The sequence below is a fragment of the Amblyomma mixtum genome, chromosome 5 (assembly GCF_055824585.1).
Source record: "Amblyomma mixtum isolate Tamu chromosome 5, ASM5582458v1, whole genome shotgun sequence".
NCBI classification, from domain to species: domain Eukaryota; kingdom Metazoa; phylum Arthropoda; class Arachnida; order Ixodida; family Ixodidae; genus Amblyomma; species Amblyomma mixtum.
The window spans coordinates 1,817,267-1,929,108 of record NC_143016.1 but is presented as its reverse complement, the minus strand read 5'-3'; the positions used below and the strand labels follow the sequence as shown (position 1 = coordinate 1,929,108).

Genomic DNA, 111,842 nt, shown 5'->3' with positions numbered 1-111,842 from the left:
TTACCGCGGATATCCGCTGCCTACAGGATAGCATTGTGCCCCGGAACTCGGCTGGCTCCAAAGACACGTTCTTACATTTGCGGGCACTCTGCACTCTGCCGGCGTCGACCGCCGAATGTGTCCTCTTACCCAACTTCCTCTCCCAATAACTAGGGCCTGTAATGCTTTCGCATTAAAAGAACATCACAGGGTTCCCACCACTTCTTCCTTAATGGTACCCAAGTGCACCGAAGGGAACGTCGAACATGGTGAGGGGGCAACGTGGTAATATGTCTGAAATTTTTTAAGTGGCAAGATATTGCGACGCAGACGTGGAACCAGCGAGCTTGTCTTCACGTCGTGCCCGCGTGGTTTAAAATGTGGGTGATAAGTCACCTGTATCTATCGCATTACTCGCATAAAAAAAAAGCATCGCAGCCTCACCATACCATACCATATTTGTAATATCGGCCGCGTGCTGGCCAACTCTGGCTCCCACTATATCCTCTTTCTAATCTTAAGCTGGCTGGTGGCTCTGGTGCCAGGCCAGACGACATTTTTTTTTTGCGTCGCACAAAGTCTCGCACCCACTATCGGGTTCTCGTTAGTTCTGTCTTATATCAGACATCTGCTTCACCTTAGTTCGAGACTATCTTAGGAGGCGCTGTTGCTCGGGGGTCGCGCCAGCTGTGCCATCGGGTTACACTGAAGCTCGGTGCAGAGTGAGCTCCGTAAACAGCTCTCGCCGTGAAAAGAGTGCCTGCCGTCATCATCATTATCATCACCTTAACTATCTTCACCACCGTCACTGACATCAGATTGCGCCCCAAAAGAAGGTAGGCGTTTATAATGATTCACAACGGTGTAGCAAACGCGGACAGAAGGGAGAATAGACAATGCCCGTGTTTGCTGCAGAAGTATTCAACTGAAAGGAGCCATGACATCTCCGTTCTTCATACTGCAGTTTTGTATTTCAGCAACTGATACAAAAGCCCAAGATTCAATTTCCAAAATTTTGGCGCCCAGGACGCGGTGTATATTAACAAAAAAATTAAAGTTGGAGGCTTATCAAGGTTAAGCCCAGTGGATGCGAAGCAGCCTTCGTTTTGCATTCTTATTATTAACGCCCTTAGCGTTTGGAGGCATCTTGACCGCATACACGCCCGGCGCAAAGACGCTGGCGCGGTTGCGGGCACAGAGACTGACGCGACGGCGGGCGCGCGCCGCTTCATCCCTGGCGTGACGTCACATATCACGTTATGCAGCGATGGTGGCGCCGCCGCCGCGTCGCGCGCGACGGCGCGAACCGAAGCGTGGAGGCCTCCACCGGGCGACGTCCGACGGCGCGATATGAGGCCCCATCTGCAGCCGGTGTGACGTCATGACGTGACGTCACATCATGTGATCTCACTTCAAGGTCAATGGTGGCCACCGCCGGGCGTCGCGCGAAGGCCCGAAACCTACGTTAATATGCTTCGCATAAAAATGCGATCGAAATTGAGACCGGAAAACTCCTCCCACTGGCAGCGACCGCCATACTGAATGCTGTCGTGACGTCACAAAGGCATACACGCAGCAACGTCGTCTGCTGCAATGTTTCTGCAATGCCGGAAGCGAGAGGTCTCTTGTGCCATGTACTTTCGCGAGTGATCGAAGTAGCAGTCGTCCCTCATATATAAACGACTGGTGCCGCAAAAGCGATAACAGTAACGTAGTTTTTCAGATAGGTAGGTAGGGCCTGGTCACCTTACGCCGATGCGACGCCGGTCGATGGTCGGTCGGCTGGTCGGTACGCAGATGCCGTCGCTGACGCACCGGTCTGTCGTGCTATACTAACGACGACGCGAGCACGACTAACGACCGCGTATCGTAGTAGTGTAGAGAATGAGCTTAGTGGGAACCAGAGGATCGAGTGTGGTGGAGAACTGGTTGGTATGGGGTCCCGGAAAAAACGTCCCCAGAAAAAACATCTCCGGAAAAAAACGTTCCCGGCAAAAATGCCCCCAAGCGAGTACCATCAAACGCCTCGTAATCCGCAGTGATTTGAGCATCATCCTTGCATGCGGGAGATGCCGCTAGTGGACTATTACCCCATGATGCGGGTTTAAGTTGTTTAACGGTGGAACGAGTCACTGGCCCGTAAATGCAACGGTATGGTTAACATAACGCAAGTGCGGGTGTGGTTTATCGCTCAATGCTGGGAACACTAGATGAGACGGACATCTTGATACACAGAATAGATATAAGCTTAATACGATTAATGCTGGACGTCGTATTTATAGGTTAATGATAGCGTGGAACAAGCAGTGCGCATGTCCTGTACCAATGCAATATTTAGGAGTTGGCAGCTCAGCGCCCATGCACTGCACCTGCAGAAAGCAGCTTCACGTTTGCAGCAGTGATTGCAAGGTAAGTGTACGGGTTAGAAGATGTGGCGCAGCGGTGTGCAAGGGGTTCTTCACTCGACAATGCGTTATCACACGTGGAAAAAGTAAATTGTACTTTCTGGCAGCCAAAGTAGGAGGTGCTTTGAATACGAGCACGTTCATTGTGCGAGCTCCAGTAAAACGTATCCGGCTGTGTTGGCTGTATCCGGTTTGGTGTCTGAGCTCCTTCCGTCACAGTTGTTTTCTAAAAGTTGGAACCGACCACGAACGACTTTGTCGGTAAACAGCGCGGGGTCACTGAAGTACAACTTCCACCAACAGCCCCTCTTCGACAGACGATTGACTGTTCCGTCCTACGTGGCAACGACGGCACGGAAGGCGCTCGAGCTGCCAGGTATGTGAGGAGACGACGACGCGACTGTCTTGCACCATGCGATTTGCCCTAACAGAGCATTATAATTACTGACGTCGCAGTTGAGGCCTAGGAGGAGCGTTTTTTTTTTTAAATTCAACATTCCAATGCAAAAGAAATAGCCCGACAACAAGAAATGCTTACTGCCATGGCCAGCTTGAGGAGTAGATTGCCTCGCGTATCCAACAATTCTGGACAAAAGCATTTTTGAGCGGGGAAATCTTTATGAACGGAATTTTTTCATACATTGCAAGATTTCACTATAACAATCAATATATCCGCAGATCACCCGACGGCAGTCGTGGTAAACTGGTAAATTGGTTTTTGAGGAAAGGAAATGGCGCAGTATCTGTCTCACATATCTCGGCGGACACCTGAACCACGCCGTGAGGGAAGGGTGGAAGGTAGGAGTGAAAGAAGAAAGAGGTGCCGCAGTGGAGGTCTCCCGATTAATTTCGACCACCTGGGGATCATTAACGTGCACTGACATCGCACAGTACACGGGCGCCTCTTGCGTTTCGCCTCCATCAAAACGCGGCCTCCGCGGTCGGGTTCGACCCCGGGTACACCGGCTCGGTAGACAAGCGCCTTACCATTGAGCAGTCGTGCATTTTTTTTTTGTGACCGTTTCTGCTACCGTCCAAAGCGTTCCCCATTGGTTTTCCATGGCGTTGTTAACTATTCGATGCTATCGATGGAAACACTTCAAAATAAATATTTCGCTACATGTAAAAAAATGGACCATTACCGTCAATATTTCCACAACTGTATCTCAAAACTTTTCAATTTTCGAAATTTTTTCCCGAGAACGTTGGACATGGACTGCGTACTTGGGAAGCAAGAAAGCGCCGCGAAGCAGTTCGCGTGCTACGCTTGGCAAAGTGCTACACGTGGCTATCTTGTTTTCCCGGGGAAAAGCTGAACCTTGCTGTTTCCTTCACTGGCGTGGCGAAAATGCACACTTAGCCTTTCTCGTTTAAGCTTTGCAGTCGCACGAGTCCACTGAACTGCGTGAGGTGGGCAGTCTTCAGACAGCGATACTCGTCTACACGACGGCTCCACCCTCGTCAAGTTCGTGATTGCTTTCGAAAAGAAAGTGGCATGAAGGAATACTTACTCATCGCAGCAATCTCGCTGGCGGCGGCTACATCAGGTAAGTACGCACTGCTTCCATGAAAACTTGAAATGGTTATCGAGCGACGCGGCTGAAATTCAGAAAATTCAAAGATGAATGAATGGTCGTGACAAGTGAACGGTCATTTTTTAACATGTTTAAAGATCCGATTCCTTGCTTTCCTTTCCGTGGGTTTCACTTTTATCCACTTTCCTTTAGAACGGCAACTTTTACACATAACGGCGGCGCACTAGTGCTTAAGCGAGTAGCAACGCGAAAAATATATCTAATTGGAATGAAAATAATTCAGAATTTCATTACGCCGGTGGTCTCTCCGCATTTGAGGTCTCTTCAATACGCTCTTACCCCAGCTCTTAGAACTTACGTTGCCGCCGTGGTGGCTCAGTGGTTATGGTGCTCGGCTGCTGACCCGAAAGACGCGGGTTCGATCCCAGCCGCGGCGGTTGAATTTCAATGGAGGCGAAATTCTACAGGCCCGTTTGCTTTGCGATGTCAGTGCACGTTAAAGAACCCCAGGTGGTCGTAATTTCCGGAGCCCTTCACTACGGCGTCCCTCATAGCCTGAGTCCGTTTGGGACCTTAAACCCCCATAAACCATAGTCTATTGATATCGCTTTTTGAGCTTAGGACCCTTCTACGAGCTGATTACACCGGCAGACGCGCTCTAGGGGATGCTGTGTTGGCTCTGCATTCGGTTCTGGAAGTATGGCTTGAAATTATGGTTTGAAAGTATACTACGACTTTACTACGACTTACTGATACTACGACTTTAATACCAAGGATTTAATACCAATGATGTGTTCCCAATTGTAGCCACCACCCCACTTGAATGCCAGCCGAGGGACTATGGCTACGGCAGCATCGTGTGCGTCTGCAACACGACGTACTGCGACTTCGTGGGCGACATTGGTCCCCCACCCAGCGAAGGAGCCATCGTGTTCGAGAGTGGAAAAGAAGGCCTGCGATTTGCCCAGACCACCATACAGTTCGGTGAGGCATCTGGTGAGTTCCTCGCGTTTCTCCACATATATCACTCGATAACTCGTTGTTCGTTCATTTTCCGGGTCGCTTGGAGCATAGAAAGGTTGGTTTTCAAATTATGAGGGGGGCTAGAAGAGCGACTGCATCTGTCACTGAACATGGAACAAGCCTACATCTTCGGCAAAGACCAGATTCTTCTAACCCCGCTATTGTTCTGCAGCTTCAGGTGACTTGATGCAGCTCCCTGTACAAATAGTGCGGAGATCGTGGCAGATATATGACACGCTCTGCCCATATGCAAAGCTGTTGTTATATACCATACCTAACTTTTCGCTTTATCATGGAGTACTTGGCTTCATTTGGACCTGGCGGATAATCAACAGGCCCAAGCGGAACGGACGAAGTCATAGAACTGGATCGATATAAAGATGTTGGTCTTTCTTCTTTCATTTGAACTGTGGAGCTTTGATCTTTGATTTCCGTTATCTTTAATGCTGCTTGTGGAACTACTAATCCGATACAAGAGTACTTCCGGCAAAACTAACACCCTGTTCTACATTGTCACGTAGTGGTGACTGCAGTCCAGCGAACAGGAAAACAACGAGGATGTCTTCGAAACGGAACTCTTTATTTGGGCTGACTTGCGCCCGCAAAAAACTGAATCACACGGCGGCGGCGTAGCAACAAAAATGCTCGGCGGCCGTAGAACAGAATGACCGCCGCTGTGGGCCGTGCTCCTTTTAAAATTGATAGCGAACATTTGAGATAAAGCTTGGAAAGTTACTAGAACATTCTGGCGCAAACTAGAACCGGCTCCGCCTGGATGCGATCAATCGAGATAAATCTTGGCGCGTCTTGCGTCACAAACGAAGCGATAAAGCGGCGTGTCGGCAGCCTTGAAGCATGAACAAACAAACGCTACAAAGATTCGCGGCAATATACAATTCAATTCAAATCATTTTATTTCGAATTTTTTTACAACAGTACAAAAATGCGAGGGCAAGCAACAAAAAGCTGCTGATTAGCAGCTTGACGAAGGTTGCTGCCCCTATATTTGGCAGGTTGAAGGGCAGTAACACACAGAAACAATTATACATGTCTGGAGAAAAAGCAGAGATCACTTATACATATCTTGTAGACATTCTAATTGGACACGATCAAGCTTACTATTCATAGGCGTACATGGGGAAATATTACAAGCAATAAGACACAACTAATAAGACTATTGGACATACATTAGTGCATATGTTACACACTGCAATGCTACCCAAGCATTTGGCATGTAATGTAACACATAATACACACATAATACACTCACTTTTAGGCAATTGTCTTACATCGATCGTTCATTCTTGCCTTTTGCCTGCCGAAGCCTCTAAAGAAGACCGAAAGTAATGGCCTGATACGCTTGCTATCTTCCGCACTTGTTTTCTCTTTTCTAACAGGTTCGACAGACGACAGCAGTGCACGACTCGTGATCAATACTTCCATAAAGTACCAGGAAGTGTTTGGATTTGGAGGTGCCTTCACGGACGCCGCTATGGTGAACATTAAATCTCTTCCGATGGGTATGCGAGATGACCTTCTCAAGTCCTACTATTCAAATCAAGGTAACTCTCACCTGCTACTTTAAACATGCAAAGAAAATCTGAAAGCAACAAACTGTCGAGATAAACAAGATGAAGCCGCACCAATGGCGTAAGAAAACCCGTCATCGAAGTGTACTAGCTTCAGGCTGCAATATCTACTCCAATTTAAACTTCGGAAAACTGTCGCTGTGGTTTACAGCCTAAGGCATGATTTTACTACGCTTGGAGTCGTCACATACACCCGTTCGGTAGGTCCACTTATGCACCAAAGGAATCCTGAAGTGGAACAAAAAGCTGAGGAATTAAGGCTCAAGACTTCAGTAAAGCATTTCGCAACATCCTGAAGATATTGGCGATTTTCTCGAAATCTACTGCTATCTGTGGCGGCGCCCGGAACTGATCTACGATGAGTGGCGCGCGCTGAAGCAGGTCGTTTGCTCGCTGCGCAAGTGGTTCGCTGTGAAATATATGTATTAGTTCGCTAGGAAAGAAATCCCCATCTCAGATTTCTCCGATGTTTGTCCGCCATTTTATTGCTCTTTTGGGCTGCCGTGCTGTTTTTGGGGAGATGTCACGGGGTTTAGAGGCGCTCTTCGGGCTGCGCGCTTCCTGGAAATGGCCGTTTTTCGACTGGAAGTGCGAGTTAACAGCGCCTTCTTGTTCGCTATAAACGACCGATGCGGCCACAGTTTTTCTTTGTATCTGAGACTGTCACGATATTGTGGGTGGCTTGATGCTTGGTTGGCACCGAAATTATAATTATTCGGAGCCGCCGCGGTGGCTCAGCGGTTACGGTGCACGGCTGCTGTCCCGAAAGACGCGGGTTCGATCCCGGCCGCGGCGGCTAGAATTTCTTTGGAGGAGAAATTCTAGAGGCCCGTGTACTGTGCGATGTCAGTGCACGTTAAAGAACCCCAGGTGGTCCAAATTTCCGGAGCCCTCCACTACGGCGTCTCTCATAGCCTTAGTCGCTTTGGGACGTTAAACCCCAGAAACCAAACCATAATTATTCGGGTCAACCTGCTCACCACTGCACTCTCGTAAGTTCGGAGGGGGAGGAGCGACAAACTTCTCCACCCCGCGTGCAAAAGATGAGGTTCGATTGCCGACCGGCGATATGGGCCACGCCTGATTAGCCGTTGACCGGAGGCATGAGGCGTAGGCAAGTTCCTTAACAAACCCCTTTACTCGGGCAAAGGACACAGACAACAGGTTACAAAACAAGTCAAGCAAAATAGCGGAAATACACAGGCGTGACGCAAATTACAAACACAAAATGAGAAACATCAGGGTGAGAACTATACAACAACGTTACACAATCATAAGCAATGCTATACAAAAGGTTAGGACAAGAAAGGGTGACAGGACAAAGAGAAGAGTAAAGCGAGTGGGGAGAAACGGTGGCTTAGCTGCGGGGTGGCAAGGTCCGGTCGCAGGGAGCGTCGGGCTGCGGAGGCGCGCGGGGCTGATGGGTGGATGCGGATACGGGCGAACTTGGGCCACGCGTCTTCCACGCGTCTTCGGGGCCGCCGTCGCCGCGCTCTACGCGTCAGACACCCGCCTTAGCTCGCTTGCCGACCACTTCCCTGGCTGACCTCACGCACGTCCGCACGCACCGAAATCTCCAAGCCAACTGCCCGGCTCGCGGTTTTCCCGCCACCGCATTCTCATGACAAACAACCAAACGAATCCTGAAGGCCCAGTGCGGCAACAATATGAAGATGTTAAAAAGGGGGGAGAAGAAACACGAAGAAACTGAAGGGGACGCGAGGGAAAGCTACGGTCCTAACGAGAAGCAAGGCCACCTTGCGAAGGTCGGGATGGGTGCTGGGGCATTCAACCGGCCGCTTCCCGTCCCTGCTCGCTTCCCGGCGATAATCCTGGGGAGGGGGCGGAGTAGCCTTGGCCCTCCAGCGTCGCAAGCGGTCAACTGCCCCCGCGAGGGGTGCAAAATCGTCGCCGCCAGATTGCGACATGCCTGCGAACCACCGGAGCCGTGGCCACCTCGCCTGCAAAAGAAAAAGAAACGCAAGGCATGCGCGAACTTTGTGACAGAGATGCATAACCATTACCATAATACATACGCTGAGGGTAAGCGCTACCCTCGTTCGTAATTAGAGTGTTCATTATATCTAAGGTAGTTATAAGCGGACACTCCTGTATTTTATATTAAAGATGAGTTCCAATGGCGTAATTATGTGTTTAGTGCTTAGCAGGAGTTTGGCAGTCAATAATACTAAACACGTATGTGCTTCTGATCATTTAAAGATCATAGCCTTTTCAGGAGAGAAGGATCTAAGAATTACTAAATTTTCAGTTAGGCATATTTTGCAGCAAATTTGCTGTGTTGACTAAAATCTTGTCTTTGAGTTTCCTTCAGTGTTCGCTAAGATTACGATTTTTATTTACCGTGCACTTTTCAGTAGTTTTTTACGCGTTAACTGTCAGTTACGTTGACAATAATGCGTATTATGCTTGCTTCAGCAAATGAGTACGTTGAAATAGGAACATTTTGTTTTTCTTCATATACAATGACAACAATTGTCACGAGAGGCCGGCAATGTATTACAAATTATCTCTTCGACGGAAGTCGGCGCAATGCGTTTATTTCACTCCTGGCCATTTTGGAAAGAAGGAACCGAAGCGTTTATCTGTGTTCTCTAGATAAATGCCTATCGTACGCCCTCCATCCGAACGGCAACAGGGATCGAATACACCATCGGGAGGATTCCAATAGCGGGCTGCGACTTCTCGGTGCGCGAGTATACATATGACGACTCTCCTGGCGACTTCGAGCTGACCAACTTCACTCTGGCCCCCGAAGACCTGTACCTAAAGGTATGAACAGACGAAGTTAAAAAGTCATTAAGCAAAGCAGCATTCATTATATTCAAAGCAGCGCAGCAATTGTCTTAACCGAAGACGGCTTTGTGTAGAAGGAAGGCGAAGTTTCGAGATTCAGCTTCTACGGACAGGATGCATTTACGATGAAAGGCTCGAGGTTCTCGTGAGACGCATTATTTCTCAGGGATTTCGAAAATGACAGCAAATTATAAAAGGGTTCGATCGGATATGATGAGAGATGATGAGATGGGATATGATGAGAGATTTACTCATAGCCCTGCTCAGGGCTATTAGTAAAGCGAGCCCAGTTGAGGGAAAAATTAAACTTGTAAATGTCTCCAACATTCATAAGAGCAACCAAAAAATCTCCGGAGACTGTTTCCGTAAATCTGCACAGATGAGGCGACAAATAATAAGCTGTTTCCAGGTCGCAAGTTAACTGCACTAGGATACAGCAGCTTACGATTTTTAGCTTTTTTTCCTTGCACGTTGTCCTTTGTCGTGATTTTTTTTCTTGTAACTTGCTGCAGGGGCGGATGTATGGGTGACTCTTGGAGGGGGCGGCTGGGTGGACTGCCAGTTTGCAACAAGTGTTTCTTGAAATTACTCGTCGAAAAAATGCAGGTCAGCTTCGTGGCGCACGGGGCGACCGCCCCCTCCTCCATCCCCGATAAAACCGCCCTTCACGTGCTGTAGAGATCAGAAGCCGGATATCTATGGTGGATTGTTGGGTTTTATGTCGCATATGCAACTAAACCTATCATGAAGGAATCTGTCATAAGCTTGGAAACAACAGAAGCTGTGCACGAAATGGGTAGTGCTCGAAAACACACGATGTCAGGAGTCGGGTGTCAACTGCGCCGCGCCGAATACACCGCTGCTTTTGCTCCATTTTCAAAATCACCGAGGTCAAAAATCCCACGCAATTGCACCTGTACACAATACACCACGGCAGTGTTGCAGAGGCGGGTTTTTGGGTGACTTCTGGAGGTGGCGCTATAAGTACTTTGGTTTGGGCTAGTTGGTTCGTAGCCATGTTTGAAAGAGAAAGACGCTAATGGGACGAGGACAAGAAAGAACGTGAAGCAGCAGGGCAGGCGCCAACTATCAACTAAGGTTTATTGCACTAAGGTTTATTGCAGTTGAGTAGCCGCCGCGGTGGCTCAGTGGCTATGGTGCTCGGCTGCTGACCCAAAAGACGCGGGTTCGATCCCGGCCGCGGCGGCTGGAATTTCTTTGGAGGAGAAATTCTAGAGGCCCGTGTACTGTGCGATGTCAGTGCACGTTAAAGACCCCCAGGTGGTCGAAATTTCCGGAGCCCTCCACTACGGCGTCTCTCATAGCCTTAGTCGCTTTGGGACGTTAAACCCCATAAACCAAACCAAACCTTTATTGCAGTTGATAGTTGGCGCCTGTCCTGTTGCTTCACGTTCTTTCTTGTCCTCGTCCCAATTGCGCCTTTCTGTTTCAAACATGGAGGTGGCGGCCGGAGCTAGCGCAGTGCTATACAGTATATGTGTGCAATGCATTTTAGAGGCGCTCTGTGTCTAAACAATGGCCGCCGCGGTGGCTCAGTGGTTATAGCGCTCAGCTGCTGACCCAAAACACGCTGGTTCGATCCCGGCCGCGGCGGCTAGAATTTCTTTGGAGGAGAAATTCTAGAGGCCCGTGTACTGTGCGATGTCAGTGCACGTTAAAGAACCCCAGGTGGTCGAAATTTCCGGAGCCCTTCACTACGGCGTCTCTCATAGCCTGAGTCGCTTTGGGACGTTAAACCCCATAAACCAAAACCAAACCGTGTCTAAACAATTGGTTTTTGAATGGCTTTCCCTTAAGAAATGCTGTTCCTGCATCTGATTATTTACAGCGTTACACGTGTTCGCTCCCCACCCTCCACTGCAGGTTTTTTTCTTTTGTTGTTGTCGTTGTAGTGCTCTGCGCCCACAGTAATTCCCACGTACAGGTGGCTCTGCCATGTCTGCTTAGGGCGTGCCGCTCATGCGACGTGTTCGCGAGTGGCTTTGTGTGAAGGAGGCCCGCACTCCACCCGTGTCCATCTCTTCTGTCTCGGTCATATCGAACAGTGCAACTCTTACTAACAAAGTGCACTCAAACCTCCCCTCTAAAATCCCCCCATAAAGACACAGAAAAAAAAAACTAGTAGAACAGCTCAAAATGCCCCCGGCTGGTGCAATACACAGTGCGTAGAACTGCTCTGTCGAAAGGAGTAAAATGCGTCGGATATTTTAAAGATATGAACAATTAAAAATCACCAAAAAATTAACGAATAAATGAACAGCCCATGCGATAGAATATCAAGCAATAATTGAAGCTGTAAACACGTAAAAATCGTTTAAATGCACAGAAATAATCATAAAAAGATCACTACACTGCTGCAAACGAAAATGAAATGGTAAGAACTCAATGATACAAATGCGAATAGGCTTCTTTCATATATATTGTAACGACCCACATACACATCACATATATATATATATATATATATATATATATATATATATATATCGAAACGTCGAGTCGAATAAACATGTTTCCTTTAACGAAGCGTATACTTCGCTATATACTCTTGTAAGCAGTCAAGTACTTTATAATTTCGCAACCTATATATATATATATATATATATATATATATATATATATAAAGAGCCGGCTGTCATTGAAACCGTACCCATATATGCTCTTTCTCGCTGTCTCCAGTGCGCACGCGCACACGCGTAAGCCTTTGTTGCAGGACTACCGGTTGAAGACAGAACAGCATGCAGGGCTTTAGAACAGATATTCTGATACGGGGATTTGGCACGGGATTTCTAATGCGGAGACTACGAATTTCAGGGATTACGGCACGGGGCAAACGTTGCCCGCTCTTTTTCAACACGGAGGTAAAGACGCGGGGCCTTTGCGACAAGTGTTTTTGCAATCGGGGCAAGCGCGCTACACCCTCCGAAGCGCATCGCGGCGAGACTTTTCAATGCGCATGCTCCTCTTTAAAACTAAACATAGACGTGCAGGTCGTGACTCTCAGTTCATAATACACAACGCGTGATGAGGCATCATACGCGTCCAGCGGCGCTGGAAGCAGGCGCCGTTCCATCAGTAATCCCAGCAGTGCTTTCGTCCCTAGCTGCTATTGTGGTCTTCCGACTTGCTTTGAGGAGTAGTCGTTCTTTCAAAGAAAACACGTTTGCAACAACTCATCTAATGACTGTTGCTACTACGGCCATGTACAAACAAATAAAAGCAAGCAAACTGCGCTAGAAATATATACGTCACGCTATCTTTCTCCAAAGCCTGGGCATTGCTATTTTACACGTCTAATTAGTGTCTAATTCTAGACGATGTTATCGGAACCCTTCGATGCGATTGCGGTAATGTGCTTATGCTGAAGCTTTCTCATCGGGCGGCTCTGCCCGCAATCGATATGGCGAGTTTTCAAACAGCGAGCTGTTTCACAGATATTATTGGCGATACACGAACAGTGTAGTTGTTCTATAAACCGTAATACGTCGACTTTTCTATTCACACGTAAGCTATAAGGAGAATTCTGGTGCCCCTGAAAGCCATTAGGTTAGGACTTCGTTAAAACTTCTCACAATATGGGGAAGAAGCACCTCCCGCTTAAAACACCTACAAGTGCCACCGCGTTTGTCGCAGATCCCGAACATCAAGAAGGCCATGTCTCTGTCAAGCGAACCCATCTGGCTCTTCGGAAGCGCTTGGACCAGCCCTGACTGGATGAAGACTAGAAACTCGTCGCAAAAGGGAGCTGTCCTCATTGGTGAACCAGGAGGACCTTACTACAAGACCTGGGCAAAATATTACGTAAGGTACGGTGTGTACTTCCAAGTCCAGCTTTCCTGTACGTCACTTTTAATTGTAGGCAACGTTGGAATATTGTGAGATAATGTTATGAGCATATCGTTAAAAATGGTCTAATATTCCGAAGCGTAGCAAAATCTTGCATTTTAAAATTTGTCCTGCGCTCGCACCAAACGTTCAAAATTTTCTTATAAAGCTATACAATGGGTGCGTTTTTGACAGTAAATAGCAGAAAACTACGAGCGTCCCGAGGAGGGATCTGCAGATATACTGATTGTTATGGTGAAATCTTGCGATTTGCGAAAAAAAAAATTGCTGTGGCTTAGCTCAGCTAGGCCACGATATACAGAGCGAAAGGTATGTACGTTAGGCGCCAAGCATGTTATGCTCGGCGTCTAACAACCAAGGCAACCGGTTGCTATGGTTGCCATTGTTACGGCGCATGCGCAGTACTGGCCTGCGAAGACCGCCCGAAATGCGCCGCTGACTAGCCTACTGTATTTTGCGCTACAAAACTACGTTCATCAACAACTTCGCGTTCAAAAGATTCTCTTTTCCAGAATTCCTGGTTGTGTGAGCATTCTGTGCTGCTCTAGCTAACACTCCCCTCCAGTGCTCAACTGTCTTCTATCAACACCGCACCTCGAAGCTGAAGAAAAAAAAAAACGTCGGATGATCAGACATCTCATGCTACGATTCTGAGAAAACAATTTATTTTAGCGTCGATTATCACTTCATTCTCTAATGAATGTTCTTACTCTAGGCTGCGGCTTCACACACGCGACAGGATTTTTCAGTAGAGTGAAGTTGGGCGGAGTTTGGTCGAAGGTGGCGATAAATGGGTGGCAGACCCTAGCTTGGGGTATGGGGTAGGGAGGTGACGGGTGAGCGGTGCTTCTGGAGCGATGGTGCTTTTCCCACTGCGTCGGAAATCAATAGAGGGTTATAGCATAGCGCGATCCGCGATTCACTTCCGTGAGGGGCCACTGCGCGTGCGCAGAACGCCCTAAGGACGCCAGATGGCGCCACGTGCCCGCCAGCTGCGTGCGCGCCTGCCGCATCTGGACCAATCACAGCGTACGCAGTGGTGCCCCGCGGTGCCCATGGTAACGGGGGCTTCTGTGGGTGGAGGCCTTGTGTAGGGTGGAGGTAGGTGGATGGTGGTGGTGGCATTTATGGAATACGGGGGTGGTAGAGGGTGGGGTCGAGCGGTAGATCAACAGTAGCGGTGGGTGGGTGGGCAGCCGGGTAGCTAGAAAGGTGCGATGGAGAGATTACTAGTGGGGGGAGATTTTCGAGGGGGGAGGCTTCACTCTCCGAGTCTGCAGATAGGCGCCGGCATTTTCACATTATGACACTGGAATTGTTTTCGCAGTAAAACCAGAAAATTTCGCGCATACATCCTTGCTATTGTTCTCGCGATGCACGACCGGGCTTTGCTGGACTTCGTTCGGGAATCTGCGGTGTATCTTTGTGTTCAGGATAATAGTTTATGCTGTAGTTGCATACAACTTTAGTCTAGAGTGAAGCTCCGCCCACAGTCGGGATCGCAGCACAGAATTCTTCCACGACAAAAAAAAAGTAGTTCGCTGTTAAATCTTTTCTTGTTACCTAAACAAGAAGCTAATCATAAGAAAAAAACTACAAACTCTCGAATTTTAATGCCTGGCTTGTCTAATAAAGTCAAACATTAAAAAGCCGATTTCGTTTACTGTTGTGACTGGCTAGCGGAGTAATACAGGACGCCGGGGATCGGTGCCCAGTGTTAACAAATGCTGTTTTTAAAATATGTATCCTACTATAGAAGGCACGCTGTCGCAATAAAAAAAACTAAACTGGTAACCTCTGCTTTAATGCATGGTGATTAGACTGCCACGACTGCAACGGTGCTCCTCGAAGGAGCCAGTGAATGAAAAGTCCTACAGACTAGCTAAGACTATCCCCTACATGTCCGCGGCCATACGGGAGGGTTCGATTGCTCTATCACATATTCAACACATCATGAAGTCGCGGTTCGTCACGGAGTTAGCGTTAGTACGAATATGACTAACAGTCATTATCCACACAAACCATGACAGTAAAGTTCGCTACTGCTAAAATGGTACGTTATAAGGATATTTATAGTCGTCCGGGGGCCTCAAGGTTTGTGCAGGAGTACGAACGCCGTGGCGTTCCCATCTGGGGCCTTACGGCCCAGAACGAGCCGACAATGGCCGCTGTGGCGGAACCCTCTTGGCAGACTCTGGGCTTCACGGCTGCTACTCAGAGAGACTTCGTCAAGCTCGATCTGGGACCGGCGCTGCAAAATGTCGGCTACGGACCGGAGAAACTGAAAATCATGATCATCGACGATAATCGCCAAGTTCTCCGGCACTGGCCAGACGTAGTGAGTACAGCAGTGGCAGTCCATCTTTGTTGTGTCGGTAGTTTTTTAGCGCGTTTACAAAGCCAGGTTACCTTATGCACAGGGGGACAAAAAGATCTTACGCTTTTTTACCTGGCAGTAAATCCAAACCATAAAACTATTTTACAGCGGTAGTTTTTGGGCACTTTTTCCATCCGTCGTCGGTCGTCGTCGGCCGTCGTCGTGGAAGCTGCTGCATATATCGTCGTCGGAGAAACTTCAGTGACGTCAACAACTCGGGAATCACATGATCACCTGGGGTCCAATGGGAAGCACAGCCGCCCATTTCCTCCTGGCAGTTTATGTGCCATCGATTGTCATGTGATCCAGGCGCGGCTGAGTCATCAGCTGAGGAATGAGCCCCTTCATGCGTGAATGGTGTTGCGGAAGTAGACACGCTGCTATCAGTTCTTTTCTTTTCCTTCGTGAAACAGCAAACGTCTCCATATCTTCCTTACGTAGCCTTAAAGCTTGTCTCGATAAAGGGCTAACTTTCCTTTGAAACAATTTCTTTCGTAATGACTGCCGAATGGACAAAAATTTAAATCACGGGAAAGACGAGCTCAATTTATGATTAAGACTTCCCGGCACCTCCACCGAGTACAAATTTGAAAACTGGCGGCTAGCTCACCAAATTAATGAACATTGACATGTCCACTTTTGTGCTGCAATTTTCTCTCTATCTGGCAACGAATAGCGGTCAGACACAGCTTTTTTTTTACATTTTATTAACAGCGCGGTGCCGTTCTTTCTAAACCGTATATTGGCCACACTACGCAGATTTTGGGTGATTCAGAAGCGTCCAAGTACGTCCACGGAGTCGCTGTCCACTGGTACACTGATGGCTTCATCAGCCCACAAGTCCTGGACGAAGTACACGAAAGCTTTCCAGACAAGTTTATCCTGGGCACAGAGGCGTGCAATGGCGTAGCACAAGAGAACAAAGTCGAGCTGGGAAGCTGGGAGCGCGCCGAGAAGTACGCCACCGATATACTTGAGGTGAGACAGTGCTGATGAATACACCACAAAAACCCCGAGTACTAACAGCTGCTGCGGGGCTCACGGGAACAAATCGACAAGCAGTGTCTGAGATTCATACTTAGTAGTCTATAGAAAGGTTAAGCGGGGAAAGTGTGCCAAAGAAAGCTTGCGCTTTTAAATGCATACCCGTAGTAAGCTGCCGAAAGAAGTGCCTCACAAACAAGGATTTCATAAATAAATCTGGTCTTTCAAGACACATTCGCTTGTTTTCGTTGGCAATCGATTCAGACCAAAGGAAAGCAGAATGCAAAAAGTTTATCTGCTCACTTTTGGAACTCAAAACCCAGGAAACTTACAGAAGCGTTGAAAGGAAGCAGACGGGGAAAAAAAAATCAAAACTGAAGCAGGCACCGCACAGTATTGTGGATGGTTAACTCCTAAAAAAACATGAATAGTGCTCGCAGCAGTTAAGTGAACTGAAACAAAACTGGAATTAACAGTATAGGTAAAAAAAAACAAAAAAAACAATAAAAATTGATTATTACGCATAAAGCATGAACATAGAGAAAGGGTTTAAGGTATTATCGGCTAACTTTATTCTGGAACTAGCACCACAAAAGGTTTACTAGATTCTTTTGTTTCCCTGCCACTTCGTGGCCATGGCCACTTAAAAAAAGAAATATCAGCCGAGCTTACGTAAAACAATGTAAAACGCTCGTTAAAGCAACACGTAACCTTTAAGCAAACGCATCTTCCCAGTGCATTTTATCACGTTCTCAAAAATGCGTGCCTTGATACGTTATTCTTGTTTTTCTCCTTCATTGAAATGACAGGATCTCAACCACTGGGTTACCGGTTGGACAGACTGGAACCTTGCCCTCAATACTGGAGGGGGTCCCAACTGGAACAATAACTTCGTGGACTCCCCCATCATAGTCAATGCTACAGCTCAGGAGTTCTACAAGCAACCGATGTACTACGCCTTGGGTCACTTCAGGTACGCTTGCTATATCTACGGAGACGTCAAACGGAAAAGCGCTAAGTTATCGTTTCCAACAGAGTGTTTTCAGAGTTATAATAATTATTGGCCCTTACGCGGGCACGAGCTTAATTATAGAGTATGATGAGTGCTTCTTTTTGATTCCAGCAAATTCGTGCCGAGGGGCAGCGCCAGGATCGACTCACGCTTGGAAGGAGACACGGCTGCAGCTAAACTCGAGTATGCAGCTTTCAAGACTCCAGATTCGGCAGTCGTGGTAATTGTTCTTAACAAGTAAGTATGTTGGGTTTCTAGTAGAAGCTCATGTAGATGTTTTTACTTCTTCTCATATGCACCTTCCTCTGCTTGTAGCACAACGCAACGCGCTCAATAAGTTACGCAACTTTCGTTCGTAGGCACCTCGATGCGCTTTAGCAAAGACAATTTATTACCATACTTTCGCCTTTAGGCCGCGTACCATAGACATTCGATTTTCGTTTTTAATTTTTTTTCATTAAATTATTTTTAATGCATTTTTTAGCCTCGATAACCTTGATTTAGAATTTTCAGCTGTAATTCAGTCTGCGTTATTGTTCTTCAGAATTTACTGTTGCAGAAGGGTAGTAATAGTCCAAATAATCTTTGTGAATCAACTTCTTAAGTGCTGCTAAACTTGAAGACCCTTTACATTCTTGCCAATGGAAAGAGGATAATTTTTGCCCTGTCATGTGAAGCACTGAACAGAGCCATACAACACAGTGGGACAGTTTCCTTCGTACAAACGCTCTAGCATACATTATGTGTAGTAAAAACATATATATTACAGTTTCAAGAAGGCGTTCTGGTCTGGATATATTTTGTAGATATCTGTTATAATGAGTCTGCGGACTGAGCTCGAGTACCTGTGAGTTGAAAAACGCAATAAACACTCACTGCAGTAAAATGGCTTTATTCGATCTATACCATACTGTTTAGTATCGGAAATGTTGCGATGAAACCATTGATGTATTTGTAGTACCTCTCGTTTTCTCAAAATGCTGTGTTAATCGAAATCTTTCACGATATCGCTTGACAAGAGCCTCCAGAATCTTAAAAAGGACCATTTTATTCTCTGTTCCTTATTAATTCATTGCACTCTCGAATCTTGCAGAGAGAACAGCAAATGGAAGTTGAAGATCGAAGACTCGTCTGGCCGTGGCAGCTTCCAGAAAGTCATCAACGAGCGGTCAATAGCTACTTTTATCTGGCAGTCTTAAATGTTTTGTCTCAAGAACAATTCGAATTTCTTTGTTTCAGTACCAGAAGCCTCGTTCCAGAGACACGTTGACGGCTATGCACCGCACGGTGTTGTCGCTTAAGTGCAGACAGACCACGAATAAAAAGAAAAAAACTTCAAGTTAATTATTCCTTTTTTTTTTGTCCAAGGGCCCCAGACACTGTATACGAAGAGGTGTCCGTATTTATCTCTCGGGTTTCTAAAAAGTCCTTACAAAAAAATGTACTAATCGAGAGTAACCAATGCTCACGAGGCAGCATATTACAGTCTACGCCTTTTGCGATGGAAATACTAATGTCCGTTCCTTGGCGTAAACTGAAGCTCAGATCGGTAGACTACGTTATGCTTGGGTTTTTTGCGCGATGGCGTTACAGGCCCCGTTGTCAAGAAAACCCGGTGTCGGCGTTGTCTGCGTCGGCGTTGTGAGTGCAAAATCACGAGCCTGACTCTGGCAGGTGCTGGTGCCGAGAGGGCAACCTAGGAGGCAGGTGGGACACACAGGTCGCGTGACCTTGCAGCGTCATCTCAACCTGCCCACACGATAGTGAGCAAAATTGCTCACCGTGGCAGGTGGCAGTTATATTAATGACTGGTTGCTAGGGAAGAACAATCTGGGCCGCACAAAGCCCACCGCTGGGAGCACCTGCCATCGGAGAGCAGCGGCGCGTCACTTTTTTTTTATTCGAGATGTTTGCCATTATGTATAATAAGAAAGAGATGGAAAGAAGGAGTGTAAACAAGCCTCGCCTAAAAAGTGGCAAAAGTACTTGATAAAGCTATTATGATGTGTCCACTTGCGAGTGTCGCCTGCAACGTCCCATCATTTAACCGCTGCACCACTGCGCCAGGACCCACGGATCCATCAATATAAAGTAAAGAATGAACCTCTGCACATAAGGGAATTAACCTATTACGAGATCGTGCGATACCCTTGAGGCGGAGCTTAAGTGCCCCCTCCAATTTTTCATAAGTATATGGGAACACTGCAAACGACGAAACATTCGTCCGCAGTACCGGCAAACAAAGCACCATGAGGCTTTGAACAGTGAAGTCTTTAATGCAGATGATTTCAATGAACGCAAGAAGCTTAATTAGTACGTCATAAGACATTTGGTATGGTCTGTCACTGCATACTCCTCACCGCTACCTAAAGGCAGCTCGATAAATTTTACTCACCGACATACAAAATTGCACGGACGTCATAAATCCTGAAACACGCCAAATCCTTTGAAAAAGTCGGAGTGAAACCAGCCAAACAGTTCGCAATCCTCGCTTTCGTCGCTGTTCTCTAGCTCGTCGTCGACCGTGAGTGTACCCGCCGTACACTCCGGTTCGAAGCGGCCCGTTCTCCTGCAGAGGTAGCACATCCTCTCCAGCGTGGGACAACTCCCGGAATCATGGACAACATTGCAAGTGGGGCATATTGACCTTTCTTCGCGACTGCTTTCGGGCCGGACACACTTCTTCGGGAGGCGACGGTTGCGGAAGTTTGGGTCGTTGTCCTTGCCGCTGCCCAAGGTGTGACCTTCGAGAGTCCCAGCGTCCGCCGCCCGACACAGTTCCTCGACCTTGGCCATGGTCAGGTTCTTCTGACCGAGCATCAACTCGCGAAGCTCATCGTTGTTGGTGCCGAAGATCACCTGGTCGCGCAACATGGCGCTCCAGGACTCACCGAAGTCGCAGCGTTCGGCCTGGTCCTTGAGGACTTTCAAGAACGCCTGGTGGGACTCGCCATCGCGCTGCGTACGGACGCGGAACAGGTACCGCTCGTACAAGTCATTCGGTCTCTTCAGGCCGTCGTCGTCGAAGCCGCTGAAGTCCGACAGTTCACCATTCGCTTCATCGTCGTTGTCCTTCAAGCTGCAGACCGATGAAGTTCTGGAAGACTCACGACGGCGCTGTCGTAGTGACTTTGCCATGCTATCATCGTCAGTATCGGCAGTTTCTGAGGCCACTTCCTGGGGAACCCTAGGTTCCTCGAGGACGCTCGCTATGCTGTGCAGCTGGGAGGCGTGGCATAGTTCCATCATGGCTACATCAGCAGTCCTCAGGTGAGTGAAGACCACGCTGGGCACCTTGCTATGACAAGACTCAGTCCGTGGCGCACCAAAACCTTCTTCTCGGAGAAAGACCCTATTATATAAGCTTCGTTCTAAGCGGGCCAAGGTTCTTCCTCTGGCTTGAGTGCAAAGTGCTAGGCGCGTGTGCGCTTGGAGCTTTTCTTCCATTGGTTAGAAGAGCGCAAGCCAAGGCTGCAAGGTCTCGAGTCCTCCAATCATTGCCACCGTTACGCCACGTGTTTCAAGTGCACCACCTTGAGGCCAGGCTATCAGATCTCTTTATCGAAAGAAAAACAAGACTTCAGCCACACCGCCACCTCAAGCGTATATTTCGCTCGGCAGAATTCGTCATTGGCGCCGCAGCACAACGTGCGGCAGCATTGACCCGATTGAGCCGATTCCAGATCGCGATCGAGATCTTAAGCGCCACTCTCCGTCTGGACGACGCCAGCAGCGTGAGATATATCTGGCAATGTCTTCCGGAAATCCGGTTCGTTGAGCCCTGACGTTACAGAGATCGTTGACAAACCAGCGTCGTACGTTCTATTTCTGCTCGAGAAAGCAACCTGAGAGGAAAATTGCACCGATAAGACATCGGAAAAACATAGCCCCCGTGTCTTCGGAAAATCTCAGGTCACTTTGGAGGTCTCCAAAGTTATGAAATTCACCTTCGGTAGGGAGCGACTGTTGCCCCAAAATATCACGTCTAGTCGTCCTTATTGCGAAAAGCGGAACACTAGATGTCGTTTATCGTAGTTTTAGGGTAAATGAACCCAGTAAACAAAACTAGAGTTCACTTACACAGGATGACGGCTGTGGCAATTAAAACGGCCAGAAAGGGATTATCAGAGAAACAGCTTCAATTATTTCGTCTTTCTGCATGAAAAGGAAAAGCTGCTGCAAAGGTCCGGATGCTCCTGTCTCAAAAACACGCCACGACCTCCGTGCTAACGTCCTCGTAGACGAAGATAGACCATTGATGATTCTGCCGCAGATAACGGCGCAGATTTGTGAGCTGATTCACAGCGTCAGTGGCTGCCGCTTGTACGGGCATACGATGAAGACAAGGCTAGTACCCCAAGGCGGTTACGGCGAGCTGTTCTTATTTCATTGACTCGCATGGTGTTCCCCAAGGCAGTGACTGTATTTCACCTCTTAATATTTTTAGGTCGTGTGTATGATATAGATTTTCGTATTGATTCAAGTCGGTTTACATTACATTATGTATACACCGATCCACTCACCTCCTGATCAAGCCTCGCTAAATACTGCACTTAACTATGTTATGAGCTGTTGCAAAAAGTAGGGAATGGTGAGAAATGTTTAAAAAGAAACATTACGCGTATAGCAAGAAGAAAATGACCAAGAAATATAATACTCCATTCACAACATACCTATTTCTGAGGTTGCATCTTACACCTAAGTGTTATAATTAAGATCCACTTTCTAAGCTCAGCAGCGCGATCACGCTCCCACTCAGAGACCTTTGCTGCCATCTGATTTAGGTATTCTATATAACTAATCAGATTGAAGCGTTAACGGCAGCTGGTGGAAAGTTGACCTTCTTAATCAGATCCCTAGTGGTCGGAAAGTGATCGTATTTATCCTACACTGGCTTCGTTAAAGCATTTCTCTGCAACGTCCACATCCGCGTTAACGAAGTCATTCCAGGAGACCTTCGACCAGCCGTGCATCGACGACGCCTTGTCGCAAATCCACGTGCTTCTTATCACATGCGCTTTCGACAGCATCGCCTGTCGTTCGTGGCGCCACGCAGCGACGAAGGTGGTCTATAGCAACGTTTTTAGATCCCGAAAGGGATCTAAAAACGTTGGTCTATAGCGTAAGTGCGCTCTGAACTTAGCGACACTGTCTGCGGTCTGCGCGTCGCCTGCACGCAGTATACCAGCCCAAAATTTCAAAAGATGCAACAAGACAGGCGACACATACCATTTCACCAGCGAGGCCAGTAAGGAATTCATACTTCTCAAATCGTTACCGTTGGTTGCTCCCCGGCCGCTCGCAGCAGTTTCTCTTTCGATGCCATCCTTTCTCGTCGTTTCGTTGACGCTTGTTTAGCCGGCCCACATGCACTGACTGAGCTACCTTGTACACCCCTGCCGCGCGCTTGGCCGATGGATACCTAAGGTTTCAATTACACGTTTATCATTTTTCCCAAAGACGCGGGTACGATCCCAGCCGCGGCGGTCGAATTTCGATGGAGGCGAAATTCTAGAGGCCCGTGTACTGTGCGATGTTAGTGCCCGTTTAAGAATCCCACGTGGTCGAAATTTCCGGAGCTCTTCAATAAGACGTCCCTGATAGCCCGAATCGCTTTGGGACGTTAGATACCCATACACCATATACCAATTTCATTGCTTTTTCTGTTCACCATGTTCTTTCCAGAGTGGTGTCATGGGGGCTGACCCTTACAAAGCTTTTTTTTTTTTAGAGAGGCTATAGACTGTCCGTAGAGCTTTGTCTATAAAGTCTATACAATGTGTACAGACAAATCCTAGAGATCAGTCTATAAACAATACGAATCCTATAGACAGTCTATAGACATATAGACAATCTGTGGATTTATGGCCATACACTTTTAGTACACTTTCGTCTATAGACTGCGAACAGACAGGAAGAAATATCTATAGGAAGGCGATAGTCTAAATGAAGTGTATAGACTGTCTACAGACCATTTTTCTAAGGGTAGACGCACTCTTCGGTCTCTCAGCTTGCTGGCCTCTCAGTGCGGGTTTTTCGACTGTGAAGAAGAATTTTAGGCACCCCCTCGTTCGCTATAACAGAGCAGTGTAGTCAAAGTTGTTCGTTGTACGTGAGATGCATTGCCAGTGCCTTGAAACAAACTTTGACGGTAGTGTCGCTCTTGTTCGTATTACGATAGCGTTCGATATATCTGAAGCCGTTAAAAGTGGGCTCGACTGTGCACCAGGTTTAGTTTATTGTTACGGTTAGGCGACCAAACTTCCAGCGCCATTTTCCGTTACACTATTTTTGTGCATTCAAGGAATATTTTTTTTTTTTTGCTTTCAATTGACCTTCCATGGACATTTTTTCTTTCGCATTTGACTATCTCCTGCATACACAGAGCCGAAGCAACTGTGCTTGCGAGTCAACTTCTGTAATTATTGATCACGTTGTGTTCTCAGGAAGCTATAAAATTGGACAAGTTGCGCTTAAACTTTATTTTGAAAAAGTACAAAAGAAATTATTACTGATTTGGTTGAGAAACAAAAGACTAAGTGGTAGGGAATGACTTTCTAACAAAAGTAAAAAACGATAAATTATTTTTTTTGTGTATGTGTCATAAGTATGCCCAATATATCTTCATCGAAACTTCAACTTCAGGAAGTAGAACATTTTGCTGGAAACCTCGAAAGCTTGAAAGTGTAATCTTGAACAGGAAGTGACATATTAGGAAGAAAAGTAGATGCTTATGTTAGCCTTATGTCATTGCAAGCGCTGAAGGCGTCCCTTAGATTTGGGCTGCCGGCCGCAATTTATGTCGTTGGCGACTTGGTGTACATTCACAGAAAAAAGGCAGTAAATAATTAATAACTGCTGCTGTTATTACGTTTGCTTAACCGTTACTGTTTTCATACTTCCTCGTTACTATCGCAGGGGAAGAGATGGCAGTGAATGATTTAGGCTTTAGGGAGCATCCGTTACTACTTTGAATAGAAAATGTCCGATAGCAGGCTTGAGCGGAATATTCGAGTTATAATAACTGCAATACTCTAAATACTACTTCTGCATGATGCCATGCATATTTTTTGTAGGCCGTAATGCGCAACTACGATCTACTGCAAATTGAACAAAAAAAAAAGACATAGATTTGAGTTAGTTTCTGAAACCTCGCCATAACCCTTTGTATGTTGTTTCTGGGAGAAAAAAATCATATGGTTGCGAAGTACAGGCTTAAAGTACACCGGGTTCGGCGATTCTGCAGCTAAAAAGGCGATTTCGAGTGTCGTGCGCGGTAAGGCTTGCCGCAGGTTGCTTCGCAAACAAATGGCGGCAAATTCACCATGCTTTCATTTTAACAGGGATACTTTCAACTAAAATGCAAGCGGTGTATCAAAGCAACATCTCTGCTTCGCCAGCATCATCTGCTGACATGGCTTATGGCGTTTTTCACTCGGCTATCCGAACTACTTTCTTGCGCTCCGCGAACGGGAAACCATGGGTTAATGAGCGACTTGGATCGAAACCCCGGGTTCTAATTAGTTTAGTTTAGTTTAGTTTAGTTTAGTTTAGTTTAGTTTAGTTTAGTTTAGTTTAGTTTAGTTTAGTTTATGGGGGTTTAGCGTCCCCAAGCGACTCAGGCTATGAGGGACTCCGTAGTGAAGGGCTCTGGAAATGTCGACCACCTGGGGTTCTTTAACGTGCACTGACATCGCTCAGCACAAGGGCCTCTAGAATTTCACCTTCATCAACCGCCGCGGCCGGGGTCGAACCCACGTATTTCGGGTCATCAGCCGAGCGCTATAATCACTGAGCCACCGCGACGGTCTCTAATTGGCCGAAACGGATTTGCGGAATCAGGGACCTGCTCCGGATTACCGATTGGAATTCGGCATTACAGTGATGCGTGCTCAGTCCCCAATAGAAATATCGTGAGTTCGAATCCTTATATATTAATGTTTGCATTAAATGTTTCACTGTTTGATGATGCCATAAGTTATACAGCACGAAATTGAGCTCGAAACCAATCTTCAGAAGCTTTTTTTTTTTAACGGTTTCTTCTGCGGACAAATTGTTGCACACTACTGCTGGGAGACGAACTGTTACGCCCTTTGCATTTCGTCACCAGAGGGAAGAACGTTTGTGCCAAAGCAGTCAGTTTCCGAAAGGGCTTATCTCTCGCTGCCTTTCAGACCTGTTTCTTTTTCCCTCCGATTTTGCAGTAAGTGTTACCAAAGGTAATTTCAGTTATTACCTTGTTGAGGTAGTAAATACTGCTGCCTAGCACTAAATACCGGCAGTTACAACCTAAGTATAGTCGCCGTTACTACCTTTGAAGGCAGCAACGGCCACTACCTTTATTTCAAGGGCGTACTGCAGACCGGAAGGCACTGATTCGGGTTTAATGGCGCAAGGGCAGCTTGGCCAAAGAGCCCTCTGGCTAAAGCGTTTTAAGTCTTCACGAAGTCGGGTCAAACATCAATTTGTACGAACATTGCACCTTAGAAAGCGAGCATCAGGCTAGGAAATCTTGTACGCCTGTTGGAAAACCGCCAGGTACCGCAGACACTGGGGATCGAACGCCGCACGTCCAGCTTACGAGGCGCGGATGCTCAAACCACTATGCCACCGCAGAAGTGACCGCACAGATGACTGCAGCACGCATGCTGGAACCTAGTGCTTTTTTTTTGCAAACACCGTGAGTTCCACTCAGCAGTGATTGCGCAACGGTAGAGAGGGAGAGAAAGAGAGAGAGTGTGAGTAAGTGTGTGTGCGTGTGTGCGTGTGTGTGTTCGTGCGTGCGCGCGCGGCAACACTGTTAGCACGTTTATCAGGTGGGTGACGTCATTTATTAATGCTCTGCGGCCATGAATACTGGGTCACATGCTGAAGCGTTAGGCCAGATTTTATTGTGGGGCCTAAGAAGGAGGACCTCACAACAAAACCTGTTCTATGACTTCATCGTGTGACCCGGTATTCGCGGCCGCACAGCTTGAGTGATTCGTACGATACGCGAAGGTAGCGCTGCGCAACGATGCTTAACAGCGTTGCGTAACCATGTGTGTCTGGGAATTTCGTGACTCCCATTCCGCGCTTCTGTGTTTCGCGAATTCGTATTCCGGAGACGCCCTGGGTTATCAGTGGCCCCGTTGGAAACGACCAGGTCGACGAGGCCGAAGTCAGGGACTGACGTACAGCAGGCCTGCTTTGCTTTCTCGTACAGGAGAAAGCGGAGGTTTCTTGCAATGCATGCGGTTTACACGCTCTTGATATATTACCGTGGCCCCTGACTTCCCACTCCCTCTTTCGTGTTGCTGTTTGTTACCACTAAGTGAAGACGCTTTGATTCATCGTCTGCGACTGGACGTCCTGTTTATATACGAACAGCTACTACTTTGTCAGAGGTGGAAATGTTGCCTAAAGACTCCACGGGTGTGGCGAGGCGATCGAGCTTATCCTCTACGTATGTTGCCGAGTAAATGCGGAGTGACATGTGCTTGCCCAGCCTGAAAACCGCTTGGAAACAGGGTTCGCGGCCCCTGTGCGTCGGGTCCACGAGCCATCATCTGTGAGGGCTTTTATTTACCGGCTGCGTTAATTTCATTTGTTCTTTTAGAAGTAGTTGAGTTTTCACAATTGGTTGTGGCGGTGACAAGCGCTTCCTGCGGGCGAACTTTGTTTTCTCGCGCTTTAAATGCCTCAGTCCCTCCCCCCCTCCCCCCTCCCCCCCCCCCTCCCCTCATCACAACTGGCAAAATAGCACTTCACTGATCCGCATGGAATGTAACGAATGTACCGATGCTTCATACGCAGTAAAATATAATGAAAAAAAAAAAACATGGCTGGCGGTTTAGCATTGCTAAGCACGAAATCTTGTGCGAAAGTACAGTTTTTCGCAAGTGGACACCACCGCCACGTACCTGGAAGCGTGATTGAGGTGTCCACTGTCCCGGGGAGTCAGTTATGTGCGTCTTCAATTTTCCATCGTCAATGCCAATTTACGCAAAATTACGCCGGTGGACTATGCTCCAGTGCCGTGTTTCTGCCACAACGTTGTCCACGCCAACGAATGCAGCGCACATCTCTCGGTCACTACCGCCACGTAGCTCAGAGCGTGAATATTATTTTGATATTAGTGCTAGTTGATGAAGAAGATGATGTGCAATGCACAGCGCGAGAGTGTGTTGCAGTTTAACAAGAGGCGTGTTCTGCTGCGGAAAAAAAAGAAAGCCTAGTACTTTCGCGCAGTTAAGCCTGATGACATCATCATCATCAGTGGCCAGTGAAGCAGATCTGTTCGCGCCGCCGCGGGTTCGAATACCATTCGCGGATATTTATTTTATGCATATTTATTTATTTATTTCACTTGGCGCAAACTCGCAAACACTGGAATATTTTGCTCGGGGTCTACCCATCGGAATAGTGCTTTCGCACCAAAAACTGACACCTTTCGCACAGGCGAAAATCAATCATTCTTTTTTATCGATTTTTCCAGGTCGGTATGCGAAATTATTCGCTAAACATTTAATGTTCTTTTTGCACGAGATGTATCAACAAGGAAAAAAAATTACGGTGGTTTCTGCTATGCACGGCTTTAGCGCCACAGCCAAAGGCAATGCCTTGCGTCGCAGGCATTTTCAAAACCCGAAAACAATGCCTTAAAGCTTCAAGCTACACTACAGTTTTCTTCAGCGAATGCAGTACGAAATGACAACATGCTGGGGCTTGCTCCTAGTGCGGTGCATCACAAGCCCCTGTTTCTAAAATTTTTACATCCATCCTCAGCGGCCACCTACTAGTGCCTTCGATAAGCTCCGGAATTCGCGTTCGACCACCTTTAGCCTAATTTCGAGAACTTTAGGAATGCCTGTCAGCTGCCTAAGAGTGAGTTTTGTGCACGTTATAGAAAATAAGTAACCGATTACAAATGGATTTTCTGCATCTGAAATGTAACTTCTTAGAGTAGTCAATTACAGTCCTAGAAAAGAACAATGACAGCAAAGTAATCGATTACTATTGCGTTATTTTCCCCCCAAATTCTGCTGCCACAACACTAATGAACTAGTTCGGCTTGCTAGATAATGTCTTACACGTTGTTAATTACCAAGAGTAGGGGTTTTGCGAAATTCTCCTCGTTCAGCTTCCCAGGTTTTATCGCGGTAGCTGCACCGAACACTCTCTCAGTGTATGCGCTGGAGGAAAGGGCAGTATTATAACGTATGAGGGCCTTGCGCACCACCTCGTAGTTGCGCAATGCCTCGGTGCTAGTGTTTAAGTCCTCTATAAATCGCCGCGATTTGTTCTTGTTAGCGCTCTGAGTAAGGAAAGTGAAGAGCTGAAAAAATTATCTGTAGGTGACCTCTAAAATAGGCGACCTAAACGTAATCGATTTTATTATAAGATTGCAAGAAAACATAATTAACTACAAGTAATCAATTCCTTCTAATGCGCTATGTGAAACTCTCGTAAGAACCTCCCTTACTCTTCTAGCAACCTTCGATTGCGCCGATTCAATCTTCCGCTCAACCTTGACTCCATTCAGAGGGATTCACGGTCGCAGCCTTATAATCATAGAGCATGAACTCTTCACAGTATCGTCTTTCAGTGCTTGAAATAAATCGCAAAATTCGTGAGTGACAACCTTCGACTTATCATCTAAAACTTCAGTAATGTCCTCTTATGCCCAAGGTTCACCTTCTACACCTCCAACAAGCTTAGGCTCTGTTGATACAATTAGCCTACATCTCCACCTTGTTTCGCTTACGAGCGATTGATACTCGCAGCTCTCTCCTCAGAAAGCCTGAACTGCTCCTTCTCTCACCACACCCATGACCAGCCACGTGACCTGCGGCCGTTCTCTCACCGTCTCCCTTCAGCCCCCTCCCCCATTCCTTCTCCTCTCGATACACGCTCATTTGGACCGACGAACAACCTTGTGGCGCCCGTTGGCGGCAACGGCACACTGGATATAGGCTGCAAACAAACCTTAACAAGCAAATCACGCCGGATAAAAATGCCCTTAGTGTCGCAAGACGCCCTCCAGCAACTCTGCGCTTCTTTTACTCCATCTTTAAGCACGACTGTTTATTTCAGGCTTCGCTGGGTGTTCGTTTAAACACTCTGTACGCCTTAAGGCCTTTTGTCCCACGTCAGTGCGCTGATATAATTAGAAAACCTACGTTGGACTTATGCCAAAAATGGTTCTCATAGCGTGTGGGGGGTTTTCCAAGTTCTGTTAGATAATGCGAAACCTTAGTCATGCACAGAGGCCACGCTTCACAGGTCTCAGAGCGGTTATAGTGACCTGTATTATACGTACCGGTGTGGGAGACGTTTACGAACCAGGTAAAACTGTTCTCGCTGTTTTTTGAGTGCGTGGGTCGGTTTTGCCTCCGCTGAGCCGCGATTGCTGAATGAGCGAGCAAATATTATAAATAGCAGGACTTAAAATTGAGAGGGGATGTGCCATTTCCGTCAATTTCTAAGGAGGGACTAATCTCTCCAGGGCCCAAGCCCACCAGATGCGCACTAGACAAGGGAAAAAGCGTTTTGGGCCATGGTTTTTATAGTTGACGCATTAAACAGACACAAGGAATGAATTGATGACGTACTCAAGGACACAGTTGCAGATACAGCTAGCTGTTTATAGCTGTGGGGCAATCCGCAGAACCTGTCAAATCCTTGGCCAGCAAAGGCGCGTCAAGGAAATAAAGACCGTTTTGTCCCATGTTTTTCAGGTCTGAAGCATTGATTAGACAGAAGGAACCAATTGAAGCTATACACAAGGACACCATTCCATTTTCAGCTCGCTGTCTTAATTCGAAGCAGTGGCTATCCTCAACTTGTTCCCGTGAATGCCGGACGCCTGATTTTTCTCTACCGCTAAGAATAATCCTTTTTTTTTTTACATTCACGGGTGTGTCTACTATCAAGGAGGGGTCTCAGTTCTCTACAATTCTGAATGCATCATAAATAAGCCTTCTTTTTTTGTGTATGCATACTCATTTCTAAAGACCTTTTCGATAGCAGCATCAACGTGTCTGTAGGGCGTAAAGCCCCCGTTTCGTCAGGGTTGCAAAACGCCCTGGCGACCTCATGCGTTCTGCAGGCCGCCGGCACAGTCTTTGATTACTGAAATGAGCTCCAATGCTATACGGGCAGCGAGGTGACTGTGTCACGTAGGCCTGCGCGTATCCGTGTCGAGTTCAAAGCATGCAGGTATTTTATGCGCAACATTTGTCGATTAATGCCCATAAATGGTAAACCATGCATTCAACCCAGTGACCAAGAGGTGGCGAGCGTAAATTGTTTATTTGGTCGCGTAAGCTGAGACGAGATCTTTGTGGTCGCGCATTTACGCGTTCCCCGGAGGTTCAAGGATCTCCGAGCGGCACGTATGCGCTGGCGTCCGATCCAGAGCGATCGTAATCTTTCAAAGAGCTCGCGAGCGGCTGGCAGCGCCTCCCGTGTTGAAACGGGGCAAGCGGCCGGTATCGAGGCAAAGATCGGGAGACCTTCAAGGACGCCGCTATCTACGAAAACGGTGCGTGCGCAAGAACGACTGGACTGAGCCGTTCACCTCCCCCAGTGCCCTGCATAACGGGGTGTTTACAAAGAGTGGCAAGCGCCAGTCCAAGCGAGCACTGTGCTACATGCAAGCGATGCCGGGCTGACGGCTCGGTGCCAGCATCCCAAGGTGACAGCGTCGTGCCAACGAAAGGATGTTTTCCGACCGTCTGTTGGCAGGCACAGTATGGCATTAAACACTGCCCGTAGCTTGGGCTGCAAGCAACGAGAAAACAGAGAGATACATCGGTTAGTGAAATTCTTGTATACGATGGCAGAGTCGTCGGTGTCAAGGATTTTGCCTGTTTCACTGATCTCAACTGCAGTGGAAATAAAAGGAAAAACGCATGCGAAGAGAGAAAACGATGTTATATTTGGCAGCCGCGTGACATACCTTCAGAAGATACCTGGGGCATGGCACAGTGAGCACTGAGAAAGGGTGTGACCTATAAATGCCAAGGGCTGAATAAGTAATTACTTGACAGATCAGCTTAAAGATATCGGTAGCAGCGCCGACAGCAGGGAGTTTCTGCACGACGCCCAGAACGTAATGAATAAAAGTTTCTCTGTTCATGCTGCTTCATCGCCAAAAAAAGCACTTGTCGACTGAGGGTGAAGCTTACGAAATGAGGTGCCACTTCAAGGACTTCATCTGAGACAAAAATTAGCAGAGCACTCGTCGAAAGAGCGCGCGCAGCGGCTTTTATCAACAGTGTCCCGGACTAGGGACCGTATCAATTTCCCATTAACCCAAGCCTTTCTAGTTCTCAATAAACTTTTTCATCATAATCATCAGCGCAACAGACGGGACAAGAAGAGAGAGACAGACACGAGCGCTGTCTCATGTATGTGTCAATCCTTGTCCCGTCCGTCGCGCAGCTAATTTTTGTGCCATGAACCAACTAGTCCGGCTAATTCCACTCTTGGGCTTCATCTGACCTCGTTTCCGTTATAGGTTACTGTGGTGTGAACCTATAAAACATTTCCGCCTAGATTTCCGTAGCAACGAACATCTTGTTGTCATGTGGTGGGGAGGCGGGTGTCCGCTAGAGTAGCAAACAACGCTAGAGTAGACATGAAGGCGCTGCGGTGTCTAGCGCCTTCATGTCTCACCAACTGGCCTACACAGCTACCCTCCTAAGTTATGTGCTCTAGAAGTTCGGTGTCGCTATCGATTCGAGGCTCGGTTTTCACAGTCAAGACGACTTCAGACAAAGATCAGAGAAATCGGTAAGCGGGGACCTTAGTGGTAACGCAACAAAAGCCCAAGTCTTTTCTTATGACCCTGTTGTCTGTCCGCCAGCTTCTTGGCTGCAAAGAGAGAACACAAAATTGGAGGGGAAACTTAAGCTAAGAGTGTGACGCGATAGCATTAATGGGTAAATGCCCATACAATGCGGAATTGGTCATTCCGTATACTTTACACTCACAGATCTCAGTGAGTCCTCAATCCATTTCTGCACGTCTCCCCTGCAACAGCAGGTGTGTGTTTTAAACACAGTCACCAATGGGGCATTTGATTCCCTGGTTGCTCTACCCGAGCAATCTCTCTCGGCCATGCAATCATTAGTTTAACTGCTATCTGCCGCGATGGGCAGTCTGTTCACAGTTCGATGGGCATGCCGCGATGACGTCACAACATCATGTGACCTAGGTGACGCAGGCTTCGAAGGCCGGCGAAATCGCTGAGTGGCGGCCGCTAAAACAGAGGGTGAATATCAGTCAAAATTTGAGAATCGAAAGTGAGAGCGGACGTACTTAGCTGATGCACTCGTATTTACACCACCGCTCTTCAAATTTGATTCCCTCATCGAGACACCCAGAGAGGGGCTGAAGCCTTGCTCCAGCTAAAGAATTTCCGAGTACCGAGTGTTCAGCTTTCTAAGCTACTGCAGGTGGCGGTAGTGTTGGCACATCGTGGGTGGCAATGGTAGTGGAAGGTAAAGCTAAATGACCCTAGAGTTGAAAGGGAACGCTTTGGGATGGAGGTATCCTCGCCCGCAGCCTAAAAAAATAGTTATCAACAAAAAGAATAACGAAGTGGAACAAATAATGGACTGAGTCGAAATACAATGAAATTAAAAAACAAAGAAAATAAAAATAAAATGTCTCAAGAAGAACACTAACGTCCATTAAAAAAATTCGAGCACTACTCCGAAAGCAGTTTGGAGTACCCGGGTTCTAACCCGACCGCGGCGGCAGCGTTTCCATAGAGGCGAACTGCAAAAGGCGCCCATGTGCTGTGCGATGTCGGTACACGATAAAGATCAAAAAAAAAAAAAGATCCCCAGGTGGTCGAAATTATGTCGGAGCCCTCCAATACGGCACCTCTTTCTCTCTTTCTTCTTTAACTCCCACCTTCCTCCCTTCCCTTACGGCGCGGTTCAGGTGTCCACCGAGGTATGTGAGACAGATACTGCGCCATTACCTTTACCCCCCCCCCCCCCCCCAAAAAAAAAAAATAATAATGGACGTGATTTCTTGCGCTGGCCTTTTGGGGCAGTGGCAGGCGTTATATTTTGCCGACCTATTCCTACATATGCTGACATATTTTGCAATTGCCGACATATGCTAAGTAAGAGTAAACCAAAACAAACACTCTTTCTTAGGTTGATGAGCCTAGCAAATATGGCTATCACGATTGTAACACCTGTGGCGTGCCCAAATCCACACTTTTCCATTACCTTTGGGAATGTCCTTCCCCAAAGGCAGTATCCCCCATCCCCAATCCCACTCATTCTTCCTGGGAGGCTGCTTTACGGACCGCTCAGCCCGCCGGCCAGAAATGGCTAGTGGATCGGGCTTTACGTGAAGCACTAGCCCGTGGACTCCTGGACCAGTAGGGGACCACCCTGGAAGATTTTTTTTTTGTGTAATAAAGTTGTTTCCATCCATCCATCCAAGTGTACAATGACATATTTACATCTACTCACTTTGGCAATTTCCCTGTGAGATCCCACTTTTGAAAACTACCTAGTAGAACAAGCTTCGAATAAACAAAAAAGGGCTAATCCCGCCTGCTCCTTAGCACCACAACTACCGCTAACACACTAACACCGCCATTCAGCCCTAGAGGACATCAGACTGCAGCATGGCGACAGGCTTTGTGTTTTTGAATCTCCGATGAAATGTATGCAGAATACTGCATCTTGACGCGTCTCCCCTTATAAATACTCATTCCAGAGAATCAAGCAACAATAATACGACCGACAAGTTGCCAAAACGAGATATTGTGCTCGCAATGGAAACACCTTGTCTTTATTATCAACACTGAACATGATATGAAAGTCTTCGATGGTGAAGACGAGGTGGTTAATTATCATCGCTACTCCGAAAGCACACGCAATCGCAAGCTGGTTCGCAGTACCTCATGAAGTTGCTATCTTAGGCCTGAGAACTTATAGGAAGGCCACAATATGCGAAAATTTATTGCTCTGCGAGAATATTTTCACTCGCTAAAAAAAATTACATTTGCAGTTGCTTATTGGGCAGACAGTGAAATACCACACGTCATCCTATGTCCAAGCAGAATTTCATGCACAGCCACCCAGGCCCTGCGGCACACTCTCCAACGAACAGCAAATGTGAAACTCCTTCACTTCGCTCAGAGTTCGTGCGGAGAGCGCACTTGCGGAGGCGCCGGATTACCTTGGAATGCTGCGAATATTATTTTTTTTTAACGACCTGCCCGGAGTCGTAGCCGCGTCAGGAGGCATCGAAGCAAGACTTCGCTTTGTTTCGTCCCAAGGCTAGAGCCGGGACAACGAGGCCACGTCGAAGAAAAGAAGAGCAGAGACGCGTGCAGTCACGGAAGAATCGAGCAGGAAGACACGCATAAAGAGCTTGGAACGCATGCGACGCTGTGGCGAGAAAACGAAGGCGGAAAGAAGTCGCACGTACGGCGGCGGACGGCGACAAATCAGGCGATCGCGACAGCAAAAACGCCGGATGGAGACAGTAAAAAAAAAAAAGATATACCGACGAAAACCAACAACAGTCAGCGACGCGAACCCGGGGGAAAAAGGGGTCCATTGTGGCTTTCCTTTTTGGGCGGCGGAATAGGTCTCACCGCTCTCACCCCAGGCTCTTCCTCTTCCTACTGGAAAAGAGATAGAGAGAGGGCAGACAGGAGAGAAAGTAAGAGAGAAGAACGGAAAACAACACGCACTCTTTCTCAAACCGTTGCTCCCAATACGCGTCGCGAGGAACCCTCCATACGGCAGAGCATGGTTCGGTCACTGCGTAAGAGCCAGGAGAGAGAGTAACGACGTCACGCTAGGAAAGGAGAAAGGGGCTCTGCGGCGGCAGTGCTGCTTTCGTCTACTGGAGGAGCAGGCTTGTCGCACTGCGCGAAGCAACGGGTTTTCTCAGCTTTCCCTCTTTTTCTTACTCTCTCTCCATTTGCTCATTGAGAGAACGTGCAGAGCTACGGGGGAGACGGGACGTTGAACTGGAAATCCGTACTTCGCGCTGTCCGTGACTCCCGCTCCGTTCGCTCTGGAGCGTCTCCACTGAGGAGTATTCGCAGTGCGCGAGCCTGGTTCATGGTCGGCACGGGTACCCCAACCTGCCTCGTGCCGTGCTCGCAACGCCGCGGACCACGCGCGGCGTGAGGGTACACCCTCGCACGTTCACCGAGACTCATCGATTGGATTAAGCTCGCTGCGTCGCTTACGGCAAGGACAGAAATGGGAGGCCTCCAAGGGATAACGCGATGGTGTGAGTAGCTCTTGCAACATTACCTTATTTCATCCGGTCAAACTGAGAAGTGATGTGTTATTTCACTCACGTGTCTTCTTACGCGCAAGACAGTTGTGTTTCTATAACCTAAGGCTAACGGGACGAGTTTGCGTGTATGGAATTTGCGTGTTCCGACTCAGTTAACGAATTTAGCCCAGTAGTTATACAGCGGCTGCATATTTTCAGGACACTTCTCGCACGAAAGAAAAAAAGAAACATAGCTTTGGCATACGAGCCGTTCCGATTTCGTTTGCGTCTAAGCAGTTTTTCGGCGTCGTTCGATTCTCTAGCGTTAAGGTTTTGTATGCGCGCAAAGAAATGCGCCTGCAGAGCTTTAATATGGCAGTTGAAAGAAATTATCTCCAAGTGGAGATAGATAACAGTGCTTAGGCTAGCTGTTAGGCTGTTAGGCTAGCTGTTCGGATAACAGTGCTTAGGCTAGCATCTCTGTATGAGGTGTCGGTTGTTCCCCACTTCTGCTTACTGTTAATTCCTTCCACCCGCTTACCCTCCGCGGTTGCTGAGTGGTTAAGGCGGTCGTCTCTTGAGCCGGAGTACCCGGGTTCGAACCCGACCGCGGCGGCCGCGTCTCGATGTAGGCGAAACGCAAAAGGCGCCTGTGTGCTGTGCAATCTCTGCGCACGTTACAGATCCCCTGGTGGTCAAAATTATCCCAGATACCTCTACTACGGCACCTCTTTCTTCATTTCTTCTTTCACTCCCACCTTCATCCCTTCCCTTACGGCGCGGTTCGGGTGTCCACTGAGATATGTGAGGGAGCTACTGCGTCATTGCCTTTCCTCAAAACCAATTTTTTTTTTTTCACCCGTTTACAGGAGACATTTTTTTCTTTTCCAGCCACAACAGCATGGCCTACTTCAAAGCTGAATCCTTGATGTAAAACATTATGATAAGAAAGAGATCATAGCTGCCATGCGAATGTCAATAGGATACGGAATGTCAGGCTGCATGTCGTCCTGAGAAAATGACGTTTTGCGGTTGCAGGCACCAGCGAACTTCTTAGGCTTTCCTTCTTATGATACAACCCACGTTTGCTCCCATCCATCCACTTTCAAGGCACACACCTACGTTGCTATGAGCCTACGTGTTCCGCCTCGATGGTTACGCTACAGAAATTGTAACTGTTGGCTCGCTTTAGAGACTGAACATGTACAGTCTTTGTCACAAATGTACAGCCCAAAGAGTTTGCTTCCAAACCGTGTAGCAAGGCTCTTAAGCACATTTGTCAGCCCTAAGCTTGGGCGGGGGGGGGGGGGGGGGGGGGGGGGGGGAGTTGAGGACTTATATTCTCCCCGCCTTCTTGAGATTAGGGTCCATGAGTAGAGGAGCCGCGCTACGGGGCTCAAAAGCAGACCTCTTGGGCTGTACACTTTCGACAAAGACTGTACAAGCACTTATGCTGCTCGATTATGGGTTGTGCTGGGTGAAGGGTGGCAATCCTTTCGTATACCGCTGGTTATGGCGTAATGATTAAAGCTAACTCTCTCGCTCGCTCATTAATGCTTAATGAACATCAGTTGCCTGAGGCGACGCTTATAATGCCTCCAAACACGCCACTTCCCTGATTCAAGCACGTGCGTCATCAATGATGGTCCGATGCATCCGACGTCTGTTGCTGGGCAGCCTCTACTTTCCGTGCGACCACAAGTTTCTAAAATCTTGTGTATCAGGAAGTGACTCTCTGTATAAAGTCTAGTTTCTCTGGACGAGTACGCAGGGCGCCAAAAGGTCAGCACCTTCTGAAAAACACATTGTTTGGAAACGAGCCAAGGGGCCTTCGTAGCTAGGTCTCTGCAGTACGCTGCCCTAGGCAAGTTCTGTTTTTGAGTCTCTCCGCTTGGGTAGCGCCCCACGGTCGATTATTTAATACTGGTATCTAGGATATAGACTATACGTTTGTATGTGCTTTATCCGGATAATAGGTGCTTACTGCAATGGTAAAAAAAAAAAATTGTCGTGCTAGAAGGCTCGCCCAGGATTGCTATCACAGAGGGTCTTGGTTTCTTACCAGCCGCTCCTCGGTCTAAATTCTTTGCGCAAAATAATGTACTATTGGCTGCTGCACCGAAATCTCTAGGTACTAATATATTACTATATTTTTTCGCATAGCGTATTCTACAATTGACACAAAGTTATTATGCTTACAATAGCAACGAGCGCGTTCGCGATTCTTGACAAGCGAGGTCATAGCTTCCGGCCGAGGCAATCAAGTTTTGCACAAGCTAAAATGCAGCGACCAATATATAGCCTGCTGTTAGCGTTGCCCTAATAGAACAACGAAGCGGGATACTGGATCTTGTAAAAGTTCGATTATAGCGTCCTACTCTACATCACAGAAACGACAATAACGAGTAAGCCGCTCAGCCAATTGTAGTAAACTGGAGATCCGGATAAGCAGGCAACATGCCTAGAAATGTTGCAGCGATAAGTTATAAAATAGCAACTGCGAAAGCCAGCTTATAAGGGTTGCTGTGTGAGTGAGTGAGTGAGTGAGTGAGTGAGTGAGTGAGTGAGTGAGTGAGAGTGAGTGAGAGTGAGTGAGTGAGTGAGTGAGTGAGTGAGAGTGAGTGAGTGAGTGAGTGAGTGAGTGAGTGAGTGAGCGAGTGAGTGAGCGAGTGAGTGAATGAGTGAGCGAGTGAGTGAATGAGTGAGCGAGTGAGCGAGCGAGTGAGCGAGTGAGTGAGTGAGTGAGTGAGTGAGTGAGTGAGTGAGTGAGTGAGTGAGTGAGTGAGTGAGTGAGTGAGTGAGTGAGTGAGTGAGTGAGTGAGTGAGTGAGTGAGTGAGAGTGGCCGAACGAGCTAGGGTGTTAGTCTTAGCGAGAGTACAGCAGCGCTACATACACCTTAACCACCAGACTCGATGTTCCAGTGGTGTTTGCGTAGAGATCTCGATTGACGCTAAGTACTTTCCTTCTCTCCCCAAAGATGGCACTGTCTAGCTACAGCGTTCTTCGTTTTTGTTCATTCTGTAGTATGTAAGCTTTCCCAAGGCCTGACTGCCATCAGGTGCCTACAGAGCGCGTGAATTTGCGAGACAGTCGCCTTCGTGCCGCGTATAAAACCTCGCGTTGTCTCCGATGCAGCACCTTGCTCAATTATTGATCTTTTCTCGTCCCGTTCACAAGTCATTCCTTAGTCGCAAAAAAAAAACAACATTACATAATCACGCTACGTAGAGCACTGACGATTATCGCGTCATTGAAACGAGCCGATAATGATTTCTGGCGCGCACAGGTCACTGAGAGCGCCTTGATCTGGGCCGAAACGCAGCGTCTGGGAAGGAAGGTCGTTAGCGCATGTTCCCTGACACACAGCCTCTTTCCTTATCATTTCTTCGCTGTCCGCCCTCGATGACGATACGTGCCAGTTCTTCAGGAAAGAAAAAAGAAAGACTAGCACCATCTCCAAGATCATCTTGGGAGCAGAGGCTAGACTGAGCGATTTGCGCAACTGCCAGGCTTCACGCCAGCGCCGCCCCTTCGGTGCGAACCTCTACGAGTCGTTTACTGTGGGTTCCAAGGCAAGACGCAGTATAAGTACCATTCACTAAGTTCTTTCTGCGAGAGAGAGGAAAGTATAACTGCGCACGTAACGCTGCATTTATGAGCGTCAAGATGCGCTTTCGCTGCACCACCTTAGACATGTTAAAGTGACGCAGGACTGTGCGCGTTTGTCTCGTATCTTAGCGTTGTTAGGTTTCGCCGTAAACCGGCGAGACAGAAGTTACTTTCGCTTCAAAAACAAAAATCCTATACCTCGTATCTCTGTACAGTTGATTCGAAGCGCCATGAGTAAAAGCCACCGGCACTGAATGAATTACGTTAGCGCGAGTAAACGACTGGAAGCACGCCAGAAACTACGCGATGGTTGGCTTTCAATAACAATTCACACCAGCGTTTTTGTCGTCTTCGGTAGTATGTTAGGCTCACGTTTTATGGCAGTTGGTCGTTGCCGGTTGCATGCATCTTCGCTATAGATGAAGAAAGAACGTAAAAACTGAGGACATTTTCGTTTGCGTCTTAACGTTTGGACAAGCAAAACAAAACCCGGTGCTCCAATAGGACTACCTTTATCTTTCATATATTTCTGCTACCCTATCTTCTATTTCTCTTCATACTTACTGTCGGGAAGCACGCACTGAGGCAATGCGCGACTCAACAGCATCCCCAGTATGCCGATGCCTCAGGCCGGCGTTATTGCCTTTCACGCACACAAAAAACAGAGCTTTTAGAGTTGCACAAGATTGCCACAAAAAGCAAACTTTTTCGACGCACAAATAGATCGATACTTAGCTGCTTTTCCTCAGGCTCGGAGTGGCGATGGTTGTCATCTTGACAATAATAAAGTTTTAACATCACTTTTCCTGCGAAGAACACGCTGGAAATATGATCACTGCAGCAGCACCATGATCGCCGTGTTACTTAATTAAGCGTTACATGTATCGCACAATTCATGGGAGCCAGTATGTGCAGAAATTGGGCCATACCGTGTTCTGAGGGAGGTATATGACCCATGAAAATGATGTTGGTGACAAACCAAAAGTACTATCCGCGTTGCACTTCTCAAGCCTCTTCGAAAGCTGATACGGACGCGCATATGTAAACGACACTAGTTAAGAGAAACAGGACATTCAGCTGGGATTTGCCTACAATGCTTAGCCAGCCCCCTGAGGAACCGGTCAGCCACTTCCGCGGTGCCGACGCGTTCGCTCAAGGAACCACCGAGCACGAATTTCGCCTCGGCACTTTCTATTCCGGCTTCCCGCCTTTTCCGGGCTGTGCGCGTACCGCTCGAGCGCACCCAGAAGCAGGAACCAACATCTACAAGAACACGAAAAGGGAATAACAACAGAAGAGAAAAAGGAGGCAGATAAACGTTAAGACAGGAAAGAGGAACAACCGCGCAAACAAGAAAGCAAAGCATCAAATATAAAGGAAGGCTGAAACAGGCGCCGAAAGAAGCCCTGCAAGCGAAGGGGCCCCTACGAAAGTGAAAGCGGCCAGCGCGTGCACGGCGTCCGAGCGGGGAACTGGGTCAGCCCGTTTGGGAGCCGCCGGGGATCTAGGAAGTGACCGGCCAGGGGGCGTGGAGGGAGGGGCGGAGAGAGAGGAGGTGAAGCGAAGGGAAAGGGAACCTCACGTACGGCTACGGTACGGCAGCGACGCTCGCCTGGCTGCCTTCGCGTCCGATGCGGAAGCCGCGGCAGAAGCAGGTCATCCGCCTTCGCTGGTCGTCCAGGCTTCGACGATGGATGGACAGGGCCGTCGAGCGTTACCCCATCTTGCATGCGGCAGACAGCAGAATGGCACATGCGCGCCCACTGCCCCCTTCTTTGAGGGAGAGAGAACCAGAGTGTCTAAGAATAACGTGACGGTCGAGCTTTCTTATTTATAACTTTACCGTAGTGCCCTTTCGGCAAGCCACAAAAGCAGCCAAAAGTCGTCGTCACGGTTTTGAGGTACGGCTGTCGAAAAGCATCAGCTATAAAGACTGGAACTGCTAGGACATTGCGGAACCTAAACAAAGTTGCGTCAACCACAGTTAGTAAATGGTCTAGTAGGAAACAAAAAAAAACGATGCTCGAAAATAAGAAATGCGTGATCTTTCGACTTGGTTTGGTTTATGGGGTTTAACGTCCCAAAGCGACTAAGGCTATGAGAGACGCCTAGTGGAGGGCTCCGGAAATTTCGACCACCTGGGGTTCTTTAACGTGCACTGACATCGCACAGCACTCGGGCCTCGTCAGCTCGACTTCATTGTCTCACTCTTTCACACCGCGAAGCCGTGTGAGTAGTCATTGTTGTCAGACAGTCACTGTGGAAAGTATATAGGCCAAGTCGCATGTCACTGACGATATCAGAATAGTCGATAGTCTGCGTAAGTGCACGGACATCCTTCTGCGCTTATAAGAAAGCCAGAATCCAGGACGCAAAAAAAAAAAACAAGATTTTTTTAGCTCTTTGGCCCTGAAATGTTGTGTCCCGCATCACATGTCGGAGCAGAGTGCAATGAACCCTATTTGTGCATTTTTCTTTTTCGTACGAGCCATCGTAGTCGCAGTTTACAGGCTACAGCGCTGACAGCTTGTTCCCAGCTCTCGCTGAAAACCTGTTTTATATGAGGAGTTTGGATGAAAAACACGTCCGTTTATTTCAGTCACGTCTCCTCGACATTGAGCCCTAATCGAACACCCTCGATCACTACACGTGCCTCTATACACCACTTTCAGTCGACGCTATAACAGTAGGTAGTAAGTAGTGTTAACAAATACATCAACCTCTAGATGCTGACTAGAAAAGCTGCAGTATTCAGCGCAATACTAGAAGGAATGAAACAATCGACCGCAGTGTTATGGTATGGGATGGTATGTTATGTTTATGGTCCCTAAGCAAAACACGGATGCAAGAGGGGCTCCAGGTTAATTAAGACCACCCGAGGTTCTTTACGTGCGTTAACATCGCACAGCAAACAGGTGTTTTTGGGTTTGATCCCGCCACCTTAGGATCAGCAGCCGAACGCGAAAGCCACGCGGCCGGTCCGTATGAATATTTACAGGAAAAGGCAATAGGCAAATGATAGGGTGAAAAGAACCACTAAAAAAGGTTTGTGAATATCTGTTCGTCCATGCATGTATCAGTCAATTTGAAGTGTCTTGTATACTCACGGCGCATGGTTGATATTGTAGTCTTCCAGTTAGTTGTATCTAAAAAAGGCGATAAATATAGTACTCCATCTCGTCATCGAGGGTATAAGTAAGCATGAAATGCCATATTCTAGGGCAGTCATGACCGAACTCGGGTATGTACCATGTCCTTTAGCTGCTGGACGGGCCAACGCCTTCGCCCGCTTCTATTCTTCGACCTCGGTAGCGCGCCCGGGCTACGTGGCTGCTTTCGAAGCTTCATAAGCTGTCTACATCAGCCGCTTCCCTTCGAGCTGAACAGCGCCCCCTCACCGTTTGGGGTGACTTACGAGACGCCGCTTTCAGCCGCTCATCTTATTACGCTCTGGACAACGCACTCAGAGTCGCTCGCTGAATGCTTGAGGTGGCATAGCGCTTGAGCACTCTTCTTCGGCTCTAGCAGGCCCTAGCGACATGTTGTGCTGCCTTCTCACCTTCATGCGCGGTTGCATAAAGATGCCGTTTTGACGCCACGGGGGAGCCTTTCTGTTCCTTGACACATCCAGCTCCAGTGTTCCACAGTATTTCTAAGCGCAGAAGTAACGGATGAAACATGATGAAGACGAGAAATCAAAACAGTAGCGCCACAGACTAACAGATAAAAACTACAGAGAATATTTACTACATTCGAATCGGAGCGAAAGCACGGATTTGTGCTACGTAGAAGACGGTGAGCAGGCAGAGCCGCGGGACGGAGCAGATGGAAGTTGATGAAGGCGACGCTCTCCAATGCACAGCGCGAGAGTGTGGTTAACCTAGTTTTTTTTTTTTTTCTAGTGGTCTCGCTGATCGGCCCTTAAAGGAGATCTGTTCGCACAGCCGTGGGTTCGACTCCCAGCCATGGATATTGATACAATTTCTCTTTTTCATGGTTTGACCGCTAACTCAGCTGAAGGTCAAATTTACACGGTCGGCGACTGAAGCCCTAGGTCCCGTAGTGAAGCCTTCAAAACATCAGTTCGGTTGCGACGCTGGCCGAGCGGTCTAAGGCACCGGCAATCGAAGTTGCTTTTGCCTGCGTCAGCGGTGGTCCGAATCCCGCTCGAGGATGAAGTTTTTCTGCTCGATGCCGTTTGGACCGGAAATTTCAGAGTTGTTCAGCTTCGTGTTCGGCCTCGGGTTCGCCGCAGTTTCTCGAAACTGTTCCTCTCAATTTTCTGAAAATGGAAGCTGAAAGCATTTAATGCTTGTAAACGGCAAGTCTGGAGTTATGAAAACCACTTTGGCAAGCTTGTTCCGCTGAAGAGAAAAAGAATCGATGTACCCGTATCGAAGCATTGAGTCATTGAGTAGGATTAAACCTGATATGCTTCTTATGTGCGACCATCGCCGAACAGTAACACTGTTTTACATAATTAAGATCATTTTTGAACTCATCCGTGTCCTTCTCTGTGGTTCACTACTGCTCGACCTGCATAATAGCTGTTACCACCATTGTCATCATTGGCGGAGGCAGCGAATACGGTGATAACCTATGATTTCTTTGAACGTGTTTATTGCTGCCTCAACGCATAATAAATAGACTTTGAATAATGAAACAATGAAACAATCCCGCCTCATAAATATGTTCATGCAGATAGCCTAGCAGCGAATGATGATAAGGCCCTTGTGCGCAGTATACGCGCATTAGATGCAGCACAGTGCGAGATGCGGTACGAAATATAAAGTGCCGTATTCTGGTTTGACAGAGAGCGGGACAAACCCGACGCTGTTTTGGGGTATCCTCAGCTACGTCAGGCTTATGATTCACAGGACGTCTAGCGGGTGTGTACGCGTCTCGACGGGAAGGCCGACAGCGAACAACCGCAGGAGTCAAGGACATCTCCCCTGAGATCTACTCGACAGCAGGGCAGGGCAACCGCTCTCGGACGAACACATGCACGTAGGCAGCGCCGGAGTTGTTCGTATCCCGTCGAAAAGTGGGGCCGGCAACACCCATATTGAAGACTCGAGGCGATGACCAAATGGAGATGGTGGTGTGCGGACCAACCACTGGATGACTTCGGCTCACCTCTGCGCGTGGTGTCCACAACTGGAATACATTCCTTTGGCACAGAACGCGTCCTGGTCTTCAGAGACGGTAATGTGGAATCCTTGACTAAGTGTTCGCGCTCGTGTTTGTCTCACTCATGACGGGTTGGCGTTCTGCTTCTCTGCTTCGCACTTACGGCGGCATTTCCTTGACCGGCGGTTGATATCATCTGCCGTCGAGTATCTCTCTCTCTCTCCGTCTCTCCCTTCCGCTTCCTACATAAGAAATGCATGCGACTGGCACTCGCCGCCCGCACCCGCAGTTCCTCCAAGCAGCAGTGCGCAGCTGTGCGAAACGTCACTCTGTGCATCAAGAGGATGTTGCGATTGGAAGTCGGCTGAGCGCGAATTTCTTTTATGCGTAGCATATTGCAATCATTCAGTTCAGCCCTTGGGCGCGGCCGGGCAGCCACCAAACCACGTGGCGTGATGTCACGTGGTTTGGTGACGTCACGTCACGTGGTGGTGACATGACGTCACCAAGCCACGTGAACAAAAAAAAGAAAAAAAAAAGTACGGCTGAGAATGGTGGCGGTTGCCACCGCCCCGTTTCAAAGGGGGCGCTCCTATCTATCCATCCATCCATCCATACGTCACGGAGGAAAAGCTGCTGAGAAAATCGAGTGCCGCCAAGCAATACCTCGCGCAAAAAGACCGCGCAAAATGCAACGCATTCTTGGCTTAACCAAGCTAAGCCTGGGCATCATTTTTTTCTCAGTTTCTCAAACGCAGACGTCTTATATGTCGTCCCCACAGTGCAGGAGCGCGTACTGCGCGCGATCTCGTGCACGTGTATGCCCACATAACCTTGGGCGAATTGGGAGGTCTGAGAAAACAACAATGCAAGTGAAAGTGTTGTACGACCAGCACATTTGCGCCACTTGATGCAAACGCGTTTATGTAGGTTTCTTCCTCCGATTTTCCGGCTAAAATGGTCTCAATGTATCACTTGCATAAACGCAAAGAAAGCACAGATTTGCTTGCAGTCACCAAAGGGAAACTAGGAACTGCAGCCATTGAGTATGCCAGAAAGCGTAAACTTTGTATTTAGGGTATATATGTTAGATAATGCGGGTTTCACATCAGGAATATTGCTCTTTCTAAAAAAGGCATGAAAATGTGTTCTGCCGGTTTACAAATACACCAAAAACTGATAGTTTACTACAATCAAATAATATAACACTTACGTCGGGCAGAAAAGAAGCACGCCTTTCGCCATGTTGAAAAACCTACAGTAATTTCCGGTGAACAGCCAGCAGGATAAGCATGTTCAAAAGTTAAAATTTTAGGCTTTGCGGAGCATCGATAGGTGCAGACGATAGAGCATTTTATTTTCAGTATCGCCCAACACAGCATAAGATGCCCAACGCGATCTCATGTGTTGGTGCGGGCAATCTAGTAATTTTTTCTCCTGCCAGAGCTGATGCCTGCGGTATAGATACACACCGGATGCGGATTATTTATATAAATAAATACTGAGCATAGTAATACACAAAACCAGATTTATATTTGCGTTTTTGTTTTTAATGCCTGTAAAATGCTCTATTTTCATGTACGGGAGAGGATTTTTTTATCTCTTTCTTTTCTTCTTTGTCCCAGAACAGTTATCCCGACGAAGCTCCCTTGGCTTAGTACCAAGGTATTAGCCTTCGACAGTTGGTAACAAAACCCTACCGCGAAAGCTCGACCCGAGCTCAGTCGGGGCGCGAGCTCCTGACGGAAGCCCAACTAATAGCCGCTTTAGTTAAGCACATCAGTCCATTCAATTGCGTAGTTCCCGAAGCAGGAAAAGTGACACTTTGAGCACTACTGACATCAGTAGAGCTACTTTATTTCCATCATACTCGCCACGTCGCTGTGTGCGCTGGGCTATGCTGCATTCTCTGAAGAAGCATGGATCAGATAAAGTGGTTGCGTTTGTGAGCCTTGTGCTTTCCCGTTTATACACCTCGTAGATACGATGCCCCCCACACACAGCCTGGGTGCAGAGAAAGGTTGGTTCGAGTTGCATCCTTATAGCTGAAGCACCACCGCTGGCAGCCTCCGGAAGCAAGCAACACAATTGTCAGTTGCACAAATCCAACGATTCAAATTTCATTCAGGAAATTTAAAAAACTACTAAAATTGCATACAGAAACTCATATTATCCCAGGTTACAGTATTTATTTCACACATTTTCTTGCGAATGGGTTTTTTTTTAAATCTTTTTTAGACTCGCTACAGTCCCTGACCGCGCACGCGAGGCCCGAGAATTACGTCCCACGTTCCTGCGGCCAGCGTGGCCGGCGCAGACAAGCAGCTGCTCTACACCTGCCAGTTTGAAGTTGACGGCCTGGAAGAACCGATTACATGGACAGTTCAAATATTGAATGTGGCAGCGACGATTCCGATTCGGACGAAGTAGTACCATCGAAAAGACAGCTATGAACCTGCCGCTTCGTCCGGGCGAGTCACCGGTGTCCGACGGTCTACATAGGCGTGCGGGACCAGCAACATATGAGAAGTGTGCATAATGCAATGAAACATCTCATGAAGCGTCAAAATTTGTTTTCCGAAATTGAAAAAATATCCCGACACTGGCATCATCGGCTTTATTTGTTGCTCCGTCCACGCCAAAAGCAACCCGAATGCATCGTCGGTGCGTAAATAATGACAAAAATGAAGTTAAATGGATTTTTTGCATCACATGAACATCAACAACGTTTTGAGCGCACGCAGTGAGAAATCACCCAGCTGAAGAGAATGGCATAATGCAAAATATGATGCGTTTTATGCGAGACCGGAGCGCTGTCATTGCTGAGCAGGACATACATTTGTCTGGAACTTTTCGGGTGAGGTCCTGCCAGGCCCTCCTGCGGTTCTTAGGAGTGTCGGGACTGCACGACAGGCTGTGACTTTGCCCAAGTTTTCTCGCCTTCTGCTTTGTCTTATCTCTCTCTTTTCCCCCTCACCTTTATAATCCCTCATCCTTTTTCCCCAGTGCATGGTAGGAGGAGGTAAACTTTGTTAAAGAAGAGGTCTTAGACGCGGGTTGGGGTGACGTTCCCCTCCCCGCGGTGGGCTCCTCTTCTAGGCCGGACGCCAGGTGGCCGACCGGTGTTATCGTTCGGCGACCTCTTCTGCCCGCTCCGTGACTCGGAGTTGAACCGCCGGGTCCGAGCTGAGCAGCGCGGCCTCCCACTGAGATTGGGTAGAGTGCTGCAGACTCTGCGATGGCTTGTCTTGAGTACATGAGTGTAGGATGTGCGATGTGTCTGACTTTTGGTGCCCACAGGAAGAACAGACCGGGCTGAACTGCTCTGGGAACCATATGGAGTACATGTACGAATTAAATAAATTGTCTGTTTGGAGCTGCCGCCAACTGATTTGTTGTGTTTTATTCAGAGATTTATGGGGTTCTGGGAAGATCTTTCTTTCTTTCTTGAAGTGGGTAGTAATTTCTTTGTGGGTCGTCACTCGCTCCTTGGCCGACCTGAGCTCGGGGCAGCGCACCTCTCGGTTAACTAGGAATCCTCGGGCAAATTGGTGCGCCGCCTCGTTTCCAGGATGGTCCGAATGGGCGGGGACCCAGATCAATGTTATCTGGCGGGTATTGGAGATTTTTTGTAAGATTTTTATGGCTGCGGAGTGGGCGCTTCCTTTGCGCAAAATTTCAAATTGCGCTTTTGTAGTCACTGATGTTTTATTTGGCAGTGGTGGAGCTAGGAAACGGCTAAAGCTATGGCAGCTTCTTCAGCCTTATCAGGAAATTTTGTTTTATCGATTGTCGCCTATGCAAGGGGAGAACCTCGATGATCGACAACTGCCAGAGAAAAGGCGTCTCTGTCCGCATGTTCTGCCACGTCCACGTGCGCCGTGTCTTTCTGAACTGAAAATCTTTCGTGAAGTTTTTCTGCCCCAGCATTTCTTCTGTCCGTATCGCAGTGTGGATGCATGTTTTCGAGCAGAGGATGGACTATTGAGTGTTCGTGCACGTGTCTAGGAATTAGCAATGTGTATGCACGGATTCATTCATATTGTATTCCTGCTTTCTTTAAGATGAAATGTCCTGTTTCAGTACCTGATAGTTTTTCGTACTGTGCGGTGAGGTGTGCTTCCATCATTTCCGCTAAGGTGTTGTGAATACCTAACTGTAGTGGTTTTCCATTTAGCGTATGACGTTGGAGGTTGAGCGCAAGTTTGTAGTACTAGTCTATTTAGAGAATCCCGTTCGTCTCTTTCTCTAATGGTGACGTATGGAGAGTAGATGACTCTGCTAAGAACGAAGACCTGTATTAGTTTCTTGGTCTCGGCTTCTTTAACTCCTCTTCGCCAATTAGCGATGCGTCTGATGAGGAGGGAGATTTGGTTAATGGTGTTCCTCAGTGTCTTAATTAGTGTGCCGTTTTTTTTTTTATTTGACTCTATCAACATTCCCAGGATTCTTAGTGTTTCCACTTCTGGTATGGCTGCCCCTTCCGCGTAGATTTTGATCTCAGGCACTTTATTCTTTCTTTGAAGCTTCGAGTGTAGGATGAGGACTTCGTATTTTTGAGGGGAACATGCGGGTCCCGCGGTTTGTCGCCTCTACTACTACATCTGCGGCTTGTTGTAGCGTACCTTGTATCGTGCCGATACTCCCCATGGTGGTCCAAAGGGTGATGGCGTCCGCGTACAAAGAGTGTTCTAGATCTGGGACTTTTGCGAGTTCGTGTGCCATTTTGATGAGGGTTATATCTAATAAGAAGGGGGGAGAGGACCGATCCTTTCGGCGTTCCTCTGTCTCCCAAACTAAAGGTGTCGGATTTCATTGTGCCAGTTTGGATTTTATCCGTTCTATCGGAGAGAAAGTCCTTGATGTAGTTAAACGTACTTTCGCCTACATTCAACGGTGCAAGAAATTCTAGTATTGCTTTGTGTTTGACGTTATCAAATGCTTTGATTAAATCTAGAGCTAGGATTGCCACGGTGCTCATTTCTTGCTTCTGAGATAGGACTTCGTTTGGTAGTCTGAGCATCGTATCCTGTGTTGATAGATGTGGTCTAAAGGCGTCTATAGTGTTGGGTTATAAATTCTCTTTGTGCATGTGGGACTGGATTGTGTCTGGTATGACGTTCTCTATCAGTTTTCCTATGCAAGATGTAAGCGAAATAGGCCTGAGGTTTTCGAGCGTGAGCTTTTTGCCCGGTTTTGGTTTTGGAATGAATTTAACGATGGCATGTTTCCAAGACGCTGTTAGTTCCCCCCCCACCCCCCCCCCCCCCCCCCCCCCCCCCCCCTTCAACACTCCCTCGCAAAGTCTGTGAGGGCTACGATGGAAGCGTCGTCTAGGTTTCTGAGTGTTTTGTTATGAATGCCGTCCTTTCCCGGAGCGGATGTCGTGCGTATCTTTATGTAGGGTTGCTTTTATTTCCGCCATTGTTACGTCCGCGTCCAGGACGGGATTAGGTTGTCCTTTATAATCGGGTAGGGACTTCGTCTCTCGGGTTGTGCACAAGTATATCTGCTGTAGCGTGTTTATAATATCGTGATCCGTGCGTGGGTTTTGGTGATTTCCTTTTAAGTCGTAGCTTTGTTGGATTCCGGATCAAGGAGATTCCATGCCTCTCTCGTGCCTAAATTGCCATTTACATTTTCGCAGATATGGTTCCACTGCTGTCTCGCGAGTTCTGCGGAGTGGTGTTGAATTTCCTCCGTGAGTGTGACTATCCCGTTTCTAAACTTTTTGTTGCATTTTTGCTTAAGCAGCCTTTTCTGTAGGCTTTGCCTTGCCACCCACACATGTGTAAGTCGACTGTCAATCGTATTTACGGTTTCACCGACCGGTTAACCTCCCCGCCTTTCCTCATCCTCCTGCTTCGAATGGCTTATGCCCACGATACCCGGAACGTGGCCGCGCTTAGCAGACTGAAAAATGCAGTTCTACGCAATCACCGCCGCTATTACTTTGTCGGTAACTTTTTTGCTGGGTAACTCCTTTGTAACTCTTTGTATACGAACTCTTTTTCTCAAATTTTAACTTTTCTTTTGACATTCTTATAAATTATGCCTTTTGTTCCATCGATATGTGTCAGTGTGGTGATCCGTGCACGGACATGCACAGAAAAAGAATGTGTTCGCTACAAAGGGCAACTAAAGTACAAACCGTCGCTGCGAACTATGAGTGCATATCAAATCATCCACTTTTCCAGCTACTACCTGAATCGGGACGTACTGGAACCTGAATGCTTAAAATTGAAATATGCAGTATCCGCTGGCCTGTGGAATGTGAACTGCACGAATAACTTCTAATTATAGCTGAGAGAACTATGAATGTAGCAGTACATGCAAGCAGGAAAGCACTATTACTCTAAAACAGGCACTGTTGCTTCCTCCACTGGTTGGTTCATAGTCTAGTAAGAGCTGCTCAACAACCTCCATCCCAAAATAATGGTTTAGCAGAAAGCTTCTTTGCCAAGAGCCAAGAAGTAAATAGTACAAAGCCAACATTTGCACAAAGCACTGGTTCGTTAATTCTGACCGCAAACCAAGGTGTAGGAATGTATTCTTACACCGTGCCCCAAACTTAATCCTGTTAGAGAAGTTTGGTTTAGTTTATGGGTTTTAACGTCGTAAAGTGAGTCAGGCTATGAGGGACGCCGTAGGGTAGGGTTCCGGATAATTTCGGCCATCTAGAGTTCTTTAACTTACACTGACGTCGCACAGAACACGGATCACCATCAATTCGCCTCCATCGAAATGCCGCCGCCGCGGCCGGGATCGAAACCGCGTCATTTGGCTTAGCAGCCGAGCACCATAACCACTGAGTCACCGCAGCGGCTGGACTTTCAAGTGCTTGCGTATTTTCAACAGAGCATCACAAATGCTGCATTTTTCTATCGCTGATTTTTAAGGGCCGTTTAGTCTACACGCAGCACAAGCCGCATCCGGGTATTTCGAGCAAGGACGACAGTAAAGTACTGGCTAGACAGGGGTAAGTACCTCCAATACCGAGGTCCGCTCAGCCGCAGAAAAGAAAGTTACATGCATAAATGTTGCCGCTCATATGATTGTAGAACCTAAACACCAAACCGAAACTTTCAGCGCGTGCGCTCCTCCGCTCCGAAGTTTCGGTTTGGCCAAAATTTCCTAGGCTGTAGTGCCTACTAGAAGCATGTTTGGAAAAGCTAAAACCGGATATGGATATTGTTAATAGTGAGCTACCAATGTGCAAATAAATGAGGCGTGAAAGTGATACTAAAAAAAGTTAAACATATTGTTGCGGGAAAGAATATATTTACAGATATTTACAAATAGACAAGAAAAGCTGCGAGCGGCACCGAGAACACAGTCCGAACTTCGTTGTCGTCTTCTACTCTTCCCACTCGTGCCATCGCTGTTTGTCGTCGTCGTCTACTCGCTTCAGGACCCCCGGCTGCTGAAACGCCGTCTCGGCGTTAGGGCGGCGGCGTATGAGCGTCGTGATAAGGTTTCAGGCGACAGACGTGGACGATGTCGGTGGTGGCGCCAGAGGACGATGGCGAGGTTTCAAGGGGAGCAATTTCATAGTTCACGTCGGTAACACGGCGTACGACACGGTAAGGGCCACGGTAGTGCGAAAGGAGCTTCTCGGAGAGACCGACGCTGCGAGAGGGCGTCCAGAGAAGGACGAGTGATCCTGGGGTAAATTCGACGGCCTAGTGACGGCGGTCGTAGGCTGACTTCTGGGAAACTTGAGAGGCTTGAAGCCTACTACGTGCTATTTGGCGCGCCAGCGTGGCCTGGGAGATGGCGTCCCGAGCGTAAGCAGTGGTGGGGGCTGAAGAAGGCGGCAAGAGTGTGTCCAAAGGCAAGGTGGGATGCCTACCAAACAAAAGGTAGAAAGGAGAATAGCCTGTTCTGTCATGAAGGGAAGAGTTATATGCAAATGTCACATAAGGCAAGGCTGCGTCCCAATCTCGGTGGTCTGGCGATACGTACATGGCTAACATGTCGGTGAGCGTGCGGTTGAACCTTTCCGTAAGCCCATTGGTTTGTGGGTGGTAAGCTGTCGCGAGCTGGTGCTGCGTGTCACACGAACGAAGAATGTCGTGAACTACTCTGGATAGAAAATAACGACCGCGGTCGGTGAGCAGTTGACGAGGGGCGCCGTGGTGAAGGATGACGTCTTGCAGAAGAAAATCGGCAACATCGGTAGCGCAGCTCGGCAAAGCACGCGTGATGGCGTACCGAGTCGTATAATCAGTTGCGACAGCGATCCACTTGTTGCCGGAGAGGGACGTCGGAAAAGGGCCAAGAAGGTCGAGGCCAACACGGTGAAAAGGTTCCGGAGGGATGTCGATGGGTTGCAGAAGACCGGCAGGCAAAGTGGAGGGCCTTTTCCAACGTTGACACAGGTCGCAAGCGGCCACGTAACGTTTGACGGAGCGATAGAGACCAGGCCAAAAGAAGCGATGCCGCACCCGAGCGTACGTGCGGGACACGCCAAGGTGACCGGCTGTCGGCAGATCGTGCAGTTCTTCAAGGACAGAAGAGCGTAGACGTTGGGGTATCACGAGCAGGAGCGGAGGACCATCGGAGCGTAGGTTTCGGCGATACAAAATGCCGTTCTGGAGCACATAAAGGTTCAGAGACGGAGATCGGTTTGCAGAACGGATGCCATCAAAGATAGGACGTAAAGATGAGTCGTGGCGCTGTTCGTTGGCAATATCGGCAAGATCGGAGATAGCGAAGAGGCAGGGCAGGGTCTCAGCGTCCTCTAGGTCAGGTGGTTCTACAGGGTATCGGGATAAACAGTCAGCGTCCTGGTGATGGCGCCCTGACTTGTACACGACGGAGTATGAGTATTCTTGGAGGCGCAATGCCCAGCGACCAAGGCGACCGGTGGGATCTTTTAGTGAAGACAGCCAACAGAGAGCGTGGTGATCAGTGACAACAGCGAATGAACGGCCGAACAGGTAGGGTCTGAATTTAGCCACTCACGCTCAGTAATGGTGTAATTTTGCTCTGCGGCTGAAAGTAGGCGGCTGGCATAAGCGATGACTCGATCCTGACCCTGTTGACGTTGGGCTAGGACGGCGCCGATGCCATATCCGGAGGCGTCCGTGCGAACCTCTGTGGGAGGCGACGGGTCAAAATGTGCTAAGATGGGCGGAGTGGTCAGCAAATGAACGAGGGTTGAAAATGAGTTCTCTTGAGCAGGGCCCCAAGTAAAGGGGGTGTCGTTCTTCAGAAGATCGGTGAGGGGACGAGCGATGCCGGCGAAATCTTTGATAAAACGGCGAAAATACGAGCACAAGCCGACAAAGCTGCGCACGTCTTTCGACGACCTTGGAAGAGGGAAGTCCTTCACAGCTTGAATTTTGATGGGATCTGGGCGTACACCAGAAGCGTCAACGAGGTGTCCGAGAATAGTGAGTTGGCGACGACCGAACTTGCATTTCGATGAGTTCAGCTGAAGTCCGGCGTTACGAAATACTGTCAGAATATTGGAGAGGCGCTCGAGGTGCGTGGCAAAAGTAGGCGAGAAAACCACAACATCGTCTAGGTAACAGAGGCAAGTGGACCATTTAAAGCCACGAAGAAGGGAGTCCATCATTCGTTCGAAGGTAGCCGGGGCGTTACAGAGGCCGAACGGCATGACTTTAAACTGGTATAAGCCATCAGGCGTCACGAAGGCGGTCTTCTCGCGGTCCTTTTCATCAACGGCAATTTGCCAGTACCCCGATCGAAGATCAATTGAAGAGAAATATTTGGCGCCGTGGAGGCATTCTAATGCATCATCGATCCTTGGGAGTGGATATTCGTCTTTTTTTTTGTGATGCGGTTGAGGTGCCGATAATCAACGCAGAAGCGCCAGCTGCCGTCCTTCTTTTTCACCAGGACGACTGGTGAAGCCCAAGGACTTGACGAGGGCTCGATGATGTCTTTTGCGAGCATCTTGTCCACCTCTTGATTTATGACGGTGCGTTCGGCGCTGGACACTCGGTACGGACGTCTGCGGAGAGGAGCGGAATCACCGGTGTTTATGTGATGCGTCACCACAGAGGTCCGAGCCAAAACACGGCTATCAAAGTTGAAGATGTCGCGGAAAGATGATAAGAGGCATCTAAGGTCGCGAGCTTGCAGCGGCGGTAGGTCAGAAGCGATCATGTCGGCGTAGTCGTCCGTTGGGTTCACTGTTGATGGGGCCGCAGGCAGCCGGCATTGCTGAGTGGAAGGTAAGCAGCTGTCCACCACTGATATCACACATTCGGCAGCAGGGCACAGCGTGGCGAGTGAGATGCCTTGCGGGAGCGGTTGGATGGATGAACCAAAGTTCAGGACCGGAAGGTACGCTCGGTTGGCCGACATTGTAAATACAGTGTGTGGAAGCGCAATGCTGCGCGTCAGGGCGACGTCAAGTTCCGGAGTGACTACGTAGTTACCATCAGGTACAGGGGGAACAGATGAGAAAGAAATGTAAGTTGCGGCTTGAGGCGGTAGACGGACAAAGTCGACAGCACAAAGACAGTGTATAACTGGGGACGGCGACTCAGCAGAAAGAGGAAGGTCAAGCTGAACAACATTAGTGGCGCAGTCAATGAGGGCTGAATGCTCAGACAGGAAGTCGAGGCCAAGAATGACTTCATGAGGGCACTGGTCCAGAACAGAGAACAGAACGAATGTATGGCGGCCGGATATGGTCACACGGGCTGTGCATAGTCCAACAACATGAGGCGTTCCGCCGTCGGCAACGCGGAGAACGGCTTTGGGTGCAGGGGTCAGTACTTTTCGGAGGCGGCGTCGTAGGGCTGAACTCATGACGGATACGTGCGCGCCTGTATCGATCAGGGCTCGCACAGGCACTCCATCGACATGAATGGCGAGCAAATTATGGTGTGCGCGAAGGGCTAATCGAGGATTTTGGGACTGGGGCTGTACTGCAGCATCACCTCCAGACACTGCAGCGTCTAGTTTTCCGCTTGCGAGCGTCCGTAGGGGCCAGGAGAGGAGCGACGGCGTTGGGGCGAACGGGACTGTCGACGCAGGGGGGACGGGGAGCGGCTGGAGCGGGGAATTTGGCCGTCGACTGGAGCACTGTGCTGGGCTGGAGGGGGCGTGTAGTGGCTGGGCTGTTCGTCGTCACGGCGAGAGCTGAGAGGACGGTATGTGCTGTGACGGGACCAATAATTTCGACAGTGGCGGGAGATGTGGCCAGTGCGGTGGCAATTGAAACAAATGGGCCTGTCGTCGGTTGTCCGCCAATCGTTAGGGTTTCGGCGACGTGGAGAGGAGTACGAAGGTCGTCCAGGAGCAATCGCAGTGATTTCGGGTGGTGGTGAAGACCGTACAGGGCTGACGGGCTGGAAACCAAGGTTTGCAATTGCTCTTGGCGGACGACAGCTTGTACCAGAGAGATGGTAGGCAAGCGGTTGTCGCCATCATGTAGATGCAGGGCGGCAGGGGACATAGCTTCGAGCTCGCGTCGGATGATGCGGGTCACATTTTCTGGGGGTGCTGGAGTTTCCCGGTGTCGCAGGTCTTCACATGAAGAAGTCGCAGCCGTGTTGGGGAGGCGTGTGTACGGCTGGCTAATACGCCTGCTTTTGGCTTCCTCGAAGCGTCGACATTCCTTAATAATTCCGTCGATTGTAGTGCAGTTCTTGTATACAAGCAAGTTGAAGGCATCGTCGGCGATTCCCTTCAACACGTGGCTGACTTTGTCAGACTCGGGCATGGTGGCGTCAACTTTGTGACAGAGGGCCAGCACATCTTGAATGTACGACACATAGGACTCCGTAGATGTTTGAGCTCGGGAGGCGAGGTCCTTCTTAGCGGCAAGCGTTCGGCCGAGCGGCCGTCCAAACAATTCGCGGAGTTTCTCTTTGCACACGTCCCAGCTGGTCAAATGGTCTTCGTGCGTCTCATACCAGACCCGGGCGGTGTCTTTTAGATAGAATATTACATTTGCGAGCATGAGGGTCGGATCCCAGCGGTTGTAGGTACTCACTCGCTCGTACATGCTGATCCAGTCGTCGACGTCAGTGTTGTCGGTACCAGAAAATGTCCCAGGGTCACGAGGGGGAGAAAGAACGAGTGATGTCATGGCCGGGGCTGAGGTTTGCTGGGCGGCGTCTTGGCTCATGATGAGTGAAGGCAACTGGCGGCCGCTGCGGAGCTCCGTCGTCGGTAGACGTAGGGGAAATCCGCACCTCCACCAAATATGTTGCGGGAAAGAATATATTTACAGATATTTACAAATAGACAAGAACAGCTGCGAGCGGCACCGAGAACACAGTCCGAACTTCGTTGTCGTCTTCTACTCTTCCCACTCGTGCCATCGCTGTTTGTCGTCGTCGTCTACTCGCTTCAATATTTTAGCTATATATATTCCTAGCAACCACGTCATAACAGCTTTCTGATGTCCGTCACTGATGAAAATAATGTACAGAAAAAAAAAACGGTTTGAACCCGAAAGGCTAACTTTTTAAAATTAACAACAACTTTCAGTGATACACCGAGTATGTAACAGAAAGCCACACACGTGGGCTGCGGTTCTTGGTTATAATTTATTTTTAATGCAACTCGGTACAGCACTGAATGATGATTTCAGTGCTCCGGAGACGAAAAGAAAGAAAAGTTGCTGTGTTCTTTTTTTTCCATGGCACCGTATGCTTTGACAACACACAATCTTAATATTTACAAATGAGGAAGAATAAAATCATTTCAGTGCAGAAACTCTTTAAGTTTAACGATGGCACCATCTGCTAGTGTTTCGACGAGCTCATCTGCTGCGGTTCCAGTCGGCACTTTTCACTATGCTACCCGTCGTTGCAGGCAGGCTATAAAACTGGGCCAGCAGTTCAAAGAATAGAACAGCACCCACTTTTTCCTGCTGAATATGCTGTCGCTCACAACGCGATGGATCTGATCTCGCGTTCCCAGCTGTCAGACCTGCGCACTGCACAAGGTTTCTTGATCGTTCCCGATACGGTCAGTCTTTCGCGAATCAAGTGGCGCTATCTGGCGGCGACAGGAGTAAACAGCGCGACGGTTCACGGCCAGTAGGCAGGTCAAGGCGGAGCTTCGGGTGCCATTCTTGGCACGATACCCAACGCGCCTTTGGGAGTGAATAGAAGGCGCTACAAACATCCGAACGCGAAAATCCCCGATGCGCACGTCAGCTTTCAGCGGATGAGTTACAGGCGCCCCCTTACCGGTTCCGCCAAAGCGGGGAATCCCGACGCCATTCACTGAATCTCCCGAAACAAGCTTGAGTGATGTGATGGAGATTACCGCTAACTTTAGTGTGCCGGCATTTCCGGATCATTTGCGAAAAGGAACGCACTAAATATAGGCCAATTAATTCTTATTAATTCTGCTGTGACCGTTATAAAACGAAACCTATAGCCTTGCGTCAGCATCTTTTTGCCTCTCGACATGAAAGTGATTGATAGATGATCTTTGTCGTAAAAATACAGATGAGAGAAGCCAGCTAATTCCATAACATGTCATTAACTGAACGCATTTTAATGTCTCAGTACAAACCGGAGACTTGCACGGAACACGAAGAAGCATATGAAGATTGATCTCTGAGGCTTCTGATCTTGATCTCTGGGGCGGCTGTACGTACAGCCGATACATACCCAACAATTCTGGAGAAAAGCATTTTTGAACAGGAAAGAGTTTATGAACGCAAATTTTTCACATCTTGTAAGAATTCACTACAGCAATCAACATATTCGCAGATCTCCCATCGACAGGCTTGCATTTTTTTTTTTTTTGCTGTTAACGTTTTTGCGATCGCGAAAAGCCTGCCCCTTTGGCTTTCCATAGTAGTTTTAACTGCCCCATGCGAGCGATGGCAAAACTTTAAAAGAAAGATTTTGCTGCACATCGGAAGACTAAACCATCAACTTCAATGTTTCCATAACTGTACCGCACAATTTTTTACAATATTCAAAAATTTTATCCGAAATGGTGGACATATGAAGTTTACCGGATAAGTATGGTCCGGAACCAATTTATTGCAGCACTACAACGTGACCTACTTCCTGGCAGGGATACCAACGGACGGAGCTTGCATGTTCCCTCATGTCTGCCTGCGTAACGGGCGAATGGCTTGCATTTTGGTGCCGAAACAACTATTTTCCCGCACACCCTAATTCCCTAAACTCTTGCGGCCAGCTGGAGAAGAGAAAAAATACAGGAAAACAACAACACTATTCAATTGTAGTCAAGGAGCAACTTGTAAAAGAGTAAACTAATACAGCTCGATCAGTATGTTTCTTATTTGCGGCTTTCAGCACTTGATCTGCAGTCAGCCAAGTACGTAAATATTTAATCCCACTATTCATGTATTTGGATTCCTTTGTTGCCTTTCACAAGATGAGAATGCCGAAGGACACGAAGAATTGCAAATGAGGGTCATTAGTGGGCGCAGACAGAAAGAAAAGAATACACGCATACAATAGGACGTCAACATGCACACAAAATCTGGACGGTGTTTTCCCTGACTTGACGGAGCAACAGCAGAAAGTAACAGTCGTTCCTTAAATACACGATGTGCCCCTAACATGAGGGTGATTAAGGTTAAATATCATCGCAAAACTGACAACTTTTTTTATTCGACGGGTGGGGCCATTGGGAAGCGGGGATGGAGTAGGTAAAGGTAAAGGAAGGAGTGTAGTTCAGTTTCACGAAGAAACCCGTGAAGCTGATATGTATCCTCAAGAGAGCACTAAGGTGCATGAAGAAATATTAGAGCCACTTTTTTTTTTTGCTTACCAGGGCCGGCAAGGTGTGCGGCATCTCACGTTAATGTACAAAAAGTACATTAGGCTGATGGGCAGACAGGCACATCGGCGGTCACGAAAGGATAAGCATAAGCCGAAGTCTATTTGGTCACTATAATGATCATGAGAGCCGGTAACTTTTCACTGTTCTCAGTACTAATAGCCGTCACAAGAATGCAGCTGAGATATTACTGAAGCAGCGGACAGCAATAAAAACTGAAGCTACGCCAAAACTGTGCAGTGTTTTTAGATAGAAAATGCGATCTTCTTGCTAGGCCGTAGAGCACATATACGGTGAAGTTTGAGTTTAATAGCTGGAAAACAAATTTTCGCTTTTATTGCTGTTTGCATGGAAACTTATTTGTGTCATTAAATGAAAAGCAGTTCACAGCTGAGATGTTTTTAGCTTGGAGACGGTCTGTGCCCAGTCACTCCTCGCTCTTCTGATCTTTGTTTTATCACACAACTCAATAATCTGCATAGTCTTTCTTTTTGCTCTGCGATTCGCATACCTGATGTCTGCACGGCTGTCGTCACTGCTCATACTCATCAAGGTCCGTTTAATATAAGCTCTACCACTGTGACGTCATTAGTGGCCTTGATCAAACTGCCTGCACTGCTTTGCGTGCATGCGTTACGCTTCGGAATCCTTTGGACAGCATCCAAAGCCATCAGACATGCAACTATCAGGCGTTCGCGTGACTTCGGAAAGTCTGTCGCGAAGCATCATGGTTTCCGCCAGCGTTACTTGGAAAGATGCTTCATGCGATCAGCATTGTATAGTTGTAGTTAATGGCAACATAATAAATCAGGAGAAACGAGCACAGTTCAACCGGCTAAATGCGTACGCTTGCTTTTAGTCTATGCCTTGTCTTAAGGAAGAAAGAAAGCATTGCCGTTTCGTCCGCAGGAAAAAAGCTGGCGAAGGTAAGCTTGCATGCGCTTAGTATACAACATAACACAGCCTAACGTACTCAGGTAACATCTAAACGTTAAAATAGCGTTATTTCTTCGTTTGAGTCAAACGTCAATACACCGTTTTTAAAGTCATTTTTGTCGAACTGTGCTGAAATGTTACAAATTACCGTTAGTGTAGTGTTTTTCTAACAATAATTAAACATTCATATAACAAAAAAGCAACTTTAAAATACCGTTAAAATAATAACCTTGAAGGACGAGACAAAGCAGTCGTGATATTACGCACATACACACTAACAGCCTTCATAAACTCTGCGTAAAGAATGCTGCAAGTGCGAACACAGAGCAGTATAAAACTGCACAACAGTGTGGCATGGCACATTCATGCACTCACTTGGTCTTTATTGTTACCCCGAGTTGATGTATATATACCACCCATAAGCAGTGCCCCCAAAAGCGTTAGTGGTCAATTGCTAACAACCGAAGTTTCCTAAATTACCTTTGGTAGTACGTACATAATTAATAGCTGGCAAAAACCAAGAGGTTAACTTACAGTGCTCTGTTAGTTAAAGTTTGTCATTACTTCCTGAAATATGTAAAAAAATCCTTCGAACAGTGCTTAAATTAGTGCCTGAAGTAAGTTTGCATTAGTCAGGAACATTGTATTAACTTTACAGCAACAGTATGCTGACGTTATAAGTTCGTTTTCAGCAAACATCACTAGAACATGCTTGCAGTGCTAATAAAGAGTTTTCCCCACCTTCTATAACAGCCGATCATTATAGCTGGTGCCACTAAGAATTCCACAAGCTTCTTGTGCTACGTATTTGCATGTTACACCTGTGCTTGTTTTTAATGCTGACCAGTTCTATATAGAACAATAAATAAATGTTTCGAAGATAAAAATGCATTACGTGCCATGTTTCAATGTTTTAGTAATGTTTAATTATTACTAACATTAGTATTTTTTCATATCCGAAACATTGTACAAAAGTTCTGAGCACTACAAAAACGTAATAATGAAATTTTAACGTCAGGTTAATGTTATTACAAAACACATACCGTTATTTTAACATTGGTAGCAAATATCCAGGTAAAATGTTTTGTACTACCTGGGTAGATTCAGCAGTACCAAACTTACATGAATTTTGGACGCATGTGTAACGCAAAAATTCTTTGTACAAGTATATTATGCATCCCGATAACTACGTTACATTTGTTATTCGTTTCGTCCTACAGTTGTTTCTCATCTTTATTAAATGCAGGTTACCATTCGTCCCTTTCTTTCCTGTAGCACATCGTTTCCAGTAGAGGCGCGTGTGTAACAGTTTACTTATTGTATACGACTGTGCAGAAAGTAAATGTTTCGTGAACAGCCACTTAAATAAATGTTAAGAATAACTTACGTACGGCAAGATTCATCTTCAAGCAGTCTGTTCTGAATCTTGTTGAATGTAGACTGCTCTGAGAGAGATCAACTTACCTTCATTGTCTAGATACCAATAACTTTGATAGGAACATCACAATCTTGATAAGCAGTTTGATCGCATGTATGTTCTGCAAGTAAGCTCATTTGAAGCTGGAAAACACGCTTCTGCATGTTCCGGTTAGGCGCGTTTAATCAGAATCATAAATGTCCTTGCCTAAAACATGTGACGCCTGAGGGTTCTTGCTAGTTTGCATACAATGGTCAGCTGCTTGATACAATACTTAGCACTCTTCGCTAGCCTTTCATTAAGATGCGTAAAAGCCGTTTGGTTCTTGGATCTGAACTTCTGCTCTCACATATCACTTGCAAACTTGATAACTCCACAGTTATCGTCTCTGAGCGAAGCTTTCATGCCCGCTGCTGTGAAATAGCACGTGAAATAACACAAGGAACGTTTCAGCTTTCTGTGTTCCGCTTCTTGTGACAACGGCGTAAGGGAAGTGGTTACTTTCCGTTGCTCTGTAGTCGTACAATATATCTCAAAACAAAATTCACCACCCCCCATGCTCAGCTGAGAGTAATTTCTTTATTGACACCAACGTTCGGCGGGCAGCTAAGAAACCTAAGCGTTAAGGGAGGGTCTTATCCACAAGGTGGAACACCAACAAAAAAAAAAAAACCACTAAGGGCGACCGAAGGACGAAACCATTCATTCCGACCTCAACCTTGAAAGCGCCACACTCCGAGACGTTAGAACAATAAAAGAAACAAGAAGAAAAGACGGCCACAAAGAATCCCGCGGGCGCGGATAGCATCAACTGTGACGTATGACATGACATCACCGCGTCTCAATTGTGATGTGGCGCAGAGTTCCGGATGTTGTTTGCTCTTTTGAAGAATGCAGATCGATTTGTGCCGGACTAACCCTGGCGCCATTATGGCATTATCCTTCCAGGAATCTCACTCCTTGCACCGTGTAATTCACGCCCGCCCAGCAATACCGGAACAACCCGTACCGAGTGGTGCCATGCGCGAACGCGTCCAGCCCGAGCTGGCGCCGTTCTTGCCTCTGCACAGGCTCAATGCCTAAGCGACACAGGAAGTCTGTGTTTGTACCGTCGACATCCTTCTTGCACGGAATTTGTCATCATTTTGAGGCTTTAACGCTACATGTGAAGTTTGTTTTTATGGCATGTGAAGAAGTTTTTAGCTCAGTAATTGCGGACATCTAAAAATTCAGAATTGCGTGACTTCTAATCACCTCTTTTAAACTAAGTGCTTTTCGGAAGACGTTGTTTCTTATTTGGGCTATTTCCTTATGACATAATATGAGGCTACCGGCATACTGTAGGTGGTCGTGGAGGCTATTCTCATGTAGTAACCTGAGCAGGCTACACCTCTTACTGTTTCTGTTATTAGTTTCGGTTGGGGTTACAAGGGTGTTTTTTTTTTTAGAAAACACAATAGTTCGTCTTTATTTATCAAGTGACGTATATAAGTACCCGAGGCGTGCTTCAGACGAATGCAGGAATTAATAGAAGCATAATAACAACATCTAAAAAAAACAGTCTTGTGTCAAGGGAATGCCCGATGCGTTCGTGTACCGAAAGCTCCTCCGTAAGCTTCTATAGCAGCGAATCGCAGCTACTACAACCTAAAACCCTCACTGTCAGTGCTGCCACCAGTGACGTTTTTTTTTTTTCATTTTTAAGCTTTGCGATTCTGTGAGTAATGTGATGCGTTGTTTTCATTGGGGTTTTTATTTTCAAGTGAGGCGAGTCGTGCTTTTTGGACAACCACAATAAAGATATATAACGGGACTGGAACAATCCTGCCTGTCCTCTGATCGCCGAAGTAGCGCAGAAAGTCTCGCTGAATGATATGCGCTCACTCACACAGCACTTTTTATCTTTTTTTTTTCTCTCGTTACAGGATGACGAACGGCTAGCAGGAACCGATTCCTCCAAGAACGCGAGGACGCCATGACGACAAGGCAGGCTCAGCCGTAACGTATGAGCGAAATCATGGCCGGGACTCAGGTGATAGTGGCACCGGCTTCGGCACAGACCCAGAAACAAGGGCACAACAAGAACACCACTGAGATCAGCCCCGCCAAGGCGCCACCCACATCGAAGCAGCAGGACCAGCAGCATCAGCCACGGCAAGATGAGAAGAAAGTCGAGCAGCAGAGACGGGATGGCGATGACAGCCATCTCGAAGCCGCAGCGACGCGCTACAATCCGGGCTACTCGAGCTTCGTCGACGAATCCGACATGGTCGTGCTGAGGCTACTCGAGCTTGTCCACAGCTTGCTGCTGTTCGGCATGAAGCTCCTCAAGAGCCACGGACGATACGCCTACTCCGCCTCGTAACGAGTGCAAGGCACAAGCAGCTGTCTCCAGCAGAAAGCCGCGTAGGAACAGTCACTTTGGCGGGACGTCCTTCAACAGAGATGCCCTCCGACCTGCTTTCTGTGAACATGTCGTTCAGCTCTTGGGACACACTGCGTGAACTGTGCGTGAATGCGATGTTGTCATCGGCACTTCGCTTTGTAAACGTGCTTGAACCTTTCCAAGGACAAGTGGGTCCTTTAGTCGCGCTTAACTCGGACATTTCGAAACTCGAACGATTAACAGCATCGGTGGCCATAATAGGCGCTCCGTGACGGTGCTCTTATTTGATCCGGACGTGCTGTTTAATTCGTATTTATAATTTAGAAGATGCGGTGCTTTTCATCAGTGTTTGTGCCGGCCAGAGCAACGCACGCCTCTTGTACTTCAGTCAGGTCGTCGGCAGAACACGTGCTAGTGAGGATGTCAAGTGTGTGCCATCTCTTAGTCGTCTGAAACTTAAACCTTGTGCTTTCATGCTCGCTGCGGTCACAAGTTCGCGCGTTTCTTACGACGAAGCTTGAATGTGAAATGATTGTTTTCGCAGTTTTTAGGTTTCAGTCATCACATCTGAACAAGTAAAATGGCTCCTGTGTCTTTGCTTTAGTCATACATCAGTATTCTGCCTATATGAAAGCATCGGTAGCTAGCGCACAAAGGCGCAGGCTAAAGCAGAACGTTAACGACGTGGACGCTATTTATGTTTTGACTAAATTGCAAGGAAGCAGTTTCTGGAGACTTGGAAATGCCGCCGCTACTTCTACACACTTCGAGTTCGATATCCAGGAGTCGTGAGTAATAACGAGAGAGATAGAGAGAGAGAGACGAAAAGGAATGGGTGTCAGCACTGTGACACAGGTGTTTGTGAGGAAGAGAAATTAACAGCAACAAGAATGGTTTGTTTAGCCATGTGCCAAACAGACCCCAGATGAAAACGTAAGTGATTCACGAAAACGCCAATAGCGTACGCAAGAAAGATGCACACACATACACACACGAATATTTACATACACCTACATTCTGCTACAAAGAGACATAGAGAGAGTATAGCCCGAGCTGCACCACTCGACCGAATGGAGCAAGCGTCGTTCTTACGCCCCACGTGGGGTCACGTAACTCCTCTTGCTGTGGGAGGCGAGGCTGTTCAATGGAAATGCTGTGTCTTAGAAGGCACAGGCTACGTTATATTTATTTTTCCTTGTCACCGAGCTCTTGCGTTGCACGTTTTGACTGCGTGTCGTCGCGGTAACAGAAGAAAGTTCTTTACGCATCTGCCATTGTGATTTATTAGCGCTTCAATGCCAGACGTACGCGACGCAGCTCAGCGCAATCTCTTGTTTCGATCCGAAAAATCGCGAACTACCGCAATCACGGGTATTTACGCTGAGAATGGGCAGAAATGGAAGTTGACACTGTGGTGCATATATAAAAATTTCAGGGAGCAAGATTACGCTCATAGAGTTGTCGCTAAACAGCCAAGTAGCAGCAAACGCCAAAGGAGCTGGCTCAGACACACCTACACAGTATTGAAAGATTGCTCTGTTTCGTTGAGGACATGGTATCGTTCCCACTGACCTACTCGCCTACATTAAAACAATCGTTTAAAGTGAGCAGTTCAACGGCTCCACATCCACTGGCAAACACCGAAAGCAACGAGCCCGCATTTGATTTGTACTGCATCGAAAGCTCCGCACCTACCGCGTTGAAATTCTTTACACTGGGATTTATTGAACGGGTGATCGCTCGCCTCTCACTGTTGTCGTAGCAGCTTCAGCCCTGTCCAAAATGGCGGCAACACATGTGCTGAATGCCGGCTGTGGATATTAGGCGATGAACCGTATTAGCGGCCGATAAAACTCACCGAGTTATATCGCAACGACTCGTTCACTCAGTGAGGTGCTCTGGTGGCTAAAAATTGCAGTTGTGGAATCGGATCTAGTACAAGCAGAACCACGAAGCCATAAAAGAGAAAACTAAACGGTTTGGGACGCATTCAAAAGCAAGAGAAAGTCACATGTGATCCTCCTTCCAGCGTCACACGGGCGCTGCCGAGAGGTGTCGCCACGGTATGTCCTCGTGCCCACAGAGAAGACTGTAAGTTCCGGAATACGTATTCTTTTTTTTTTTCTGATCATGTACAACAGCCAACAGGACGGGACAAAACAGAGGTAGGTCAAACTAAGCTCTCCTCAACAATCCTCTCTTTCTGTAGATCCTTGTTTGCGACCTTCCGAAATAGCGCATGAGGAGTGCAGTAGGTCTTCAAGCACTGCTTCGTAGGAAGATGGCGGTAAACAGACCCCTGAGAGCATGTAGAATATGGTTCTTTTTATCATTCCAAATCCTCTCATTCTTTCTTAGAATCTTGTTATCACCGTCACGAGACTCTAAAACGGCCATCCACGAGGACTTTAATAGTGACGTACTGATTTGATGTGTGTTGCCATCAAATAGAAACATCTTCAGAAAAATGTACCAAATTCCTAAAATTTGCAGCGACGTGAGACATAAATTTGTGTACCTAATCTTGTTCTCGGCTGACTGTTCCGCAGTGCCTCTAGTTCGTAGACAACGAGGTACAAAATATTTTTTTTTTATGAAACAGATTGTAACAGAGACAGCGAATTAAACGGCCTGCTTTTATAAAAACGGCCGGTTTCAGTGTACAGTCTTTGCCAAAAGTAACCAGGCTGCATGATTTGCTTCTCATTCGTATAACAGAGCCCTTACGGCTTCCCTAAAGATCAAAAAGTTCTTTGAAGGTGAGGACACGGGTTCTCCTTACCATAAAGAGATTTAGAGCTTGAGGGTTGGCATGATAGCTTTAATACACGACTGAGAAGCAAACCGTGCAACCTGGTTACTTTAGGCAAAGACTGTACATTGTGTAAAGTAGCAATCAGTGCATGTTTTACTCGTTAAATCCTGTTTTCGTAGCAGGCGGACGGCTGGCTTCCTGTATTTTCAACCTTGCCCCCCAGTGCCCGATTTGTTAATTCGGATTTTTATCCATCCCAAAATTTTCACGAACCGCGATAGATTTAAACATGGGGTGGAAAGATTTTATTGTTGATTGAAGATAACGCGATTTTTAGACAAAAAAATTGCACTCTATTAAATTCATCATTGTCTCATTCTCTGGAACAAGGCTTTGACGTAGGCGATTTAGGCGATGGAAAGGGGTCATTGATGTGTTCCTTGTTTCGGTATCCATTGCATTTTGAGTGAGCATATTTCTTATCGTACGAAGGACGGCTGAATTAAGTCCGTGAATAAAATGCTACTAAAGTAATGTTAATGCTTGATCTCTTTAAACCATGAGCTAAACCATGAGCTAGTTAAACTGTCAGCTTCTGACACATCTCCTTTGCCGCATTTTAAAATTGCGAGGTTAAGCATCGAAATGCGAATCTAAAGGCCCCACCCACTTTTGCACAGGTGTGTCACTCAACTAGGTCTGGGAAGAAAATTTCTCTCCAGTTCAGTGCATCATTGCGGAAGTGGAAATGTAACCAGCGATAAGTTATGCTGGAATCAAGCAGCAAGGATTTCTTGATTTCGTAGGAAGCATTTCAGATTTACGGATACTGAATGTATGCTTTCGGTCAGATTATTGATCAGGATAATGAAGCAAAATATTCTGATGAAGATACCACGAAGGGCTCCATACTTAATCTCCTTAGGGAATTAAATTAGCAGGCTCGTTATTTTAGCAAGACGGAGCCCCATTCATTACGTATACTCTCGGTCTGTGTTTAAACCGTAGTATTCCTGCATGGCTCTTCGTCACAACTTCGATATGGCAGTGGAGAGGCCCGTAAACCAATCTAGATTGACAGCTAGAATTGAAACTATTTATGTGTGCCTACCCTTCCGCACCTGTACCGTGAGTCCAGTGTAGGGCTGTGGACTGATTATGTCCAGTTGGGAATCTTCAAGAGGTAAAAAGATTTCCGCACACAAGCTTTTTTTTTTTTTGCATTTCGCCTCCATCAAAATACAGCCGCTGCAACCTGGAAACGGCAATCGCGCGGACTGGAAGAACGCCAGAGAGCGAGTGCTGGTCGTTTTCGATACTTGCGTGGGGATGGCGCCACCGACTTATGGTGTGGTCTCGCATCCGCGTGTCACCACGCGTTTCTATGCTGAGTACGAGCTGGTGATCAGGGACGCACGTTTGCAGGAAAAGAAGGCAGGAGGAAGGGCGATCGGTTTGTGCAGGAAGGGCTCGTCCATACTTTTGTTTTGCAAGAAATAGAATTTCTTGAGTTTGCCTGTTTCATTGTCCCCGCGAATAGGAGCACAAATTTACTGCAGAGATCTAAACGTGGGTCTCTTTAATTGTTGGCTTTGTTTTATGGAAAAATTAACCAGGCCAAAAATAAGTGAACCACAACGACAAAAATACGGGCACCAGCCAAAACCGTGTATAATAGCGCGCCGCCTACAAATCGGCGGCAGATATGTCTTTGCTCCACATACCATGTGATCCAAATTATTCAATACAGAATTTTCTTTACGAACCTATGAGAGATACGACAATGCGTCGGGTGTATGTCAATTCTACAGCATAGCTCACATTATGTGCCTGTAGCTAAAGATCTAAATTAAAAGATTAGTAACTAAATTTACCAATCCAGTTTTTTTTTTTTTTGCTAATTTTAAGGGGCAACATTATACTGCTAAATAGAAGGCCGGCAACATCGGAGGTGGGCCCAGAATTTAAAATTTTTTTGATTGGCAACGTGGCTCGAAACATCGACTTCAATATTACGGATCTGAAAGCTCGCTGAGTACGCTTTTACGCGTTGCACATATATTAGATAGCATCGTTGGCATTTTTAATGGCGAAAAAGAACTAACGACCCTTATACACGTATTTTATGCCGTAGAGGCAGTTAAAGTGATTTTTACAACAATACTACGCACAGCGACACCCTTTTTTTTTTAATGTGCAATGCGGGCAAGCCAACTGAACTAGCTTTCAAATACGTAGTTCTGTCGTCCGACATTTCTAACCACATTGCCGATTAAGAAAATGTAAAAACTGGGATGATCTACGATGCTGCCGGCCTTATATATTGCAATATCAACTTGTTTTGTAAAATTTGAAAAAGAAAGTTTATTAAATTTCTTTCATTAATCTATCAGGCACATAACGTCCGCAGTGGAGTAGAATCCACACACATACAAACTGCATTGTCGTATCTCTCATGGCTTTTCAAATCTGTATTGAATAACTTGGATCACTCGTATGCACGGCGGATCACAGCCAGCCACTCTAAAACAAACTATATTTTCAGAAAATAATAGGCACGCTACAGGCAGCGGGAACAAGTATAACCACTGCCGTGCTAACTAACCACATTTGCAAATCATTTGATGAGGGACGCACTTTCAGGCATAATGCATTTTAGGACAGGCGGTATACGTTAACCAGACATGCGCGCTTAGTGAATAGTGTATCAGACAAGTTACTCTCGTGACCGGAGCTGGTTTCGGCGCCGTGTGGCGGGTACTTGTGAAGCTCCTCGGGTTCCGAAGCGATGGAAAGTGACGGCGAATGCTGTACTCGCTGTAGAAAGCTCTGAAGCCCTGAGAGTGCAATTGGATGGAAACCCAGTGTGAAAGTCCTGGTGTGCCGGCAATATTTTAGCCTAAATCCATTTTATTTTCAGTGTTACAATCATCACATGGCATCCTGCTGAGTAGAAGCTGCTTTTCCTTTTGGAATAATTCCAAAAGGAGGCGCGATGACAAGTTTTTCTCTGTGGCAATGATAGATGCTTCGTCCCAATCAATGGGGTGTCCTGTTGATGCGTTGTGTTCCGCCAAAGCATTAGATGTACAGCGGCCGTTCATGACGTCATTCTGATGCTCTTTGAGCCTTCGTCTGAAATTTCCAGTTTCGCCAATGTAGGCAGCGTCACAGCCCTGGCATGATATCTTGTACACCACACCAGGGTATCTTGAACGTTCTAGGCGGTCTTTAACTCGGACCAGCTGCGGTTTTAACTTGCTGGTGGGCTGATGAGCAATGTGCACGTCATATCCTTTGAAAATGCGTGCAAGGGCCTCGCTCACAGAGAAAAACTTGTCATCGCGCCTCCTTTTGGAATCATTCCATAAACATAGCACAAAGCATGCTCTTAACAGGACACGTGGTAATCTGCCGGAAATCTATAATCGCTCACTAGGAAATTTTAATCGTATATAAGCCACTGTCGTTCCATGCAGCGCTCTTGTGATCAAGGGGACCCGTACGGGCCCCGAAACGTCGTTTCCTTTTTTGAAAGATTTTGGCGAGTGTATGTTTGTTATTTACGCTATGTTCGCTCCTCGCCAGACGGTATACCGTCAAACTCTGGACTATAGGACTTTAGTTTGAGCTAGTTGGTGAACAGGCATATTGAAAGGAATACAATGGCGCAAGAAAATGAAGTCTTGTCCTTTGTGTGTTCTGGTCCTCATTTTCTTGTGCCATTGTATTTCTTTTCCGATGCTCAACTACCTCATATGTAAACCGAGTTATATGAAGGCCACTCAAATGCAATGTCCAAATAACTTTAAAATCACACGCCCGGAAGCTGGAATCGATTCAAGATAAGATGTTAACCGGCATTTTTCTGTGCTTGAAGAGGAGCCGCGAAAGGCCGCTCTCGCAGGTTCCAAAGCGCCAGATCTAGCAGCGAGCTGCATTACAGCGGCGTCGTGACACACGGCTCATTTTAACGAGTGTTCTCGCCTACTGCAATACAGAACACCGCTGGCTTTGGGTTCTTTCAGCCATCACGAGCACACACTATGGGTTTTCTCCAAAGGCGTTCCGCATCTGTTCGGTTTTGAAGCCCCATAAGAACCGCTGGAGAAGGACCCTCATTGGACAGCTCGACGGGCGTTCGCCTCCCCAAAACACGTCTCTATGCTGCGAGAAACGCCGCTGGGGAAGATCATGTTAGTTTAAGTCACATTGGGTCTTTTAACACATGCTGCGCAATAAACGATGCTTTTGCTTTTCACCTCCACTGAAACGCGGCCAGTGCGGCCATGAGGTTAAACCGCGCGTTGGTGCTCATCGAAAAAAAAAAAGAAGTAATTATTCGATAACGCCTTAATGTTTAGACATCGCCGGCCGAAATTAATGATTAATTAAACGTATGTAGAGGTTACGCAAAGTTGTTTATTACGCATGTATGCAACCGTTTTGAATGGCTCTTGACACTTTGGGGCTACACACATGTGATCACTGTTTAAAAAGTTGAGCAGATAAACCCGCCTTAACTTATCTTCTCTTTCTGATTACCAAACCAATTTTTACGGCGTTATTACGACTCGAGGCCTTCGCTGGCCACTTCTTTACTTGTTTTGCACTAGTATACTTGCACAAAGCGAGCAAATTACTCCTTGAGCTGGTGCATGAACGGGGGCGGACTGCGCTACGCCGGCCACACGCCGAGCTTGCCGGGTCGGACCTGGGCTCAGTAGAGTGATAACGTAACGGGCCCGGATAACGTAACGTAATGGGACCGGTCCCGGGCCCGGGCCTGAAGCCGCAGGTTTGGGCCAAGCTCAGAATGAGGCCCGTGCAGTGCTCTACTGGGAAAGCTGTGAGCATTGCACAAGTTCGCAACACTACCTTTTGTGCGCTGCACCGCAGAAGAATGATATACAGGTGCGCCCGTGGTGCATGATAGCGGGAATTCCGCTTAACGGAACAAGATGTTTCCTTTTCGTGTGCGCGCTAAGCATGTCGAACTCCTCCAAGCAAGGCTGTCTGGTGCCTGTGGCCTTGGAAGAACTAATTAGGGAGCCCTCCTCGCATGCCGATCAAAACTCTATTCAGAAAAAAAAGAGCATAAGTTTTCTGTCTGCTCTTTCTCGAACAGGAAGTGAGGTTGGAGGGCAAACATGTGCGACCTGGTCTATCCCTTCATAGCTGGTCAACCTTGCAGGCGCTGTAAGCTTCGCTTCATTGAGGAAAGTTGCGATGCCGCATAGAACGAATATAAGCTATGCGCTATCTAGGGCGGCGAACGAATTAAAACAATCAGGATCAATTTTTTTTTCTTTTCAAGCTTTTACATGAGCGCGGTGGTTTCAGTGGTGATGGGTTTCGGTGCTGACTGAAGGCCACCGGTTCAGTCCCGGCCTCGACTGTTGCATTTCCAAACGCAAAAAACGGCGGTGTACCGATTCTTCGGTGAACGTTAATGAGCCCCACGTGAACAAAATAATTTCAGAACCTTTCGTTACTACGTGCCACCTAATCTGCAGTGCTACTTAAACGGCAGAATGGTTGTGTTACACACCGTACAAAGTTGTATTTTAAAGCACAGGCTGAACAAGAGTCTTCCGCGTAATAGCAAACGATTGCTATCCCTTTCTGAAGTGACGGTGCTGGAGAAAAATAAAATGGCCACAGGGTTGTGCTGTGCTAAAGTTGGCTGCATGGAGCGCATTCTCGGAAATGTAAAGCCAATTAACTGAGCCACTGTGACGACAGGACCCATTTAAGGCGACGCGTCAACCTCGCATTGGGAAAAGACAGCTGGTGTAAACGTCAGCTGGAGCGAACTGCACTTTTTCTTTTTCTTCAATAAAAAAAAGGGTGAAAAGAATAGAAATAAACTCGGGAGAAGAGCCGGGGAGGCGAAACCTATTCGGATTATTCTATCCTAGGTCTCAAAAACGATGACATGGAAGTGAAAATTACAGTTGGCGACAAAAAAAAAAAAGAAAGTCCAGAGCAGCATCTGGCTCTTAAGAATAGTTCGCGACTGACCCACGCGCTGCTTTTCGACAGTTCTGACTGCGGGGTGTATGTACGATGGCCAGTGCACCTGCCAATAACTTGGGGGCTCTGACACTCGTACAGTTTTGATAATCTGTCTCCCGACTTACTCTCGACAGCCGTAGACGCCAGTTCAGCGTCATCCCATTGTGAGAAAGAATTAAAGTAAGAATCTCGCGGAACTTCGTAATCAGCAAAAATAACAGCTTTGTAACGTTTACTTTCGTCCAAATTATGAGCACAATTCTGACAAGAGAGTTACTTCATCCAATTTAACCTTTGACAAATACAACATTTTCGCGCAACACTGAATAATCTTGAATAAAAACGCGAAGAATTTTTCTTTTCCATGAACAAGTGTACATGCAGACGAGAGGAAAGTAGAAGCATGATAGACTAGCTGGCGTGGCGTCTTTAGGCTTAAAAAGTTGCGCAAGTTTGTACCTTTTGAGACCGACTGATTTCAGCAAACTTGACAGTGCAACGCGCGAGAAATGTGGCGGCCATCGCGGGGGCAAATCTATACATAATCAATGAACCAGGGAATAGGACCACGCAACAGCTGATGCCTTTCGTCATAAGCGAGAATAGTGCTACTGTTATTTTATTATCTACATCTACATCAATGACCTACCGATCAACATAAAATCCACGCTACGTTTATTCGCAGATGACTGCGTAATTTACAGCCCCATCCATGGCGCTAGCGCCATTGCCGCTCTTCAACAGGATCTAACCACTATCTCAGCGTGGTGTGACAAATGGCACATGCCTCTTAATCTAAATAAATGCCAATCCATATCATTTTCCCGCAAAAACACAGTTATTGATAGCACTTAGAACATAAAATCGGTCGCCGTCACCAGAACATCATCTTATATATACCTAGGAGTACACATCACATCATCGCTGTCATGGACAACACACATTCAGACCATCTGTTCCAAAGCATCACGCACACTTGGTTTTCTCCGGCGCAATCTAAAATCTGCATCACCTGAAGTAAAAAAGTTGGCATACATAACATTCGTACGTCCTAAATTGGAGTACGCGTCATCTGTCTGGCATCCATCACAATCGTATCTCATCTCAGACCTTGAAGCCATTCAAAATCGCGCCGCCCGTTTCATTACATCGCAGTACTCAAAAAATACCAGCGTAACATTACTAAAACGATCCCTCGGACTTCAAACACTAGCAACGCGCCGTGTTATTTCCCATCTATGCCTCTTTCACTCTTTCTTTTATCGCTCACCAAGACATTTGTTGCTGCAGCCACCGCCACGTACGCCATCCCGCCTAAACCACAGTAACCCAATCGCACGCATTAAAGCCCGCACCTCCGCAATGAGCAGTTCATTTTTTCCCGACGCCATAGTGCTCTGGAATGGCCTTCCCGACAACATAATAACATGCTCCGATCGCCGCCTTTTCCGCGAGAAACTGGCTAATCACTTCTCATAAACATATTCATACTGCGATACCGAAGTGCCAACTGTTCCTTGTTTTCTTTTTGTATGTTTATTTCTTGCTTTTAGTTTGTATATTATTGTACTCTTTTTGTACCCCGTGTATTTTTCCCCCTTTCTTTTCTTGTGTTCTCTGCTACTACCCTCCAACCTGTATGTACGCCCCCCCTTATGTAATGCCTTCGGGCCTTTAAGGGACAAATAAATGAAATGAAATGAAATGAATTAAACGCAAGAACGACCAGTTCTTTTAAATTTAGCGACTCTCATCCCCTCTGTGTTATGACAGTTGACCTTCAAGTGTGCGCACACTTGTACATCTGTTAATAATTCTAGCATAGACGGCGCTGCCAGCTCCAGCTCTGGGCGCAGGAAACGATGTTATTGCGGACGCTAGCGCCCCCAAGGCGAGCTTCATAAAAGCAGGGTGGCGTCAAAGTGGCGTATTCTTGTCGTTCGTTTGTGTGATACACGTCACAAGGACCGTGTAACTTGGCTGAAGTGCCAGTCGCATGTGGTAACTCGAGAAGATCAAGACGTGGGGAGAGTTTATGGCCACTTTAGACGTAAATGAGGTTGCTCGTAATGCTAATTGAAACGAAAAGCCGAGCCCTGACCGTACAATTGATTTTCGCAGGTTAGCCTTCTTCACAGTTTGACATACCAAACAGCCTAACTGTGCTTCTATGAGGCGCCCTTAAATCACGCACAGAATTTTTTTCGGACATGGCCTGTTTAAGCGCAGGCTGAAGTGCACTTAGAATCTTAGATGTGCGAACGTACTCAAACGTAAAGAGTTTTGACCCCAAAGTTGATTTTTACTATCCTCATAAGTCGATTTCACGAAGGAAACTAGTCAAGAAGTGTGAAGGCAGGATAGGACATTATAAATGGTTAGTAAGCAAGTTTATAGTTAGTAAGTATATAAAAATTTATGACGAAAATATTACAAGACAGTAAGCCAGCCGGCAGTCGCGAACAGGCTTTACATGTTTTGCCTATTAGTTGAACTAAGAAAACTGCCATGCCACAAACACTGTTACAACCTCGGTTCCGAAAGACATCATATATAGTTCCCCGCGCGAAACAAGGCTCTCGTGTGGGAGCCGAAACGTATAAGTACATTCCCCCCCCCCCCCCCCCCTTTTTTTTTTGGTCGGTGCCTTGCCTTCTCCTTCATATACAGTTGAAGATGCATAATTTTTATGTCTGAACACCTTTCCCCTATTTTCCACTCAGAACGCTCAATATGGGCAATAGTGCTTCTTAAACAACGTCGGTAAATAAAACAATAATTATAATGAATGACAAAATAAGAAGAAAAAAAGCATCTGCCTGTGAAAAATCGGATGTCGTCGGTGATGAGACAGCCGTCCGTTTACGCAGAGAAATTTCAGCATTCAGAGCTAATTCTGTCTTTGAAAGCCTTGCTCTCGATGACTGCAGTATGCTAAAAGTGCGTTCTTATAACTTGAAGTAGGCAAACTGCGTATCGAAATAACTCACATTTCTCGCCCTTTGCATGTTTCAAGAGGTGGCAGCAACATTGTTTCGTTTTCGGATACTAAAGCCGAGAACTGCCGTGAAACGATGCCGAGATATCCATACAAAAGGACTCGGGGGAAGTAGAATGCAAAAGAAACGCCACTGTTGCGACCCGGGTAACATGGCCGGAGACCGGTGACGGGACGAGGAGGATGGGAGACTGGGTTCGGAGGAAGGTAACGAAAACTTTATACACTTATTTACATTATTTACAAATAGCGACTAAGAATGACTCTCAGTGGAAGGGAACTTCTTCGTCAACCGGAGTCGACAGGAGTTAGCAGGCTTCTCTCGGCCACAATCACCGCCGAGTTAAATAGGGTTTGGATTCCCCAGATCCCTGCCTGGGGAATAAAGTTCGAAGAGCAATGTTCAATCGGATGGACCGAAGGGGACGCTGGTGTTACCCCCCACGGCAGGGGCGGTGCGGGCTGTTCCGCTCTCTCGCAGCTGGGTCGATGGGAAGGGGTAGATGCTGACCAATCCAGCACGGCTGGAAAGGAATCTCCCGCAGTCTATCCGCAGGTGAATGAACGTGCTTCCCCGCCGGATGTCCAGAACACGAGTCAGGGACACAGCCGTCTTCAATTAACAGCCAGCGTGACTGGCGCCGCCACGTCGCCTCCGCTTCCGCTGTGGTTGCCGCTGACAATGCCTACTGCGCATCTCCTGCCTTCGTCGCTGCTGCCGCGGTCACCTCCGCTCAAGGAAGTCCGCTGCACTAATCCACTTAGGCTCGGAGGGGGGCATCACAAGCACCCCACTGCACCACCGCCGTCGCGAGGTTGTCGGCCTCGTCGACTGTTCACGGTTGCAGCTTGATCGGGCCCACGTGGCCAGAAGTACGGCCATGACACCACCGAGTATAACTGTATTAGGATAGAATTCCCCAAAATTCTGATAAACTTCAGCTTTCCGCACTTTACCGCTGCCAAGATAGTCTTTTAGTCAAAATATTCCGTGTCGAACAGCACTGTAATTCAGTGAAATTGAGGTAACGATTAGTTAATGAGTGGTGGTGCGGTAACCTGATCTACCTGAAAAACGATATGGTTAACAGACAGGAAGTGTGTGAGACTCAGGGACAACGCGACATCTGTAGGTCGTAGCGAACGACAGCGTCGCTCCGTAAGCGCGGGCCTCGGATGCCGGAGACCGAAGGTTAGTAATTACGAAAGCGGCGCTCCTCAAATGGCCGAGCAGGTTTTCCCGGCACTCGATGCAACGCCAGCCGGAAGCCCGTGCGACGCACACAATGCAGTTCGCGTCTCCTCGGAAAGGTAAAGACTGTAGGTTCAGTTTCACTAAATATTTTAATTTTGTTATGCTTTAATAAAGTCCTGAAAACTCTCTTGCTCTGAACATCATTAATTTTCTCCTTCCTTTAAAAGCTTTAACCTCGTCCTCATCAATTCCAGTCGCTGTCTATATCCTCCTCCCAGCCCCGGCGGCATCACAGATACTATACTGCGGGTCGGTATATGTTCCTCGATTGGGCGAATAAAAATTCATCTTTAGCATCATATGGCTGTTCTTTTCTTATCCGTTTATAAACTGAAATAAAGGTCGTATATCACAAGCACCGGCCTGAGTCCACTGAAAGCACCACATTGGTTGCGAAAGAACACCAGCATAACATGCATAGGGGTAGAGCGCGTCGATAAAGATTAAATCACATCGAGAATGCATCATTGAGGAAGATCACCAAACGCAAGCGCACCTTAACTGCGGGCGCTGCCTCAAGGCGGGCTCAGCGCCGACTTTGACCAGGTAACCACCCGCGAACCGCCTCCCCGTGCGTAAACAGACAAAGGCGGTAGGCAATAACCTGAAATAGCTGGGTAATAAAGCAGAGCATGGAGATATAACCGAGTGCAAGTTACATGATAGGTTGCAAGAAGTTACAGTTGCGTGGGGATCCCGCACATAACCAGCACGGTGGAGGGTTCAGGATAATGCAAATGCAAGGCCGCCATCATGAAGTGCAGTTCTGAAGTGCTGGGAAACACGGAGTGGAGCGTACATATTTGCTGTTCAGGCACCGTGTTTAGTTTTGTTGCCTTGAGTTGATTGTAAATACAGCCGCTTAATGCGAGCTGCTCCGAGCGCGCGCACACGCATGCACGCACACACATGCACAAAGGGAAATGGTGACCGTACGTAAAAAATGATCAGACTTTCACCCTCTTTGCCGCCACGGAAGATCTGGGACCGAACGTGACAAATTATTCACAAGATTTGAAGCGACGGAACGCTTACCGGACGAGTACCGACCTACTCTGAAGAGAGTTCGATTTTCTCCAAAGCGGCAGTATTTTGCTTATCGCGAAACCAATGGTGCAGTACGGAAACAAACAAGCAACGAGTGGAACCTGCGTGATTTGCCGTCTCTTAGTTAAGAGAAAAGACGTACTGGTCCTGATTGGTCCAGTTGGTTGCAAGCTAGGAACAACATCGCAAATAGATGAACAAACTAACTTATACCGACGGGCAGAAGCCTAAGAGCTCATACAAAGGCATAGCAGGAAAAATACCTCCATCTTTGAGCGCATCCGGTAGGTACATAAGCTGACTTATGCTGCTTGGTCACGGATTTTTTCTTCTGTAGATGTCAAAACTGTCTATGCAGGAAAAAAGAAAAAGACGCAAAAAATGTTCTACTAGAAATGCAATACTTTTACAGTTATATTGTTACCATGGGGCTGCTTTGATGAAGTGCAAGAGCCCTAGTGCTTATTTTACAGAACGATGCGAAGCGCACTGGAAAGCTAAACCCGTAGTGCGCTATTACGCCCTTGACCGCTGATTACCACGCTTGTGCGCGCATTGCGGCATCTCGACTGCTTGTTTTTCATTGACAGCTCTTGCGGCACGGCGATGCGCACGTGGACTCAGTTTGTGCGGTGAAGGCGGCGGCCTTCGCTCTCTTCAGAACCGGTCTGATACACAGACACACGACGAGCCGTGGAGAGTATAAGGTCTCGAGTCGCGGCCAGCCGACCTTTGGAGCGCCGCCCCCCGCAGCGCGGCTGGGCACAAACACGGACATGGCCGGCGCTGAATCGCGCGCCGCCGCTCTTCCCTCGCCAGACTTCCTGGCAACCCTTTCGTGCGGAGAAAGCTGTACGCGCGCCAACGTGACGGCTGGTTCCGCGTGGACACGGAACGCCGCAGCATCTTACGTTGCCCGTAAGGCTGCACTCTCTCTGTGAGCGTGGGCGCGCTAAGACGCGAGGATGACCAGCACCACCGAGGCAACGGATGCTGCGCGCGCATTCGCACCAGCGACATCGCTGAGGAGATAACCGATGCGAGAGCGGACATTGTGGGCACCCTTGGACTGCGGTCACACTGTTATAGGTACGTTATCTTTGCTTTGCCGTTATCTTTACACCGTATACATGGAGAAACAGGGGCTGTATGTGCAAATTTCTTTTAGGATGAAAAATTACCTATTTAATTTTCGAATAATCGAGATTGCGTCGCTACTAGCCTGAACTAAGGGCCATTTTTGCTAGAATTAGTGCCGTTTGAACCCAGTTTACTGAACTAGGCGCGGCGTAATAGTCAGTAAGCTGTTGTTGTGGCTGCCACCACACCACGGCTACTGAACGTCTCCCTCGCAGGAAGCAGTTAAGAGGATTACTCGAGTTACGTGACTTTCAAGCGCTCTAGTGTGACGGGCCATATGTTGCCATAACAGGTGGGCGCTGTTCTTGAACGCGGGAAAGGATACGCGGTCTTACTGACTGCTACATTTTTAAACTTTTCACGTCCATAAAAAAACAGCCAAGAGTAAGCAGCCTTGCCGCTTGGTATCATCATGGATCGAATCACGCATGTCTCGCACCACCTACGCCATGGTCGCGAGGTTGTCCACGCCAGTCGTCTGAGCCATACTATGATCCTCTGGTCGTGACATCGCCGTGGGTCACCACGATAGCTATTCGTTCGTGCCGAAGCCACTGTAAGGAAGACGATGCAGAACAAGCGGCCTGGCCGCTTATAGGTGTAGGTAGTCATGGAGGCTATTAACGAGACGAGCAGGAACCTGAGCAGGCGCCGGTTCTTATTCTTCTTCTCCATGCACCCAAAGAGGTCTTCCCATGACTTTCAAGACGTAGGCTAGATGATCTTCATATTCAGCGAGCAATTTTGAATTATATAACATTTGCTGAGACTGATTCATAGAGTTTCTTACTATTACCTAGAGGGAAAGCTGGCAGCCTGTCTATGGGAGTTTGCATGGAGACCCCTCGAGACCGCTTCAGCCACCATGGGCGCTCAAAGCATCATGGGGCGGTGAGCTACTTGTTGCGGAACTTCAACTTTTGGCCAAAAAATAATGCAAGAATAAGCGCTATTCGATAATCAAGAATGTCCTAACATTCAATATTCTGTCTGTAAATTGCAACAAACGAGGAGAAAAGCATTTAAGTGCAAAGTTCGCCCAAAATAAGGCATGGCTAGCTTTCCTATTGGCCCAGTGATGAACACTACAAAAACTAATATTTCGTAATTAACAGGCGCACTTTTAAAAGTAAATATGTTTAAAAAAATGTTTTGCTTAAACACTATAAGAGGTTTTTAATGGCATTTCATAAAAGTAAAACCTTTTATTGGCGTCGTGTGTCGTCGCGTTTTCACTACTATAGGTTTTGCACACTGCGTTCGCGCGAAAGTCGTCTGCGCACACACGAAAAGCGTTTTCGGAATGAAACGTCTTAGTAGTGCCACTCCGTGCTCCCCAAAAACTACGACTGTCTCGCAACAAGTAGCTCACCGCCCAATGATGCTTTGAGCGTCCATGGTGACTGAAGAGCAGCGCCGCCAGCTTTCCCTCTAGGTAATAGTAAGAAACTCTATGGACTGATTAGCAGTAAAGTGCGATCACTTCTGATTCGGCCGGTAAATCGCACCGCTGTTGTTAACTCCCGGATGTCACATCGCACAAAAGCTTCGTTATCACTGAGGGACTCAAACAACACTTAAGCACTGTCATGCAACATCAGTGTGAATATTTGATAGACGACTGATACCCAAATCACTCAGTGAACGAACGACTTTTCAACGAACACATCTTTCTGTCTGTCGCACCATCAACCACCTTTGTCTTTCACAAGGAGTAGGCAGGCAGTACAGGTGTGCTTTTGTCCGTTGCAGTGTTTTTTCTTTGAAAGATTCCCCACTATAGCACTTCTCAACGCTTGCTAGAAGAGGGCTGCCGCCTTTTACAGTTAGCCGTGAGCAAATTAATCTTTCACCGGACTTCCACCAGCATCGTCCGGTCTCCAATCTTTGCCACGGTTTCCGTACCCGTGACTCTAGCGATTGAGGCAAAACGCTTGTCAGAAGCAGTCAGTTAAACCAGTCCAGTAGGCAAAAATACTGTCAAAACCAACCATTCAGCAGGGTGGCTAGCGAACCTAGTATTTGCTTCCGTACTGTCAGCGTAGATTACTGAAAAGCCGCTCAGACCGTCTATATTGTGTTAACCATATGTTCCTTTCTTTCTCAAAAAAGATGCAGACACCTACAACACAGTCGTATTTACGACAAGGCAAATAGAGGATATGCGTTTACGTTCTAAAGTTAGTCTCTGCAGGCGTTAGATTGTAAATTACAGAGCTGAGGTTGACGCCATGTCGATTCATTCGGAGTGGAAAAACTGCTGTCACAAGGAGAAAACTGCGTCCAATTTGACAAACTCTGCGCTTGAAGCTCGACTTAAAGGGACCTTGCAACACTTTTTGACCGTCGGAAATATATTCGCGCCCTGATTCAATCGTATGGCTATAAACATTTAAGCTAACTGTTATGTCTCCATACGCAGTAAAATACGCAGAACCATGTTCGAAAGTTGTTTCGCGCTTTCCTTCGGCATTTAAAATTACGCGCTTTCTTTGTGTAACGCGCCTACTTGGAGGCGTTTCGAAACGGCTACTCGTCAGATCCCATCAGATGTCACACGAACTGCACACAGAAATTACAGCGAAGCAGAATATGGAGTAACGATAACACGAAACACTACCGAGTAGGGTCGGCACCAATTAAGGCCAATCACGTGTCCCATGACCGAAAGTAGTTGTCTCAGGAGATAAATAAAAATATGAGAAAAAACTTACGCCCAACTTAGCATTTCACTGTGTGGGTGGGATGGAGAGGCGCCTTTCTTTGAGCATGCTACGAATTGCAACAGGAGAAGAAATGTGCGAATAGAGGAAAGGGTAAATATCGATTCCCGTAAACTTGGCTTCTGCGAAACGAATCTAAAAAATTCTTGCTGAAGGAGAGTGAACAAGAAGTGTCCTTCAGCGCCAAATGCATACTGTGCCTTTCTTGCAAAGTTTTCAAGGGCCCCTTGGAGACACGGACCACTTGAAGGAGAAATTGTAGCATGACGCAATGAAATAACAAGAAAAACTTTCCAGAAACAATGTGGCTCCACCGCAGCTTGCAAGCGAGAAACATATAGTTAATGATAACAACAAACAGCTGTCCGTCACATCTTTGATTCTTCACCAATGTGCGGACATAAACCACCACATCTTATGAAAAAGCTGGATCTGCAGTGTATTAGATGTGACAATGTACAATCATTCAGTTTTCATTATATATAGAGCGAGCTCATATTTTCTTGAAGATATATGATATATATAAGGACTTCCGGTTCTGGGTTAAATTTTTTTTTTAACATGTGGTTGGGGGGTGTGGGGGGGGAGGTAAAAATCGGGACTAAACACGGAACTAAAATCCGTGTAAAGGCCGGGTTATTCAGAAAAAGGTTCTTAATTCGGGTTTAATCCAGTCATTATTTTCAACAGAAGACAATTTACTATGCGGCCGTTTTTCTGACGGCTCTCTAAATATTATGGAAATGACCAGTTTCACTGCAAAACTTTTACCAAATCAGATATTTCTTTATTTCTCATTTGTCGCGTACATTATCACCTGATGTCTGCCTTTGTTTGCGCACTGCGAAAACACTCATTGAACGTCAGAGCTATGAGAAGCACCTTGTAGTACGATGTCCCTAACGTGGGCGCGACTGGCACATAGACATTGGTACATAAGGCATTTGGCGAGTACACGTCTTTGGCATCTCGCTTCCAAAAAGCACTTTTTTCAACTTGACCATAAATTAAGCATCGTCATGAATGTAAAGCGTTAAAAGCGGTTTAAATTGCTACTAAGGCTGAGAACACCTCTCTTGAATAAGCACAGATCGTCCGCTAATTTTTGTGACGTGTTTTCAGTTTTGTCGAGCGACAAACTAACCTCCCTAGGAGACTTAGTTTCTGGTATAAATCGGGTTTAACCTATTTGCAAGAAATTTCTTCGGGGAGCAAAAATCAGGTAAAATCGGCTTTTACCCGAAAACACAAGGGGCGTAGATATATCTCAACACAAAGAATGAGCCAGGAAAAAAAAAAACTTGTCAACGATTTGACGCCACTGGCGAACCTGCATATTGGCTGTTCAAATACGAGCTGCTAGAAGACCGAATTTTCTCAAATATAATGCGCAGGAAATCTATCCGCCAGAGAGACGCCATTTATTTTTATTTCGCTAGCAGCTACCACCAACCTTGTGTTGCATATCTCATGGTACTTTAATGCCACGCAGCATGCGTAGTGAATCCAGCCATATTGCTTGAGTTAATTGTCAAGCAAGTTTTTGGAAGAATTCCTATTTCTCTGTCCCAACACTTTCAACAACGGTATACACGATGGCATTCCGAATAACGAAATGAAGGCTGTAATACATTGATGATATAACTCCTTCTCATAAACGTTAAGCGAAGTTTAAAAGTAGAATCCAAGAAAGGTTGTCAATGCTGGCGGTCGTTTCCAATTTTTACTACACCTGTTCTCATTCGAATTCGCACAAATACGATTACTAAACAAAATAAAACATCTCGAGATAAAAATGAGCATATGTTCTTAATATATTTTTCCTGACAGTTCAAAATGTTTGTCATCTTTACAGGCAATCATGCGTCTGTCAACGGCCGCTGTTTTGTGCATCTTGGCCACAATGCTCAGTGATTGGTCCTCATCGAGTGCTATCGTGAAAGCAGCCAACGCGACTTCAGCGCAAGACCCACCAGAAACGGAGAGCGAAGAATTGAAGACACTACTAAATTGCAGTTCTCATCACCTCGGAACGCCAGGACATGCCCGACAGCAAATATGCTCCGCTGATCCCAGCTGCGCTGTGTACGAAGATTGCTGTTTTGCCGCAGCCGTTGCTTCAAACGTGACGCTCAAGAAAAACGTTTCTTGCATCTCCGTAGCTAACGATAACGCCGCTGTCCGGCAAGTAATGATGGTCACACGCTGTGATGTCGCTTGGCCGGAAGACGAAGTCAGGAAAGGCTGCGAAGAAGACAGCGTTAAGAACGAAACGTTCCACCGAATCCCCGTCACAAGCCCCGCCGGATACACTTACTCGAACGGATTCTGCGCGCTCTGCAATTACGATGTTGAGGGCTGGGTTTTCTGGGCTACCTCCATTTCCGACGACGGCAACAAAACCGACTTAGAGCTTCGCGATGATTCCCTCAAAAATAAATTGCGTTACTGCGGTGAAAACAGAAACTTCAGCGACACGTGCGAAGTTGGCGGTAGTAATATGTCGAAAGAGATGGAACGTAAGTGTAAACTTTACTTGGAGCCTGTTCGGCACGGAGGGTCCAGCAAGCTCTACAAAAACGTGTACTGTGCAGTTTGTAACCAAGTAAACCTTACCTCACTGTTGTGTGAAAAGGTCGCAAAAGAAAATGCCAGCCGCTCAGTAGATTTCAGGACAAACAAAACCTCTGTCAAATATAAGACCGTCAAGAAGCTTACATCCAACGAAACGTCGTGCGCAGCGTGGTTTGATGAGAAATGTTTCATCAACGACACGAACTACAAGTACAATAACGCGACTGGTGCGGCCAGCGACGAGTCTTACACCTACACTTACCAGCACTACCTAATCATGGTTTGCATCGGACTGTCGCTCTTCTTCCTACTCATGAAGGGCCTCACGTACGCCATCTTCAGCGCTTCCCGCAACTTCGCCTCGCGCTGCAATTTGTGCCTGTCTGCGACGCTGTTCTTCACCCAGCTCGTCTACATCCTGGCCAGTTATCTCGACGTTCCCGACGACGTATGCGTCGTGTCGTCGGTCTTCCAGCACTTCGGGTTCGTCGCCACTTTCGCATGGACCACCGTGCTGTCATTCGACATGTGGAGGAATATTTCCTCCATGCGGGTTGCCGCCAGAAGCGACAAGACACTGATCCTCTACGGAGCCATAGCCTGGGGCGTTCCGCTCCTGCTCGTTGCCGTGTGCTGCGTTCTGAACTGGGCCACTCCTTGGTCTCGCTACTCGCCCGCGTACGGCCAGTACTACTGCTTCTTCGGAAAGTATCGCCCTTACATCGTCTTCTTCCTGGTGCCCATGGGCGTGCTCCTGGCGGTGGACATGGGACTGTACGCGCACATTATAATATACGTGAGGCGAACCAAGGACATGCGCAAGGGCAAGGGCTCCAAGAGCGGCGGCAGCCAACCATCGGACATGGCCCTCTTCTTCAAGCTTGCCCTTATCATGGGCGCTGCATGGTTTCTGGGCCTGTTGAACTTCATCAACTCGAATGTCACCCAGGTCCTGACGAGCATCTTGAACGGGCTGCAGGGCGTCTACCTGTTTTTCGGTTTCCAAGACTACAAGTACTACGTGGCCGCGCTGAAGTCCAAGGACAAGAGGGATAAGAAGTTGCGATCTTCGACGGCTTCGAACAATTCGAACGCTTCCGCAAGCACGGACGTGCAAAGTGTCAGTGATGTGCCTGTGGGTAGCGTCAACGCTAGTCGGCAGCCTGGTGTCAAACTTCCTATGAGCAATCTTGCACGAACGAAATGACGCAAGGAAGGAGAAAATGCATTGCTTGTGCAAATGTGACTCTCGTGTCGCGTTCGGATTTTAGTAGTAGCAGCATTCTCAACCCCGCCACAGTGCTTTGTGAAGATTGTACTATGCAATACAGAATGCTGTTCCAAGTTCTTAAGAGACATTTCTTTGTATGTGTGCTTGTTTGTGCCTCGCGCTAACTCCTCAAGACAGCTGTTCTCGACACAGAAGATAAAGCTAGTTAATTCCTGCCTATAGACGTACTCAGCATGACACATGAGCACTACCGATTATTGTCCAAGACTTTGCTGCTGGAGTGCGAATCATATATTTTACTCTGGTTAGTTAAGGCGGTTTGACGTCCCAGAACGACTCAGGGTGCCGTAGTTAAAGTTGAAGGCTCCGGATAATTTCGACCACGGTTCTTTACTGTGCACTAACATTGCACAGTAAACGCGACCGCCGCGGCCGGGATCGAATCTGCGTCTTTATGATCAGCAGCCGAACACCTCACCACTCAGCCGCCGCGCCGGCTGTGATCATAAATTTTAGACAACAGCCAAATCTAAGATTGGGAAAAACTGCTCAATGTTGCGCTCAAACTTTTTATTGAACGTCTTTAAAGCTTGCAGTGCCAGGTCTGTAAACAGGCCAATTCGACAATGTACAACGCCACGAGGGAAGGCACGGAGAAGCAGTCTCATAGACTTAAAGGAAGTTCTAACCTGTAAAGGCACGGCAGAACTATTTCCTCGCAAAAAATGTGGATCTGGTTCTTCCGTTCAGTTAACTAAACGTTATTCAAGCACCACTTCCCATACGCAGCGGCATATAATGTTTAACTGTGGGTTCATCAGTATTCATAAGCTATAAACGCTGCTGCACCAAACAGCGCCAACAGCACCAAAATGCCTCAACATACTAAGGGGAATATAAGGCCAAGAGTGCATTTCAGAAGGCACTTTTACAAAGTATGGTAATTCAATTCCATTCAATTAGAAGTAGGCGTCAGTTAAGAAGGAGTAGAGTGGGAATGTCGTTATTCCTAGCTTCTTTCTTTTGGTTATACGCAAGCGTGCTCCGCATGCGGGCTGATTGAAGCTCTATGGAAAAGGAATTTGGTCTTCAGTGATCGTAAGTAGATTGATGATGATGATGATGATGATGATGGTGATGATGACGTCACAGGGACGTACCGTGTACCCACTGAACCACTGCCGGCTCTAAGGAGCTCATTTACTGCATAGTCAACTTTAAAACAGCAATTTATAGCATTTCCTGAACGCATGATGGCTTAAAACGCGTTGAGAAATAAGATAGGAGGGTAGGAAGGAGGGGGAACCCATGGCTTCACTTTTATGCACAGCTCAGCAAGAAGTGCTTGAAGTCGTCGACTGATCATGCCGCTGGTACATGTACGGAAAGACATGACGCTCGTCTTTGCACTACATTTTGATTCTACGCAAGAGAAACGTATGAACAGAAAGAAAGTACGGGTGGAAAGCAGAGGCTGTCAGTAGCAGTCCGAGTTCGCGACAAAACATACCGACACTTCCCTATCCTGCAAATCGAATATCTTGGAAAACGCGCGTGTTTTAATTTATAGCACCTCCTCGCGGGCTCAACCGTTAATGACGAAGCAAGCGCTACTGCAAATAAAAAAAATGCAGACGCGAAGGCGGGTACGAATGCTTCTGCCACGCGGCGAAACTCTAAAGCCTTTAATTCCCGAGAGAAGACGTGCAGCGAATGCTCGCGCTGCGCAGCAGGCCGGGCGCATTTGGGCTTTTCACTGTACAAGAAACTTAGCACTCACTCTACTTGGCCATTTGACGCAAGGGGCCGCTTTCGGCGCGCGCTAAGGTGATTTGGCTGCGACCAAATTGTGGCGTGGGGGACTAACGACGTTGTTTGTCGCTCTCTGACGACTGCAATGAGCGGCTGCTATAAATGGCCAATGGTTTCTTCTTCCCTCGGCTCCTCAGCGCGAGGCTGCAGGTAGGTGTTGCCTTTGAAACAAACAAACGGGCGCCCATATGAAAGACGGGCGTTCTGAGTGGCAGGCAAGGCGTACAAATGGCAAATGACAGCAGCGCAGCCAACGTGACGGCTCTCGCCATGGGCAACGCCAAAGTCATTACGAAAGCCACATAGCGGTGAAGGAGAAGCGCCTTAAAATTAAAAGCGTCCTCTTGTACACGCTAAACAAAAGAGGCTTTGGCTACCGAGGAAACAGGAAGTTTTGTTTGCGAATGATGTCGAAACCTCACCGCTGCCAAGGTTCCGCCTTCTAGCTCAAAGCTCTTGATACCTTATTAATTCGAGAGAATTGTATGGCTCATGAGGCGGAAAATCCGCTGTTGTCGTTGTCCACATCAGACGTTCCGAAAACAACGTCATCGGCAGTGCCTACATCATCAGGAATGAAAGTAAAATAGAATTTCTCCCGAAGTGGGGAGAAGATCAGCTTCGCTGGCCGCTTTGTTACAGTAGTACGCCAACGCCGCAGCCGGATACCCCACGTGCATGCTTTTGCATTCACAGCACCGAAACAGTCTTAAGTGCCCTCAGTAATTTTTTTTTACCCAGGCGACTTCGCCGTGCGCATATTGTTCTATATTAATATTTTAGAGTTTATAGGGCACGTGGTGTCAGATAAATAAAGGCGTCCAGTTGAATATCGCTGATGCCAAATTTAAAATTTCATGGTGTACATCTGGTGTAGGTAAACTTTTTACTGTCTTCATTCCTGAGAAAACAAACTTTTGTAATGGTTGCCAGCCTTTCCGACCTTGGGATCACAGCGCCATTCACTTATTAAACAACAGAATCAATTGATGGCATCAATCTGCCAGAACTTTTCGCCGCCAGTTCCTGGGCAGGAAAAAATGGCTGGAGTTCAACGTGGCTTGAACCTAGTTATACGAGTGAAAGCTCCGTTAAACATGGTGAAACACGGATAGCTTGGTTTTTAATGTTTTATTATTGCACATCAAAGGTCATAACCCCGTGATGCCCACTGTCTCAAATCAAATGGCAAGGCCAGGGTCAATGATCAAGGGTCAAGGTCAGATGCCCAATGGTTATAGTCATGATCACGTGGTCATACTACCATAGCTTTGGTCATACCACCACGCAGTTAAGCGCGGTTTAGCCTTGTGAAGCATTGCAGGTCCATTGTCGATGTGGTGCTCACTGTCCCAAATTTTAATGAAGGCCAAGAATCAAGGCTGAAGGTCAAGGTCAGGTACTCAATGGTAATACTCATATTATCACGTGTTTATGCTACCATAGCTTCGGCCATACCACCACGCAGTTAAGTTCGGTTTGACCTTGTGAGGCATTGAAGGTCTCATCCTCACCGAAATTGGAAGTTGTACCCCGAGGAGCAGAGCTCTAACTCTAAAGAACAGTAAGCTCCATTTGTTCAAAAAAGGAATGCATTTCTAAGGTGGGACCATTCTGGAATCAGCCATGGGTTCGATGCCAGTCAGTATGCTGTGGATATTTCCTTTTTAAGTAGCGACATTTTGAAGGGGTGGGGGGGGGGGGGGGGGGGAGGGGGAGGGGGGCTTCTTTCCTGCGAAACTACACTTTACGCAGTTTATCTGCGAAAATTCACAAGTAGGCCAGGGCAGTCCGTAAACCTTGAAACTGGAAGCTTCTCAACAGAAGGCTCCTGTTAACCCCTAGGGAACTCTCTGTCGACCCAACTTCAATAGACAAGAGTGCGCGTTAGGCTTCCACTAAGAAGCATTGACAGTTAAAAGGGTTTTTATGGTAATGAATGAATTGAAAGTACTGACAGCGTTTAAACACATTTGAGACAATTTTTTTTAATTATTTAAAAGCGCCAACAGCAGAAACACATCACAGTGCAGAAGTACTGACGTTGGGGCTAGTTGGTGTTGATACATATACAAAAATCTGTCGCAGCACGAACGAAACGGGGACAAGAGAGAACAAACACGACAGGACGAGTGCTGCACTTCCAACTGATAGTTTATTGAAAAACCGAAGCTTATGTAGAGTCCTACTGATCATCTTGTGGAAATCAATCAGTTTTTCAAAAATGCTGTTTCATTATCATGCAGAACTAAAGATGGTGCGCAGATACATTGACTGCCTGCTAATCTATTATGGTATGCCTCCACAATTTCTCTTTCGACTTGGCCTTTCCCGTGCCCAAGAAATTTGGTTTTTCCAAATATGGGTTTGCATTTGCAGTCACGACAATGTATGGAAAGATGCCACTCTTCCCTTCCTTGACCAAATTGTAGTGTTCCCTAGCTCTTTCATTAAAACAACGTCCTGTTTGCCCGATGTATAGTCTATTACAGGTAAGGGGAATGCTATAAACTACGTTAGTTGTGCACTGCGTGAAACAGAGTTGGTGCTTGATTGTGCATACCTGCTTTTTCTTTTTTACCATCACTGGACATATTTTTGAAAGCTTTCTGGGAGCTGTGAAAAGCACATCTACATTGTCTCTTCTTGCTATCTTCTTTAGGTTGTGGGATACCTTATGAACGTACGGTATCACTTGAGTGTCCTTCCTGTGATCTTGATCGACCTGTTTTTTTACTACTGTTCTTCTTTTGCAGCAAGTTTTCTGCAACTGTTGATATAGTATCTGCCGGGAAGCCTGAAATGCGCAGTCACTCTATTTGTCAATTAACGCAATAAACTATCAGTCGGAAGTGCAGCGCTCGTCCTGTCGTGTTAGTTTTCTCAATTGTCCCCGTTTCGTTCGCGCTGCGACAGATTTTGGTACTGTACGTTACATTACCCTCCTTCTATTCTTTCTGATCTCCTCTTACCCTTTTCGTATTTCTGAGCGTCTGGCGTGGTCGTGCATGCCAGATGCTCGAGCCAGGTGGCGCTTCGCGCGGAGAGCTGGCATCCTCGAATCGACTGGGATCCTTCATTTAACCAGAGCGGACGGTGAAGAAATGGCGTAATTTCTTATCGTGAGATCGTTAAGGGTCCCGTGCAGCCGGGAACCCGGAGTCAGCACCCGCGTATCGAAAAAGCAGGTGACCCGCCTGAAACGTTGTCCAGGTTGGAACATGCCTACCGGGTGGTAAGCAACCTGCTCCCCGTGGCAGGCGGCAATGAAGTTAACTCAAATAAATTCAATGCAATTGCCGCCTACCCGCCCTGGAACTAGTCATGAGCCTTGCGGGAGCGCAGGAGGTGCAACCTGGGTCTCACAGGCGCCACCAGTGGCTGGGTTTGAAACAACTGCCTGCCGAATAGTGGCGCGTCGCTTAACCGGTGGGCCAGTAGTGGCATAAGTATTCTCCACTGTCTGCGAACGTAAAGTATGATAATGAGCAATTCCGGATACATGGGCACGTAAGCAGAACCTAGGCGAAAGAGAACAAAGACATAAAACATTAGACATTGTGAAAGAAAGAACATCCTTATTAAAATGGTCTATAGAGAGTCCATAGACTTCCTATAGACTCTATTGCCTTCCTATAGATATTTCTTTTTGTCTATTCGCAGTCTATAGAATGTCTATAGACAAAAGTCTACTAAATGTGTATGGCCCTAAACCTATAGACTGTCTATACACTGTCAATATCATTTGCATTCCCTATAGACTGTTCTCTAGGATTTGTCTATAGAAAGTCTATAGACTTTACAGACAGAAGTCTATAGAGTCTACAGACTGTCTAAAACAATTTGTAAGGGGCTGCAGTGTCAGTGTTTGCGAAGTGATACGTAGAGGACCCTAGGCCTCTGAAGGCACCCATCAATACTATCGCGTCATAGCCTTCAGGCGGAGCTCCCACAAGTTTTTGAGACGTTGCTTCTACGCTGCCGTTACCACCCCTGATGTCACACCGCGAAGTGTCGCTGCTACTGAGAAGCGAACGTCGCCTGTGGCCAAAACAGGGCAGAAACCGGCAGGGCAGAGCCCACGTGAATGGCCCATGCTGCGTGCTCCCTTCGAAATGCGTGGTGTCGACGCCGACGCTGGCTCCCGAAAAGGGGGGGGGGGGGGGGGGGGCCGTGAACGAAAGTCGTGAACGAGTGGCCTAACGTTGCACCATACAGATAAATATGTTTTTCGATCGATGATTCGTTACCACCATGATTCTAAATTCCTGATTCTAAATCATGAGGTTTAACTTCCCGAAACGATGCATTGTTTTCAGGAGCGCTCCCGCGGAGGGTTACTAGTTAATTTAGATCACCTTGGTCTTTTAAAGTGCACCGAAATATTGCAATAATAACAATAATGATAATAATAATAATACATATTTATTCGTCACAACGATGTAAAGGGCCGAGGAAAAAAGCCAGCAAGGCTTTACGAGCCCTCGGCCCTTACATATACAAAATCATCAGGGGAACAAAAATACATATTACGCAACAATATCACAATAACAAAAATAGCATCAAAAACTTATGATGCACACAATGAGTCAAAAGGAAAAATGAAAAGATTATAGAACCAGGCTAATATTTGAAGCGCAGAAAATGCTTACAATTATCACTGATCGGTGTACTAATTGCATCAGTATTCTTATGACGTAACGTGTTTAGGTTTAAAACCCTCATTCCATTCCCCTGTGCAGGGTAGCCAACTGGAATCCTTTCTGGTTAACATCCCTGCCTGTCCCTTCTCCCTGTATCTATCTTGGTAGCTGGGAGGCAATCATTTGTAACCCGTACTTTGTTCTTGGAGTTTTAGTCTGCCACGGGGAGGGTTTTAAGCATAACAGCGCATAACCGTTTTCGTCATTGTCCGCTGCGGCTAGGATTCGATCCCTCGACCTTAGGTTTCGGAGCGGAACGCCATGTCCACTAAAGCACATGGCGGGTCCAGAAGGAATGACAGCCATTAGTTTCATGCCATGCGCCACGATGACGGAAAGCAAGTGTACTAAACTGCTGTCCCGAATTCCTGGTAACAAAGTACAGTCATGGGTAATGGTTTGCCGGATGAGTATTTGCAGAAAAAGTAATTCTTCCTGCGTTGCTTCGCTAGCCAGTCAGCTGATAATTGTTGTCGCAGATGGAACATGCATATTCTTCCCACGTGCTTCTATGCTTTTCATTGGCCTGCCTTGTTTGACCAAATAAGAATACGTTTTGTTCCCTTCGCATAGTTTTGAAGTGTAATTTACAGGCTCGATCATTCACCGATATTCCTTTGTTCCGCAGATAAGAATGTTTGTAAGAGAGAGTTGGAAAAACACTGAGATTCGGGGGGCATTCTTCTGTCTGCCTACGTTAAATATGGGCTAGAAGACAAAGAGAACTTCAGTCGAAGTGGACCCGGATAGCTGGGAAAATTGGTTTCAGTTCGTCGTGAGTGGTGCAGCGCGATAAAAAACAAGAGACAAGGGAAGAAGAAGACGCCAACGAGGGCTGTGTTGTCTTATAAATTCGTCTCTCGTCTGTTCCGCGCTGTACCATCCACGTTTGTTTAACATCACAGAAATGCTTCACTTTTTATCCGTGAATCCACATTTCCTAAACATATCTGTCCATGACTGTGCATGTTACTGGGCTTACACTAAGGCAAACAGTATGGCTGCTTTCAAAGATGTAACCAAATATAACCTGAGTTTCGATGTGCGCGAATTCACATCCAAATATAATGTCCACCGCGGGCGTATGTTCCTTCGTTCTTTCGCTTTATTTGTTGTTGTTTTCGCGGCTTTCTCTTGGATGAAAAATAACAGTTAAAATGCTATAATACAAGCGCCATTCCTAAATTTCAGCATCATTTCCTTTGCTTTTCTTTTTTTCATGCCTAGCTCTCAGTTTCTCTATCAAATATTGCGCCATCCACTACACTGGTGTAATTCATGAGCTTCAAGTATATTGCTGCAAGTTGCACCGTAAATGGCAACGACGAAGTGAATAGTATGGCCACAGAAACGAACGCCAGTATAAACCTCCACATAGCAGCACCCGTTCAAAAGGCGCACGAAACAAATTCGTGCGTTGCTCCGGGCAACAAACCCAGAAAATGCCACAGCCAGTGCAAAAAAAAAGAAAAAAAAAGACGAAAACACGCGACCTACGGAAAAACTTGGGTCTCAGTATGGAAGCGAGGCAACCAACCGAGGTTCCCTTTAGTGCTATGTGTATTTATCTGTGTGTGAGTTATTTGGGCGTCTCGCCCACATGATGAGACACCAGGCGCGTGTTTTTAATCATGCGCAGTAGCACAACAGGCAGTACAAAACTCCTGTAGTCCCCTTTTCGACTGCCCCAGTGGATCCCTTGAAATCTTATCTTAATCAGCCTTCATATGGGCCCTTCTCAAACCGGGTGAAAGCACCGAGTCTTCTCTCTGGAATAGAATTGAAGAAATAAAGAAAGAAATGGACGGATGACAACTGTAGCTCGTCGGGAGACTAAGAAAGCATGACGAGCAGAGAGCCAATCACTATAGACACAGCTCGACGAATTGAATACTCTGCCCGAATGGACAGGGGGAATATCCGTTTTTCCGCCGGTCCAGTGTCAACAGTTTCTAATTTTTAAGGATGTCCAGAAAAAGAAGTCGTGTAATCTCACCACCTTGGCAAGACCTTCTGACCAGAAAAATCTGTCTCTACATTTTCTATTTATTGAGGACTATCTTTTTTCGCTTCAAACACACGTCAGGTATCGGTCTCGTTAATTAAAGAAGACAGTACAATGCGCCTTTGAATAGCGACCGGGCGATAGTGACTCGAGAAGGAATAGAAACAAGATTTTAAAAGGGGAATATACAAAACAGCTCTAAGAGAAGTTATGATTAAAACAAGATATATATATATCAACGTCATGGCCCCGCTGACAATGGAACAAGTCCGTAGCCTCACTTCAAAGCTGCGGCGAGGTTTTTATTTCTACGTGGGAAGAATCCATCAACTTTCATATCCATACAATCGCTAATGACGGCGCGCAGTGTCCACAGCTGTACGGTGGAGCGTAATAATAGAAATCCCACCGAACGCACAACTCCTTCGCGTTCTTGAGATGGATATTACTAGACGGCGCACTCTTTGTGCCTTCCGCAAACACTGCGTTACAAAGCGAGCCCAGAATCCCATATACGAGTGCGTGAATGCGGTAGCCCGTATTTCGGATAAAACGCTTTTTTCCCAGTCAAGATTCGGAGATATTTTACTTCGCCTAGGCAAGACAAGACAGCATGGACGATTCGATGGCTGTGAGCGCGGAGACCTCTTATACGCCAGTGAATGGCAAGAACGACAGTGATAAAAGTAGGGTAGCGCAATACAACTTCGAAAAGACAAAGAAGCGACGCAACGAAGAAAGGCGTGACTCGCTGCTGATCCTCGCTGTGCTCCGGCTTGTGCCGTTACTGAAGTGCAGCCTTTCTCACGCGAACGAACCCTCGAAACTGAGGGAGACGAAACAAAGTGTGCGACGTTTCTTTCATACAGCCCTCGCCGAAAGGATACACTTCGATGAACATCAGTTTATAAGTTAGGTACAAGAACCCAACGCCGACTAGCAGCAAAAGTCAAGAGCAAGTAGAAGTGGTTCGCTCAGATGCTGCGTTACCAGTAAAGTTCACTTCCCTTCGTACTCCATCTCAGAGTACGTTCTTATAGCATAGACCGCCGCTGTGGCTCGGTGGCAACGTCAATACACCGCTTACCACAAGGACGTGGGTTCTATCCTGGTCGAAGAGGGTGTGTATCGATGGGGTCGAAATACTAAAGCGTCCATTTACCGTGGCACTGGTGCACATTGTCGGCGCACAGGTGAAGCTCGCGTTACGGCCATGCATGCATGCTTTGGCACGCAAAAATACATTAGTTGCAGCATAACCGGGCCGGCTGCGCTTTAACCTGGGCCGGTTTCCCTCAACTTAACTAGGCAGTCCTAAATCCGATGTTCAGATTATGCAGGTTTTTTGAATGGCAAGCGTCCGTTAAAGAGCCATCCTCATTTCTGTACGAAAGTACCTTAAGATTTTTTTTTTTTTTCCGTTACACGGCATGTCCACTTGGTTCTGCCGTTCAGAAGGCCGAGCATACGAAGGTCATGCAGAGTTAGCCGCCTTTTTCTTTGATCCAGAAACGACAGACGTTTTACTATATGGAGACAGTAGTAGCGTCGGTGTACAATCTTCATTTTCGTTCTGAAGGCTTCACACAGAGCTTCAAAGTCAAAAATATTTCTGTGTGCTTCGGTTTTCTCAAGGCACCGATTTATGAACGGATGGCTGTTAACTGAAAACTTCTTTCACAGTACAATTTTTAAGCTGCGTATTCGATTTAAGGGTTGAAGGGGTCACAAAGACCACAATTCTAACACCTTCTCTCAACACCTCCTTCTGTCCTTGAAGCCGCCTAGCTTTGCAGGCACGCCGCATTAATTCTAGGGATATTTGCATTACGCCTTGCCATTGGAAGCTCCACACGTTGGTCTCCTGAGAATGAGGGTTATTGAATTAAAGGCAGGCAGTACCTGAAATACGATAGTCGTCGTCATGAGCTCGGGATGACGAACGTTCATTTCGAAATCAAATCTAAATCAACTAAGACCTCTCGTTAGAGGTGGCCGTGTTAAACACTGCTAATGCATGGCGCGACAGCACTTATGGTGCGCTTCAAATGACACTTCTCCGATTTATCTTCTTTTCGCCGTTTCTGAGTGTCAGCACTCTTTCCTAAACTTATTCTTTTAATCGACGTCACCGTGAGGTTCAGTAGCCGCGCGTACACATAGACAGGTTCCGGTGGCTTCACGCGACCGCTAGATAACAGAACGGCATCACCTAATAAATCCGCCCACCCTTCTGACTCCCACCTTCCCAAACTTGCTTCTCCGCAAGGAATGAAAGAGGCGCTCTGATTGGCTCCCGTAATCCTCATCGCCGTCGCCATGGGAACGCCTTCCGGTGGGATGAAGCATGCGTACTGGCACGCTCCTCGATTGGCGGCCGGGCAGTGGCATAAATATGCGCCACCAGAGCTCTCCAGGGCTGTAGCTTGGTCGTCGAACGACAAGATCGGCAGAGTGCGAGGTGAGTGACGTTTCTTGTGTGTCCGTTGGGATACACCGACACAAAGTCTTGTCTTTGGCGCCGTATATGTTAGAGGCTATGTACACTGTGAGTGAAATATTCGTAGTGAAACCAGAAAGATAACAAGGACAGTTAACAGGATTAAGTCTGAAAGTTCACGTCAAAATCCTGAACGCAATGGAATACGACAACAGATGTTCTGTGTTGCACCACGCGATCATTTGCATCAACGGCTGTTACGGAATTTTTCTTACCTTGCTTTATCACTTCAGCCTTCCCTTAATTAAAAAGACATTCATCACGGTTTTTCAGAGGCCAAAACTATTTGAAGTCCGCAAAATCGTGTTTTATGGCAAAGCATATGTAACCATGATTTGGCGTTGTCCAGGCTAGTAGTACCGACCTACTGGACACACTTTACCACGGGTTAAGATGTATTGAGCACTCACTACCTTTCAATATAACACCAACTGCATGCAAGTTTCACGGTGTCCCACTCTATTAAGCTTTTATAAATGGCGACAAACTGCAAGGCGTGCGTGTTACTGTCATTTATCGTTCACATCTCCTCCTAGTTTGTATCGCTACTCTGTTTTATTTACGCCCATCTTTACCCTTTGCGATCTAACAGTCTCTCTTGCCATAGCCGAATTTAAAGGATATGTAATCGCTATATCCACGCACTAAGCCATCATGCATTCCTCGTAAAAATCAGTTGTTCAAATCAGGTGAACAATTCGCCGTTTCAACGTAGCAAGCGCCATAACGAAAGTCTCCTGTGAGTGTACAGTACCTCTCTATCTTTAGAGCAGCAGTCCAAACCATCACCTCCGATGGCAACAACAGAACGCGTGCGCAATTAAGCAGATGTATCTCGAAAATGGTGGGCTGCGTGAAGCAGGCTACTTCCCACAAGCGCAGCTGCGGTGTCGTGTGACTCTATGTGCCAACGGCTTTATCAAAAACGAGCTGGCAACATGGGCTGCGTCGTATGACCGCGCCATTCTGCTTACGACTGCGCACTGCGAGCACACAGTTTCCAATTCAGCATACGAGATCTACAATGACGAGAAAATGTTTTTCATTTTCTGAACATACAATGTAACTACACGAATTACCAAGTGATACATTACTCCTGGCCGTGCACTTTTTCCAGCCTTAATGAACATATAATGACTCCAACAAAACCTGCCACGAGGCACGCAATTAACCTTCCATGCAAGAATAATTATTCCCGTTAGATTGCGAACAAAAAGCGCACCTGCAAAACGAGTACTAACAGAGAACTAACCAACATATGGCTATGTTGTGGGCCATCAGTTGCTCTGCTGGGGTTCGAAATTACGCTCGTTACACTTAGATTCCCTGAGTTCGGTAATATGCGAAAAGCACATACTATATTCCGGGACTCATTTCTGTTCAACTAAACATTTCTCATCCAAAAGGAAGACCTAAGACAGCCTTTTCGCCCAAGCCTGTCGTTATGAAGAATTCCTAATTTTTACTTTTCTGCGTTTTCGCTCCTTCAGTAATAAGAGTGATTACCTCATCGGAAACACAGTACGTTTGAGTTGTTGGCAATTAATTATACGTCTATTCAAACTGAATTCAATGGCATCCCAAAGTATGTCCGGTCTTGTTTCTTTTTAAAGATCAGCGTTATATGCTCTTTTCTGCTATCCGACCATTCTCTAATTACTTTCCGCTAATTACATCGAAAATCTGGGCACGACACAAACGGAAGCTATCAACCTAAAATATCGAAGCAGCAAGTGTCAACGAAAAGAGAAAAAGGGCTCCATATACTGTAGTCCTGATCACCTTAATTAATTGAGTGAATTTTCTCATTTGTGCTCCCTTAAACGACGTGCACGCAATAATCGATCACTCAGCTCACGGGCCGCGCTAATCCTTGGGGAGTTTAGCGCAGGGAGTTTAGTTTAGACAAGAGCTCGGATGCCGCACGCGTCCATCTGATTGAAAGTTTTTGAACCACGCGTATATACTGACGCCATCTTCCACAGCTTTAAGCGGAATTTATTTTGGCCACTCTAAACACAGAATGTGTGTGTGTGTCAGCCGCAATGTGTTTAGAATGTGTGTGTCAGCCGTAAAAAGCAGCATGCATTAGGAGTGCAATGACTCGAAGATAGCTCGGTTTGCCAATTCTATACTTCAGAAACAGAACCTGTACATCTAGCCAACACCAACACGCAAACTTTATGACCTCTAATTTCTCTTCTTGCTTTTTTTTTTATGACGTTTCAAGAACTGAGCTCCACGAAGTGAAAGCGGAAATCTGCCATTAGTTTGAAGACCGCTCGGCCATTCCATATGTCCAGCTTCGGCACCGTTTTATCCAGCTGGCTCTAAGAAAAACATATATAACAGCCAAGTATAATACACTTTCAACCGCATTTTGTTTTTGCCTTTTTCTTTTCTAGTCGATTTCACAACGCTAAAGCTATGCGCGTTCGCCAAAGTTGCCACACTGAGATAGGAGGAGGTTCGTTGCACCACGTCCGGGGCTCTTTCACCATTATTCTGCGAGTACGCCCTTGCCGGATGAATCGTGCTTTCAACCCAGCTGCCTTGTGCCGCACAAGCTACCCCGCTTCGAAACGCCCGGCGCTGGAAAGTAATCTACGTCGTAAGGAGGCTTCCGGTGCACTGCTTTCTCCGCCTCCTTCATTTAAACCCAGCGCTTATATAGAGGGGTGAATTGTGAGGAATTTGAACTTGGACCATGCTGACGGCGTGCTCAGGTGCAGAGTAGAAACTGGGACTTCATTTGGGTGGCAGATTTGGCGCAACGCTTTCTTTTCCCGCGCAGTTTCTTACGGACTTTTGGCAGACGTTTTCAACGCCGGTGGCGCGACAATCTTTGCGGGGTGTCTCACCGTCGATTAAGCTCAGCGCTCAGTGTCATCCGCTTCTTCCAAGCGAACCTTGTTCATGAAGCTTCGACGGAGAGCTTGCTGCGGCTTAGAGCGTCGGTACAACTTTGCGATACGTTAGTGTGGCAAAGTTGAAGCCATTTGGTTAGAAAAGAAAGCGTGAACGCCAGCGTAGCAGAGCTATACCAAGTTAACGGAGCCCATACGGGGTCCGTACCGAACAATGACTCCGGCGTTCTCACTCAGTCAGGAACCTGTAAAACCTTCTCCGCCTGTACTGTGCGAGCAGACTTATCCCATACTGGCATCACTCTTGAGTCTGTTGTTCTCTGACTTCCTTAAGCTTAAATTTTCGATTAATGCTGGGCATTGTGTTCTACAATCACTGTAGAACAGCCCCTGTACAATGAATAGGTGAGGCCCAACTTGGTTAGAACCAAAGCAGAGCCCGATTGGGGGTACATGATGCATAGTCAAAAGAAAGTAAGCTGTAAACTTGAGTGGAGCGACTGGTGCGTGACTTTCAGTGTCTGACGCTGAAGACGCCTACTGAGCCTTATAGAGCTAGAAAGCAGCAGGTATGAGGCGGGGAATCAGACCAGCTACCAAATATCCCGCGCAAAACGCATCTATCTCTAATCGCCACTCATTTTCCGCATCCCGCAGACAATCCCGTATCATCGGCAGCCTCCTACTTCCCTCCCGTCGTGTCGAGCATCATGCAACTACCCGCCCGCACCCTCGTGTTCCTGCTGCTGGCCATGGCGGCGGCGAGCTCGGCGCGCGGCTATTCGGCGGCCAGCCCGGTCTCGTCGCAGCAGCAGCAGCGCCACCGCATCAACGTGGGCCACTGGCTCAAGAGCGTGCTGCCTCCGCCAGCTGGGGACGCTGACAGTCGCAACACAGCCGACCTAGACGCCGCCGACATGATCGACCCCGTCTTGCTCGCCTCTGGGTTCGCCAAGCGGCAGGAGGACGATTACGGTCATATGCGGTTCGGACGATCCGACGACTACGGACACATGCGCTTCGGCAGGAAGTAAAAAGGGCCCGCATGCCCGCCATGCCACCGCCTTCCGACCTGAAGTGAAACGGTAAGCTTTGCCTGCCTTCGCTGTGTTCCACAGGCTAATGCTTTTGTCTTGGTCGGTAGAGAGGCAGACGCGCATCCACCAGAAGGCATGCGTATTCTAAACCCCGCAATATGTACTTTTCCCTGCCTCCTCGCTGGTTCTTGAGTCCTCCGCTCAAGAAAGGGAGTCCGTTTTGAGTCCGCTCTGGAAAGGGGAGCTTGAAGCAGAGGCGGCCGAAAAACATACACTTAGGCACGAGGTTTGGAGGGATCGAAAGATAATAGAGAAGAAAAGGCCTCTGAACCAGCATGCTAGAAGCTATTGGTCTTCTGCTGATGAGGAGAAATCAATTACACGTTTCTTTGCGCTTCGTTGTAGGATATTTAGTGGCGGTCGCCATTGGTAAAGATTGCTGTCTGCGGACCTACTGATTAATCTTAGCTCACCCTTCCCTAAATAAATGCAAGTTACTCGTTCGTTTTGCTTGAGATACTGATCTTACCTCACCGTTTCGATGGTCTGAGAAGAGTAGAAGAGGAGGCATAGCATGGAACGTTGTTCGTTTGATACAGTGTCTAACATAAAGGATAACTTGGACGTGAATCCACTCCGTTGATATGTATGTAAATGTTGTAAGACTTTATTCGATTGAACTGCGTGTCATTATAGGCGTAAACATTTGCGAAGCAGCTTTTTAAGCAGCATACTCCACCGCGAGCATAGCCTTAGGGCATCACTTGCCATAAATTTTTAGGCGAGCAAAATTGAGTTCCGTGTGCAGTTAGAATAAATAATGCGAAAAACAAGGCTATGAAATGATTAAACTCTCTCCCTAAAAACAGCAAGTTGCATCCAATCCGAGCTGGTTCTGCAAGTGTGTGCGTTGAAGAAACGTGTTTTGGGTTGCAAGGGCCCCAGAACAGAGCGGAAGACCGTCGCTAAGGGTTAACAGTGCAGAGTTCCTTTTAAGCACGCAATTTATCCATGACAGATCATGCGCTGCCTGCATTTTGTTCGTGAGAATACAGTGCTCTAAAACAAAATAATAAAAACCTCTTGAAGTAGTTAGATAACTTAATTACGTAACATGATTTTAATGTTACAGGTACTGAAACCTAAAGTATGTTCGCTATACGAATTTTCTTTTCCTGTATCTTTTCTTCCAGGTCCGTCAGTACAACCGAACATGACATTCAGCCCTTGAACGAAATTACAGAAGAACGAACCGAACGCCGCTTGTTCGACCTTCACAGGAGTCCTAATGCTCCCTTTTATTGAGCAGCAGCTCCTCGACGAAGCGGGCATTCCGCACGGCTCAAGCGCAATAAAAATTTCATGAAGCTTACGAGAAATCGCACACTGCTTGCATGCACGATTGTGCGTTACAACAGAAACGGCTTGTGAGCGTCGTTCAGGAAGCGTTTCCTGGTACAGCCTGGCAGGCTGCAGCAGCGCAACATTTCCAGATAAGGAGTATCTCGGAAGCTGGGATCGGAAACCAGTTCGTTATAAACATTTGTTGAATTTTTTTTTACTTGTCTACAGGATAAAGCAGGCTATTATTTTCGGGTGAATGGTCCCGCAGGGTTCAAGCTTCTCTTTCATTTTTTCACCGTTACTCACCTGAATGGTAAATTTTGTGGACGTTACATTCTAAGTACCTGAAAACAGGAAGGTTACTAAGCTTTCCTGAAAGCCTCCGGCGCTACGCAACCTACGGCGCACTTATGCACGCGCACGTGCTGTCCTACGTGTCATCACCATCATCACGTAACATCAGTTCGAGCAGCTGGGTTGCCGCCAATTCCGAGCACTGTATCGAAAGTCGCGGCCCCAGCTCTGGTATTTCAGCTTCAAAGGATGTCACGTCCTTGAATGGAGCCTGGGCTGAAAACAAGCTAGGAAGGAGCTTTATCAACTGCTATAGAAGAAAAAACCTCGAATCTAAGAAATCTCACTAAGAGACGGCACTGCTTTCCGAAAAATGTTGTGCCACTAACACCCAAACTTGAAACATCAAGAGCCAATAAAATGCTTGCGCCTGGTTCCTACTTACGAACCCAAGTCAACAATTAGCAGCGTAACAAAAGCAGTCTATGGGTATCATTCAGGTTTAAAACAAAACCAATGGAATAGCGTAAGAGCACCATGGAGCAGAGTCATGTGGTCTAAAGGGTCGTTGGATCTCGTCGCACCCGCAACCTGAAAATGAGCTTATCTCCATGTATATTTTTTGCGACAAGACTGAATGCCATCACATACGAGGGGCGTTCAGTAAATTATAAGCCTAAGTATGATGCTGGTGGTTGACAGCGTCGCAATTTCGCATCAGTGTCACTCATCGATCTTAGAATAAGTACGCGATACGTGCGTCGCCATTCCCATGGGATCTAGATTGACACTGCGCTGAATGTCGCTAGGCGACATTAGTTGACGCGAAAGGCAGCATGCCGTGGTCAGATTTAAAGGAAGAATGAGCAACGGTGACAAGCGTTCAGGCATACGTGCATGACGGGTGCGTTCGAGAGAAGTGCCGTGTCAAATTTGACTTTCAGAAGGTGAGAAGCTATGCTTACGACCTGCACGGAGTCCCAGTCAGGAGACCTATTCGCCCATCACGCTGTTAAAATCACAACAGATTGAATGTGATGCTGATGGGAAAAGTTGCTGTGAATAAAAGGCAACTGCGGGTTCCCCGGACTTCAATGGGATGGAGAATTAGTAAATGGTCACCGAAAAGAACCTTGTTAAGGCGCGAGTAAATTTCCATGTTTTTTTTTTTTTTATATATGTAGGTGTTCAAATTGTTGACATAAGAAATAAACAAAAATGAACTGGAATGTTGCCGTGATAAAAGAGCGTAAATGCCCCCACAAGTGAGTGGTCCGGGGCTGGGAACAATTCCTGGATCCAGCGCAGAGCTTCAAGAGTGAACAAAAAAGCATAGTTTGAAAAAACATTAACCCCTGTCCGTAGACTCCAAAGATCCTCAGGAGGAAAGATAATCGCGACACGTTTTCGGGATGGTGGTGTTGTCCTGCTGATTAAACTTATACACCGATAACTATGGCAGCAGAGGCCTGTTATGCCAACAGGAGAATCATTACATGAAACCACAAAAAAATAGGCCATGAAAATCCGAGCAAACGAATACTTTGCTTCTTCACTATGGCGCCGCAGTTCACACAGCTCGTATGTCCCAAGACGATGCGATCTGCGTAAGCTAATACCTTAAGTTCGTGACTCATATTACGAAAACCGCTGAGGGCTCTTTATAACACTTATGCCACGAAACCACATTGCTTTTTGGCGACACAAAGGTGAACCTAGTATATGTGTTACCTTACGGGAGTTGTGCCTTCAGAAAGGAAGGAAAATTAAAATAAAAACAAAACTAAAAACAATAAAAACATTGCTTTCGCATTCAAAATGCGTAAGCAGTCTTACGTGCCCTCCGTAGCCTATATACACCTCATTTACGCCTATACGTCACGAAGTGCGGTGGCGCTGATGTTAGTACCAACTTTCGCACGGTAGGCAATGGAGGGTCCCTCCGGACCATGTTTACCGCAGCATGACAGTGATGGTCTGCGTTGAGGATGACAACAACGATGACGATGATGATTAAGTGGGATGACGGCAAGGTCGTTGTGAAAAGGGGCTCGAAACGGAAGACATTTTTTTTTTTTTTTTTTGCGTGCGTGTGAGGTCCTTTGACCGTTTATTCGCGAGTAATGGAGGAGGCTATTGTTCCTGCCTAGCCGCTAGCCTGTCGCACGAATTGATGGATGAGTATTTGCGCCAAGGAGCTATAGACGCGCATTTTCGCTATTATCGTTTCGTACTAATTAGTTGGACAAGGTGATCCATGTGTAATTAAGGGTTTACTAGTTACACCTCTGAATAGTGATAACCTTTAGCTTCCCAGAGATTCTGTACTTGCGACTCCCTCTAAGGGCATTACCCCAAAGGTATTAAAATGCGTGCACTGTTAGCGGATTCATCAGACTTTCGGTTTAAGCCTTTAAAGACAGGAACAGATTAAATGTATTCAGCGCCAACATTGATCGGAATCCCTCGTATTTCTTTTTGCCTAATGGTCTTCCAAATACTTAGCTTAGATAACAATAAGCACTGCGTGTTCTCTGTGTACCTGGCCAGATGAAGCATTCAAGAAGGGACACGAGACGCATTAAAGCGCTCAATTCTATTTTGCATTTCACGGCAGAGATTTTACTTTGCGTCAACACAAGGCTTTCTTTCGTCAAAGACGCTTGCCGCTCCCATGTTGATCCAGCAGTTCTAATGGCTTCTGCCGCTTCGTTTCCTCCTTGCAGATGATTTCTTGGCAAAGCGCCGCGTGTTAGCTTACCTGAGATGCAAATGTAGTTTGAAAGTATCACGTACGGCTGATATCCGACACGTCCTGATCTTCGGCGACGTCGCACTAAAAGGAAGCATCGTGCGGCTGGTGTTAGGAACTCGCTGATTGGATTCTCGAAACTGTTTATGGGCTTCGGAAGGCAGTGATTGGCCGCGCAGTCTTAGCGTACGCAGGGCGTTCAAGGTTCAGGAGCACCAGCCAATCACGAGCTGCTCATGCGTCCGAAGAGCTATGAGAAATAGGCCCCTGATTCGTCGGCGCCTGCGGAAGTTCTGACAACGCTGCTGCTGTTGGGTGGCCTAGATGAAATATTATGGTTTGGAGAGCGAACTACTTAGAATAACACGGTGAACAATTGTGTGCGACTGTTCACATCACCAAATGGACTTCAGCTGATTTAATTATAAGATCTAGATCCTGCTTGGACGGCAGAGTATGCTGCGCAAAACACAGCCGTGTTTTGTTACAGTCAGTTGTTTCCATGGGGACGAAACCACTATAAAATATTGTCCCTCTTGCACCAAAACATGTGTGCGCAAGCTAAGTAACCGACCGGCCGGCAGACATTAACGCCCAGTCTACAGACTTTGAGAGAAGCGAAAATACTGAAACGTGAGTAACGTATCAGAAAAAGTGTTATGGAGTGTTCGGAGGAGAATGTCTTCTCTGCGTCTCATTTACGTCAGTCATCACACACATGACTAATAGGCGGTGAAAAACTGTTTTCTGGGCGCTCGGGTGAAGCACTGAAAGGACCAAAATAAGCAGGATAATTTATATTGCAACAACCTTTGGTACAAAAGCATAACTGGTGTCTGTTTGTGGGGGGGGGGGGGGGGGGGGGGGAATGGCCAGAGTACTTCCGTATGGCATAAGACAGCTTCCAATCGCACAGAGCAGGTTTTTTCAATAGAAGGTCCTGCCGCATGTCTCGATAGCTAAACTATACCATATTGACTTATTGATATAATGCTCCATGATATAACTGATATATTAGCCGTATTGATATAATATATCCTATGAATATATGTCAGCTTGAATGAAAGTTCAACCGGCAGTCTGTATGGGCTCCTTAGGCAGTTCAATGACGAACATCGCCAGTGGTGTTACATTCGTGAGTGTTTCTTTTTCGGGTAGTTTTCGGCCCAAAATTGAGCCAACATGGAAAAGCTGATCTGAATATATTTTAAGGAAAATTTCGAGAATTACCAGAGAAATTAGGAGAATTTCTGCAGCCCGAGGTAATTTGGCTGAACATGAATATCGCGACCTGGGCAAGGCGCAGGTCCGACTACAAACGTCGAAAATGAACGGAAAGCACGACGCAATCAATGCCAGTGCGGAAAGCCTTTCCTTACACTCTGAACACGAATACGCCTTTATGGGAGTAAAAGGAAAGTAACCTGCTCTCTGGTGAAGTCCCCTTTATAAAAGGGAGTCCGTAGAGGACAGCTTTCTTTTCACTCCTTTCTGTTTGGAGTGTATGGCCTCCTTCGAGCCTTCCCGAAGTACGACAGTCGCTAGCACTGCTACTGCACACAGGTTTCACGCGGCCCCTATTCTATAGAGAGCTGCCAAAATGATTCCGAGCCAAACCCGATACGACGATCAGCACTGAGCGCCACCGTGCCGCCACCTCGTCGATAGGGTATTTGCATATCATTGTTTTGTTGTTCCATAAATTACAGCATTTTATCTAAGACATCACTGAGAGGCCGGGGGTTTAGGTCGCCTGGGTCACATTAATACAACGAAAAGGAGGCAGTTGTATCTCGCCTATTTTCGAGCGCTCACCTACACGGCCTATGCGTTGTATTCACGTGAACACATTGTATTAACCCCGTTCCACTTCGAGCTGTTGATAAATTTGGTCTCACCGTGCCATCATCTAGCAGTACTGGTTAGATTATTTCATAGAGCGACTGCTTCGGTCTGACTGTGGCTCGGGTTATATTCCCTAACCACATTGCATTCTCCTTCAGTAACGAATGTTCAGTAGAAACTGCACAGCTTTCCTCTGTAGCCCTACGGAGGTGCTCGTGTGGACGCTAACGACTGATTACCTCCTTAGTTATACTATATTCGCGCCCTTACTCACTTCCAATGCTGGAAAAACTGCGAAGACTCCTCTCCCTTCTTGCGAATGAATGCACAGTCAGTCGTCCGCAGATCTGTCAGAGCGCTCGAACTCCGTGCCGTCTGCGCTCCGCAGCAGCGCGCAGAGCGACGTCTAGCGGCGGCGCCTGGTTCGAGACAGCGCATGTCTGATGCTCAGACTACACCCAAAGATGCGCAATCTCGAACCAGGCGCTGCCGCTAGACGTCGCCCTGCGCGCTGCTGCGGAGCGCAGACGGCACGGAGTTCGAGCGCTCTAGACAGATCTGCGGACGACTGTACTTGCAACAGCCTAGCCGGTGTGCTTCATTATCTATTTATGAAAGAGTGTTTCCTCTTTTTGTACGCATCGGGTGTAAACCCCCAATGAGAGTACTATCGGGGACAAAATTCGTATACTCCACGCGGCGGGAGCCGGAGCAACGGAAAACTGCGGTATTTTGGCGAGACAAAGCACGAAACATTGAAACAAGCCAAGCGATATGACTGCTGGTAATAAAGGTCACGAATTGGGTGTCTCGATCCCAGATGCCGCCCGTAGATAGCGTTGCAACGCAGTTTTTCGCTGCTTCGGCTCTCACCGCGTGGAGTATACCACTTTTGTCCACGAGAGTACATCCTGCGAGCTAATGCGAGTGAGTGAATAAACTTTATTGTCATGATTGGAATTACTGAGGCCTGCTGTGAACCCTCACGCTGGTTAAGGCAGAGAATGGAATCCGCCTCTCGGTACAGAAGCTGTGGTTGGTCTGCCTCGCATAGCGCTGCCCAGCGGTGTGCGCACCTAAACTAAAGTTCATCTTTCAGTGAGCGAACATGCTTCTCCGGATACATCCTAGGCACTGATTTTCTTCGACATAATCAACGAATTTTAACGCGATAGCATGAAGGAGCTCGTGTCGCAGGTAATCCGGTGTCGCCATCGGCGTCGTGACCATGAGTGTAAAATGCATGAAAAATCCCCAGATACGCAACCTAGGAGATAGATGGGCCGCTTTGGTCACGTAGTCTGGATCGCCCAAGACCCACTCGTGACAGCACCTGCCATCGCAGGGCAGTGGCGCATCGCTTAACCGCAGCACCACTGCGCCATGGAGTAGTATGAGGACTCCCAGGGACCTATGACTGTTAAGTAGAGAACGACCAATTCTGCATATATCGATATTAACCCATCATGAAGCTATCGTGTCAAACCCTTAAGGGGCAGCTTAAGTGTCCCCTCCAATTTCTTATTTCATTTTATGTGGTCACAAGTTAGCTAAAGCTGCGCGCCGGCTTGCGCTGGCTTTGGACCACAACAACCCGCCTTTTCTGCTTCAAATAAAGATCCTATAACCGCTACCTGCAATAAAAAAAAAATCTGACTTCTGATGCACTCCCGCTATGCCTGCGTTGAATTTGTTTGCTTCTGGAGACTGCATTTCCGAGAGGCGAAATCATAGACAAACTCACAGATAAGCCCTATAAAGAATGGTGGATGCCCGAAGCCCCTCTAAAACAGTCGCTTCGCGAATAAGCCAGAGAGAAGAGGAGGACAACAGGAAAGGTAGATAAGAAAGCTAACTTTTTTATGAATATGGAGGTTCGCGGTAAGGTTTTAAGTAATATTCAAAAATAGGCATTTCCAGATAAAATCATGATTCCTTCGCGACCGAAGTGACATTAGCGGACATTGTACAACTTGTGAGAGAAGTTTTTACTGAGGTAAGTAACTTAAATCTGCTAAAAAAAGTCGGCAGTAGCACTTAAGATTACTTTCGTGCGAGGGGATGTAAGCTTGCGCGATCACTTCGCGAACGCAGTCTCCTCGCGCTGCGGCGTGACGTAACCCGATGCCAAGCAGCTGCCAACTCTACCTCTGCATGGCTCTACGTAGTCGCCGCCACGACGCCGCCGCACCCCTTCTGATCTGCGCGCTAAGTTCGTGAAGACAGTCGCCGCCCAACCGCGGCCCGCGCCCCCCTCCTCCATCAGTTGCTGCATTAGGTTACATTCGGGTACGCCGACTCTCTGCATGTGGTTATTCTCAACTTAGCAGCAAGGTGCAACACGTGCAAAGCTTCCGAACCAGCACGCGCCGAGGCTACCTCGAGGGTACATTTCAGCGGCTCCCTTCGAGCTGAGAGGGTGACTCTAGAGAGGGTTGGCTCGCAGCGCCCCCGGAGAGTTTCGGTGATAGGTAGCAACTTCCCCTCATGCGCAGGCCGTAAAAGAGAGCGAGCGAGCGCTTCGAGACCGGCCGTGTCATAGATTCCTAGGAGTCCTCATACCCCTCCTGGCGCAGTGATGCAGCGGTTAAGCGATGCGCCACTGCCCTGCTGTCGATGGCAGGTGCTGCCACCGGTGGGGTTTGTGCGATCCAGGTAGATTTTCCCTAGCATCTCAACACCGGGCGACCAAGCATTAATTTATCCGCCATTTGCCCGGTTGCATGAGGGCGCTATCTTTAATGGCAGCACACGTCGGCGGCTGTCGTCTCTCACCTAGGTCCTTTGTTCCGCCCGACGGGCGTCCAAGAAGGCTGCTATTTCTACGACACGCGCCCAACATTGGCACGCTACCCTGGATTACTCCACTGCCATCTAAGGATAACCTTTGCTGCGCCTCATATTCTCTAGCCTTACAGCTGCTACCTTCCTGCGCCCCTGCACAGCTGCGGTTTTACTCAGCAGACTTTCATCACCACACTCGAACGGATTGCCACTGTGCGGTCTTCGCGTGTGTCTGCTCCTCGGACAGCTCGCTCTGGCCTCTGGACGAACGGCAATTTCTTTCGCACGCACCTCGTGTGCCTGCTTCTGTCTCCTGCCTTAATGGCATTTCTCTCACGCCGTCTTTCTTCCCGCTTTCTTCTCCTCTCGCTACTTTGGCCCGCTTCCATTCTCCTGCCTTCGCGGCTCTTCTTCCGAGCAGGGTTTTATACCGCACTCATTTCCTGCGCGCCATACTGGCCCGCTTCACTCGAGCGTCCACCAGACCCGCTGATTTCATGCCTGAATATCTTCTTCTCGCGCGCCACTCGTTCCCGCTAATCTCACTGCGCGCTCCTTCTGCCCGGATATCCCTTTGGCGGCTCTATATTTAAACCTGCCACTTCCCCTAATTTCTTGTCCGCCCCTCTACGGCTCTTTTGGGCGCGGGTGGAGCGCGTTTCGGCGCATTCCGCGGGTGGTTCTCGTGGTGGTATACGAGCGCCCCGGAGTTGACCGCAGTGGTCGGCGTACATGGGGCGGACTGGACATGCGCTTCGCTCGCTGCGTCGGGCGCCTTTCCATGCGCTCTTGTCAGCTCGTGTGCACTACGTGTTCCCACGATCGAGTAGGATAAAGAGGGTGTCCAACTCTTCAAGGCAAAAATATCAGAAGTGTCTGAAGACTGCGAGCCTTTATCCTGAGCGCAACCTTTTTCACCGAGCAAAGAAAACTTGCGTGTGGATATTCGGCTACTCACTGTGACTAGTTTTAACTTGCACTGTCGCAGCATTTGTAACTTATTTTAACAATTTTTTTCTTTTTTTTTATAGGATGGCTGCCAGCGGCGTGAAGCAGCTCAGAGTTCTCTTCGGACATGTAAGTGCACCATGTCGTCATGATCACAGCACATTACATGACAGCATACAACACATCTCGCGTTGGTTGCCAGTGTGCCTTGCTCGTTCTTATTCTTCGCTGTAAAGCCAGCATTGATAGCATTCACTTTTATCGTTACTTTTGTTTCAATCGAAGAGTCCACGCCCAGATACAGCGCAGGCAAAAACATTGCGCGGCCATTTTGAATACGACGGCTGCTGCGTGTGCCGTTAACAATCGCGGCCGCCAAGCCCTTCATCTTTTTTTCGTTTCTGGACCTCTCAATAAAGATTTCAACGCCATAGCGCTAGAGCGAACGGTCGCTGGAAAAGACGTGCGTAGTGTCCCATCAATTCAGGATTGGTTGCCAGTCGTAGTGACGTCACATCACAATACACCAATGAGAGGGAGGCTCACCAGACGTCAAGGCGGATGATGGTGGACGGATTGGCTTGATGCCAGCTGCGCCAAGCTGCGCAGCATTCAGAGCGTGTGGAAAGTTTCCACCGCTCTGTGGTTGGCGCGTCGAGTCATGGCGCCATCGGAACAGCGAGCTACCGCAGCGCTAGCCCAGGGGTCTGAGGATCCGCCTCGCACGCGGCAGGTGCGCGGTTCGATCCCCAGTGCCGCCGGGTACCCACCGGTGATACAATGGGCACAAGCTTTCCCCTGGTCTGGTTCTCGGCCTATGTAGGGTGAAATGCTTGGAAAATGGGTATTTGACTCTACCTTGAGTAGAAGAAAAATGCCTTGTGCCTTGGCGCTCTTTGGCCATAGATGCCCTTGCGCCATAAAAATACATCATCATCAGAACAGCGAGCCAGTCAGCGTGCACCGAATGCGGAAAGAAGACGTTTGCTGCGGCAACTTCCAACGCTAAGGCGTTCGGCTCCGTGAGGGTTGGTTAGGAGTTTTCAAATTGGCGCCTTTTGTTTATTCTACCTCACGGGCCTTATCAGGAAATATTTTCAGAGTTTATGGCACAGTGTTGCGTTGTAG

The 111,842-nt window shown here is 47.3% G+C and overlaps 4 protein-coding genes across 5 annotated transcripts; all 4 read left to right on the top strand.

The window, feature by feature from the left end:
- The first annotated feature begins 3,879 nt into the window (after positions 1–3,879).
- LOC149341120 (lysosomal acid glucosylceramidase-like) lies at positions 3,880–18,784 on the top strand. Its single transcript, XM_089541939.1, has 10 exons — positions 3,880–3,931; positions 4,727–4,915; positions 6,340–6,504; positions 9,188–9,321; positions 13,000–13,172; positions 15,307–15,550; positions 16,349–16,567; positions 17,383–17,546; positions 17,697–17,822; positions 18,679–18,784. Exons 1-10 carry the CDS (start codon positions 3,880–3,882, stop codon positions 18,782–18,784), a joined length of 1,572 nt encoding a protein of 523 aa, XP_089398065.1.
- A 16,686-nt stretch (positions 18,785–35,470) lies between these two features.
- On the top strand, positions 35,471–64,370 carry LOC149341119 (uncharacterized). 2 transcript variants are annotated; one of them, XM_089541937.1, is made up of 2 exons: positions 35,471–35,852; positions 63,622–64,370. In XM_089541937.1, exon 2 carries the CDS (start codon positions 63,702–63,704, stop codon positions 64,059–64,061), a length of 360 nt encoding a protein of 119 aa, XP_089398063.1. In that variant the 5' UTR covers positions 35,471–35,852; positions 63,622–63,701; the 3' UTR covers positions 64,062–64,370. The 2 variants fall into 2 exon arrangements, with proteins under 2 accessions (XP_089398063.1, XP_089398064.1); XM_089541938.1 differs by lacking the exon at positions 35,471–35,852 and adding an exon at positions 44,576–44,655.
- Positions 64,371–78,876: 14,506 nt separating this feature from the next.
- Positions 78,877–85,950, top strand: LOC149341118 (uncharacterized). Its single transcript, XM_089542997.1, has 2 exons — positions 78,877–79,244; positions 83,874–85,950. Exon 2 carries the CDS (start codon positions 83,880–83,882, stop codon positions 85,797–85,799), a length of 1,920 nt encoding a protein of 639 aa, XP_089399123.1. The 5' UTR covers positions 78,877–79,244; positions 83,874–83,879; the 3' UTR covers positions 85,800–85,950.
- Positions 85,951–96,636: 10,686 nt separating this feature from the next.
- On the top strand, positions 96,637–102,120 carry Dsk (Drosulfakinin). The gene is made up of 3 exons (XM_089542998.1): positions 96,637–96,804; positions 100,368–100,795; positions 101,941–102,120. The coding sequence occupies exons 1-2, from the start codon at positions 96,663–96,665 to the stop codon at positions 100,742–100,744; spliced, it is 519 nt and encodes a 172-aa protein (XP_089399124.1). The 5' UTR covers positions 96,637–96,662; the 3' UTR covers positions 100,745–100,795; positions 101,941–102,120.
- The last annotated feature ends 9,722 nt before the right edge of the window (positions 102,121–111,842 follow it).

Coding starts and splice junctions, on each gene's coding strand:
- LOC149341119 (XM_089541937.1), top strand. CDS start 63,702: ATGAGCGAAATCATGGCCGGGACTCAGGTGATAGTGGCACCGGCTTCG.
- LOC149341120 (XM_089541939.1), top strand. CDS start 3,880: ATGAAGGAATACTTACTCATCGCAGCAATCTCGCTGGCGGCGGCTACA. Junction 15,551..16,348: donor TCCGGCACTGGCCAGACGTA/GTGAGTACAGCA, acceptor CACACTACGCAG/ATTTTGGGTGATTCAGAAGC. Junction 16,568..17,382: donor ACGCCACCGATATACTTGAG/GTGAGACAGTGC, acceptor TTGAAATGACAG/GATCTCAACCACTGGGTTAC.
- Dsk (XM_089542998.1), top strand. CDS start 96,663: ATGGGAACGCCTTCCGGTGGGATGAAGCATGCGTACTGGCACGCTCCT. Junction 96,805..100,367: donor CAAGATCGGCAGAGTGCGAG/GTGAGTGACGTT, acceptor CGCATCCCGCAG/ACAATCCCGTATCATCGGCA.
- LOC149341118 (XM_089542997.1), top strand. CDS start 83,880: ATGCGTCTGTCAACGGCCGCTGTTTTGTGCATCTTGGCCACAATGCTC.